At 42.1% G+C, this 144,179-nt stretch overlaps 6 protein-coding genes and 2 pseudogenes across 6 annotated transcripts in view; 5 read left to right on the top strand and 3 right to left on the bottom strand.

The window, feature by feature from the left end:
* Window positions 1-11,581: 11,581 nt before the first annotated feature.
* Window positions 11,582-11,818, bottom strand: LOC113837776 (small integral membrane protein 10-like protein 2A). The gene has a single exon (XM_027433352.2). It carries the CDS (start codon window positions 11,816-11,818, stop codon window positions 11,582-11,584), a length of 237 nt encoding a protein of 78 aa, XP_027289153.1.
* Window positions 11,819-16,184: 4,366 nt separating this feature from the next.
* On the top strand, window positions 16,185-28,308 carry LOC100770524 (cancer/testis antigen 55). Its single transcript, XM_035450144.1, has 5 exons — window positions 16,185-16,275; window positions 18,976-19,157; window positions 24,037-24,175; window positions 27,285-27,397; window positions 28,102-28,308. Exons 1-5 carry the CDS (start codon window positions 16,185-16,187, stop codon window positions 28,306-28,308), a joined length of 732 nt encoding a protein of 243 aa, XP_035306035.1.
* Window positions 28,309-61,599: 33,291 nt separating this feature from the next.
* LOC103162508 (zinc finger protein 36, C3H1 type-like 3) lies at window positions 61,600-64,156 on the bottom strand. The gene is given in 1 exon segment (NM_001328109.1): window positions 61,600-64,156. A coding segment is annotated over 1 exon segment (1,521 nt). The 3' UTR covers window positions 61,600-62,635.
* Window positions 64,157-72,455: 8,299 nt separating this feature from the next.
* LOC113837785 (X-linked lymphocyte-regulated protein PM1-like) lies at window positions 72,456-80,959 on the bottom strand. Its single transcript, XM_035450143.1, has 7 exons — window positions 80,950-80,959; window positions 80,221-80,284; window positions 79,927-79,961; window positions 76,520-76,637; window positions 75,721-75,820; window positions 72,913-73,011; window positions 72,456-72,596 (listed from the first exon to the last, which is right to left on the bottom strand). Exons 1-7 carry the CDS (start codon window positions 80,957-80,959, stop codon window positions 72,456-72,458), a joined length of 567 nt encoding a protein of 188 aa, XP_035306034.1.
* Window positions 80,960-91,048: 10,089 nt separating this feature from the next.
* LOC113837786 (cancer/testis antigen 55-like) lies at window positions 91,049-100,201 on the top strand. The gene is made up of 5 exons (XM_035450142.1): window positions 91,049-91,127; window positions 91,962-92,146; window positions 98,306-98,450; window positions 99,273-99,385; window positions 99,995-100,201. Exons 1-5 carry the CDS (start codon window positions 91,049-91,051, stop codon window positions 100,199-100,201), a joined length of 729 nt encoding a protein of 242 aa, XP_035306033.1.
* LOC118237740 lies at window positions 93,999-94,631 on the top strand (annotated as a pseudogene).
* A 3,937-nt stretch (window positions 100,202-104,138) lies between the features above and the next one.
* Window positions 104,139-104,380, top strand: LOC107977534 (annotated as a pseudogene).
* A 34,299-nt stretch (window positions 104,381-138,679) lies between these two features.
* LOC100769665 (cancer/testis antigen 55) overlaps window positions 138,680-144,179 on the top strand; it is a 6,300-nt gene continuing 800 nt past the window's right edge. Inside the window, exons 1-4 of the mRNA XM_027433425.1 lie at window positions 138,680-138,758; window positions 139,599-139,783; window positions 143,096-143,240; window positions 144,063-144,175. Coding sequence (XP_027289226.1) covers window positions 138,680-138,758; window positions 139,599-139,783; window positions 143,096-143,240; window positions 144,063-144,175 — 522 coding nt within the window. The remainder of the gene's footprint in view (window positions 138,759-139,598; window positions 139,784-143,095; window positions 143,241-144,062; window positions 144,176-144,179) is intronic.

Raw genomic sequence — 144,179 nt, 5'->3', positions numbered from 1 at the left:
TGAACATTTTCAATCTTCTAGACTCTGTCATCACTTCCAATCTCCCAGGCCTACCAATGATAGCAGCTCATGCCCTCTCCTTCCAGCATCCCCCCTTATTTTCTTGCAATCCCTGTTGCTCCTGCCTCCTCCCCAATTGCCTTCTGTTTTTCTCTATTCTGATTCTTCTGTCTTTTATCCTCTCATCACCATTCTTCTGCTTTCCCATTACCTTGTATAAGCCTCAGGAACACTTGGTCCTCAATTCCAGCCTACAACGCTCCTAATACCCTCCCCCTTCCACTGACCTCCCCTTGATCCTTGGGACCTCTTGGAGTCCGCTACCCTCACACCAATTCTCCTATCCTCCTTTCCAGACTTTGCGCCCCTTTACAGTTTCTGTATCTACCAAGGGGCATCTTGCTTTTCTTGGGAGATTCCTTTGCCCAGACCCAAGCCTCCAATTCATCTATCCCTGGAGCGCTCTTCTCCACAGGTAAGTGTTCTTCTGTCTACTTTAGGCTTATTAGGTTCCCATAACACTCTAAACTGTCCAAGACTTAACTCCTCTCTCCCTTTCCCTAGAGCCTTCTCTATCCGCTTTTGAAATACCACCATACAGCAGTTCCTGATTTCAGCACCAAGTGCTCCAACTTTCATAGGTATAAACTAAACCCTTCCTTATTAGTAAGAATTCCTCAGTCTTAAATATCATGAATTTCCCTTTAATGACAACTTTGTTTATGAGCATGACCTTAGCAGCAAGGGCACAAATGGTCCCAAGATAGTGTATAAGACATCACTCATTCCTCTGGGACTAAAGTTGCTCATTGTTGTGAGCCCCATGTAGATCCCTTGAATCAAACTTTGGGCCTGTGGAGGAGCAGACTTCTCCTGAATGCCGAGCCAGATGTCAAGCCCCAGACTCTCCTGGTCTATCCAGACCTGTGGCCCTGTTTTTGAGCAGATGCTACAGGCTCCCATTTTTCTGTGAACCTCTGCCTACTATGCTACGTGTCTTTTCGTCTACTGTTCACCCTGATTCACTCAGCCTCCAGGCTAAATCCGACTTCTTCTTCCCTCCCTCATTGCTTCCTGCTTACTTTTACATAATTCAGTCCTCCTGCCTAGGCCTCTGCTTTCCTGCCATCCTACCATCCATGCAGTCACCTATTCTACTACAGAGAGCTTTCTGGTCGCCTCTCAGGCTTCCTGTCCCTAGCCCATTTGATGATTCCTCTAGACCGGAAGACTGCTTAGCATCCCTCATGTGAATCCTTCTTATAGACCCAGCTTAGCGCCTACTCTCTGTGGTTCATGACCCCTTCTGAAACATGCATCATGCCTTCCTCTCAGATTTCTATCTTACATGTACAACATCAAACTTTCCTGGTCTACTTGCTTCCATCTTCTAGATGCTCCTCTCTGTTGTAGCCCTGTCCTCTGGATACCCTGATATATCCCTAGCACTGGGCCCCTTACTGTCCTATAGCCTTCGCTTCTCCTCCCTGCCCCTTGCATACTACTCTGTCCTGGTCCTCCCAGGCTTCTCATGTTTCTCTGACCTTCTGCCTCAACCCCACACTTTGCTCTTCTCTGTGAGTGTCCTGCCCTCCTTAATAGCACTGTGCTCTTGAGTGCCTTATTTCCAACCAGGCTTCCATACTTCCATCAAAGCTTGCTCTTACTACACATACCCAAGGCCCCAGAAACTTGTCCCCCACTGACCACTGGGGACCCAGTGCTCAGCCTGGCCATTCTGTCATCCTCCTAGCCTGCTACCGTCCCTTTCAATATCCTGTCTTCTCCTGGACTCTTAGGCACTCTCTGAGCCTCCTGTGCAGGCATGACACGATCCCCAGACTTCCCCTCCCTTTTCCGGTCTCCTACACAGCCTGTAACCTAGAATTCTGACTTACTTAGGCCTCTGAACTATGACTCTGGAGGCCCATCCCTCCTCCTCAGTCATTTGCTCTGTCACTCCTGAGCCTCCAACATTGCAAACCTAATGGTGGCCATTACCCAGCCAGTTACCATGGCCTCAGGCAAATGACCTCCTCTCTACATTTCTGCCCTCCACTCGCTAAGCCTCCACTGGATCTTCATGGCCTGGGACTCAGATTCCCAGACGCCCTGGGACTGCTTTTGGAACTCAATGTCCTACATTTCCCAGGAACTCCCTTCCCTTCCCATTCTTCTCACTTGCCCAAGACTGCTACCCATTCTTGAGATTCCTGCTGCAAAATGCGGCATTTCCAACCTTCCAGACTTCTGCTATCACTTCCAAACTCCTGTCCTCCTCATATCTGCCCTCCCAGTCTCTTCATGCACTCTGCCTTAGTTTCTTGCAACCCCAGCCTCCTGCCCTCCTCCCTGTGCTCCCACTAATATACTCCCTAGGCTTCTTCTTATTCCTAGCCTCATTCCCCTCTCTTCTAGCCCCACATCCGCAACATCTTTCGGGCTCCCTAGACCTTCTTACGTGCCTCAGGAGCAGCTCAGTCACTAGGGACTTCCTGGAACCTGCTCCCCTCAACCACAGTATCCTGTCCTCCTGCTCAGACTTTCTGTCTTTCTGGTGCTGCTTATTATTGCAGTTATTTTGTTTGTTTTTCAAGACAAGGTTTCTCTGTGTAGCCATGGCTGTCCTGACTTTGTAGACCAGGCTAGACTAAAACTCAGAGATTCGCCTGCCTCTGTCTCCCACTTTAATCCTAGTGCTGGGATTAAAGAAATGCACCACCAATCCTGACTTCCTCCACTGCTTCTTGATTTACTAATAGACAACTTGACCCCAACATAAGATTTCTTTACCCAACCACCTAGACTCCACTTTATGCTCTGACCTTGAAAGCCTACTCTATAGGCACCTTCCCTCTTCTCTAATCTAAGCCTTTTGCTCTGCCATAATACTCTAACCTGCCCCTTACTCCCTGGCCTCCACTCCAACTCCTGCCTTCCCCAGATCCTCTGAACCCTATTTAGAATCCACCCTTACCAGAACCTCCTTCCAGTACTCAGTTCTCCACTTACCACAAGTGTAGGCTAAACTCTTCCCTAGTAGCAAAAGTTTCAAGAACCATTACGGATTTTCTGTGAATGCCTGTTGTGTGTTCTAAGCAGCAGCTGCATCCCTGGTCCCAGGACAGAAGAGTGCTTGACTTGCCCTGGGAATGGAGTTACCGATATTGTGCACACCACGTGGGAGTTTGGCATCAAACTTCTGGCCTGTGGAAGAGCAGGCAGTTGTGCTTAGACAGATGTCCACCCCTGCTAGTCTTTCTGAAGTTGTGGCACTGTTTCCCAGCCCACTCTTGGACAGCTGTATCCCACCTTTCTATGAGCCTTCTGCCCTGTCTGGTGCATGCCTTCCTTTTCACTGTTCACCCTGATCCCCTCAGCTGCCAGGCAAAGCCCAGCCTCCTATCACACCCTTCACTGTGCAACCCACATCCTCACCCTGCATCCCTGCCACATTGCCTCCTGATCACCTGCACATCTCCCTGTCCTCCTGTCTAGCTTCTGACCCTTCCAGCCATCTTGCAATGTGTATGGTCCACTTCCCCTCCTGCAGAAAGCAAGCTGGACTCATCCCATGCTCTCTGGACACCCCAGGTCTTGACTCTTTCTGCAAATAGGCATCCTTGTCTTCACCCCTCTCCTTCATCCCTCATCTTCATCCTTCCTACACAACCCAGCACATGGCCCACCCTCGTGGGCACATACATCTTGCCTTCCCTCCGACTCCTAACCCCCTTGGACAATACTTGAACTCTCCCGCTATTTGCTCCAATCCTTTTGATCCTCCTCTTTGCTGCACCCCTGCCCTGCTATCCTGCCAAGCATGTGATCTTCCTCTTCAGCACTCTGTTCCTCCCTCAGCCTCCTACTCTCCCCATAGCCTCCTGTTCTCCTGGTCCCTGTCCTTGTCCCTGCCCCTCTAGGCCCTCCCAGCCTTCTCATGTCTCCATGAACCTCCTGCTTACGCCTTACTCCAAAGTCTTTTTGCTCTTGGTGTGTATCGTGCCCTCCTCAGCAGCAGTGTGTCCTGGTGCAGTCTCTAAATTGCCCCCATGTTTCCACACATAGCACTCCCAAACCTCAGACACTTGCCTCTACTCCTGAAGTAAAAACTCGGCCTGGCTAGCCGCTTGTCCTAGCGTACTGCCCATCCTCTCAAACTCCTGATTTCCTGTCCTCCTAGACACATCCTGAGCCTCCTGTCCTCCTGGTCAGTCTTGCCTTCCTCCTCAGACTCCTCCCTCCCGCCAGTCTCCCTACACAGCCCTGATACCTAGATTTCTTCTTTACTTCAGTCTCTGATCCTGAATTCCTGAGAATCCTGCCTTCTTCCCCAGGCATTTATCCTATTTCCCCCAAGTTCCTGACATCCCAACCCAGATGCTGGCCTTTACCCAGTTGTCTACATTGTCCTTAGCCTTCTGACATGCCATCTTTCTGTTCTCCATCTGCTAAGTTTCAATTGGATCCCCCTGGCCTCATATTCAGAGTCCTAGGTGCTCTGGTCCTCTTCTGGTCTCCAGGGCTCTGCCCTCCCCTGGAACACACTTCTTTCCTCTCTCTTTTCACCTACAGAAGGCTCCCACCCCTATCCCCAGACCTAGCATTTCCAATCTTCCAGACTTGGGCCATCACTTCCCACCTCTGGCCTCTACCTTTGACATCGGCTCACCACTGTACCTTTTGCATTCCCTCTTAGTTTCTAGCAATCCCACTGTGTCTCCTGCCCTCCTCCCCAAGGTCTTAATTTCTTCCCTGGTCCTCTGCTTCTCCCACCCTCCTTCCCTTCTCTTTTATGCCTCCATCCTTATTATCCTTATGTTGCCTCAAGCATAATGCTCTTGTCAGGAGCATTTCCCCCTTTCTCAGCCTCCATACCTCATGATATCATCTGTAGTCAGCTCCCGTCCCTGTGTCTCTGGAGACTTCCTGGAACCTGATGCCGTCACACTGAGTCTTCCATAAGCTAGCCTATCGCCTATTTTCCCCAGCAGACTTTGTGTACCTCCCCAGCCTTTAGACTTCCCCATGAACCTCTTTGCCCCAGGCTCTACAGTTCCTGGAGCCTGTCGTCCCCACACACTACTCACAAATAGCAAACAGTTCACACCCTTCCAGCTCTTCTCTAGCCTTAGTATTCTCTGCCCATGTTCCTCACCCATTCCTGCTTGCTGTGTCTCCTGACATTTCCATTTCTATCTTCTCTCTATTCCCTGTCATCTCCAACATCTCGTCCTCAACTCCATCTTCTTTTCATCCTGTCCTTCTACCTGCCCTCTAAGCTACCTGTATTGTCACTACCCTCCAGTGTCCCTGAACTTCCTGCTCTCTTTCCTAAACTTTTGCTGTCCTTTGACCAAGATACCCTTCTGGTGTGCCTGCTTCTTTCCTCTTCTTAATTACATTGTGTTCTCTTGGACTCTTGCCCACTGACCTACCATCAACCTCATTGTTTTTCCCTCCTCTTGAGTCTACTGTGTTTATAGGAAACCTCCTATAACCTTCCAAACTCATCCTCGGGCTCTTTTTGATTTTGTCACTAGACTTCTGCCCTTCTGCCCTGACTCCTGGACTCTTCCTAATATCCATGTCCTTTCCGTTCTTCTGCCCTCCTCTTTACCCTCCATTGTTTGCCCTCGTCTTCTGCCCTGCCCCTTGGCCTTCGTCATCCTGTTTCCTAGTCCCACTCCTACTATCTCGTCCAGGTGTGGCCCTCTACTTCCTACCCTTAGGCTGAGTCTCTGGGCCCTCCCCAATTTTCTAGAACCCCTGAGTCATCACTTTTCTTCTCCAGAGTTCTATGTCTCCACCTCCTGTCCCCTCCCCAGAGTTCTGTTCTCTACCATCCACCATGAAGCTCCTACCCTCCATACCAGCCTTCTGTCCAGCTCCTGACTCCCCCTGGTTCCTCTCTCATCTCGTGTCCTTCAGCTCTCCCACGGCTCTCTGCCCTAACAGCTTCCTACCTTGACTTTGAGCAGGCTGTCTACCTCTCCAGGCTGCCACCCTCCCCTTCTCATCCACCTCTATGCTCTTATACTTCCTCCCAAACCCTTCGTTAGCCTCTGCCTCCTGATCTGAAGCTAATGTTCTTAGATACCCTCACAGGTTCCTGTTCGTCTTCTAATCATTCTTTCTTCTTCTCCCAGCTTCATAGCCTTCCCAAGCAGCCCGCTCTCCTCCTCTTTCCCTGCTAGCTTCATACCTCCTCTGAGCAGCCTGCTCTCCTCCTCTTTCCTTCCCTCCCTCAGGTGTCCTCACCCTGCTTCTATCCTCCTTATGGCCTTGCTGTCTTCCTCCAGGTCTTTCTGTCCTCAGTTCCATCCTTCTGCTCTCATCTACCCACCCCTCTTACTGACATCTCTTTTCCTTATTCCTTCTCCAAGGTCATCTTGCACTCATCCTTAGGCCCTGCCTTTCTCTCTGACCATACCATATGCCTTAGGCTTCGTCCTCATCTCCAGCTTCCTACCCGAACCAAGGATAGGCCCTGCCTGTGTGATTGGCCTTCTTCCCTCCCTGTGCTTCCCCCCAACTCAGCTGCCTCCCACCCTGCCATCCTGTCCTGTCAACCTCCCAATGCGTCTCAGCACCAGGTCCTCCTCCCAGAACTCTTATGTTCCTCTGTACACTTGCTTCCTGCTCAAGCCCCAACCCCATAGCTCCCTAGACTCACCCTGAGTCCCTGCCCTCCCTCTCAGCGTCTTGATTTCTCCCAGCCTTCCATCATCCCTCAAAGTTCGCCTCCAGCCTGCCTTCTTCAAGAATCTTACACTCTCCTGACTCTCCAGCCCTAAACTCCCTCATCCTTTTACTCCCCCCCTGCACACACCTAGTGCCTAGCTCACAATTGTCCTACCATCCCTTGAACATCTTGCCTTTCTCCTCAGCTCCCTACCCTGAAGGAAGCATCTTTACTGTAATACCCTCCATTTGAGCGTCCTTGTTGCTGTCGTCTTCCTACAATTCCACATCTCAGCTGGAACCTCCAGCCCTTGTCCATCTCTGGATGACAATGTTCCTAATCTCCTCCCTTGCCTTCTGTTTTGCCCCTGCCTTCCTCATGGCCAGGCTGTCCTCTCAAGCTTCCTACCACTAACCTTCATCCAAATCCTCCTCTTCTTACCCCTTCCCAGCCTCATAGCCTCCATGTCACCTGCCTTCCTCGTGGCCAGGCTGTCCTCTCGAGCCTCCTACTACTGACCTTACTCTGCAGGGTTCCTGCTCAGCTTCCTGTTACCCTCCCTATCCTTACACGCTCTCCCAGCCTCCCTCTCCCTTTCAGCCTGCTGTGCACCCCAAAACACCTGCCCTACCCCAACCCCATGAACATGCCAGCTTCCTCCCCAGCTTACCTTTCTCGGTGTTCTGTCTTTCCCCCCAGCCACCATCTTTCCCTAACAGTATGATCCTCAGTCTGAGCCTTCTGCCCTCCCAAGTGTGCTTCCCCCTAGCTCTGCCTGCTGCTTTCCCCTAAGCATCCTACACGTCCAAGAGCCACCCGCTCTGTTTAGCAGCTTTATTCCCTCTTCTGGTCCTTCTGTCCTGGCTGGGGTACTATGTTTCCAAGCCTCTGGTCCTCTGAGCCTCTGGCCCTCCTCCTAAACCTTCTCTCCTGCCCAGCTACCCCTCTCATCTCTGACTTCCCCTCTAGCCTCCTGTCTGCCTCTCTAGTCTTCAGGTCCACTCTATGACCCCCTGCCCTCCTCACAAGACAACCTTTCTTCAAACTTGTTGCCTTTTCTAGGGTCTTCTGCATCCCACATCATCCTCCTATCATCCCCAACCTCCATTCTGAGCAGCCTGTTGTCACCCTTCCTAGAATCCTACACCCAGCCGGCTTCCCACCTTCTACTGCACTCCTCAACCTGCCCCATCCTGCAGTCCCCCATAGCCTCCCACTGTCCCTCAAGAGACTCTTGGGCATCTGCTCAGACCTTTGTCTTTCCCCCTGAGACCTCTATGTTCCTCAAGGACTACAGTACCTGGAGCAAAGCTTTCTATCCTGCTCTACAGCACCCTGGAACCCCCCACCCCCACAGAGCATTTGCCCTTCATGTTGTCTTTCCTGGCCTCCTGACCACCTCCTTCCTAGCCCTCATAGGGGAGTCTCTCACAGCCTTGCAGTCTGACCTCACCCACACTCCTCTCCACCGAGCCTCCTGCCCCCTGGCTAAATCCCACCTCACCTCAGCTCTAGGGTTCCTGACTTCTATGCCAGCCCCTCAGAATGGAGCTCTGAAAGAACAGAGCTCAGACCATGAGAGGAAAGCAGGCATCCAGCTCCAGCATGTGGTGGGTGGTTCATCTTCTCAGAATTCCCTAGCAAGCTGCTGACTAAAGCCAGTAAGGACTTTACTGCCTGATCCTGAAGATGGGTCTCTGGGCTGCACAGAGTGGCCTGCAGAACGCGGCTTTGTTTCCCCTTACTCTTGACATCCAGCTGCAAGTAAACACATTGAGTCCAGACCCTGGAAAGAAAGAGAAGCCTTTGCTTCAGCTTCTTTCTTTCAACACTGAACAAGAAAGAACAACTGTCACTTTCGGAGCCTGGCTCCACTGTTCCCCACTTGGTGTAGGGGGAGCAGAGGGTGGTGGTCCCGTCAAGGGGAGGGCCAAGAAGGAGTCTCTGGTACTGCAGTTTCCCTGCTCAGTGGAGCCTGCTGTCCTGTACCCCACCCACTTCCCCACCCAGGGTATCATATGGCACCCAAGAAAAACAGGAGGCATCTAAGCAGTATTTGTGTACTGAACTCAAGGGTTTTCTTTTAACTTTGGGAGACAACAAGAAGTGACAACATCAGAAACTGCATCTCTGACCAGACAGCGCTGGCAGTGCAGACTTCATCACACATGGAAATGTACGTGCATCCAGGTCAAGTCTCTGAATTGCTTGAAGCTCCACTGCCTGCAACACAGACTGCAAGTAAATAAAGTGCATTGTGACCCCATCACACAGCCAGCACACCATGGAGGAGCAAAAGTAGCCAAGGGGGTGGGGAGACCAGAAGCTCACAGACTACTCAGGGCCAGAATGGGACAGGAACACAGAGCAGAGTCCTAGTTCTATCCCCATCTCCTGGCTGACACCATGGGGCCCAGAGTACAGCCCAATGCCAGTGCCTCTGACCTCAAAGCCCATGCCTGGGCATGAGCAGGGAGGAGCTCCCCTGGAGCAGGAGGTCTCTGAAGGCAGGCAGGGCCTCAGACTCCATACTCATTGCTCCTAGTAGGTCAAGGTGCTTCTTCTACAGGAAGGGCAGGACACCTGTGAAGCTCCTCCTCAGTTGTGCCATCCCCAACACAAACATGTTCACACACATGTATAAAATACATACACAGACCAGTCAGTGCAACTTGTAGAAGCAAGAAAGCTATCAGCCCCGGGCTATGGCAAACAGCAGAGAACGTGTGGCAGCCAACTTTCAGCTTGTTGCCTTCAGCCAAGAGAGGCTGAGATCTTCATCTGGGTCCCTGACTCCAAGTAGGCAGTTGGGCCACTCTGTCCCTGGAGCTGGCAGGCATGCGGAAGGCTTCCGTATCAGGAACGGAATGCATGGACCTTGAGATACCAGTGCCAGAGAAGCTTGGGGGTGTGGGATAAGTAGTAAAAGTATCCCTTGGGCCATCCTTGGGCATTTGGAGACTCTAGGCTATGCAGGGCCTCCTGGACAGACTGTCCTCAGCCTATCTGGATAAGATTTTTCCTATGTGATGACAGTGATGGGGCTGCAAGGTTGGGAACAGAGAAACAGGGCCATACCGTGGGTCTCAGCCCATAGCTCCTCAACCTCCCATGAGCCACACTGCCATTATGGCAGTCCACTATCACCCCAGAGAGGTGGGGAGGACTAGACATTTCAGGAAGTTCTTGAACCTTCTCTGCTCATGAACTGAACTATTTGCCTGTCTTCTAGACCACTCCAAGGAAAGACAGATGCCCAGCTTTCTTATCCCATGTTCTCTCTTTCTCCCTAGATGTCCTGGCAACTCTCTACTCCCTCCCAACCCAAATGCCCTGTCAGGGCACGAGGAAGACTGCAGAGGGGATGGGGGAATGCAGGCCCAGGGCAGGCTGAGCTCCCCGCTCTCCTGTGTGTAACAGCGCAAATCCCAGGCCCTTCCTTGAGCGCCATTGAGTTCATGAGTTGGGAGGATACTCTCCCTCACAGTGTTTCTAGGAGATGTCAGTGCCCGAGGTACACTGTCATGTTGTCTATGGCGGGGGGGCAAAAGACCTGAGCCACCCCATCCCTCTAGGCCTCTGCCAGAAAGGCCTTCCCTCTTCTAGGTAGGCTCTTCACTCAGCTGCTCCCCGGGCTGCTACAGGAACAATGGCAGGCATCTCTGCTTAGGGATCCTTCTTGAAATGATCAGGGAGGAGGCGAGACATCCATCACCTAGAAGGCCAAGGTCTGAAAAAAAGAGGGAGACTTCAGTTGGACTCCTGGGCACCCCCCCCCCATTCTGACAGCAGCTGCCTGCTCCTGGAGTCCTTCCCTCTTCCCCAGATCCTGTGCCACACAGCTGCCAGGCTGCTCGTGGCTGGTAGATGGGCTTCTGGGTCTTACCGGTGTCATCGCAGGTGCTGCAGGGAGCCTGGGCAGACAGGGAAGATGGGAGAAGCAGGCTGTGGGGGAAAGAGAGGGCTGTAACCAACTATTTCCTGTTCTTTCATGGCCGCAGATGCAGAGCCTCAGGAATGCCCCTCCCGTCCCTCCCCCACCGGGTTAGGGGAGGCAAAGGGAGAGTAGGACAGGCAGGCAGAGAGAGGACAGTCCCCTGCCCCATCCCCACAGTGCAGGAGGCAGTGTGGAGAAGGGCTGTGAGACTACCCTTGGGCTTCATGAAAGAAGGGGACAGAGCAGGTGTGGTTCACAAAAGAACTGTCCATTTTATCTGGACAAACCCTTACTCCTCTAGGCCCTTCCTGGGGCTCACTGGACCAATCCTCTTCGATTCAGGGTTCAGCAGGCTCTACAAAAGAAATAGGGACTTGAGGCCTGGACGGTGGGTGGGAGGGGCTCCCTGTCTGTGTGTTGCTGGTGAGCTGACCCTGCAAGTCGCCATGGCCGCCCAGTAGCCTATCATGGAGCCACCACCAGGGAACGTGGGAGAGCCTCGCCTACCTTTTCAGTTTCCCAGCTTGGCTAAGCAGCAGGTGTGCCATGGTGTATTCCCTCTCCCCACAAACAAGTCAACCCCACCAGCCCCCTTTCCCACCTGTGCGCGCCTACCTTCCTGCACAGGGCCTGGTAAATCCTGCGGTTGCATCCCCTCTTTCGGGTGTTCCCCCTTTCTGCCAGTGGGAGGCAACAGGTTTGCCAGACTCTGGTGATTCTCTGGATGCCGAGGCGGAAAAGGACTGGGCTGTGAAGGGTTTTTGCGGGATGGGATGCGGTACCTTGTGTCCTCCGAGGAGGAGGCCTAAAATGGAGGGGCCCGGGCCGTCCCGCCCGCGCCCCGCGCCGTGGTCTCGGGGCCCCGCGCGGCCCCCCACGGCCCTTCATGCGGCCGCCTGGCGCGGGTGGCGCGGGTGGCGCTCTCCGCCCGAGGGGCCGCCGCGGTGGCGGGCGATGGCTCACTCGATCCGCACCTGCAGGCGGACGTTGAACATCACCGAGGCCACCATGTAGAAGTAGGGGAAGTTCACCCGCAGGCGCCAGGCCAGGTCGAAGAAGGTGAGCAGCGTGCGCGTGAGGCCCTTGCAGAAGGCGCCATAGGAGCCGCGCGTCGCCGCCCAACGCGACAGTCGCATCGCCAGGCCGGACAGGGCCGCCGCCGCCGCCGCAGCCGACAGGGCCGTCGTCACCGCCATAGGCCTGGCTCACCCGCTCACCTGCTGCAAAGCCCGCTCAGTGCAACTCGCCCCGCCGCCCCCGCCATCCACAGCCCTGCCCTCCGGCTCCCGGGTCCCTGCAGCCTCCGTGCGCCACCCCACCCCTACCCCCACCCCACCACCCCACCACCCCACCACCACCACCCCCACCACCACCCCCACCCCACCCCCAGTCGCCTCAGTCGCTTGGCGACCTCCAGCCAGACCTGCGGCTGCTCAGCTCCGCCCCACTCGCCGCAGGCTCTGGGATGATTGATGAGGAGCCCCTGCAGCAAGCTTGCAGACTAGCCTCAGAGGTCGTGAAATGGCCCCGTCCCCTGCACTAGGAAGCCCAGGCCTTGAGCTGCTGGTTTAGGGTCCCCGACCCTCGTTTGTCGTGGCAGGTTTTTGTTGAGCCTAAGCCCCCTCACTAAACTGGTGTGACCCAGCAGTACTCAGCATGAGTTCAACTCCACCTCCTTCCTAGCTGGTCAGTGCCTCTGCTGGAGGACCAAGGGGTTTAGAAGGTGCTAGTGCCAGAGTTTCCCCAGTGTGAATCCCCTAGGATAATGGGGACTTAGCAGGATTTGTCCACTTTGCCCGGTCCTATGCATACCTCCATCCTTCTTCCATAGTATCCTCAGGATACATGGCCAACCTAACACTCCATCTTTCTTGAATTCAAACAGAGTGCTATCAAAGCCATTTTCAGGTAATTTTTTCTATTATGTTTACTAGTGCTGTGTATTTTGTTGTTGCCAAGTTTCAACATAGTCCCTGGATTTCTAAGAATGCCACTTTTAAACTGTTTATCCTGGTTGCCAAACAAGTTTTCTTGAGTTTACATTTGCCCCTTGTTTATGACCCTCGACACACTAGTGTGCTTAAATGCCCTTATTTTCTTCACCTAGTTTTATGCTTTGTACACTAAACTAAAGCAGATACTGTGAAAGCTCTACATATTTAATGAAGCAAGAAATCCTCATGCTTCCCTGTGGTTACAGGGTTAGCACTGACCTTATTGCCTTGTAAGGCTTTACAAGGAAGTTATACGCGAGTATTTCTCCCAAAATGCCTGTTCACCATCACGTTCGAATAGCACTTTGGCCTCCAGTCACCAGAACATTCACATATGCTTGGATCATTGTCCTACTTACATGGCTGAGATTTTCTTGTTTTGCTTTTTAAGGGGAAACCTGAAACATAAAAAAGAGAGTAGAGGAGGAGTGATCTACGATCCCCTTTCCCATCTCTTCCCAAACACGAATTCTCCATTCATTAATACATTCTTTCATAATTAAGGGAAAATATAAACAGATGTGAAAAAAAAGATTAGTAGAATTTGTGAACAGCAGATACACCCTAAAAATGTCAAAAGAATAATAATGTCATTCTATGTTTTTAAAGGTTTATTTATGTTTATATGTTTATATCTGTGTGCCTGTGTGAGTTTACTGTGCACCATGTGTGTGCCTAGTGCCGGTGGACGCATGTGGATGGAGGCCAGAGGATGTCTGAACCCCTGGAACTGGAAGTACAGGTGGTTGTGAGAGCGCTGATGTGGGTTCTTGGAATCCTCATGAAGATCAGTAAGCACTCTTAACTTTTGAACTATTTCTCCAGTCCCTTACGTGTTTTTTAAAATTATGTTTGAGTATGGAAACCTCAAAAAAAAATTGCCATCTAACACAATGCTCTCCTCCTGCAGCTGAAATACTTTAAAAATGTATTTTTAAAAAGAGGTTCAGCAGACCTAAAAGGAGTGAGATCTCCATAGTGCTGGAAATAATTTAATATGCCAATGTCAGCTGAGTGTGAGAAGTTAATATGTATTGTTAATACTTGCAGGCAGACACTAAAATTGACTATATTAATGCATTATATAGCAGTACAGAGAAATCACAACGAAATTTTTAAAGTTTTCATGTAATCCACAGGAGGGGAAGAATATAGGAAGAGGAGAAAGAAACAGAATTAAAGAACAAAAATATATTAATATGTCTTAGTCAAATCTTATCAATACTCATTTTATTTTTGTTCTTGCAACAGGATTTTACTCACTATTTAGTTCTGGCTGGCCTGTAATTCTCTATTGAAGGCCAGACGGATCTCAAACTCAGAAAAATTTACCTGCCTTTGCCTCCTGAGTACTAGTATAAAAGGTGTATACCATCATTAAATTTAAGTGGTCTAAACAGATTGATTAGAAGACAGAGACTGTCAGAGTAAATTAAAAACTCACTTCAAAATTTATTAAGTAACTTAAAATATTTACTTAGCACAGCATGGTTAACAATCAGCCAAAAAATAGGGAAAATTAAGTGTTCATCAACTCATGAACGGATAAACAAAGTGTGGCCCCCATATACCATAGAATACTATTCAGTCATTAAAAAAACAAACATGGGTATAACTGATGCTCATCAAATAATGACAAGTACATTAAAATTTCTATAAATAATTCTAAAAAGACCCACCTCAACTACAACAAAACATCAAATATTTTCAAAACTGCTACGATTCAAAGAAAACGGACAAAAATCCTGAGTCACATTGTGTTCCTTTGAATTTTTAACACTATTGTCCCCAAGCTTCACTGCCCTATCCTGCCCAACAACTTAGGAGTTGATATTTAGTAAAATTCAGTTTGTCCTAGGGCTGGAGGTGCCAGGGAAAGCACAGCTACCACCTGCAGAGCTTCAGCAGAGAGCACAGAAAACACAATCACTTCAGCTAGGTTACGTTTGTAATAGAGAAGGACTAGTCACTGACTATGAAAAAACACGTTTTACTTCTTAAGGGTATAATGAAAAGACCAGTAATGAAAACCAGTGAGAACTCGAAAACAGCTTTGTTCCATGAAATATTACTGCATAGTCCTTCTTGCAAGATTCAACCAAATCAAAAGAACCAAACCTGATAAACATTTAAAGCAATAGCCTCAACCAGTGTATGAATCAGGTCTCCTACAGTTCCTATTTTTCTCTTTCTCAGTCCATACACATGCAAATTTGTATTTCTCCTTATAGACCTTTTCTTTATACACTGACAATGAAATCACAAGGTAACATGTGATTAAAACACTGCTCCATTTTAAAAATTAGTATACGCCAGGCCATGATGGCATATACTTTTACCCTCAGTGCTCAGGAAGTAGAGACAGGTACAACTAAAAAGTAAAAATAAAAATAATTATTAGTAAAAGTAAAAGTAAAAGTAAAAAAAAATTATTACACATTTTTCCCTCATCTTGAAGAAGTGCTCAGTGATAAAGAACTGCTCTCTTTTTCCTTTGTTTCTTTCTCAGTAATAGAGTGTTCTTTTATTTGTAGCCCAAATGCCAAATTAATGTTTTTGCCACCCTTACCGCCAAGCTTAATGACTTGAGTTAAATCCCAAGGATCCACAAGGTAGAAGGAAAAAATCAACTTCTGCATGTCAAATCATCCTCTGACCTCCATAGGCACGCAATGTACACACACACATATGTGCATACATGTTAAATAAATAAATACTTTTAAATTGAATAAATACCAGATTGAGAGCTCCTGCTGCTTTGGTTACCTTTCTCTCCTTGATGTCGAAAAGGAACACCTGCCCCCAGCAGAATCCATATAAAACTCCCTGTGAAGCTGTCTGTGATACAAGCAGCTACAGTGCCTGGTAGGCAGTGCGCCAAGGTGACCCCCAAGGCCATAGCTCCGGACTTCTGGCAGCAACTGTAAGCATGAGCACCAAGTGCTCAGGGAGAACATCATTTTTTAAAAAATAACTAAGTATTCACTTATTTGTACACATGTGTGTGAGCGTGGGCATGCGTGCATGATCAAGAGGGGGAGTGTGTCCAAGAGCATTCACATACATGTGGAGGTAAGAAAGATGCTTTTGAGGAGTTGCTTTTTTCTTTCCACTGTGTAGGTTCAAGGATCAAACTTAGGTCGTCTGGCTTGGCGACAAGCACCTTTTACCCACTTATTTTTCCCTTCAGTAACAGCGATTAAACCTAGGATCCATGAATGCTAGCCAAAGCTCTCTACCACTGAGTTACATGGCTCAATTCAAATGACTTACTCTTGAATTTACAGTATATTGTCTACAAACATGTTTGTTTTTTTTTTTTTTCAAAGCCTTCCACCTGGCCTTCTTTGAGTAAACTACACTCCTATTGGCTGGTTGACCAGGCACACAGACGCTCCACCCGTGGCAGTCTTGCCCATGTGAGAGCCTTAGACTGGAGAGGATGAACAAAGAACGGAAGTAGATTAGCTTCTGCTACAGCTGCTGTAATTAAGTTTCTCATCCGAGACAGAGTCCCAGACAAAAGAGAGCCTCACTCCTGGTACCACTTGGGCTCCAACAACAAACCATGCACCGGCTAATTTCCAGATTTTGTGCCTTCTTTCGAAGGAAAGCCGACTCTGAGGAAGAGAGAGAGCAGAAGCCGAGGCTCTTGGAAGGTAAAGTGTACTAATTCTTTCCCCCAAAAGACCTTCTCAGAAATGTGTCCCTTATCTGGAGTCTAAGAAATTTAGAAAACCTCTACCTGGCTTAGTGGTACCATCTTATTGCGGTAGGGCGTCCCCAGTTCCTTGCCCTGTGCCCTCCTACGCCACCTACTGGGTAGTCTTGCATAGATTCGCTCTAGAACTTTCCTGGCCAAAGGAATGACAAACGGCAAAGAGAAAATAATGACAAATAAAGGCAAAACAATGGAGACTACAGAGATTGCGCAGAAGTTAGTAGCATTATAGGTTCTTAGATGAACCTGGGTTCAGTTCCCAGCACCCACATTGCTGCTCACAACTGCCTGTAACTCTAGTTCTTGGAATTCCAAAGTATTATTCCCTCTGATGGCACATGGCACGGATACATACACTCAGGTGTGCGCGTGCACACGTGCGTGCAAACACACACAGTTTCTTTTTAAAAATGTTTAAAATAAAAAGGACAAAGCATAGGAAAAGGCAAAGAAGGCAGGGGTGTGTGAGGAGCCATTGCAGTATACCTGAGGAGCCATTGCAGTATACCTGAGGAGCCATTGCAGTATACCTGAGGAGCTATTGCAGTATACCTGAGGAGCCATTGCAGTATACCTGAGGAGCCATTGCAGTATACCTGAGGAGCCATTGCAGTATACCTGAGGAGCTATTGCAGTATACCTGAGGAGCCATTGCAGTATACCTGAGGAGCTATTGCAGTATACCTGAGGAGCCATTGCAGTATACCTGAGGAGCTATTAGCAATTGATAGCTGCTGGGAGAGGGGATGGTTTTCTCTAAAATTGTAACCACTGGTAGGATGACCACACTCAAAGGCTGGCACTAGACCAAAGAGTATTGGGGCAGCACAAATTGGATTTGGTGGGCTAAAAAAGGAAGACAGGAAGAAACTACTAAGTTGGGTGACTAGGGTGGATCTGGGAGGAATTGGAGCACGTGGGGTGGGTCAATAGGATGAAAACATATTGTACGAAATTCTTAAAGAATTAGTAAAATCTTCTTTAAACAAAAAAGGCAGAGGTAGGAAATTAGAGAAGGGGAGGAGGTGGGAGAGGCGAGGTGTCCCATTTTGCATTTGTCTACGTTCTTTTTGGAACTTTGAAACATTTGGAGTTCAGGTCTCCCTTTGTAAGTCAGTTATACCATTGAGTCCCAGCGTCTCCTACTTTAGTTTACCATAGGTTACAGGAAGATTCCTTTTGTATTTACAGTAGGAGTGGATCTTTTACTGTATCCTAAAATCTATCTGTTTTTGTGTGTGTACGAGTGTAGCTGTGCAACAGCACATGCCAGGAGGTCAGAGGACAACTTTTAGAAGTCACTTCTCTCCAGCCATTTTGTGGGCTCAAGGAATCAAATCCAGGTATCAGGCCTTGGTACAAGTGTCTCTACCCAATGAGCCATTTTGCCAGCACATTGATTTTGTTTCTTAACAGAGCACATGTCTTTATTTATGAACCAATTTTGTGCTACTGTGATAAAATGCCCAAGACAAATTAACTTACAGGAAGAAAGGCTTCCCGTGGCTCACACTTTCTGAACATCCGGTGGGGGAGGTGGGCAAAGATGTAGTGGAGCAGAGCTGCTCAACTCAGGACAGACAGGAAGGAGAGAAAAAGATCAATTTCATAACAAAACCCTTTAGCCCCAAATTCATCAAGCCATATGAATTAAAAAATAGAATTAATCAGCTAATGAGGTCAGGGCCTTTCTAATCCAAAGACTTCACTTCTGAACACTGCTCACTGGGGACCAAACCTTTTTTGATTTTGCTTTTCCAGACAGGGTTTCTCTGTGTATCCTTGGCTGTCCTAGAACTCGCTTTGCAGACCAGGCTGGCCTCTGCCTCCCGAGTGCTGGGATTAAAGGCCTGTACCACCACAGCCTGTTAGGGACTAACCTTTTAATACATTAGCTTATAAATGACATTTAAAACCAACCTATAACAGGAACCAAGCAAATGAGTCATATATCTGTGACCAGTAAGAAGATAGGTATCAAAGTTTACTTGCTCACTTTGTATCCCTAAATATATGCCCTGAAGTCTGCCACTAATAACCTGTACAATGGATTATTTTAAACGTATGTATTTCATCATTAGCAAGAGTCCAGTAAATAGTGTGAAATGGCTGGGAAAAATTGTGTCCCTGCTCTGAATTATATCAATTCTAATTAATTGCATCAATCTAATTAACTATAATTTATGTTCAAAGACTCTGGCTTTAAGGCCTGAAAATATCATTAGTATTCACAAGCATCCTAACTAAAGAAGCTCTAGTATTATGTCCATGCTACAGACAAGACAGGTAGGCAAACAGCAAAGAGCGCAAAGCTAATTTGTGGTCACACAGAACTCATACCCTGACACCTAGATTGAACAAACAAAAAGAAAACACACACACACACACACACACACACACACACACACACACACACACACCTACCTCGTGCAACCAGGATTTAAACTTAGCCACTCTCCTTCCAGAATCTTGCATACTTCACCATTGCTCACTAACCTAATTCCTATCTCAAATCAAAATCACTTTACTTCTGGACTTAGATGCTTACTTATCACAGCTTTCTGTGGTAGGGCTTATTTGTAGTATGTGTTTGCATTTGAGAATAATATATATATTTTTTTCTTTACTCACTGTTTAGATGATACCATGTTACAAAGCACGAAGGAAGTTGTGAGAGGGTCCTGCAGTGACTATGGCAGTCATGAGCACATCCCCTTCAGTGCTGATGTTGTGACAGGCAATGAACCTCTGAAAGTTAAACCAAACGTTCCTGCAGTTGTGGAAGTAGATGAAATGACTCATGGATCGAGTGCATTCACAGTAAGAGTTGTATATTCTGGGTACTTTTCTTATTTCTGGGTTCTTTCACACTGGCTTCTATTCATTCGGTCCCTCTTTAACAGACGTGTTGCAGTGGATGAAAACTGGTCTAATTTAGAGGACTGTATGGAACATCTGTTCTATTTTTGCCCTCGCATCTAGTTAGAAAAGTAGAAATTGCATTATCTATTCCTCGCTATTTAACGATAATTAGATAATTATTAAAATTATATTATCCTGTATCTTCCTCCTATAATGCAAATAATGGATATGTGTTATTTGGTAAGTAGTTACTATGTGAAAAGACATGTATTTTAATCTTTTTGTTTTGTTTTGTTTTAAAGATAGCTTTATTGAAGTATAATTTACTTACCAGGGAGTTCTCCAAGTTTCAAACATTTTTGGATTTACAGAATCTAACACCCCAGTTTGGATACTTAGCACTTAAATCTGTATATGTAAATGAAGCTTATTATTGTTAGTGTATAAATTGACACCATCAGCCGCAGGATGTGAGGCTCCCTAAGTGTCACGGTTGACAAAAGTGGAAGTATTGTCAATCCTTGAAAGTTTTAGCCATCTAAGAAGTGAAAAGGCAGCCAGGCTTCCCCATACAGCTGTCTGTTAGTTTGGAGACAGGGCACTCAGAGGTCAGAGGGTGCACTCAATCTTCCCTATAGCTATGTGAGCCTGGGCCTTCATTCCTGGATAAAACCAAGTAAATGAAAAACCATGACGAGGGTGCTATTGACAGCTTACAAGGGATATTACATAGAGGGAGAAACTGGGGTTTTCAAAATTGGAGACATGTAAATGAATTCACATGAATCAAATTTTCATTCATTTATCCCCCCAATGCAATTTAATCAATAAGGCCCCATAAATCAGGAATACCACAATTTCAGTTACTCCAGCGTTGAGCCTGTAGCTAGCTACACCTGGAGGATGGAAAAGCCATTAAATGTTTAAAACCTTACTTAGGTGCCATCAGCTCCCATGAGAGGAAGAAAGCAGGGAAATGACTCACTCCATGAAGTGCTTGCTGCATAAGCATGAAACCCTGCACGAGCACCCACGTAAAAGCTGGCTGCAGCAGCATGACCTTTAGTCCCAGTCCTGAAGAGCAGAGGCAGGACGGTTCCTGGAGCCTGCTGCTAGCCAGCCAGTCTAGCCAGTAATGGCATTCTGCTTTGGTGAGAGAGCCTATCTTAAAAAAATACGGTGGAGAACAATCGAAGAAGATCCCGGTGTGGGCCTCTGACTTCCATAAGTACAGGCATGAACGTCTCCACCCATTGCTACCCTCCAACGCACACACATTTAGCAAGGGTAGGATAAACCAAGAGTTTTGACTTCTAGACAGTCACATTGAAACATGAATTCAGATACCCTTATGTGCCTTTTCCTAGGAACATAGGAACAAAAGTCTACTCACTCCACATAGGATCCCAAAGACAGACCAGAGAAATGATTCTGCCCAATTCTAACTTGCTTATATAGTGAACTTATTGGAGTCTTACAGGGGATTAGTTATAGAGTAACAGGTGACTCAAAGTCAACTCTGTCATCAAAAAATATACCCCAGCTGGGTGGTGGTGGTGCACACCTTTAATCCCAGCACTCGACAGGCAGATCTCTGTGAGTTCGAGGCCAGCCTGGTCTACCCAGCAACTTCCAGGACAGAATCCAAAACAATACAGAGAAACCCTGTCTCGAAAAACCAAAAAAAAAAGAAAAAAAGTATACCCCAGTATTGGTGATGATTTCTTTTTTTTTTATTTGAATTAGAAACAAGATTGTTTTACATGTCAATCCTAGTTCCCTCTCCCTCCCCTCCTCCCCTACAACCCCCCCAACTAAAACCTTACCTATCATATATCCTTTCTGCTCCTCCTGGAGGGTGAGGCCTTCCATAAGGTGTATCCTTTGGGATAGGGCCTAGGCCCACCCCCGTGTGTCTTGGCTCAGGGAGTATTCCTCTATGTGGAATGGGCTCCCAAAGTCCACACCTATGCTAGGGATAAGTACTGAACTACTACAGGAGGTTCCTTAGATTTCCGAGGTTTCCTCAATGAAATCCATGTTCCTGGGGTCTGGATCAGTCCCATGCTGGTATTCCAGCTATCAGTCTGGGGACCAAGAGCTCCCGATGTTCAGGTCAGCTGTTTCTGTGGGTGTCACCAGCACCCCTTTGACCATCACTCGTTCTTCTCTGCAACTGAATTCCAGTTCATTTCTGTGAGTAGTTGTGGGTGTCTGCTTCTACTTCCACCAGCTGCTGGATGAGGGCTATCGGGTGGCATATAAGTCATTCATCAATCTCATTATCAAGAGAGGGTATTTAAGGTAGCCTCTCCTCTGTTGCTTAGATTGTTAGTTGGTGTCATCTTTGTAGATCTCCAAACATTTCCCTAGTGCCTGATTTCTCTGTAAACCTAAAATGGCTCCCTCTAATATGGTATCTCCATTCTTGTTTTCTTCAATTCTTTCTGCTCGCTCATGTCTTCCTTGGTGATGATTTCTGAAAGCTGCATCCCTGAAACTCTGCAGGGTTTCAATTTAGAGAAAACAGCTACATAAGAGCCACTTACAATAAGACTAGACACCAGGTGGCTGGGTGTGGGAGGACTGGAGGGAGGGAAGGATGTGATCAGGATATATTGTATGAGAGAAGACTAAATAATTTTTTAATTAAAAACAAAAACTAAGGAAATTAAAAATAAGTCATTTACAAAAAAACAACATATGTATGAGGAACTGCTGAGTCTCTCTTAATTCAAACACAAAATGTCCCACAGGCCAATTCAGTTCAGGTACAAGTTCACAAAAGTAGCCTCAGTATTTCTCCCTGTTCATTCCATGCCCCAGGGAACTCATTAAGACGCAGGACAAGTCCAGCGGGTACATTCTGGCCAATCTGCAGCATCAGCTGTTGCCCCAGGATGGAGACAGCAGCTTGAGCTCTGGGTGAAGCCTGAGGCTGGGGATTAGAGGGGGAAGGTATGAGTGAGGAGTAGGGCAAATGGTTGGTCTAGACAATGGCGTCTTCTTCCTCATTCAGAGGACCTGATAAGAAGAGCCAGGCGCCCATGTTTGCAAGGGAACAAAGTCTGGTCTGCTGGCTCAGGTTACACAGGCATCCTTGTGGTCCCAGACTGTTGTTGACCACAAGCCCTGCATGGCTCACTGTAACAGCCTCAGCACAGCCTCCTTGGTAGCTTCCCAACAGCATTGCTTTCCTTTCTTCTTACCTTCAGCAGGGTTTCACTCCCCACCAGGGCACCCAGGGGCACTTCAGTCTTTAGGAGCCACAGCAGATGTGAGAGCAGGACCTAAGCTGTATCAGGAAACAGTAAAGCCCAAGGCCACTAGATGCTGGCACCATGGGCCAGTAGCTATGGGAGCTCTCACTGGAAATTTTTGAGCATGAATTTCTGCTCCTGAGTGCTGATCCTACATGCAAAGAGATAATGTATATTAGATTATAAGTTGTATGTCCAACTGTGTGGAATGGAGATACTAAATTACAGCACTTCCTTTTTGTGGGATGTCATGTTGGTTTTTAAAAAGTTAAAGCAAACTTACTTATTTGTTCTTATATATTTATTACACATGTGTAATACAACATTTTCCTTTAAAATAGGTGTGAGTGTTATAATCCAGGAAAGAAAATTAGAGATCACTACACATGTAAAGCCAAGCGGGAGTCCTTTAGTATCTGATAATGAAAAGCAAGCCCTTGCCATAAAGAACTCTTGCCCCAAAGCTCAGGGGTACAGAGTTTATAAAAGTAAAACCCCATAATGGCATCATTGTCAGGGTTAGGCCAGTTTTGGTTATGTATCCAATAGGTATTTTAGTTATACATCCAGGCTACTGTGAAGGTTCTGGGAAGTCCCTAATGTGTGGCCAGGGCTAATGTGACTGTTCAGGGAATTAGGGACAGAAAATTGCCTGAGCAGACACAAAATGGAGTCAGAGTAAGATGATGTTATCTTGGTCACTTCATGAGAACATGGCCAGTGGTTCTTGCATAGGAAACAGATTTCCGAACTATGTGTAATTTTCTTGCTTTTCCATTCTTCTTTACATTTTTGAAAATGAGACCAGATTTAATAAACAGAGCAAAGCAAAACAAAGCACTCCATGGTGACTCTCAGAAAGGCAGGAGAGGTATCACATGGCAGGTTTGGCAACCAAGTCTTACTCGGTTTTTTTCTTTTCTTTCTTTCTTTTTTTTTGTAATGAGAAAAACAAATCATCAGATAAAGATTATTATAATCTCAAGAAATAAAAATTTAGATGCCAACCCCCTTTTTTAAACTCTAGATACAGTCCTAACTTAACTGTGAATTTTATACCCCACAGTCTTGGTTGTTTTCTTCCCTCTCATGGTAAACTTGGCCAGACCATGCTTGGCTTCCAAGATCACATGAGACTGGTAATATTTAAGGTGGCATATGACCATTAGATTTACTTTCTCAAATTTAACTTGACATCTTTTGTCTCTCTAGATGCTCTGGTCTGGAATGTTAGTATTTATCCCCACCTTTTTCTGTATTAATGCTGGCTTATCAATTGAAATCAAAATGAGATACCAATGCAAGATGCTACTGAGAGGAGAAACTAAAGATTGACTAGTGAGAGTGTGTGGCAACTCTGTATTTTCTTCTCAGTTCTCCTAATGTGCTCTAAAACTACAGTAAAAAGGATGTGAAGCTCAAGCATATTTCATCATCACATAACAATTTTGTGTCAGTTGTCTATGATCATTATTTGAACTCTTGAACAGATTTTAGGGTAGAAATCAGACTTTATAAACTTCAGTTTGTTTGAAGTAGCAGTTTTTATTTTATATGTTTATTTACTTGCTTTCCAGATGGATGCTTGCCGTGATGGCCATGGTGGTGAAACGAGAGACTCTCACATGACAATTTTACTTCACTGGCTCACCTCTTTAATTGATGATGCTGATATTAACCATGAATTGTCCTTCTTTGTAGACATTGTCTGTAAAGGTACACTTCATATTTTTTATTTGTTTACTTATTTTTTGGTTTTTCAAGACAGGATTCCTCTGTGTAGCCCGGCTGTCCTAAAAGTTGCTCTGGAGACCAGGCTGGCCTCGAACTCACAGAGATCCGCCTGCCTCTGCCTCCCGAGTACTGGGATTACAGACATGCACCACCACCATCCAATTCACATTTTTAAATTTAAAATTAGGTGTCACCCATTTGAAGTATTATAAACTGGATTTAAGAATCATCTTTGGGAACAAATTTGGAAGATACTAATTTGACGAGAGGATTCTTGTATTACATCTACCACTGTAGCATACTTGGATCTTTGCATGGACTGAACTCAGAGCCCCCCTGAGATACATTCCCAGTCCTATACTTTTATCAGAGGCACTTCAGTCTTTGGTGTGAACCATTGCAGTTTGAAAATAAGGCACAGCAAGGGACATAAAAATACTATAATTTGTAATATTTTTATTTGTTTGGGTACACTAATATTCGTGCAGCTTTGTTATTTATGGGGGTATTGAATTTCTGTTCTAACACTATTACATAAATGAAAAGATAATATTTTATAATACTTCAAATACTTGCAAATAAGGCTTGGAAATAGCACTTTGCCTGTGTGTGTGTGTGTGTGTGTGTGTATTCAGAGTTGAAGTTTATTTGTATTTATCTAATAAAACATTTTATTGTTTTATACATAAAACAATGGCATGTTAATTTAAAGACACTATTGGACCTTAATTTGGTTCAAGGGAGAGTTCTAGATGTTGAGGCCAAAGGACAAAATATGGAAGGTTTCATTAACCCTTTCTATAAAGAGCTCTTAGTATCATTGGGAAAGATAAATGTGTGACTGTGTTAAAATAGTCTGATGCAGAGAAACAGTGGGCAAAGCAGTAAGAACGGCAATGATAGCAAAAATTACAGAAAGCTGACTGGGCTGTGCACTGTTCAAGCTGGACTTTATACCCTGCCATTTAGTGAGGACCGAGACAAAATGAAAAATAGCAGTTTACTGCATAATGAAATGTAAATCTAATGAAATGTAAACTTGATACCTTTATTATTATAGGGCATCCCCCCACTTTGAAACAGGGACTTCTTTTTTATTTTTTTTATTAGTCCAAATTAGGAACAAGCTTGCTTCACATTTCAATCCTTTCTCCCTCTCCCTCCCCTCCCCCCAACCATTCCCCAACCCCCGACCTATGCCCCACCTCATCCACCCTCCACTCCCCAGGCAGGGTAGGGCCCTCGACGGGGGCTCCCCAAAGTCCACCACATCATCCTAGGCCGGGCCTAGGCCCTCCCCCATGTGTCCAGGCCGAGAGAGCATCCCTTCATGTGGGATGGGCTCTCAAAGTCCCTTCTTACACCAGGGAAAAATACTAATCCACTACCAGGGGCCCCATAGGGTGCCGAGGCCTCCTCGTTGACATCCATGTTCAGGGGTCTGGATCAGTAGACAGGGACTTCTTATATTGCCTGGTTTTGTATCAAGCTGCTAGACTAATGCCATCTTCCTGCATCAGCTTTCCAGGTACCAGGCTGGACTTTGAAAGATGAATGGAAGTAAAAATAAATCATATGCACTGTAACTTAACCAGGTGCCATTTCACTTTGATAAAAAGAGTGGCATTGTCGCAGTGTACAAAGCTGCTTTTTACTTTACTTTTCTGGATGTAAGAACCTGAACTTGATCTTGGCTGTTATCTCAGGAACCCTCCCACAATGACTGCTTGGTGGTGTTTAAGATTGTATGACATGTTTACTCAGAAATTCTCAGTTTTTAGTGAAAAGGGTTCCTGTGATTGCTAAGTTCCAAAGACAAATTATTAGCCTGTTACTTTACTCAACGGGAAGCCATCAACAACAGGAAGGATGTTAGAAATAGTTGTCTCAGAGTGGAAAGAACTTGGACATGTTTGCAGTACAAAGGATATGACTAAAGCTGCTGAAGAGAGCAGGAAGAAATGAAGGAGTGAAGTCCCTGAGCTATAAATAGAGGATAGGTCCCAAGGCATAGGTGGAAAGATTTACGTCCGTGAAATAGTTAGTCATAGCAGCAGACTTTTCTAGGGTAAAAAAGACAGTGGCTGAAAAAGAAGTATTGATGATCCCTAGCACTGGAAATAAGTCCTAAAGGCCCCAGCCAGTCATAAATTAAATGGTCAGAATAAATGCTATTAAGTGAATCCCATGAAACCCAGTGAAAATGGCAGATTTTTATTATTATTATCGTGTTGCCAGAGATCAAACCACATGCTAAGTAAGCTAAAGCCTCAATAGTTTCTTCAATGAGACACTAAAAGAAGGAAAAGAAGAAAAATCATGTTGTTTTGTCCTATACTGAGTAATGAATGTTATTTCCTTCCTGTTTATTAGGCAGGTATTTCACTGCCTCACTTTGTCCCAGTACTCTGTTTTTGTCTTTCAAATGTTATGTGTGTGACTGTTTTGCCTGCATGTATGTATGTGCCCCTGCTTGAATGCCTGGTGCCTACAGAGGCCCTGGAGCTGGAGTTCCAGGCAGCTGTAGCCTCCATGTGGTTACTGAACTCTCAATTCTACAAGAACAGCAAGTGAAGCCGGGCGCTGGTGGTGCGTGCTTTTAATCCCATCCATTGGGAGGCAGAGGCAGGACGATCTCTGTGAGTTTGAAGCCAGCCTGGTCTAGAGAGCAAGTTCCAGGACAGCCAAGCTACAAAGAGAAAGCCTTTCTTCAGAAAAAAAGCAAGTGCCTTTAACTGTAGAACTATCTCTTCAGCCCTTACCTTTATAAAAACACAAATCATGTCTATTTTTGTTTATGTGTATGTGTGTGTTTGTGTATGCTACGTGTGTGTGGGCGCCTGCAGAGAGACCAGAAGAATGCACAGATAAGCCAGGATGGCTGTGGGTACTGGGAGGTGAACCCAAGTCCCTTGCAACAGCAGTAAAATCTCCGGACCATCTCTCCAGCCCTGGGGTTTTAAATGTTAAAAATGTACTTTGTATGTAATGGAAACTGTGTCAAGGATAACATCACAGTAAATGGTGAAATGTTATATTCCCCCTAAATAAAAGGCCCCTCTAACTCGATTTTCTCCCACGATTGTTACAGATTTTGAACCTTATAAGGGTGACCTGGTAGAAATTGAATTTGTTGAGCAGCGAGCCTCACAGAGCAGAAAGGCCATCTTGATGAAGCCTCTGAAGCATCACCATGTCAATGAGGTAGTTTATGTGCTGTGCTTGTCCCCTGTGCCTACTTCCCTTTCAGGTAGTGACCATCTTTGTTGCTCAGGATTAGGAAATCTAAAATAAAAGGTTTTGCCAAAATCAGCTTGTTTTCTTATTAAAAATCCCATAATCCTAAAAGGCCATGATGAGAATAATGTCATACACATGATGAAAACTTAAGTTTATATAATTTATCTGGGAATCATCAAAATGTGATAAGAGCAACAAACCAAAAAACAATCATCAGGTTTCTTGGAATTGTTAAGAAAAAATGAGTGGAGTGTCATTTAAACTCCTCATTAGTATGACATGGGTAGCAAAAACTGAAAACAAGTTGTCTTGAACTCCTTTTGCACCATAGGAAAAATGAAGGAATGTTCCTCTAATGCAACCAGTGAAGTAGAGGAAAATGATAGTCCATACAACAACACATTCCTATTTGGCTCCTTTTTTCATGTAGTCACCCTTAACTGGAAGTTACAGTCATTGTGGGTAATACTTAGCATAAAACTTCCTCAGCAGGGACTGCTTTCATTGGTGTGAGGTTGTAGCTGGACAGGAGTGTACTTGTGGCACCTAGATGTTGCTGTTGTAGAAAATAGGTTGGGGTGAAGGGATCTGCTGGTTAGAGCAGGAGAGCAAAGGGACAGAGTCTGTGACCGTGGATTATGATCTTCTACACTCATTTTTCATCACAGGTTTGTGTTACTAGAGCAGATGGAAAAACTGGAGTGTTGGAAGACAGCATCTTTTTCACCTTGGACTCTCTTAGGCTTCCTTGTGGATATGTGCCTCAGCCAGATGATGTTGTCAATGTGGTTGCAGTGCAGAGCATTGAGTCCCAGTATTTCTGGAGGGCAGTCAGAATGACCCCAGTACAAGTATCGCAGGGACTAAGCCTTTGAATTGCTTCTTCAGCGTTACTTCTATGTGGAGCGGAGGGCCTGGTTGAATGCAATAGTTTGAATGAGTAAGGCAAAATATATGTTAAATATGTTTTTACTTAGAAACCCGCTGGGAATTTTGTTGGATGTATGGACTCACTTTGGGAAGGTACCTGATCTATGTAGAGACATCACCAAACTGGCTTTGATTTCTAGCAAATAAACAACACTTCATAGTAGGTTCCATTCTTTGCTTTCCGTGGTCAGGAATGTATTAGTGCTGCTAGTGGCCTTGTTTGTCCCTTGAGCAACATGCAGAGGGAGGCCAGCAAGTGACTGTGTGAAATGTGAAGACACAGGTGTCTTCAGTTCTGAGTCCCCTTATGCTGTGTACAATGGTTACTTTTTCCGTAGCATTTTTCATTTCCTACTGCCTACTCAGTTTGCTAAATTTCATGTCTATCTAGTAGATCCCATCCTTCCATGGTATAATGCTAGATTCATACATATAGGGTTTTCGTTCATTCATTAGCTTCTCAGCCAAGCCTGATAGTTGGGGCAAATTGCACATTACTAACTTTAATAAATGAGTTGTCTGAGCAGCAATACTGTTTACCTGTGGTTAATTGACCATTCCGTCTCTAGGAATGAATTTGTTCTGTATGTTATTAGTTGTTTACTTGCTTGTGTTTTTGTTTTTTTTTTTTGAAACAAAACATTGCTATATGGAGTATGAATCAGCTCCCATTATCCCTTTGTGGGAGAGGTACAGCCTATCTACCGACAAGAATTAGGGCAAATACAAAGCACCATAAAGGAGGGGACGTTGCTTACTCAAGCTAGAGGCCATTTCCAAGATCCCACTAGTCTACCCCATGAGATGATGCCTCAATTTTTCTTTCTTTTTCTTGTTTTTTGGGGGTTTTGTTTTGTTTTGTTTTTGAGACAGGGTTTCTCTGTGGCTTTGGAGGCTGTCCTGGAACAAGCTCTTGTAGACCAAGCTGGTCTTGAAGTCACAGAGATCCGCCTGCCTCTGCCTCCCGAATGCTGGGATTAAAGGCATGCGCCAGCAACACCCGGCTCCTCAATTTTGCTTAATGCCATGTACCCAGCTGACTGTACTATTGTGAGTCATTGCCAATGTGTGGTATTACTGGAAAGTAACGATGAGTTCTAACACTGTCCTAAGAGTCAACATTCTACCACATGCCACTGACCCGAGTAGTTTCTAAGTTTGGTTATGAATTTGCCTTACATTTCTAGTAGGCACTTTGTTGTGGGATAATCTTTCTGTACACTGTAAACATGTGTCTCTGCCTAAGGCACCTTCTGATTGGTTTAATAAAAAGCTGAGCAGCCAATATCTAGGCAGGAGAGGATACGCAGGATTTCCTGGCAGAGAAAATCAGAGGAGGAATTAGATGCTTGGATTTTGCCAGCAAACTTGTAGCAAGTCAGACCTGCCATACTGAGGACAGGTAAAGAGCCACATGATAGAATGTAGATTTTAAAATGTGGGTTAATTAAGTTATAAGAGCTAGGTGGAAGCAAGCCTAAGCTAAAGACCAATAATATTAAGTCTCTGTGTCATTATTTGTGAGCTGTCAGTCCCAACATGAAACTACTACTACAGTACTCCCCAGGGTCCTGTGGGTTTTACACCACTTTATAATTAATACCATAGGAGTGAAGTGGTTTCATCTTAAGTAAATTCTTACTAACTATGTGTTATATATCAGACAGTGATGTGGGCATTGAAATAAGATCAAAATCACACATGTCCAGGTTTTAATGGAACTTGGCTCATGTCTATGCTTTTTTCGTTCCTGACCCCAGGAGCTATCACACAGGAAAGGAAGGCAAGTGGAAGCTCTGAAAGGTCCAGGTCCCCATGATTATCATTATTTTTAAGCGACCCTACACCTTGTAGAAATCACAGCGAAGTGATGTGGCCCCTGGTAGGTCAAGCATGTTCCAATGAATGGCCCTACACCCAGGACTATATGGGCTGTAAAAATTGGAACCAACTGGTTATTTACAACAGAGTATGAAGTTGTAGGAAGTATGGGTATTGGGGTGGATCTGAGAGGAGTTGGGGGTGGTGAATATAATCAAATACACTGTAGGAAATTTTCAAATAATAAAATATTTTAAAGTGTTATATAGAAAATAGGCATATTATGCTCCTCTGGTGGAATGAGTTTTGTTCTTCTATACAAGCTGGAAATTTGTGTGTCCCACTTATTAATGAATGAGTGTTCTATTTGACTTTATGTTATCCCTACCTAGGTACTTTGACCTATACCCTGAACCAGTATAATGTACTACATAATATGTGTTCCTTTATTTAGCTACTCCCTAAATTACTATTTTGGACAGTTTGGAGATTTCAGACTGAATGTTTGGCTACACAGATGACAACTGGCCATTTACATTGTGTCATTATCATTAACCTGACTCCATTCTTGCACTAGAGCAAACTATTCAACAGACAGTCACAGATAAAAGCTTACTTAGTGTCTCCGACATACTCTTATTCCATACAGGGACATCACCATCACTCAGCACAACTGTCTGTGGTTCACTTGGGAAAAAGTTCATTACCTACCTGGTGGTAATGCCCTGAAATGATAACTGAGGCCTTGAGTAGGTTCTTCCTCCATGTTCAGACACTGGAGGAATCCATAATTTTGCAGAACTTATTAAAAAATTTTGTCTGGCTTATGGACAAGTATCATAACAAATTTATTTGTAACAGAAGGGGTGTGGTGGGGACATAGCAACCAACTTTTTAAAAAATTGGCATTTAAGAAAACAGAGAGGAAAAGAGGAAGGTGAGCTTAATGAAGAAAGAGTATTTTCAAGACATGGACTACCATATGCCATAGTAGGTAGATAATTAGGAGAGTAGCAAACATGCACTTTATATATGCAGAGAAGAGGCATAGTGAATAAAGATAATATACCTTACAAGAAAAAACATACTTATGTGAGTTAAATACACAGAAACACTCTGAAGTACTTATTTCACTTCTGTAACTGTTGGTAAAACGTGAGAAATTTGATAAGTATTTAAAATTCCTATTTCATGATGGAAATGTAGCCGTGAAAAATAGGGCAGGAAAATAGGGTCAGGCACACATCACTCTGAGTCATAAGGAGATTGCAGTAACTGAGAAAAAATAGCATCCCTTTGACTGCCCTAAGGATTGTACAAAACCCTTCCAGCAAAGAACATTAATCACCCAAACGGCCACCAAATGGTCCACCCTGTCAGAGACCCTTTACTTTCTCTTTTGTAAAAGCACCTGCACACATAAAGTGGGGCTCTTAAGCCCCTCTCTTGTTCATGTCCATTCCTGTTCTGTGCAGCATATTTTATGCCTTGTATTTTCAGTAAATCTAGACTTTAATTATTACTACCGTGTGTCTTGCTCAAATCTTCATTAGAGTTGTAAAGAACCTGGCCTTTATGTCAAGTGTGACCTGAGAAATTCCCTCCAGTAACGAGGGAGACAAGACTTTGGATAGATCCCAGCACCACATAAAATCTTAATCTAATGATGCACTAATTGTAAGACTAACTTTTTAAAAATATTTCATTTAAATTAGAAAAAAATCTTATTTTACATATCAATACCAGTTCCCTCTCCCTCCCATCCTCCCATGCCCCCCACCAACCCTCCCCATCCCATCACCCATCCACTCCCCAGGGAGAGTGAGGTCTTCCATAGCGGATCATCAAAGTCTGTCATATCATTTGGGGCAGGGTCTAGGCTGAGAGAGCATCCCTCTGTAGAATGGGCTCCCAAAGTCCATTCCTATACTAGGGATACCAGAGGCCCCATGGATTGTCCAGAACTCCTAACTGACACCCAACATTCAGGGGGTCTGGAACAATCCTATGCCGGTTTCCCAGCTATCAGTCTGGAGTCCCTGAGTTCCCCCTTGTTCAGTTCAGCTGGTTCTGTGGGTTTCCCCAGCACGGTCTTGACCCATTTGCTCCTCCCTCTCCACAACTGGATTCCAGGAGTAAGGGTCAGTGTTCAGCTGTGGGTGTCTGCTTCTGCTGCCATCAGCTACTGGATGAAGGCTCTAGGATGGCATATAAGGCAGTCATCAATCTCATTATAGGGGAAGGGCATTTAAGGTAGCCTCTCCACTATTGCTTAGATTCTTAGTTGGGGTCATCCTTGTGGATCTCTGGACATTTCCCTAGTGACAGATTTCTCTTTAAACCTATAATGGCTCCCTCTATTATAGTATCTCTTTTCTTGCTATCCTCTATTCTTCCCCTGACTCAATCTTTCTGATCCCCTATGTCCTCCTCACCCCTCCTCTTCTCCCCTCCTCTTTCTCCTAACTCCCTCTCCCCTCCCTCCAAGCCCCCAATTTGCTCAGATCTTGTTCCTTTCCCCTTTTTGGGGGGACCATGTATGTCTCTCTTAGGGTCCTCCTTGTTTCTTAGCTTCTCTGGAGGTGTGGATTGTAGGCTGGTAATTCTTTGCTCTATATCTAATATCCATATATGAGTTGAGTACATAACATGTTTGTCTTTCTGTGACTAATTTCTTCCTATATAAATTATACTAGTTCAGAAAAGGATGAGTTATATACATGCATGTCCTTTTTAAATTGGAGAACATTCACTTTAAGATGAGGGTTGTTATATAGGAAAAGAATAAACATGAAAAAGAAAGAATTGTTCCTTTCCCTCTAATGGTTTTTTGTTTAAACATATGTCTAAAGTTTCACATTTATTTGAATCACATATTCTTTTATGTTTCTCTGTAAAACAAAATGCACTTTTTTCTGTTTTGGTTCTTCAGGACAGGGTTTCTCTGTGAAGCCCTAGCAGGCTGGCCTCAAACTCAGAGATCTGCCTGGCGCTGCCTCCCAAGAGCTGGGATTAAAATTAAAATGCACATTTTAAAAGATGAGTTATTAAACTATGTTTGATAATGAATCTAAATACACAACTCCCAAATATTTGCTAACAGTAATATTCAAGACTTTGAAGAGTTATTCTAAGAAATTTATCTTTGAAGACAGGTATAACATCCTTAAACAATGAGAAGTAGCTATATTCATGGTACTTTTATTTTTTGAGACAGGGTTTCATTCTGTAGTCCTGGCTAGCCTGAAAATTGCTTAGGTAGATCAAGCTGGCCTGAACCTCAGAGATCTGCATGCCTCTTGACTGAGTGCTGGGAGTAAAGGTATGCACCACCATGCCCTGCCCTGATAATATATACTTCCTAACCATTACTAAGGACATGTTCCATGTAACTGCAGAGCAATCCCAATAGCATTTGATGCTCCGTGGAAATGAAATTCTTGAATAAATTAAAACTAGTATGTAGGTAGGACATGGTGGTACATGCCTTTAATCCCAGCACTTGGGAAGCAGAGGCAGTTGAATTTATGAATTTGAGACCAATCTGGTCTACATAGCAAGTTGCAGGCCAGGCAAGGCTCATAGCAAGACCATGTCTCAAAAAAAAAACTAGTATAAATTGTCAGCTTGATTAATGTCATAACTGTTTAATTCCAAGATACGAATGTAAGCTCTTTAACACGTTTTCTTAGAATGGGCTATGCAATTTAGTTAAGTATGGAAAATTGATTGGAGGGATTTTTCCTTAAATAACAGTGTAAACTAAGCATAGTAGTGCCCACCTGTTGTCTCAGGTACTTTAAAGGCTGAGGTGCAAGGACTACCTGAGCTTATACCTGAGTTTATTTTTTAGTTCAGTGTTAGACGCCATTATGGCAAACATCGTAAGACCCTGTCAGAAAAAGATATGAAATAAAACCAATGTAACTTTCTATAACCGACCTTTGTACTTTGGGGACTGATATACTGAATACTAAAGCCAATGTTCAAACCAATCCTTTTATTGAAACAATTAACAATGTCATAAAGGAAAATTCACTGTATTATAACAAAAGAGTCAAAACCTTGACATACAGTGGTAGCTGATGCTCAATGCAACTGGATTTTATTCAAAATAAAGTAGGACAAGGTGAAAAAGTTAATGACTAAAGACCTTGCCATTTAAACTAGAATTTATCTGAAAGCTGGCATTTGAATTGTATCATTTAGGTTTAAGTTCCTTCTGCAAATATTCTTCCTTCAAAAGAGCATGGACTGAAGAGATTGGCGAACATTAACCATCTCTTGCTGCTGCTGTTTAAGGGAAAGAGAGAGAAAACAGGGTTATTTCTCAGTTCCATGTCATTCACGCATCAAGAAACAAAAGATTTCAGTGCTTTAATTAGTTCATCTTTCCAATTTGAAACACAACTTACAGATTCTTTCATAATTTTTCTACGCAGCTTATTCATTTCTTCCTTAAGTTCATTCTGGGTACTCAGAAACTGCATATCATTCTTCTTCTCCAAATCTTCCAGATTCTAAACACAAAAGGCTAGTTTAGTCCTATGACATTATTTTTCATCTCAAGTTCTAAATTTTAAAATAATATCTCAAAAGAATTTGAAATATTTAAGTAATATACATTATATCAAGTAAAAACATTCTAATACCCAAATTCCTACTGTTCAGACACAAAATAACTCAGACATCAAGCAAATACAAGTATAGAAGATACAATAGTACACTTTGCTCAAGAAATAGCTTTAATGAATATGAAGGTAGATGGGACTGGGAGAGGGGAGAGTTGGGTACAGTATCATAAACTTTGCAAGCATCACTGGGAGGAATGAGAGCCTAAAAACTAGCATATGCAATATAGATAATTTTTCTTAGAAAAAACAAGATGAAAAATATAGAAAGAGAAATACCATAGGGTCTTCTCAGCAAATACCACAATTGTGAACATTTCTAGTAATTTTCTCAAACATCAGGCTACAATCTACTTAAGATAAAAAGTCAATGTGACATGATGTGACAATGAATTTACCAAAGGGAAAAACAATCTATACTATGAGATCATTTTTCAAGTCATTAATAGCAAAATATAAACTTTTTATTTTTGTTTTGTAAGACAGTAAATAACTTTATTGACCAGGCCTCCAACTGTCCATCCATCTATCTTTAGCACTAATACTGTATGAATGTGATCTCCATTTAAAATGATAGTTTAAACCTTTCCTAATAATTTTCCAATGAGTTATCTATCACCAATCAAATGACAAGTACAGTGTTAAGTGCTATGGAGAAAACAAAAGAGGGTAATACATACTCACTCTTTATTTCCAGAAAAATATAAACATTTAAACCAAAATAACACAAAAACTTTATATTGGGAATGAAATGTAGCTTTCTGTACATATAAAGTAGAAAGTGGAAAATGTTTACGGTTTACTTTACAAAGGAACCGATTTCAATAAATGAAAAGGAATTTTAAAAATATTCTATGAATGTGAAAACATGGGCTATGGAGAAATTAAAAATTATACTAAGGTTCTTCACTAACAGTAATGTTTGGTGATATTATATAGAAGATGCCTTTATTGGTATCAAATAAACTTTTCAGGGAATATTAGAGAAAACTGGCAAGATCTGTATTTGGAAACACATAAAATGTATAGAAATTATTTTAAGGTTCTTTAAAATATTTATTTTTAAACTTGTTTATACATTAACTTACTGGCATATACTTAATTCTCAAGGAAGAAAATTTAATCTTTATTAAATTCTGGGCTAACATGGCTATAAATTGATAAAAGTTATTTTAACCATTGGAATAATTCTAAAAATTGACATGCTAGAAACTACTTCCCTACTAAATTTCAAAACAAGGTTTAATTTAATTTGGGTCCTTCCTGAGTCTGGAGAGATGACTCAGTAGGTAACAGCACTGGCTGCTCTCCAGAGGACCTGGATTCGATTCCTAGCACCCAGAAAGGCAGCTCACAACTTTCTGTAACTCCAGTTCCAAGGGATCCTTTGCCCTTCATCTTTAAAAATATTTATTTTTTAAAAAAAGTATTTATTTTGAGCCTTTCCTATTTAATATAAACTAGGATTACGAAGACCATAGAAATAATATGTAGATTTTCTCTCTCCAGTTAAATAAAGAACAGTGACTAAACTTGAAGTATGGCTATTAATAAATGTGAAGAAGTATATATATCTATGGATAATTCACAACTTACCATCTTCTATCTCAATTAACCACCATAAAACCATTAGAATTCTACAGATCTAAAATCACCACATCAATTATAAACAATTAATTCAAATTGGAAATGATCTTATTCTTGTAAGGGAAAATGTGCATCATATTTTTAAGAACATATTGTTAACATGTATAACATACCTTTAAGAACTGTTCATGCACATGCTTAATTGTTCTCAATCTCTGGTTCTGAATAAGTCGACATTGTTGAAAAATCTTTTCTTCATGTTGAAAATCATTCTACAAATACAAAAGGAAAAAAGTTGGTTGTTGCTGTGGGCCTCATACATGCAAGGCAAACACTGTCCTCAGCTATAGCTTAATCTCTAAAACTTTAAATTTAGAAAAAAGTTCTATTTTAAACTCAGAAAAAACATTTTAAAATGACTACCTTTAACCATATTTTTCTTTAATAACCATTACGCCTAGGTTTAAGTTATTCTTTTACCACTAACATGATATGAACCTCCTTCATTAGTTTCTTAAAATTACAGGCCATACAAGGTAAGAAATCGTTTTCAAGACATCATTTATTGTTGGAAATTTCAATCTCTAAACAAGCCTGGGTTGTTCAAGCAAGTAACACAAGAATAGGTTCCCTATTCTTGAGATTTACTTATAATAGATTAATTATAATTGTGATACCAACCATTAGTTTTTCATGTTTTTCTCGAAATTTCTGAAAATCCAAATTCCATTGCTCAAACAGAGTCACAAATGACTGAGCAGAGTCTTCATTAAGCTTTGCCCTGTAAAACATAATAATGGATGATGTCACTTCTTATACTAGTATGAAAACAACATTTAAGACAAAATTTAGTTGAGATACTATCATAATATAAAAAGGAAGTAATAGCAGTTTAAATATTCTGAAGGAAAACTCAGAAGTAAAATTAGATTTATACTGATTCCAGAAGTACTTTTTTCCAACATAAAAGTCCCCTCTCATACAGTGGCTTTTGAAAACTATGGAAGTTTTATCATATATATCTATTTTCAAAATAATGTTATCTCCAAATAATTTACTTTTCATTTTTCTACTGAATATAGAGTCTTAAAATATTAAATGATTTACAATCAAAAACATTTCACTAAGTTCCCCACTCTCCATTTTGGCACAGCCACAATTTAGTACAAAGGAAGAGTTAAGTGCTTAACATATCCAAATTGACCTTTCTCTACATTATCAGCCATGGTTAACTGTTATTAGATTTTATTCATCAAACTTCATTCAACTAATTTCAAGAATGAATATAAAATTCCAAGTAATAAACCTCCTCAATTGTTACTTAAAGGAGAAAAACATAATAGTCACTGGCTTCTAAAGGCAGGAGGTCACAGAGTCACCTGACTAGAGAAAATTCAAGTCAAATATTTTCACTAGAGACTCAAACAGAAGACTGTATTTTCTGAAATGATTTACATCAATATATACTAAGAATTGGTACAAACATGGTTTTTAAAAGAAAAAACCTTACACTGCATCTTCATGTGAGTTCCAAGCTTGTTTCATTTTCTGGTCAATTCCTTCAAAAGACTCCCTGGTATTTGCTTCCATTCTTTGTCTCTTAGCATTAAGAGCACGGTTAATGTCACCTATATTAAAAATTAATGTTCATTAGAATTTAATGTTAAGGAAAATTACTTTGTTCCCACATATTCAAGTAATTATGAATTCAAATAATGTTCACTCATCAATAACAAAACATTTAAAACCAAATTTAGAAAGAGTGTCAGCATGATACAACTTTCATAGTTTGAACACCTAGGATTTTGTATTTTCTGACCAGGTCTGCTAAATCAGCAAATTCTATAAAACATTCCAAATCCAAAACTCTGAAATCTGAAACATTTTTGGTCCCTATCATTTTGAATAACCATATAGTAATTAGTACATTCTTAACTGAAGATGTTTTTAGAGATGACAAAAATGAACTAATAAACAAAAGGGAAGTACAGACTTTATGAGAAAATAATTAAGTAAAGGCTAATTAAATTTATAAACGCTTTATACTGGAAGGGTACATTTTGCCTGAATTCTTGTTAGAAAGCATGAAATAAAATAGCTTATTAAAATGTAATCTAAAAAGTTTAATTATTAAAATTATTTGTAAAAAGAGAAGCTGGGATGTAGTTCTGTTGGTCAACATTTGCCTGGCACATCCTCTATAGTACACTTTAGTGGTTATTTACATTCCATTAAGTCTTTAGTAGGGCATTTTACCACTATGTACAGCAAGCAGTTCATACAAAAGTTTAAATTTAAAATACTCTGTGGTAGCAAAAAATGACAGGACACACTACTAATCCCAGCACTAGAGAAGCAAAGGCAGGTAGGTATCTGTCAATATGTGACCAGCCTGGCCAACATACCAATTTCCAGGCCATCTAGAGCTACATAGTGAGACTGTGTCCCAGTAAGAAAAAAATTCTTTTTATCATTTACTTTTAATAACCATAAAAATTATGTTATATAGCTTATAATTTCAGCAGCTAAATAAAATTGTTTCATATAATAAATATATGAAAGAGATATCTCAGCAGTTATAATACATATAGGAAATGATTATAAAACATTTTAACTTAATACAACTAAATAGAGAACATCTTTCAAAAAAGTTGATTATATGAGTAATCCTTAAAGGAGCCTAATTTTAACTGTTTTTGTAAGTGCATGTGTGTATGTCTATATGGGAGGAGTGCTTTGCTTTCATATAGGTTTAGCCTGGTTCCCACTGAGTCCAAAAGTCAGCACTAGATCCCCTTGGACTAGAGTTACAAATGGTTGTGAGTCATCATGGGGGTGTTGGAAATCAAACTGGATTCCCTTGGAAGATCAGCCAGTGTTCTTAACCACTGAGCCATTTCTCCACCCATTATCAACTCTTTTAAAAGAGTACTATCTCCTTCCTTGGTTGGGTTTGTCTATCCCTGTAATCCCAGTACCTGTGAGGTTACGTTGGATGCTCTACAGGGTTAGTGCCAGCTTGTGTTCCATGTGAGACTTTCTCAAAACCAACAAGTTAACATGCAAAAGTAGATATTCTCCCCAAGAAAGCTCATGTAACTGATCCTTAACACAGGTCTTAAAGCAAGGCTTTGTTTTCAGATTTCAAATCTCTATTGGCTATCCAATTTTCAACATAGATTATAATTTATTAGAATGTAAACAGTGACAAGGAGTTATATTAGAAGCTTCGATTTTAAAATGCCTAACCTAAAGAAAGGGATACAGTATAAATTCTAGGATAAATAAACTGAATTAAAAACTGATATATAGAAGTAGTACATCACTTGGTCTATTCAAAGAAATATAAAAACTTTCCTATTTTCCTCTTCTGAAATCCCATGGAAATCACAAATGTCTAAAAGTGTCATTTTTTACTTCTCTCATCATGGAAAACTATAAGGAAGACTATCTGTGATGCTAAATCACAAATATTTATGAAAAATATAAATGAGAACAAAGCATTGAAGAGCAGGCATATATTGTTTAACACATATTTTATGCAAGTTATTATGTGGTTTTAAACAGTTTTATAAAAATATAAGTATCTCCAAAAACATACCTCCGAGTTTTCCAAGAATAACCTCTACCTTTTCCCTATAAAGAAATCACATTTTAAAAAATATTAAAGCTGGCACTGTAGTTCAGTGATACAGCATTTCCCAAGCATTCACAAAACCACCTGTTGGATATCAAACACAATGACAAACACTGTTTAACTAAGAATTCCTAAGATATAATAGTTTGGAAGAAGTAACAAATGTCAAGTATTTAATATATACTACCTGTTATATAAACAAACAGTTCTTGAAGTACATTATTCAACAGACAAACATCATTTTTAATATATTACCCCACATCTACAAACAGTTCTATAGGACTTTTCTTCCCATGTGAATCACTTGCTGAACTCAGTTCTGTTGACAAGAAAAAAAAAGAAAAACATTTTTGAAATAAAGTATACTATTTTAACAAACTGCAATGAAACAGTATATTTGATGCTCTTTCAGACATTTTGGCAACTTAAGCTTTTGTATGAGATATATAAATACAAAATTTTCTTTGTAGGTTAGATGAAGTTAAATCATGATTCATGACCATTTGTAGGAACACATTTTGAAGTCTTTCTAGGATAAGTCTTTCTAGGATGTACTGTTTTATTGATCAACATGATAGGGCTTCAAAGCCATGACACACTACATGGATTTCTATAACTTAGGTGTGAGGATATGGAGATCAGATGATAGTAAAGTGCACAGAATACACAGAATTAACAAATTTTAAGTGTATTAGGTTCAAAACAAAAGAACTGAGGGACATTATCAATAGTCAACATTTGATACCTTTAAATTTTTTACACTAAGTTTTTTTGGTTTTTTTTCAAGACACGGTTTCTCTGTATTGCTTTGGAGGTTGTCCTGGAACTCACTCTGTAGACCAGGCTGGACTCAAACTCACAGAGATCCACCTGCCTCTGCCTCCCGAGTGCTGGGATTAAAGGCGTGCGCCACTGATGCCCAGCTACATTATAATTATGAGTATACACACACATCAGTGTGGAGGTCAGAGGACAGCTATCTGGAGTAGATTTTTTCCATCTACTGTGTGAGTTCTGGGATCAAACTCAGGTCCTCTGGTTTGTATGGCAAACATTTTTACCCCCTGAGACTGCTTGCCAGCCCCCAACACTTGACATCTTATACCTTGAGTATAGCTCCTCTGCGAAGCACTGAGTTCTTGCTCCTCATCCTCAAAGTTATAAAGTAGGGGTTCTCCCTCCACTGGTGTGCCTTCAGGCTCTTCAGAATCCCGTCTTGCATGGGGAAACATACCTGTGTATTTTCTGTTTTAAAGCACAAGGAAAAAATAAAATTTCTCAACCCGTCTGAATCCAAAGGCATTATTAAATAAACTGAGAAAATTATCACATAAAATTGAGATTTTTCTTATTTGAATAAAGTGTTAACAATTTTCTTACTTTATTGGATCCAAAGTTTAAAAAATGGCAATTGTCACTGTAAAAAGAAGTTAAAGCAAGGGTGGCTTAACCTGGACTACAAATGTTTGCACCTATCCATATCTGATGAACTGAATTTTGGTCTCATTTTTGCAAATTCTTGATAAATTTGAATGAATATGCATGTTTGTATGTCATTTTTTAAGTAAAATCTGCTGGCAAAATAGATCACAAGCATGCCAAAAATCTCCACTAGCCAAATAAATCTTTTTTTTTTTTTTTTTTTGGTTTTTCGAGACACGCTTTCTCTGTGACGTTGGAGGCTGTCCTGGAACTTGCTATGTAGACCAGGCTGGTCTCAAACTCACAGAGATCCCTGCCTCCCAAGTGCTGGGATTAAAGGTGTGTGCCACCAATGCCCAGAACAAAATAAATCATAAAATCTAAAATCGTACAGTACTGGGGATGTAACTCCCAGGTGTAGTTCACACCTGGTATGTAAGAAGCCCTAGGTTCCATCCACAGCACAAACCCACCTCTTGGGGTTGAGGGGGAAGTCTTTGTACTTGAGATACTGAAGATTGCAAGGACAGAAGATTAAAGGTTTAAGGTCAAACCATGCTAAGCCATCCTGGACTACAAAGTAAGATCCTACCTTACAAAAACAAAATACTGAAAATGCTCAGTGTGGTGGTGCATGCCTGTGATCTCAGAATGCAAGAAGTTTAGGTCAGAGAATCACCAGTTTTAATCCATCTTGGTTATACAGTAATAGCACTGTTTCTCCCACTCTTCCTTGTTCTAGGACATGCCCTCCCCACTCACTCCCTACACTCTATCCCTTTCTAGTTCCTTCTGTCCTTCCCGCCAACATCCATATAGTCCTGATCAAACTTATACAATAGTGGAGTAAAATGAAGAAGGGTCTTTGGGTTGTTTCTAACAGATTTGGGGCTGACCCCAGAAGCACAGAAGTAACCCCTAAGCCATTCCTGGCCTTTCAGACCCTACTGAGGACCACATCTCCTCCTCACCATGCCAGCTCCCCAGCTCTACCAGGGCCCCCAGAACCTCCACTTTCCTGGGCCCCTTGCCATTCCTGGTCCCCTAAGTTAACCCCATCAGCTCTGGGTCTTCACTCCCTACTTACCCCTAGCTTCTACCTTGCACTGAACTCCTTGTCTCTAGCTCCTACATGCCTTTTGGTGCCTCAATTCCTCTTCAGTACTTGTAAGGACTCACATTCCATACTAAGTCTAGCCTCTTATTGTTCTTCATATTCTCCTTGCCCCAGGCCCTCCCCAGTAACTCCACCCCTGCTAACCTCTTTTTAGCTCTCGTAACCTACAAGTCCCTCCTAACCCTCTAAGTCTTCCTTACTCCTCCCCTCTCCCCAGGTCCACCTCACCTCATATACTCCCATTTCTTCCTCACACCTAAGTCCTCCCCAGTAACCTCTCCCTGGCTCTTCTTCACCCCCAGTTCTCCTTTGTTTCTCCCTGCTCCCCAGTTCCTCCTCACCTCACCCCAACCCTTTCCCAGTTCCTCCAAAGCTCCTCCTCACCCTTATTCCCCATTCAGGGCCTCCTCCCCGAAAACCACTCCCTAGTACCTTCTAATCCCAAGACCTCACGATACTGATCGATTCCTAGCCCTTCCCTAGCTTCTACTCTCATCACCTCCATACTACTCCCCAATTCCTCCCCCATTTCCTCCTTGCTCCTCACCGCTCCCCAGCTCTCCTAGCCCATAACTGCCCCAGTTCCTCCTCCTCTTTAACCCTGCCTTAGCTCCTCCATACCCCTGCCCCTCCCCAGTTTTGACATGCAGACTCTCGTTTCCACTCCCCAAATCCGCCTCACTCTGTGTTTCTTCCTAGTTCCCCATCTATTCCTCCTTATCCCCAATTTCCTCCTGACTCCTAACCACTTACTCCCCTGGCTCCTTCTCACCCTTATCCCCAAGGGAATGCAACTGGCCTCTAGCCTTTCCCCAGGTCTTCATTCCTCACTCTAGCATCTCTTTACTTCTAGACCCCTGTCTCCTCCTCTCCAAGTTGCCCTCTAAGCTATCCTTCCTTCCACCCTATGCTTCAATGTGTTCAAGGCCCCTTACTCAGCAAGGTTTACCACCTCCATTTTCCTATCAGCCGACTCAAGGAAGAGGTCCATGGGCCCCCTCCATTTTCCTGTGAGAGGCCTCGAGGACGAGGTCCTCGGCCTCTTCCATTTTCCTGTGAGAAGCCTCGAGGACGAGGTCTGCGGCCTCCTCTCCTCAATTTTCCCGTCAGCGGCCCCCTCCATGTTCCCGTCAGCGGCCCCCTCCATTTTCCCATCAGTGGCCCCCTCCATTTTCCTGTCCCCGACCCCCTCCATTTTACCGTCCACGGCCTCCTCCATTTTACCGTCAGCGACCCCCTCCATTTTACCGTCCACGGCCTCCTCCATTTTACCGTCCACGGCCTCCTCCATTTTACCGTCAGCGACCCCCTCCATTTTACCGTCCACGGCCTCCTCCATTTTACCGTCCACGGCCTCCTCCATTTTACCGTCAGCGGGCCTCCTCCATTTTCCCGTCAGCGACCCACCTCCATTTTCCCGTCAGCGGCCCACCTCCATTTTCCCGTCAGCGGCCCCCTCCATTTTCCCGTCAGCGGCCCCCTCCATTTTCCCGTCAGCGACCCCCCATTTTCCCGTCAGCGACCCCCAACATTTTCCCGTCAGCGACCCCCTCCATTTTCCCGTCAGCGACCCCCAACATTTTCCCGTCAGCGACCCCCAACATTTTCCCGTCAGCGACCCCCTCCATTTTCCCGTCAGCGACCCCCAACATTTTCCCGTCAGCGACCCCCAACATTTTCCCGTCAGCGACCCCCTCCATTTTCCCGTCAGCGACCCCCAACATTTTCCCGTCAGCGACCCCCAACATTTTCCCGTCAGCGACCCCCTCCATTTTCCCGTCAGCGACCCCCAACATTTTCCCGTCAGCGACCCCCAACATTTTCCCGTCAGCGACCCCCAACATTTTCCCGTCGGCGACCCCCTCCATTTTCCCTTCGGTGGCCCCCTCCATTTTCCCTTCGGCGACCTCCTCCATTTTCCCTCCATTTTCCCGTCGGCGGCCCCCTCCATTTTCCCATCAGCGGCCTCGAGGACAAGGTTCGGGACCCCTCCATTTTCCCATCCGCGGCCTCCTCCATTTTCCTGTCAGCGACCCCCTCAATTTTCCCGTCAGCGGCCTCGAGGACGAGGTTCGCGGCCCCTCCATTTTCCCATCCGCGGCCTCCTCCATTTTCCCGTCAGCGATCCCCTCCATTTTCCCGTCAGGGACCCCCTCAATTTTCCCGTCAGCGACCTCCTCCATTTTCCCGTCAGCGACCCCCTCCATTTTCCCGTCAGCGACCCCCTCCATTTTCCCGTCAGGGACCCCCTCAATTTTCCCGTCAGCAGCCTCCTCCATTTTCCCGTCAGCGACCCCCTCCATTTTCCCATCAGTGGCCCCGTTCATTTTCCCGTCAGCGGCCCCCTCCATTTTCCCATCAGCGACCCCCTCCATTTTCCCATCTGCGGCCTCCTACATTTTCCCGTCAGCGGCCTCGAGGACGAGGTCCGCGTCCCCCTCCATTTTCCTGTCAGCGACCCCCTCCATTTTCCTGTCAGCGACCCCCTCCATTTTCCCGTCAGCGGCCTCCAGGACGAGGTTCGCGGCCACCTCCATTTTCCCATCCACGGCCTCCTCAATTTTCCCGTCAACGGCCTCGAGGACAAGGTCCGCAACCCCCTCCATTTTCCCGTCAGCGGCCTCGAGGACGAGGTTCGCGGCCTCCTCCATTTTCCCGTCAACGGCCTCGAGGACAAGGTCCGCAACCCCCTCCATTTTCCTGTCAGCGACCCCCTCCATTTTCCTGTCAGCGGCCTCGAGGACGAGGTCCACGGCCCCCTCCATTTTCCCGTCAGCGGCCTCGAGGACGAGGTCCACGGCCCCCTCCATTTTCCCGTCAGCGGCCTCGAGGACAAGGTCCGCGACCCCCTCCGTTTTCCCATCCGCGGCCTCCTCCATTTTCCGGTGAGAGGCCCCAGGGCCCAGATGGCACAAACGGGCAATTTGCCTCACGGGTAAAATGGCACCCAGGACTCCGACCCCCCTCCCGGGGACTCCCTCCTCCCTCCTCACACGCCTTCCTCCTCACACGCCTTCCTCCTCACACGCCTTCCTCCTCACACGCCTTCCTCCTCACACGCCTTCCTCCTCACACTCATCCCTTCCTCCTGCCTGAACTAAAGCCCCGTGGTTGAAGCAGGTTCACAGACCAACGGTTACCACATCCACAACTCGGTCTGCACTCGGTCCGCTCCGGCCGACGGCTCCGCTTCACTGCTGTGAGGACTGGCTGAGGCACCGAATTTATACAGGAGGAGCCTCGGCCAGGGGCCTCACTGATTGGCTGGTGCTCTGCGCATGTGTGTTTGGGTTGCTAGGCTCTTTGGCAAGTGCCAAAGGAATCCCCAGGGGAGCGGGGCATCCCGTGGTGGGGCGGTACCTTGAGGGGCAGGGCTTGCGTATGGGGGTGGCTGCTCGTGCAAGGGGCAGGGCTTTGCGGGCAGTGAACAGACTCCACATGCAAGGGGCGGGAAGGTGGGAAGGGGCAGGGTCAAGCAAACCCACAAGGGGAGGAGCTTGGGTAACATGGGTTGACACCGGGCAAGGTAGAGCCATCAGGAAGGGACAAGTTGGGGTGCGCACATGGGAGCAGTTAAGCAGCCCATTAGAATCTTCCTTTAAAAATTGCATTTATTTGTGGGTGGGACATACATACGGCGCTTGTGTGTAGGTTAGAGGACAACTCCCTGGAGTCAGTTCTTTCCATCCACAATTGGCATCCCTGGGATCCAACTCAGGTGCTCAGGCCTGGCTGCAGAAACTTTGCCCTGAAAACAATTTCTACCGGTCTGATAAGGGCCTGGGGCTTCTCTGAAAACAGATGCGCTTGTGGTCTCCCAATTGTAGAAGTCACTGGTAGAGAAGACGACATAAACTAGGACTAGGGAAGGAGTGAACTTGACGTTTCTCCTTGGTGCAACTGTAAGGATTACTCCCCCTTTCCCCGGGGGAGCTGGCAGCTTAGGGAAGCTCACGTGTGCACTCTGCTTGGATGGCAGGGGCCCTGCAGTCGAACGTTTCTCTCCCAGTTCCCAAATAAACATTTAGAGGCTTAATATTAATACAAATTGTTTGATCTATTAGCTCAGGCTTATTATTACCTAGCTTTAAAATGTACATTAATCCATGGTTGTTACTCTATAGTTTACCGTGAGGCCTGTGGCTGGTTACCTCACATCTTTCTCCAGCAGCTACTGCCATCTCCCAGGCTGCCTTCTTTCTCTCTACATCTCTGTTTGGATTTCCCGCCTAGCTGTATTCTGTCCTGCTATAGGCCAAAAACAGCTTTATTCATCACCCAATAAAAGCAACACATGTTTGCAGCATACAGGAATCCCACATCAGGGCCCCTGGGATGAGAAGCCAGTCCCCTCCCAATTTCCACACAGAGAACAGGACCATGACATTGGGGACCACGGGCAGTAGTCAAGCCACCAAAGGAGCCTAAAGTGAGCACCCTGGAGCAGGAACAGAGAGGAAGGTCAATTTCCTCCAGCAGGGTTGACAGAACAGGCACATATTTGGGGTTTCTTTAGGCAACCTGTCTGGGTCAAAATAATCTGGGCACCTCCTACAGACCAAACTTACCTCTGGACATGTTCAGACCAGACAATACCTTTTTTCCTTTTGGGTGGTGTCATTGGTGGGCCTCCAAAGCACACAATAGCAACCAGTCAGAGAAGGATTTTTCCCAGGGCTCTGGAATATATCAGATTGTGTACCCCTAGAAGTCCTCTACAACCTGTGCAATCTTCCCTGCTCCTGGGAGTCCCCTAAATGTTAGGATCCAGTCTCTGTGGCTCTTACGGGGCCTCCAGCATATCATAGAAAGCCCGCAAGAGATGACTAGAATCTGATCCTACGAAAAATTAACCCAGTGCTCTTCTAAGAACCTGAGGTCAAGTTGCCCCAGCCAACTTCCTTTTTGTTAAATTGTCTTCTTGTGCAAACCTCCCCTTCCAGCGAACTGCTTATTTTAGCTTCTGTTAAACTGACTGCTTGCAGCAACCCCCACCCCCACTCCCACTGTGCAGCTGCTGAGCAAGATACCAGTATGTGCTTGTTGTCTTAACAAAACCCTTATCCTAAACACCCAGTGCTACACTTGGGTCCGGAATACCTGAGTGTAATTCCAGCCAGTTGGAACAAAGACTTTCAATTGGCTAAAGCTGTGTCTGAGTGGGCTCAGACACATTTCTGGTGGGCTCCCCATAACACTGTATGTGTTAAAACGGTGTGTGTGTGTGTGTGTGTGTGTGTGTGTGTGTGTGTGTGTGTGTGTGTGTGTAGAATCAACATAAGTTTAAAAACCAGAACATTTCCTTCCATTATGTGTAACTCATTATGTGGTATCATCGGATTTCTTAATTTTGCTGTTATATGTATGGGGAAATGGTGTTTCTTGGAGTCTTTTATATTTCTCTAACCACGCAGACTTTGGGTTCTAAAAACTTTTTGTGGCCATATCCTTACCCATTTCCACAAAATACCTGCTTGGGTCTTTTGTATTTAAAAATTGGTTGTTATTATACTTCTTAGTGATTAATAGGTCTTATTTCTGCTTTCTTGCAGTGCTTGTGAGAAAACCCGGGTCCTGGGCTGTCTCCCACCTACAAATTGGTGCCTGTCCCAGTTGTCATCAGAGAGGCACCATCCAGCAACTGATAGAGGTAGATGCAGAGACTGACAGCCAAATATTAGGTGGAGTTCAGAAATCCTGCAGAGGAGGCAGAGGAGAAAGGAGTGTAGGAGCCAAAGGGGTCAAGGACACCACAAGAAAGCCCCCACGGTCAACTAAGCTGGGCTCACAGGGACTTGCCGAGGCTGAACCAACAACAGGTAGCCTGCACAGGACTGACCTCTGCATATACGTCACCGTTGTGTAGCTTGGTGTTCCTGTGGGACTCCCAATCGTGGGAGCAGGGGCTGTCTCTGGCTCTTATACTGGCTTTTGGGACCCTATACTGGGTGTCCTTGCCCAGCCTTAATACATGGGCCGGTGCTTAGTCTTACTGCAACTTGATATGCCATGTTTTATTGATATTCATCCTGGATGGAGACAGAAGAAGAAGGGGTGGGGGTGAGATGTGGGACGGGGTGGGGGGAGAGACTGGGAGGGGAGGATATAGGGAAACTGCAGCTTGGATATAAAATAAATAGATGAACTTTAAAAAGGAAGTAGTATAAACTCACTCTGCAATTTAAAAGTCCATAGTGCCCAGAGAATATATAGTTATCAAAAGAATATACTGTTAGAACCCAGCTACTACTCAGGCCACAATACCTAGCATAGGCTTTGTCCTTTTATAGATACAGACAGGCACCCTCAGAAGATATTATCTTTGAGTAACAGACTTACATATGCCAAAATCTCTCACCTGGAGAAGTGAGTTTACATTAAAGGGGGTTATTGTGGCTACATGTCCTCCTGCCTACCTCTTCCTTGCCTCCTGCATGGGAGCTAGAGAGCTTGGCTACAGACCTGTACTGTGAAACCTCCTCCATCCTCTGAAATGTAAAAGAGACTGATAATCTGCCATGTCTGCCCTGATTTCATCCCTTCGCAGTACCTGCCATGTTGTCTGTCTCTAGTGCTAGGGCCCTGAACTCTCCTCAGCATCCCTACCATACTATTGCCTACCTGACTTTCTACGGTATTGATAACTTTTTTCCATATATCTTTGATTATTTTTCTTAAATTAGTACAACCTTGCTTCACATGTCAATCCCAGCTCCCTCTACCTCCATTCCACCCCCACCCACCAACCTCCCCAAGCCCCCACCCCATTCCCCCTCTTCTCCCTAGGGAAAGTGATGATAACTTTTAAAATAAACTCCTTACTTCCGAGTAATCCTCTTCCCAGTGTCCTCTTGAGTCCTATCCCCTGTCCCAAACCTATCTTTATCACAGAGCTACATTGCTGAGTGAGGGCCATAAACCTTGGTATTGCTATTAAATTATAAATAATCCTGATGTGAAAATTTCCAGTGGTTTCTAATTGTCCAGCCGACCCTGAATTCCTGGAGCAGACCACTCTAGTCACAGAAGTTATTTGGAAAACAACTGAAATTAGTTTGCTGGTTTTGTTTCTGTTTCTCATGAGTCACACAATACATCTTGCTATTTTATGTCCTACTTGATGCCAGCTTGGATCCTAGAACTTTTGCTGAACTCAGTAAATTAATTAGACAGTATTAGACTAGCAGTGCTTTTTCCACATTTTTTTATCTCATGACTAATTACTCTTTATTTTCTAATCTTATTCCCTGAGTCATTATTTGAATGCTTTTTTGATATATTTGGAAACAAAATTTATAAATAATCCTGTTTCTACTGTTGGCTTTTGAGATAGGATCTTCTATAGCCCTGACTAGCCTCAAACTCTCTATGTAGTTGAGAACATTGTGATCTCCTGATTGTTCATCAGAAGCCTGTAGAGCAGCCCCTAATATTGGCTCCCACATTTCATAAGAGAAAGCTGAGTCTTTTCAGTGTTACATGCTCCTACCATGTGGAGAGAAAATAGCCTGAAGAAACACATAGGGTGGGGGATCCCCATTCTCTCCTAACAGGCTATAAAACCAGGAGTAGGTTATGTTACCTTACCCTTGGATATCCTCATTGATAAAACACAAGTCTTGGTCCAGACAATCATCTTGTTTTTGTTCTGTTTTGGTTGTTTCGGACTTTTTTGTTTGTCTTTGATACAGGGTTTCTATGTGTAATCCTGGCTGTCCTGAAACTCACTCTGTACACCACACTGGCCTTAAAGGCATAAGCCACCACCACCTGGCTAAGAGTCATTTTGAAAGTCTCCCTGCAGGCCTTGTGGGTTTGGGGACTTCATGCTCAAATCAGGCAGCACTGGCAACATTCCTTCTGTAGCATACACTAGTATAGTTTTTGTCCCCTCCCAAATTCATGTTTCAACTTAGCCACAAATGTAAGGGTAGTAAGACTGGGTCCTCTGTGGAGTGATTTAACTCATGAGGGTAAAATCTTTGTGACTGGGACTAAGTTGTACTTAGAAAAGGCTTGAATGGGGGGAAGCATTACTTTACCATTCTGCCTCTGGCATTAGAGAACCTGATTGTCCACCTCTACAGAAAGCACATTATTGGAGGTGTTGTGTTAGAAGCCCTTAATAGACAACTGTACTGCTAGTGAATCCAGCTTAGGATCTTCAAACCCCAGGCATGCAATGAAAGAAATTTCTATTTGCCAAACACTATCCAGTCTCACCTTTTCTGGTATATTAGCACAAATGGATTATGGCACATTGTGGCCTGCTATAGAATTGCACAGGAACTAATAATTCTGAGGCTTTAAAGAATCTGGGGACAACTTACCATCTATTAATTTCTGTATAATAATACCATTAGATAAATTAAGTCTATGACTACTTTATGATTCTGTTGTTCATTGTGATCACTATGAAATTTCTAGTTAATTGTAGATTCTATAGAGACAAAAAGGTCAAAATAAAAAGGGAAATTTCCCATTTTTCTAGACCTTAACTGCTTGGATCCTACCCCATGATTTGGATCCCTTATACGATTAGAGACTAACTTCTAATTTGGTTCTGGTACCTCAGCCTAAATAGAGAGTCTCAAGAAGGACTTGACATTATAAATTTTATTATGCCCAAATAGTTAGCTAGTTGCTTTCTTGAGCTCTGTTGAAATCTAATCCCACTCAAATGACCCAAGAGGTAAAGGCAGATAAATTTACTCAACTGTTATAAAAGGATCCATCCTTTCTCAGAAGAACAATTCTTTCTCTGAGATTTGCACACTGCATTCCTTCCACAATTGTCTATTCGTTTATAAAAATATAAATTTAACAATGGATTTTGTTTTTATAAAGATTTCTTATTTTTTTATTTGTATGAATGTTTCGCATGCATGTATGTCTGTGTGCCACTTGTGTGCCTGATGGCCACAGAGGCCAGATGAGAGTATTGGATTACCTAGAACTAGAGTTACGAATGGTTGTGAGCTACCATGTATGTGCTGGGAACTAACGCCATGTACCAATGCAAGACCAACAAATGCCCTTAACTGCTGAACCATTTCTCCAACCCGTAATGTATGTTAATATCAACCTTACACGAATAGCACAGAAGACAAACAACATTTAAAATATGTGTTTGCACAATAGGCGGTGGTGGCGCACATCTTTAATCCCAGCACTCTGAAGGCAGAGGCAAGTGGATCACTGTGAGTTCAAGACCAGCCTGATCTACAGAGAGATTTCCAGGACAGACTCTAAAGCAACACTCTAAAGCTCAATAAAGTCCCAAAATGTATTTGCATGTAATACCACCAAAAATATAGTGAATAAAACAGGATCTACTGTATGATAAGCTCTATTTACTTGTTATCAATAAAAAAGTTTGTTATTTTAAAATCCAAATGCTGGAACTCTCCAGAAAATTTTCACAGGTTTGTTGACTCATTTTTTAGATTTGTGTATTTTATGTGTACAGGTGTTTTGTCTGCGTGTACATGTGTGTGTACCACATGGGATCCTGGTGCCTGTGGAGGTCAGAAGAGGGCATTGGATCCCCTGGGACTGCAGTTATAGAGGGTTGTGAGCTACCATATGGATGTTGGAAGACTAGCCAGTACTCTTAACCAGGGAGCCATACCTCTAGCCCACAGTTTTATTTATAATAATTATAAAGTCGAACAGTTGAAACTTTCGCTGTAACATTCTGACTCGCATTTATGCCTTACAGTCAGCATTTATATTAACATTTCTTACAAACATGAAAAGAATGGAACTGCTGCTGATTTCCCTCTCCTATTTTTCACCAAGCAAATCATACAAGTATGTACCTTTTGACCCCATGGAGCGGGGGAATATCTAACATTCAGAACTACTGATAACAAGCCAAGGAAAAAGTATAACAATGAAACTTTTCCCTTCGTAGTGAATTCTTGAGACATTCAGTACATAAGTAGCATGCTAACTCAATGGCTTTCAGCAAAGTTGTTGCATGTGTGGTGTAGAAAGCACACACGTCCATAACTTCCAAAGATGTACCAGATAGGCCTCAAAGTTCAGTTCTGTTTTGAGATTCTGAGCAATTTCTCTCACCAGATGCCAAAAGGGAACTCTGGGAATCAGAAGTTCAGTAGACTGCTAGGAGTGCTGAGTTTTATAGAGTGGCATAGTACCAGGCCTGTGATGATAAAACTGCTCAACTGCTCTAGCAGAAGGAGAGGAGCTGTTGTAGCCAATTCTTTCCTGGGTGTTTTACCAGGAGTAGATTTGCAAGCAGTCAGCTTTCAACAAGTCATAGTAGGGAACATTGCTACTTAACCTTCCTTTGGGTGGAGCTCAGTGAGCAAGAGGCAGTGACTATAAATATGCAGTGTGTATTAAAGCTTTTATATCAGTTCTGGCCATGAGAGAGTATGTTCATGTAACCACAGAACAGCCCATTATATCCAAATATCTGTTCTGTTTAGCCTTAGAATAAATTCTCTACTTTTATGATACCCACATACTTCCTAAATTTTATTATGACACTTTCCATTCAGAACCTATAACAACCCCATAAAATAACATTCTCTAACCAGAAAGAAGCTGCCCTGGTCAAGGCGAGAATTGCCACGGGGAGAAGACATGTGGATACTATCCCCCTCATCATTCTGATTTGGCAGGAAAAGTAAGGTGGGGGATGATATGGAGGTGGCAGCTTGCCGTTTCTTAAAACTGGTGGTACTTAAAGGAATGATGGTACAAAATGGATCTGTGCTAAAGAGCACTTCTGGAGATTCAAAACTTGGAACCCATGGAAAGAATTAGACGGTAAGGAAGGAGAGAACAAGGCAGAAGTGACAGAAGACATTCCTTAGGTTTAACCTTTACCATCAAGGAAGTAAAAATCAGCAATTCAGCACGCAGACATGGCCTTAACAATGGCCCAGTTCAGAGTGTTCTCCACCTCTGAACTGCTTTCTTTAGGTAAAAGTTTAACAAAAAATGAAAGGACCTCTTGAAACTATCTCTTGGGGGTTTGGGACATAACGATGGATGGAATCAGTCTGAGTGATATGGAAATAGAGAAGTTTAGTGATATAACTAAAACTTCTCCAAGACAAAGACTTTATTACCTGAGGCACTATGAAGGAAAGACATCCCTGGTTTATATAAGCTATTACTGACACTTGGTTTTCACTAGCTGAGTTTCCCACTAATAAAAGGGATTGGAAGACAAAGTCAGTGCAAGCATTATTGAGGAAAGTTAACATGATGGAAGTGATTACTTCTGCCCAGTTTGACAGGCTGTAAAGGACTGTTCACTACAGAGGGAAGAAAGATTGCTTCAGCAAGGAACTTAGCTCTGGTATGGATCTTTAATGGCTTTACTCTGGCCCATCATAGATTGTAATTTTTTAGTATAATGTGTTTTAATTTTTGAAAATTTCCTAAATGCATCTGATGTACTTTGATCATATTCAACCCTATTCTTCCCTGTAACTCTCTCCAGATCCATCCCCTATGCTCTCAACCCTCCCAACTTGATGTCTACTTTAAAAAAATCTAGTTAACGCTCCTAACATGAAAAACACATTGAGTCCAATTTGTGTTGCCCATATACACATAGGTGTAGGGAGGGTTATCCACTGGAGCATGATTGACACACTAGAGGCCACATCCTTAAAGAAAATTGTTTCTCCCTCCTCTAACAACTATCAAATGCCAATAGCTCCTCAGCTGGGGGCAGTGGATCATGAGGCTGTCTGCAAGCATAGTGGAATGTTGACTGGCTTGATTTTAGATGTGTCTTGTACAGGCGATCCCAGCTTTTGTGAACTCATGAGTGCAGTTGTTTTGTCATGTCCAGAACATAATGTTTTGTCCTACTCCTCCCTGACCTCTGTCCCTACAATCTTTTTACCATCTCTTCCATGATTGTCCCTGAGCCTTAGGCAGAGGGAGTGGGCTGGATAGTTTTATGTCAACTTGACACAAGCTAAAGTCATATGACAGGAGGGAACTTCAATCAAGAAAATGTCCCCATAAGATCAGGCTGTATGCAGAGTGTAGGGCATATTCTTAATCAGTGATTGACTGATGTAAGAGGACTCAGCCCATGGTGAGTGGTGCCATCCCTGGGCTGGCAGTACTGAGTTTTATAAGAAAGCAGGCTGTGCAAGCCATGGAAAGCAAGCTAGTAAGCAGCACCCTTCCATGGTCTTTGTATTAGCAACTGCCTTCAGTTTCCTGCCCTGTGTGAGTTCCTGCCCTCGCTGTTTTTGTTTTTGTTTTTGTTTTTGTTTTTTTGATGATGAACTGTGATATAGAAGCATAAGCAAAATAAGCCCTTTCCTCTTCAAGTTGCTTTTAGTCATGGTGTTTCATTTCAGGAATAGAAACCCTAACTAAGACAATGAGCATTATATTGATGGTTAGATATGTTTTTTTTTCTTTTTTTTGTGTGTGTAAGAGACTATTGTGGATCTGAATGACATAGACTGGCATTTTGAATGGGGTTCATAACATGCCCAAGCATACAGGAGGGAATAAACAAAAAAGAAAGGTAGAATATGGGACCTACTGTGCAGGTTAATGAAAAGAAAATGTGGCAAGATTTATGTTGAGCAATAGTTCCTAGGATAAAGCTGATGGAAAATCAAATGCTGTCCTTGAGAGTGTTTGGAAGGCTGTGAGGCACCCAATGGCAGCTCATCAAAGGAGTAAAAGAAGAAATGCAAGCCAGGGGTCTACATGTGGTTCTATCCTACAAAAGATTAAAGACATTTCCTGGGATGGGAAATATACCAGCCTCTTCTCTGATAAGGTTGCCAAAGTGACCCAAAAGTGAGGGCAGCCATATGTAGCAGCCAGAAGCCCAATGAATTGGCCCCTTGCTAATGTGAAAAACACTTGGGTTTTTGTGAACACTGGAGCCAAGTGGACTTCAATCTATGGTAACCCCTAAAAGCACTGGGAGAAATAGGCAGAAGTTGAATATAAGAGTGGAATGGTGCATGTGAAAATGACTAGGTCTGGTTTAGGGCTGGGCAGTCACACCCAAATATATACTGTAGTGCACATTTCTCCCCTCCAAGAGAATGCACGGGGAATGAATTATTGCTGGGACACACACAACATACCACCTTTGGAGAATTTCTCTTGAGAATGATAGCTGTAAAAGCAATCATATAGAGCTAAATAAGGTACTTTGGCCTATGCACGCTGCAGTACCTAATATCATCACTCTTTGGATAAAATAACTGATAGAAATCATGGGAACTTTCCATCCTGTGTTGAACCTTTCTAATATAGTTTGTAAATATTCCATTACCTGCTAATTCTTCAAACCAATTTCCATTCATTTTGAATGAACTCTTGGAATACTGCTCTTAGATGGTCCTTACAGCCCCACTATTTGTTATGGAATGGGGACCCTAGAACTTGCCTTGTTATCCCATGCACCCTCTGCAAAAAGGTTTCACTACATTACTGATACAATGTTAAACTTTGAGTGCCTTACAAATTTAAAAACATGTGAAAAGACATACTAGTGCACTGAAAGAAATTAAGACGAGACATCAATTTCTACAGACCCTTCTCTGCAAACTGTGCCCACCCATCAAATTGTGTACATAGCTTGGCACAGCCGTGGCAGTTTTTGATAGGGAGATCAGAAATGCCTTTAGAGATGGCCTTACTAACCTAGTGACATTTTTAGCAAAGATGCAAACGAAGTGTGGAAACAAGCCAGTTGAATAAGCAGGTAAGGAAAACTTGGTCAGAGAAAGGTAAAGTCATAGGCCATGAAACATGTTGTTTCCTTTAACCACAGCATGAGGCTTCTAGAATACTCTGTACTTGAGGGAATTGTTAGCATACTGCACTGTTTTTAGCCATGCATGTGTATCTTCTGCTAACACAGGACTATGCATTCCGTGTCCTGCTTTATTAGTTGTTTCTTCTTTCTGCTTGATTGGCAGGTTCTCTCTTTCTATCCTACCAGTATCCAAAAGCTTCACCACCTGGTATTTTTCTGTATTATTTGTATCACAGCAGTCAGCAAAACCTCCCAGAGAAGTTGTAAGCATAGTCTCCATCTCCAGAGTTCTTAATTGAATGTGTCTAGAGTCAGGCCTCAGAATGCTGTTTCCTTTCTTTAGAATTTATATTATTACTTTTGTTTTGTTTACGGGACAGTATTTCTCCTTGTAGTCATAGCTGTCCTGGGACTCACTCTGTAGACCAGGCTTGAAAATATATAAAACACACATATCTTGATGTGCTAACTATAGTAGATAGAGCCAGCCAGCAACCAGGTCCTGATGAATTTGTAGTGGCTTGGGGGTGAGAAGCTACTATTGTCTCTGGCCTTTCTGGTAAAAGGTATGAAGTCCCACCAGTAAAGAATCTCGCAGGTCTCTGTAGAAATAGCTGTAGTAGATTTCAGAGTAGTAGTCATTCAGTAGGAGAAGGCAAGGGCATGAGAAGCTGTACCCTGGTCTCTAGGGTCTATGCTGTCCCTGGCAGATTACAGAATCCCTGTCTCCAGCCCAGAGTCCCTGGCTCCTATCTCACTACTGAAGTTGTTCCACCACTCAAATTATCTTTGATTCTTATATTAAAAGAGAAAAATGAGGCCTGTGAAATGGCTCAACAGGTAAAAGTGCTGGCAGCCAAGCCTGATTATCTGAGTTTGGTCCATGGAACCTACATAGTGGAAGGGAAGAACTGAGTCCCACAAGTTGTCCACTGGCTTCCATATTGATGGCATGGCATGCTTATCCATACACATACACAAACACATACACATAAATAAAAAGTTTTAGTTCTCAAAAATTAATAAAATAACTTAATTATTTAGCTGAATACGACACTATTGAGACAAAGGGACAGCATTGGGTTGGGGGTGGAAGCCAACAAGTGCTTTTCATTTTCTGGCAAATCCCAAATTGTTTTCTAAGCCGTTTCAGATATTGCTGCTTCTGCTGACCAGGAAGTCGCACATTGAAAAAAGTTTATTGATATGAAAGAATACTTTATTTCTCCTCTTGAATGCTAGTTCTCCATCTATATGATCAATGAATTCATTTTGTCATCATTGTATTCCTAGGACCTAGAAGAATTCTTAAGATTTCCTGTGGACCACCCACTTGCCATTTGTAAGAATTTCATAGGAGCCGTGTTGGTTTGAGTAATAATGGCCCCCATAGGCTCATATATTTGAATGCTTAATCTTCATGGATTGGCTTCATTAGAGAAGGACTAAAAGATGTGGCCTCATTGGAGTAGGTGTAGGCTTGTAAGTGGAAGTATCTCACTGAGGATAGGTTTTGGGGTTTCGGAAACCCATGCTAAGTCCAGTCCTGTCTCCCCACTGTTTGAGAATCAGGATATAGAACTCTCAGATACTTCTCCAGAACCATGCCTGCCGTGTGTACTGCCATGCTCCCAGCATAATGGACTGAACCTCTAAAACTGTAAGCCAACCCTGATTAAATGCTTTGTTTCATAAGAGTTGTTGTGGTCATGATGTCTCTTCACAGTAACAGAACAGTAACTAAGACAGAAGTTGGTACAAAAGAGCAGGGTATGGCTGATAGGCCTGATCATGAAGTTTGTTGGAGGAATATGGAACACTTTGGGACTCTGAACTACAAGAGGTTGAACACTGAAAATTTGGCTTAATGGACCCTCCTAGTAGAAGCATTAGAAGCCAGTGTTGTGGGTGATTTGAACTATGGCTGCCCAGCTCAAAAGCTTTCCAAATGGAAGTAAGTGGCCTAGAAATCAGTCTTATGATATTTTCAAAAAGAATGTGACTGTTTTCTGTCCTTGTCCTAAAAATCTGCCCAGGGCTAAACTGAAAAGTTTTGGATTAATGGCAATGGCAGAGAAGATTTCAAGAAATCCTAACATTGACTGTGTCATATGGTTATTAATGGTCACTTTTATTCAGATCTACAATGAAAAGGAGAAAGGAAAAATACAAAATGTACAGTTTAAAGGCCAAGGTGCACCAGGAAGCAGATTACAGAAGACAGAAGGCCCAGTGCTCAAGGATATGTTTAAATAGGCGTCTGATGCTAAATGGAATAAAGGGAGTGGTGACCTCAGGGCAAGACCCCCACACAGCTAATCTTCCAACTTGTGAAATGTAATTAAAGAAAAAGCTTAAGCAGTGAAGGAAACCACCACCAACAGAATGTAATTGAAGAAGGGACCCAAGTCCCATCCCCACCAAGCAGAACAACTTGGCAGCTTGTAGTTCTGGCTTTAGAATCAATGATACAAGAAATGAGTTATAGACTCTCCCTCCCCTGGGCTAAGGAACGCTACTGAGGTCAGGCATGTGTAAGGGTGTCCCTGCATGGAAGCCCAGAGAGGTCTTTCTGTAAAGCTGTGAAGTTGAAGCCTGAATTGCCTTGGTGACCCCAAGATGTTGGAGATGTCAGAGCGGTGGGATACCTGCCAAGGAGAGTCGCCAACAGGGAGTGGAACCAGCCTGAGAGAGAGAAGTGTGTTGAAGTCAACAAAGCTTAAAGAGATTTGAGATCTGAAAAATCATTTTGACATAAGACATGGAAATGTAGAGCTTGGGGCTTGCTCAGCTGGTTTTCAGTCTTCTTTTTTTTTTTTTTTAGAAACTTTTTAAAAATTTAAATTAGAGACACAAGCTTGTTTTACATGTCAATCCCATTTCCCTGTTTATCCCTAGTACATGAATGGACTTTGGGAGCCCACTCCACATAGAGGGATACTCTCTCAGCCTAGACACACGGGGAAGGGTCTAGGCCCTGCTCCAAATGATATGACAGTTTTCAGTCTTTCTTTGGTCCAGTATTTCCTCAGTAAGCTTCCTTCTCTATGTTTTTGTATGGTAATGTATATCCTGTGCATTATATGTTTGAAGTATGTGATCTACTTTTAAAAAAAAAATTTTACATGGGGTTATAGTTGAGAGATTGCATGAGTCTCAGAAGAGACTTTGAACGTTGGACTTTTATAAAACTATATGGATTTTTGTCGTTGAACTGAGCACATTTTTGCATTATGGTATGATTACAAGCCTATGGGGGCCAGGGAGTGGAAAGTAGTGGCTTGAATAGTAACCAGTGACTAAGATGGGCCAAGGAAGAGAAACAGGAGGTTGAAACCTGAGGGTCAGCAAAAAGGCTTCATAATTCATTTGTATGACTCAGCAATGCCAATGCCTGTGATGCCAATATTATCTGAGCCTTCTACACCAAATTTCACCTTCTTTTTGGTGGAGGAAGATGCTAATGAAATATAAACTACTCCTTTAGGAGGCAGTTTCCTTGTTATCCACTCAAGGAGAGTATACATAAAGATCTTTACCAGCCACTATGCTTATACAGAATAAAATAAAACTTTGCATATGTATCCTCTCATCACCACATAGCTTTTAGTGCTTTCCAAAGGGATGTTGATGAATGTAGACCATGGCTATGCATTTGCTGCAGACAATAAGGAAGGTATACAGCAGTGGTTCTCACCCTTCCTAATGCCATGAACCTTTAATACAGTTCCTCATGTTGTAGTGACCTCCAGCCAGAAAATTATTTTCATTGCAAGTCCGTAAATGTAATTTTGCTACTGTTATGAATCATAATGTAATTATCTGATATACAAGACATTTGATATGTGACCCCTATGAAGGGGTCATTCATCAGCCAAAGGGTCACCACCCACAGGCTGAGAATCACTGGTATATAGTATAGTGGGAGTTTAAAGAGACCTCTTAATTGGCAAGGATGGGGGGGAGTTGGGGGTAGCACATGCTAGTAGAAGCAGGCAGGCTAAATGTGGTGGCACATGTCTTTATTCACAACATTTTGGGGGCAGAGGCAGGCAGAGCTCTGTAAGTTCAAGGCCAGTCTGGTCTACATAGTGAATCCCTGGCCAGCAACAGCTACACAGGGTAAGATCCTGTTTTCTTTCTTTCTTTCCCTCTCTCTCTCTCTCTCTCTCTCTCTCTCTCTCTCTCTCTCTCTCTCACACACACACACACACACACACACACACACACACACACACACACGTAGGGCTTTAGGCATTTGAGGCCTGGTTTGCATAGTGAGTTCCAAGTCATCCTGTATACACACACACACACACACACACACACACACACACACACACAGCTTTAGGCATTTGAGGCCTGGTTTGCATAGTGAGTTCCAAGTCACTGAAGGCAACACAGTGCAATGCCATCCTCCCCCCAACCAAAAGTTTTATAAAAATGCTTCCTGAGCAGCAATGGTCATAACATTAGCACTTTAAAATTATTTTATATGTATGGTTGTTTTGTCTGCCTGCATGTCTGTATATCCCACGTGTGTCTGGTGCCAGTGGAGGGCAGAAGAGGGCATTTGCTCTCCTGGAACTAGAGTTACAGACCTTTGGGGGCCACTGTATGCATGTTGTGAATGGAATTAGGGTCCTGGGGAAAAGCAGCCAGTGTTCCTAACCACTGAGCAATCTCTCCAACCCATAGACATTTGCATTCTTACTTGGAGAAGTCACCCACAGCTGAAACAGATGACAAAGCTGTCTCATTCAGTAGTCGCAAGAACCTTATGGAGCAGAAATAGTTGTTGTCTTCATTTAGGCACTTGCTGGCAAGCCTGATGACCAGAGTTCAATCCCTAAGACTCAAGTGGTGGAAGGAGAGAACTCATTCCCAGATGTAGTCTTTGTGGTCTTCTGACCTCCACACATCCTCAGTCCACAAATAAATACTTTTCCTTAAAAAAATCATGTGTTACTTTGAAATTTATATAAACATGGAAGGAAATGATACAACATCTTAAATTAATGGGTGGGGCGTTTGTGGGGGGTCCTACTTCTTTGAGTTGTACTATTACCTAGTGAAGGAGTCTAACCCTGGTTAAACTCACTGAATCACAAAACCAAGCAAAAAGTCAAGAATATGGGAAAGGGACCTGTGTGTAGGGTTACTGACAAGGTTGGGAGGAATATAAGGGCTAGGGTGGGGGGTAAGAATAACCAGAGCCATCACACACATATATGAAATTTTGATAGAATGTATTTTATAAACTATTTTTGTTCATTTATAGTAAAATTATCAAGTGAGGTTACAAAAGATATATATGACCATGAAAAGTATATATTCTTTACATTTTACCAGTTAATAATGGTAATGATAATATAACATAAGAAAAAAATGCATGTATTGCTTTTCATCAGCTAGATAATCAGAGCATGAACAGAACTCTAGGCATATATATACTCTTACTAGATTATAAACAAATGGTTTTCTTCACATTGCCTTGTGGCACAGAAGTACAAATCAACTCAAAACACATAAAACCTAAGCAGTTATTCTCAAACAATTTAAACTAATCTCTTCCTAAGGCTTCCAGAGAGCAGACAGAATGCGCCTAAGCCATTCATCCATTAAGTAGTGGCAATGAAGCCATTATCAAACTTTGGAAGGCAAGTTTTTCTCACCCCCAAGACACTTATTATTTTCAAAAATAAAACATCCACAGACTACAGAGAAGCTGAGCGTTACTAGCAAGGCATATTCATGGCAAAATTTTGGATTCTCAAAGAATGGCAAGGTGATGGTTGTCAGTTCGTTTGCTGACACCGGTCTGAAACAAGTATTAGCCATTCACTTCAAGGTAAGAATTCCCACATCTGGGATGTAATTAGTTTTCAAGAGAGAAAACAAGTTAGTACTAGGCTGATTTGTTTTCTATAATGTCTCAAATGGAGACCTAAAAACGATGAGGGTTTTTTTGTTTATCTGTATTACAACCACACATTGTTTAACACAAATAGTTCCTTGCCTTTTGTTTTCAACAAGAATTAAACTCCCTAATAACAATGAAAATAATAAACACCAAAACAAGAAAACTCAAACAGAGGAATGGGGTCTCTCCCAACAGAGTTCAAGTGCAAGCTTTCTATGAACCCCTCAAATCTGCCTGTGGCTTTTGTCATCCCTCTGACCCCAGTGCTCTCAGTATGGGAGAGACAACCAAGGGATTTTCCCCAACACCACCACATAATCTCTCCCTCATCAGCGACACCTTTTTGCCTCATTTATCAGAGTCCGAGAAGCGACTGAAGATAGGCAGACGGCGGCTGGGTTGGATGCTGGGAGATTCGATGCCACTGAGGCTGCTGGAGCTCGAGGAGCAACTCAAAAGGTTGTCAAAGCCGTTGCTCAACAGGGAATCCAGGTTTCTGGTGAGCATATCGAACTCTGGCGACTCGGACCGAGCATCTGGCAACTGGAAGCTGAAGTGCTGCTCAGGACCTTCGGCACCGGAGGCGGCAGAGGTGGTGGTGTGGGCAGCTGCAGTCCCAGCAGGGGCAGCTGCGGCTGCTGCGCCGGTGCCAGGAGTGACAAAGGGGGCAGCCACGGCCCCCGGCGCAACGGCAGCGGCGCCTGTGGGGGCGACAGCAGCTGGAGGGCGGGCCATGGGCATCGGGAATTGCCCGGGAGCTGCCAGGCTCTGCTGCTGCTGCTGCTGCTGCTGCTGCTGGTGATAGTAGGCAGCGGCATTCGATGAGGCCAAGTTTTGGTTCTGTAACGCCATAGGCGCCGTGTAGCCACCCGTCCCCCGACCGAGGGCGAAGGTATTGTTGGCACAGGTGTTGCACGGGACGCCGCCATTGCGGTAGAACACAGCAGCTGCCGAAGCAGCCGCAGAAGCCGCAGCCACGGCGGCACAGCATGTTGAGGGGACATTGGCCGCCGGGTGTGACGACGGCAGAACCATACCTGAGTTCATCGTCGGTTGGTTGACCAGCCCAGGCGCCTCAGCAGGATGGCTGTGGCCCGATGGTAAGCCGGAGGAGCTGGCAGAGCTGACGACGGTCTGCAGCCTCGGCTGTGGCTCCCTGTTGAAGCCCGAGTGGCCCGCATCGCTACCAGCGGTGGAGCTCTGCTCCCTGGGGGTGTTGTTCCCAGAGGGCACAGGTTGACGAGCTTGCTGGTTGTGGATGAAGTGGCAGCGAGTGCCATAGGGGCAGAAGCCAACGCTGTGGAAGGTGCGACAAGGCTCAGTCTTGTACTTGGGGTGCCTCAACAGGGTCCGCAGCTCGCGGGAACCATGCGCGAACTGGCATTTCTGGCCGTACCTGCACATGCCGCTTTCCTCAAAGGGCCGACACAGCTCGGTCTTGTAGCGCTCCGAAGTGACTGTGGAGCTAGAAGAGCTACTTGCCTTCTGCTGCTGAGGTGGCCGCTGAGGCAGGCTATGCTGGCTGTTCTCCGGGTGGAAGTGCCGTACTGCGTACGCACCCGAAGGCTCCCTGGGAGCGCGTTGAGACATCGAGCCCGGGACCGCCAACTGGCCGTTACCCCTGCTGTTAGCGCCTCTCAGGAAGCTGGCGGAGCAGCCTTCGGTGTGGTTGAAGGCTCTCGGGGCCAGGTGGTCGGGCACTTGCCGGTTGCCGGATGAAGGCCGTGGGATGAAGCCAGGCGCGAAGCTGGACCTGGAAGGAGCTGCCGCATTGGTGCCGACTGTGGCATTCGGGTTGGAGTTAGGCCGAGACATCTGGTTCCTGCGCATGATGTCTCTGTTGTGGAAGGTCCACAGAACTGTTGACATCTTTCTGGGACCTTTAAAGTCTAGAACTCCCAGGAAGGAGGACGGCAGAATTCTTCGTGGCACAACCAGTGAACACGAGGAGAAAAGAGCGAGCAGGAGGGGCAGGGAGGAGCCAAAAGTGACCCCAGGGAGGGCCGATAAAAGAAGGAAGCAGGGAGGTCCAGGCTAACATGTGCAGGTACGCCACCAAGTGGAGAGTTAGGCGGAGCAGCAGACATTTTTTGGGCCTTGCGGCGGACTGGGTTGAGTGATGCACGCCCCCTGGGGCGCTCAAACTGCAGGAACTGAGAGGCCAGCAAAAGCCGCGCCCAGAGGCGCTGCAGTCCTCTTTCCTGGACCTCGTGACAGGGGAAGGACTCTGTTCTAATTTCTCAGGCCAAAGATGTTGCGTTCTCCTTCTAATATTTGAGCAACACAATGAAAGATAACTACTAGACTCCAAATAATCCCACAACTCCCATCTTTTAGTAAAGAGCCCTCACCCCCCTCGCCCCCCCCCCCGGTTCGGCCAGTACAGACGTGCTGCCAAACCGAAGCCTGAAGCCCACACCGTGGCAAGAGAAGCGATTTCCTCCAGTTGTTCTGACTTTCATGTGTGTGTCACAGAATGTACACGTAATCCACCACCACCCAAACACACAAACGTAATTTTTAAAAAATGTAGACATTTTTGTTGTATGCCTTCAAGGTGGAATTATGGTCATCGAGACGTTTCAGTGGGTAAAGGGGCTTGCCACTAAACCTGACAACCTAATTTTCAGTCCAGAACCCACACAGTGGAAATTAAGAACTGATTTCTGAAACTTGGCCTCTGACCTCCACACTAACATCAACATACAAACACACAGAGTATAAATAAACAAACAAATAAATAAAGCCACAATGGATTATATTTTTCAGTGTGGTAGAATTAGGCAGATGGCTAAGAAGATGCACCCAAACCTGATGACCTGAGCTGAAGCCCCAAAACCCATGAGGCAGAAGAGTACCGACTCTCATAAGTTCTCTCTTTGACTGCCAGGCCTTTGCAATGGCAAGTAGCATGTGCTCCCCCCACCAAAAAAAATTTAAAGTCATTTTTCTGTTGTTTGCATTTGAGGGTTATCAAAATGGCTCTTCCGTCTCTGTGAGTTCAAGACCAGCTTGGTCCAAAGAGCTAGTGCCAGGGCAGACAGGACTACACAATGAACCCCTGTCTTGAAAAACAACAACAACAACAAAAAAGATGGCTCACTGTGTATTCGTGCTTGCTGCCAAGCCCAAAGACCTTAGTTTGGTTCCCAGTATCCAAAGGGTGGAGGGAGAGGATCAACTGCTGCGCGTTGTTCTCTGACTGACCTCCATACACACACGTACACTGTAGCGTGAGAATACACACACACACACACACACACACACACACACACACAAATAAACACATGTAATTTGAATTTTAAGCCATTTTCTCTAGTATGCATTCAAGATGGTGAAATTAGAGCTGGCAAGAAAGGTCAGCAAGTAAAACACTGTTGTAGTTTTTATTTGTTTTGTTTTTTGGACAGCATTTCTCTGTGTAACTGCCCTAGCTGTCCTGAAACTCGCTCTGCAGACCAGGCTGGCCACAAACTCATAGAGATCTGCCTGCCTCTGTGAAAAGGCTCTTGTCCCCTGCCCAACAAGTGGAGTTCAAGCCCTGAACTCACGTAGGAGAAAAGGAGAGCCATTTCATCATTGTTCTCTGACGCACACAGTAAACAAACAAATAATTTGTAATAATAAAGGCAGATTTGGGGCTACATGCACTCAACATAGTAGGACTAAGGTTGATTAAATGATTCGGTGGGTATCTGCCACCAAACCGATAACCTGAGCTTGAACCCCGGGATTCATATTGTAGGCCAGAACTAACTGTGGTGTTTGATTTTTCAAACAGAGCATATGTATTTATGCTGAGGGGAAAAAATGGGGCAAACTGAGTACTGAAATAGCATGGCTATTTTATGTTTTATGACAAAAAAATTTTCCTGAGGAGACAAAAGACACGTGTCTATTCACCCCAGATAAAGAGCCCAAACAGACTAAACTGCAAATACCAACCAAAGTCCAATTTGGTGACGCAATGGTTTTATTGGGGCTACTTACAGGAATATAGGTAAGGGGTCACTTACAGGAGCAGACAGCTGCATCACCAAAGTCCAACCCAGCCCGTGTGACAGCTCAAAAGCTGGGAACCTGGAGCACACTGCACAGCCTGCAGGCAGCTCAACAGGTTACAGAGTGCCATTACCAGGTGCCTCTGTTGGTGGAAACCTGTTCCAGGCAAGGCAGCTCCATCTCGGCTAGTTTCTCCTTCTTCCAGGCAGCTGGTCTGGGCTCCTCTCAGAGTCTTCTTTGCAGCTCGACTTCCTTTTATCTCAAAGGGACTTTATTCTTTACTCTGGCAGGGAGGGGCTTAGTGAATGTGGTCAGTTTGGGGGACTTCTTAAAACTGCTTTGACTTGTTTACCTCCCTGCTTAAGGAGCTTCCTGAAGCTCTTTGGAGTTGTTTACCTTCCTGCTTAGGGAGCTTCCTGCCGAGTGGAATGTTTCAATCCTCTGAGAAAAGTCTTATATAACAATATATTAAGGGCTTTTGCAGTTTTATTCGTTATAATTTCAACAACAGCCTGTACCCTGGTTTAGCATATGCATGGCAGTAGGGTACCCTCAGGAACCATCCTCTGCTTGTAGCTGGACCATAATAATAGATTTTTCACTCAGCCATACATTATCTTTTTAGTTGACAATTTGTAAGGCATGCCATTTACTTTGAGTCTCCGAGTCTCTGAATACTTAAAGACTTCCAAATGGTCCCCTGTGGTAAGTGGGGGCAGGAAGAAAGGTGTATCGATGGACCCCAAACATGATCCTGGTCAGTTTGGGGCAAGTATAATCTGGTCGGTTATATCTAGTGTAGGTCACCTACAGCCTGACATTGGATATCTGCATTGCCATTGCTCCAGGCTTATCAGAGATGAGAAAAACTGGACAAGGGGTGAACGACTGGCTCAAGGGTGTATGGTGATCCACACCATTGGATTTTCTTTCTTTCTTTTTTTAATGGAGGTAAAGACAGCTGAGTTTCTTTTATTTGTTTGTTTGTTTAATATGTATACAACATTCTGTTTCCATGTATATCTGCACATCAGCAGAGGGCACCAGATCTCATAATGGATGGTTGTGAGCCATCATGTGGTTGCTGGGAATTGAATTCAGGACCTTTGGAAGAGCAGTCGGTGCTCTTAACCTCTGAGCCATCTCTCCAGCCCCACCATTGGATTTTCTAGGTAGCTGCATTGTGGAATCTTTGGCCTAGGCATGCCAGGTTTCAAAAAGAAGTGATATGCCATATTTCCACCAGGGAAGACAGTTTTTTCCCCAATAATTAGTTTTGTTTGGAGCTGGGAGGTGGTGGCACATGCCTTTAGTCCCAGCACTCAAGAGGCAGAGGCAGGCAGATCTCTCTGAGTTTCAGGACAGCCTGGTCTGCAGAGTTACACAGAGAAACCCTGTCTTGAAAAACCAAAAAAGTTGGGCAGTAGTGGTGTAGGCCTTTAATCCCAGCACTCAGGAGGCAGAGGCAGGCGGATCTCTGTGAGTTTGAGGCCAGCCTGGTCTTCAAAGAGAGTTCCAGGACAGTTTCCAAACCTACAGAGAAACCCTGTCTTGAAAAATAAAGAAAAATGCTTTGTTTTGTTTTGTTTGTTGAGATAGGGTCTCATTATGTAGCTCTGGATGGCCTGGAGCTCCCTGTGTAGACTGGGCTGACCTCAAACACAGAGGCCTTTGCCTTTGGTGTAATAGGCTTAAAGGCATGTGCCACCAAACCCACCTCCAATAATTGAAGTTTTAAGGAGCCAAACCCCAGTAGCAGGACTGGAGTATCCTGTCTCATTATAAGGATTGCAGGGATTCAATTCTTTAGTCTCTCAAGGCCACTGATCTTCCATATCAGTTTCCTCAGATACGTGGCCAGACAGAGACCTTTAGAGACTGGCTATAGTCTCTGTCAGGACCAAAACCAGTTTCTTATTATGGTAGGGATAGGAAGTGGGCTACCTTTTATTTCCTCTTAAAAAATGTGGAAGGATCTGGATTTGTCTTTATGGATGACAGAAACTCTTGAAATATAACACAGTTCTTATGTCCATGCTCTGCTCCAATCTATCAGCCATTTTCCATCAGGGGTTTCATAGGTTAGGGACACTGAAATTAACAAGGTTACCAGGTCCCTAGTTGACAGTTGGATGCAGCAGCCTCCTTTTGAAGGAGTACCATTTTGTACTTTCCCTGCCAGGTGGCTCATGAGATGTACCCAATAAGGACAGTGAAAGTGGGCATTAAGGGTGCATCTGGCCTGAACTGAGGGCTGGTGACACATGTAATTATCATTTAACCTGTATTCCAACTCCTAGCATAGTCCTCCCAATGGCTCAGCAAAGTTGATATGCCATAAACTATGGTTGCATACATACATAAAAGTATCGGCACTGGTTTTCGTAGGTTAGAGAGTTGTATCTTTTGGATCATTTTTGTCCAAATTGATCATTTTGTCCATCATTTGGCCTGCAGGATGGCTCTGAAGCACCAATCATTCCTTTCTTGGAGAGTACTGTGCATCAAAATATGTATAGTGTCTCCCACATTGGCAGATGCAATAGGTGATTTGTTATGCTCACAAGTTCACGGAACATTTCCCTGGTATGAGAAATGGGTGTGATAAATAAAGCAGTGGCCATTTAAGTCTTTGGCCCAAGTGAATTAGGTAAATACAGTGGGCCACAGCATGAGGGGGCTGGAACCTAAAGCAGGGCCAGATCAGTAGTAGCTAGTAGGAGCTATGCATCCCATCCACAGATAGTAAAAGAGTGCAAATAGAAACTTTCACAACAGGTCCAGTTAGCTGCCTGTTTACTTCAGATAGAGCATCGGTGACAAAACAGTTCTGTTTACCCTTGTGAACCAATGCTTTTCTTGGGGTTTCTTTTTGTTTTCATTTTTTTATAAAGGGGGGGTTAGGGTATAGGTTTTTTTAATATTTTATTTATTATGTATACAACGTTCTGCTTCCATGTATATCTGCACACCAGAAGAGGGCACCAGATCTCATAACGGATGGTTGTGAGCCACCATGTGGTTGCTGGGAATTGAACTCAGGACCTTTGGAAGAGCAGTCGGCGCTCTTAACTTCTGAGCCATCTCTCCAGCCCCTGCTTTCATTTTTTTAATCTTGTATACCAACCATAGTATCTCTCTCCTCTCCTTTTGTTCCCTCCCCCTCCCTCCTACTCCCCATCTACTCCTCCTCCATCTCCATCTCCATTCAGATGGGGTAAGGCCTCCCATAGGAATTAACAAAGCGTGGTATATCAAGCTGAGGCAGGACCAAGCTCCTCCCCTCTGCTTCAAGGCTGAACAAGGCATCCCACCATAGGGAATAGGCTCCAAATAGCCAGCTCAAGCATCAGGGACAGGTCCTGGTTCCCCTGCTAGGGGCCCCACAAAAGACCAAGCTACACAACTGTCACACACATGCAGAGGGCCTAGGTTGGTCCGATGCCAGCTCCCTAGCTGTCTGTCTAGATTCTGTGAGCTCTCACAAGCTCAGGTAAGTTCCCTCTGTGGTTTTCCAGTCATGAGCTTGACACCACCGCCCCACCCCCATCCCAGCCCTCCTGCTCATGTAATCCTCCACCATTTCTTCAACTGGACTCCTGGATCTCAGTCCAGTGCTTGGCTGTGGATCTCTGCATCTGCTTCCACCAGGTACTGGATGAAGGCTCTATAATGACAATTAGGATAGTCACCAATCTGATTACAGGGGAAGGCCAGTTCAGGGACCCTCTCCACTATGGCTAGGAGTCTTAGCTGGAGTCATCCTTGTGGGTTCCTGGGGGTTTTCCTGACACCAGGTTTCTCCCTAACCCTATAATGGCCCTCTCTGTTAAGATGTCTCTTTCATTACTCTCCCACTCCATCCTGCCCCAACTCAACCATCCCTGATCCCTCATGTTCCCATCCCCCCATATCTTCCCATCCTACAGGGTGATTCAAAAATGCAGCTGCCTCACAGAGAAGCGCACCCCAGCATGAGTGCTGACTCACAAAAGCTGTGTCCCCAGGAGCTTTCTTCTCAGACTGCAGGCAGGCTCCACTGAAAAGATAATCTTCAGCCTGCAATTGTTTACTTCTTTTCTAACCTTTGGGAGGGCCCCTGCAAACCTTACAGCTTTCTGAGCCTCCCAAAACTTGTAAGTTTCATTTGGTTCTGAGCTGTTGGATCTTTCATTCTCCCTACAGGAGGGAATGTTTCAGTTCTGAGAAGACAGCTACATAACATTAAAAGAAGCCATTTGCTTCTTACCTTAGTCATTGTTTTCCAAAATAACACAAACAGTTAGAGATGTTTATTAACCCATTCATTATTGTTATATATTTGCTATATTACTTATTTCACTATTTACATATTTATGATTTTTTTCTTCAATCAGGAAATTTTCAAGTCTGTGTCCACATTCTCTCTTTAAAAATGATTTCTTGGGCCAGGCGTTGTTGGCACACGCCTTTAATCCTAGCATTCGGGAGGCAGAGGCAGGCAGATCTCTGTGAGTTTGAGGCCAGCATGGTCTCCAGAGCGAGGATAGGCTCCAAAGCTACACAGAGAAGCCCTGTCTCAAAAAAACCAAAAAAAAAAAAAAAGAAGGTTTCTTGGCAGTTGAGTTGACATTTTCTTAATCCAATATTGGCCATCCTAGAACTTTCACCTGAATGTGTAATTAACTTAAATTTCTATCAGCTAGAGCTCTGTCTGAAGAAATCTGCTGAGTACATTAAATGAATAATACTATAGCCACTGAAACAAGGTTGTGTATGTATGTGTGTCAAAGGGCAAAGATAGACATTCATTATTGTGAGAAGAAAAGCAAGTTTGTAGCTTGTAGTTCATGCCATAAATTAAGGTATTATTTTTATAAAAATTGGCAAGCCTTTTAATGTTCATTAAAAACATTTGGATAGGGATGAGGGAGCTGGCTCACTGGGTAAAGTTCTCGCTGCACAAGCATGAGGACCTGAGTTCAGATCTCAATTGCTCACAGTAAATGGTAAGTGTTCCAGCACTTATCTGTAACCTGAGTCCTAGAGGAATGGAGACAGACAGATGCCAGGGCTTGCTGAAGTGCCAGAGTAGCTGAAACGGCCAGGTTCAGCGAGAAACCCTATCTAAAAAAAAAATAAGATGGACAGCAGTAAAAGAAAACACTTGATGTCTTATTGTGAATGATTAATTCACTCAAGGTAATTTTAGAAAAATACTAAGTTTGACTGATTTCAAAGAAATGTTTAATGCTCATTATTTGGTAAAACAAAATTTCATTCCTTTTAATGTAGAATTATGAATGTTTTAAATGAGAAATAAAAATTAACACATGCGAAGTATTCTTAATCATTAAGTAAGTGTAGGGACCATTTACCTGAAGGCAAAGGCCAATATTTATAAATTTTGTCAGTTGCATTAATCATGTTAGCAGTTTAGTTTGTTCCAAGACACAAATTACATTCTTTTAATGGATTATGTAAGTAAACAAGAAACATTTTCATTTCTCAGAGCAGGCTGTGTTAAGTTAGTTAATACATAATGTTTATAAGATAGATTTTTGTGGAATTTTTTTTTCATTAAGAACAATGTCAGCCAGGTATGTTAGCACATACCTCTCTCACAGCAGCTACATAGAACACTGAGATCACCTTGAGCCTAGACATTGTAGACCCTCCTGGACGACACACAATATAATAAATGCCCATCTCAAAATCAAATCAAATCAAACCAATGTAAACTTGTACACTTGTATCACATACCTTTGGGAACTAATAAAACACTGATGTCAATACATAAGTTTAAATTATCTTTATTGATAAAAATTAAGAGTATTAGAAAAGAAAAATCACTACAATAGTATGTGGAAGTTTGGTACAAAGGAGTATTTGCACTTACATAGTCATTTAGATTTTATCTGGAAGTTAATTAATATGAAGAGGCTCTTGCACTTAAACAAGTTAACAATTAACGATTTAAATTTAAACTATTTCTATTCTAAAGACATATCTCCTAATTAACTTTGTAATTATATCTCATTACCCAGGTTCAAATCCTTCCTAAAAGTATCATCAGAATAAGAAGAATTTAAGAGTCAAACATCTACAATCACTCCCTGCTGCTATCTCATGGAAGAAGACAAAAAAACAACTTCCTCTTTTTAGTTTACTGTTACCCATGCTTCCATTACTCTGAAGGTTTACAAGGTAAAGAGTACTGTAGAGTTTGCCTGGTGAGGCTTCTTTGAAACGCCGAAATTTCTTTTTTCAGTTCACCTTCTACATTAGTAAGCAGAACATAGCTGTTCGTCTCCAAGTTCACCAAACTCTAAAACAGAAAGGCACTTCTTACTAAACAAATTCTAAGGATACAAAGATGAAAGACTGCAGAAATGATATACAGTCTTGTTATGTTTAACAAGAATAACTAAGGTATTAATAAACTAGGAAGTACAACTGAGGTCGAATTTCCAATTTACCATTTCATGTCTTGAATAATTACTACAAAACCATTAGGATTCTACAGATATATCAACCACTTCAGTCAGAAATAATTCAAAATGGTAAGTATTAAAACTTTGTGATTCATAAAACATACAAACATACATAGTTTTATAAGAAAATATGTACCATGTGCAACATACCTCCATGAACTTATCGTGTAAATCTCTAATTGCTTGCAGTGCCTGTTTCTGATCACTTTTAGAGAGTTTAAAAGCTTTTTGTTGCTTTTGGAAATGATTCTACAAATAAAAACAGAAGGCATTAACATAACAATTTGGTAAAATTTTTGTTGTGCAACATGAATGCTAGGCTAACAACCCCTTATGTATCTCCAATCCTAAAATTTTTAAGTGAGCAAAAATAATTCCATAGAAAACTTAAAAGAAATAATTTTTCAACTATTTTAACAAGTATCATGACTAAATTTACTTAATTTATATTTTCACAGTAACATGCAATACAGTTATCCTACCAGTCAGGGTAGGAAACATTTTTTTATGATAAGGTATTTGGTATGTTGAATAGTTTTGCCTCAGCCTCCCAAGTACCTGGGTTACAGGCATGCATCGTGCAGAGATTTTCTTGACAAAATCCTAAGCCTAGAAAGCTTAACTCTAGCTAGAGTTAAAACCCTTTCACCATATGATAACCTTATTTTACTAAACAGAAGCAGCAATCTCAAGAGATGCTTCATAAATCACAGGATCTACCACTCAACAGTTGTATATGATACATGCTCTACTTTCTCTCCTTTTCTTTTCTTTTCTTTCTTTTTTTTTTGTTTTTTTGAGACAGGGTTTCTCTGTGTAGCTTTGGAGCCTATCCTGGCACTCGCTCTGGAGACCAGGCTGGCCTCGAACTCACAGAGATCCGCCTGCCTCTGCCTCCTGAGTGCTGGGATTAAAGGTGTGCGCCACCAACGCCCGGCTTCTCTCCTTTTCTTAAGGATGCCTTATATTTGTTCTTTACTAAGTCCAGTTTCTTCACCTGTCTCATCTATTCTCAAGAATTCAGTGATTAAACTGTTATTTTGAATTGTGACTCTAGCTGGGTCTGGCAGTGTATGCCTGTAATAGTAACTTTTATAGAGACTGAGGTAGAATGGTCACAAGTTCATGAAGAGTGCTGATCACTTAAGGATACCCTGTTTCAAAATAAAATGTAAAAAGATTTCTGGGCATGAAGCTTAGTGCTAGATTGGTTTTCTACTATGCCTGAGTCTCTAGCTTCTAATCTCAAGTAACACAGGGAAATTAGAAATTTGTTTCTATATTCTTCATGTGGCACACAACCATGGCATTTTGCACTTTTAAAAATTAAAACAAACCTTTTACGTCTTTTCTCCTAGGGCTAAGACATTCCTATTTTGTCTTATCACCGTGATCAGTTTTGCACTCCACTTTTCCACCAAATCATCCTGATTAAGGACGATGACCTCCACACTGGCAGATCTACCTTTAAAATACTTGTATGTGTCTGTGCCTGTGCATATATGTGGAGGCCAAGAATTAACTCTCCCCTTCTTTTCTGTTTCTTTGTTTTTCGACACAGGGTTTCTATGTGTAACAGCCCTAGCTCTGTAGACCAAGCTGGCCTCTGCCTCCCAAGTGCTGGGAGTAAATGCATGGGCAACTAACCGCCTGGCCACTCTCTACTTTTCTGAGACAGGATCTCTTATGAAACCCAAAGCTCATTGATTAGGCTAGACTGGCTGGCTAGGAAGCTCTGGGAGTCTTATCTCTGACCCAAATCTTAGTTTTGGAATTAGAAAATGCTCACCACCACACAGTTTTTTTTATGTGGGTGCAGGTAACATAAGCTAGGTTCTTGTGTCTGCACAGGAGGACATTTACCAACTAAACCATCTCCCTAGTCCCACAACTTTACCTTATTTGAGCCATTAGGAGTATATGACACAATTAGTGGTCTTTTCTTCTTTAAAAGGATTCCTTCACTTGTTTTACTTTATGTTCTTTTTTAAAAAAGAACATTTTATTTTATGTTTTGGTTCCCTAGAGTCATCGTGTGGGTGCTGGGAATTGAACCCAGGCCCTCTGGAAAAGCAGTCAGTGCTTTTAACCACTGAGCTATCTCTCCAGCCCTGGTAGTTTACTTTCTACCAACTGTTCTCCTCCTTTACTAGTTTCCTCTCACCCCCCACCAAACTGTAAGTATTGAAGTACTTCAGGGGCCTATCCTTAGAACCCTTATGATTTCATCCAGTTTTCATGGTTTAAAAACTGTCTTCAAGTTGAGTATGTGTTTTGTATCTTTAGTCTCCTGAACTGACTCATATACCAGTGGCTTCCTCAACACCTTCCAGGAAGGAATGGATCTCCTGTGCATTTCAAATTGAACACTTCCCAAACTCCACTAATCAATCAACCCAAAAATAATTTAATATGATCTTCCTTAGAAACTACGTGCTGACTACAGTGGCTGGTTCATTAATAGAGAAACGATCCAAAATAGTTTGGTCATGTTCCTCCACAGGAATATTCTGCTAGGCTGTTGAGAAAGACTGTCTCCATTCACTGTTGTTACCAAATTTCTAGTAAGTTTAGGACTGTAAGAACTAATTTAGTGTCTTGAGTGAGTCCTCTAAGATTTACAATGCAGTCCAGATGACAGTATGTAAGTTACCCATCTCTATCTTCTTTCAACTATAACTGAGGCTGACCTATTGTGATTCCTTTTATAGAAAAATGGTAATCACATTTTCATTTTTTAACAAATGTCTTTTTGAAATTTTAAGATCTCAACTAATACAAAAAGTCCAATGGCTTTCATTAATATAGTTTGCTATCATATTCCTCTGGTTTATAACTCAGTAGGATTAGAACAGAGACAAGGATGGATAATGAAACCTAGTTCCATGAGTCTAATACTTCTCCATTCCTATTTGATACTTATACTAGGTTAATTATAAAGTTAATTATGATACCAACAGTTATTTTTTCCCGTTCTTTATCTGATTTCTCTATCTCCATATCCCACTGCTGAAATGTAGTCATATACTGCTTAGAAAATTCGCTGTTAATCTTCTTCCTGTAAAACAAAATAATGAAAGCAGTCACATTCATACCAGTATGAAAAGAACACTCAAAACAAATTGAATTGGCCATTTCATACCATAAAAAGAAAGAAAAACAGCAGTGTGAAAATTATCTAATTGCAAACCATTATTTTTTTCCTAACAGATTAAAAGAAGTCTTCTCTCATGTTTTACCTCTTCAAAAATCAAGGAAGTTTAAACATATATATCCATTTTCCAGGAAATTGATTGTATTTCTAAGTAATTTTTTCATGACTTCCTACCAAATATAGGGTCTAATTTATTTTTCCTATTTTGGCAAGTTAAGATTCAGTCCAACACTTGTCAGTTAAAATATATGAATTATTTGCATATATAATTGATCCCTTTCTACATAGTCAAACATATTTAACCATAAATTAATTTTTCAAAACTTTTACAAGACTTCTGTATTTCCCAAATAAATTTAAATCAACTTTTAATATCTACATTAAGTCATTTAAAAGGAGAAAATGAAATTTGCATTGATGTCTAAGAATTATATCTACTTACCATGAAGCAATGAAGTTATAGGGTTACCTGCTTAAACAAATTTAAGCCAAATATTTTTACCAAAAGTTCAAAAATGATTGTCTATTTATAATAAATTTTCACCAGTACACATTTTTAAAAAAATTGATACAAATGTGATTGTATAAAACTATCAACCCTACCTTTCCCGTGCTTTCATTTTCCAAACTTGTTTAAGTTTCTGGTTACTGCCTTTGATGCAATCTTTGACATAAGTTCCCATGTGTTTTCTCTTCATATGAAGAGCCTTATTAATGTCACCTATATTAAAATAAAGTTTCATGTTGAAGAATCATCAGTTGTTCCCACGCATGCAAGTAAATATAAAGTTCATTTGGTAATAACAAGGAAATGCAAATTAAATTGAAGTATATCACCAACATGTATGCTAAATGTTTCATAATTTAGGACACTTAGGGTTTTTAATTTTCAGATGAAGGATGCTCAACCAGTAAAGTCCATGCAAATGTTCCAAAATACAGAAAACTCCACTTCCATGTTTTTTGGGTAAGATATGTCCAACCGTATTCCAATTTTGATTTCCCTAAATGAAGATAATTTTAAAATTCAAAAACAGTTTTCAAAAGAACAAATAAAAAAAACAAAGCATCAAGGATGGACTTTTAATTTCTTCATGAGAGAACACTTTAATAAAGGGTAATTTTTTCTAAACTTATAAAATACTATCAAACTGAAAGAATACACTTTGTGGAATTGTTAGAACTCATTATTTTAACTATTCTACTAAAAACAAGGGGGCAGCCAGGAATGGTGGTGCACGCCTTTAATTCCAGCATTCAGGAGGCAGAGGCAGGTGGATCCCTGAGTTTGAGACCAGCCTGGTCTACATTGTGAGTTCTAGGACAGCCAGAGCTACAAAGTGAGACCCTGTCTAAAAAACAACAAAAACAAAACCTAGTAAACAAACAAACCAAAACCAAAAATACATAAACCCACAAAACAAACAAAACACTACCCCAAGGGGGGAAAAACAAGAGGGCAGCTACAGAGACAGATCAGTGTGTTTAAGAGTAGCTACTCTTTCACAGGACCTGGGTTTGATCCCAGCACGCACATGATATTTACAACCATCTCCAACTCTAGTTTCAGCGGATCTGATGCCCTGTTCCAAACTTTCAGGGTTAGGGTACTTATGTATGTGGCACACAGACATAGCTGCATGCAAAGCACCCATACTTGTAAAAATAGATTAAAATTACTATATTAAAAACAAGAATCCCAAATGTATACTTAAATCTCGTTAAAAAAGTATTTCTAAAAAGCATAGTAAATTATACTTTAGAATCTATCTATCTATTTATTTATTTAATTTATTTTGGTTTTTCAAGGCAGGGCTTCTCTGTGTAGCTTTGGAGCCTCTCCTGGCATGCATTGTAGATCAGGCTGGCCTTGAACTCATGGACATCTGCCTGCCTTTGCCTCCCAAGTGCTGGGATTAAAGGCATGAGCCACCACTGCCTGGCTCAAAATCTATATTTTACAAATACAAAATGGAAAAAAGGTAGTTTGCATAAGTATCAGTGGTATTAATTAAAGACTTTAAAATGTAAATTTTTTCATAGACATTTTTGTAGGACATTTTCATCAGTAAGTATAGCAGGTCATAAAAATATTGATGCTTCAGAAAATGTTAAGTACTTATCTAACATACATAATTACCTTTCAGGAAGTAGGATGAAGTTGTATTATGGTGCACACATCTAATATTTTCAACATACATAATACTATATAAAATAGATTATAAATGAGTACTTTACCACCCCCAATAGTACAAATCTTTCAATTATCAAAAAGATTTGATGACATGGGTAATCTCTATGAAAGAGCCAAATAATAATTTTTAAAAAAGCTCCACAGATCCAGGGGCTGGAGTGATATCTCAGCAGTTAAAAATCACTTGCTGCTATTGCAGAAGACCTAGGTTTGGTTCCCAACACTCACATGGTGGCTTACTGGTGACTGCAGTTGCAAAGCTGTAACAAAGTCATTTGACCTCTATGCAGGCACACATGTGGTACACATGCATACATGTAAGCAAAACACTAATACACATAAAATAAATCATGTAAAAATAAATAAGAGCATTTTTCCTAAGCCGTGTAAGATGTTTTGCCCCTGTAATCCCAATCTAGGAAGATTAAGCAGATTTCCAGTGTAAAGGCCAACCTAGGTTACATAGGAAATTTCAGGCAAGCCTGAACTACATAGTGAGACCATATTCACATAAAAAGTATTGTCTTCTAGAAAAGTTCATGTAACTGTCACTTAACATATAATTTAACATTCTCCCACTGGCTAGTACAATTGTCTTTCATTTTCAATTACATAATATATTTTATAAAAAATACTGAATGAGGGGACTGAAGATATGATTCAGCAGCTAAGAGAACTAGCTGCTCTTCAAGAGGACACTGGATTTCCAGCACCTATGAGTTGTCTTACAGTCTATAGCCATAGTTCCAGGGGATAGCCTCTTCCACCTCCTTGAGTACCAGACACACATATGGTGCACAGACACACATGCAGGCAAATCACCCTCACATATAAAATACAATTTAAAAAATAATAATGAAGGGTTACATTACAGGATTCAGTTTTACACTGTCCCTTATACCGAAACAAACACAGAAGAGTCCTAGAAAATAAACTAAGTTAACAGAAAACTAACAGAGTCAATGAAAAACTTTTGTGTGTATAGAAATGTATGTACATATCACTTAATGAATACATGAAACTATAAAAAGGTTTGCATCTATTTTCCCTTCTAAAATCACTTCAAAGCATCTGGCTTAGTAGTTATGAAGGCTTGCTGTGTAAGGATAAGGACCTGAGTTTGAATCCAGAACCCATGCAAAAAGCCAACCATAGATGCTTGCTCCTGTAAATTGCAGCACTGTGGTACACAGAGAGGGGATTGTTAAGACTTGTTGGCTGTCAGTCTAGTTCCAGGTTTGGTGAGAGATCCTATCTCAAAGGCATAAGGTGGAAAGTAATAGAACAGGGCACTAAAATCAACCTCTAAAACCAAAAAAAAAAAAAAAACCGCCGGGGGTGGGGGGTGGGGGTGGGGTGGGGAGGGAGGGGTTGGTGGCTCACACCTTTAATCCCAGCACTCGGGAGGCAGAGGCAGGTGGATCTCTGTGAGTTTGAGGCCAGCCTGGTCTACAAGAGCTAGTTCCAGGACAGCCTCCAAAGCCACGGAGAAACCCTGTCTCGAAAAACCAAAAAAAAAAAAAAAAAAATCATCCTCTAGCCTCTACATGCATACATGGTACATATGCACCATACAAATACACATACAAGAATAAAATAAAATGCCACTACTGTCATACATGTCATATGCACCTTTTCACTTTTTGTACCATAGGAAAAAAATAAATCCATGACACTAAAGTAAAAATACTTACAACATTCTATATGACAACAAAACATTAGAAACAGTCATATAGTATGTTGATTAATATTTTCTATTATATAAATTATATAAACACTATATGGCTTTACATAAATTATATATCCAAAAACGCACCTCCAAATTTTTCCAGAATATTCTGCACTTGAGCTCTGTGAAGAAATGAAAGTTTTAAAAATGTAGGTTGTTGGGGAATACAGTTCAGTGCTTCAGCTTTTGTCATACATGCATGAAGATCCACAACACTACCCCCTTCCAAAAACCATTCAAATTGGAATTCATATTGTGTAATTCTTGTTTTCAAATACACATCATATGCCAAGTATTTATATAGAGTACTTGTTAGACAATCAATTAAACTTTTCTGGAAGTACTTAATTGAACAGAAAGTAATAATTTTGAACATATTACCCTGTATCTCCAACTATTTCTTCAGATTTTGCCTCCTCATGATTATCAGTTTCTTGACTCTGTGCTGTGTTGGTGATAAAAACAATATGTTAAACCAAGGCATATTGGCAACATTAAGTTTTAAATCAGATCTATAATTTCTCTGAAAGTTCGATGAAATCAAGTGATTTATGGTTATCTTAAGAAAACAAGTTGTTAAGCCTTTCTGGGCAAGGTCATACTAAGTTATGGATTATTTATCTACATGTGATTACAGACAAGAGATTGAGTTTTTAGATCTATGATACAAGCTTAAGAAGAGCAACTAAGAAACGAGCAACTGATAAACAAAGCTTAACAAAGTTTTACTCAGTTTAAAATGTAGCAAGTTCAGTCACTGGTTGGTCATTCCCACAATTTCATACTATGAGAGGGAGTTCATCCCTGATGATAAAGACCCAGAGACAGGAGAGCCCAGAGACCTAGAATATAACCAAATGTGACAAGCAAAAATAAAATGTCAAGTCAATGAAATGACTCCTAATGATATTCTGCTATACTCATAGATTGGTACCTAGCCCAACTGTCAATCAGAGAGGCTTCACCCAGCAACCAATGGAAACAGATGAAGAGACCCACAGCCAAAGATTAAATGGAGTTTGGGAATCATGCTGCAGAGAGGGAAGAAGGATGGTATAAGCCAAAGGGGTCAAAGACATCACAAGAAAGCAGCTCTCAGAATCAACTAACCTGAGTTCATAGGGACGTACAGAGACTGAAGCAAAACCAGCGAGCCTGCATGGGACTGACCTAGGCTCTCTGCATATGTGTTACAGTTGTGTAACTTGGTCTTTTTGTGGGACTCCTAACAGTGGAAGCAGGGCTGTCTCTGACTCTTTTGCCTGCTTATGGGACCTTTCCTCCTACTGGGTTGCCTCATCCAGACTTAATATGAGGGCATGTGTCTGGTCTTGTTATAATCTGATATGCCATGTTTGGTTGATAGCCCTGGGAGGGCTGCCCTTTTCTGAAGAGAAGCAAAGGAATAGTGGATCTGGAGGAGAGGGGATATGACGGGGAGAGACTGGGAGGAGAGGAGGGAGGGGAAACTGCAGTCATGATATAAAAACAAATAAATGAATACAAAAATGTAGCAAGTTCAAAACAGATGAACTGCCGCATCAACGCCCAATATTAGATATCTGGTACCTTCAAAAATGTCCCTTTGTGAAGGAAACTCATCTTGCTCTTCATCTAAGTCATCAATTACTGAGTGAGGAGTCTCCATTGGTGGCTTCTCAGAATCCTCAAAATGCTTCCTTTCCACAAAGAAACTTATTTTTCTAATTTAAAACACAAAAGAAAAGTCTCTCAAACCATCTGAATCCAAAAGAATCACTGAAACTGATAAAACTGGAAATAAAAATAACATTGAATAAGAATGATTTTTATAAAATTAGCATTTAATAATTGCACAAAAAGGTTTAAATATAAATCCACATTTCTATTACCTTTAGCTTTAAGACTAAATGACTTATTATTTAAATATGTAACAGAATAGCTGGTTTCAGAAATGGCCATTAATAATCTTAACCATATGTACAGTTGCTCGTAAAAAAGTGACTTTAGTTGAATAAAATGTTTTTTGGCTTCTTTATTTTATAAGTCTAAAAGTCAACAGTTGGCCATTTGTCAGTTATAAACTAACAAAACATAATGATGGCTTCAACTCTGACTCCCAAATGGTTTTACACCTAATCATAGGAAGATCTGCAGTTTGGTGTCATCTTTGCTAGGTTTTTTGGTAAATTTGAGCATTTCTGTGTCTGTATCTCAATCTCATAGTAGTTATTATCACAAGCATTTTTTTCATAGTAGTGTCAATCTGAAGCAAGTCTAAAATATAAAGTTCTCTAGGGCTAGGGATATATTTATGTCCTACAGAAAGAGACTCTAGGTTCGATCCTCAAAAATGCAAAAATAATAAAAGAAAACGGGCATGATTTCTGAGGTCCCAGTCCAGGCCAGGGACTTCAATTTTTTGTTTGTTTGTTTGTTTTTCGAGACAGGGTTTCTCTGTGGCTTTGGAGCCTGTCCTGGAACTAGCGCTTGTAGACCAGGCTGGCCTCGAACTCACAGAGATCTGCCTGCCTCTGCCTCCCGAGTGCTGGGATTAAAGGCGTGCGCCACCAACTCTCGGCCCAGGGACTTCTATTTCAAAGCCAGTCCGAGTTGCACAACAGATTTCAGGCAAACCCGAGGTTAAAGTAGGACCCACATCCCCAAACCAAAACGTCACATATATAAAAACGGCCTGCCCAGGTGTAGTGGCACACACCTTTAGTTATAGCACTCGCGAGGCAGAGGCAGGTAGATTTCTGAGTTTGAGGCCCGTCTGGTCATGAGTGAGTTCCAGGTCAGCCTCGGTTCCACAGTGAAACTTGCTTCGAAAAACAAATCTCACAAAACAGAAAATATCGTAAACAAACAAATAAATAAAAACAGCCTGGACTGAACTATTGTCTGTAATCCCAGCACTTCTGAGGCTAAGGGAGGAGCCTCGGGATTTTGAGGCAATTTGGTAGCTATATGTACAAACGTCAGTAATTTGACCTCAGAATACCAAGTAGAGGAAAAAGACCAGAGGTCGTCAGTTTCTAATGGATTCCCAATGGGCAACAGCACTGCAGAAGGTTCTAGTCCTTCCCACCCCTCACAGACCTCCACTCCACCCACACCTAACATCCTCATGCCCAAGGGGGCGGTCTCTCAGGGTCTCCAATCCCCTAGGGCTTCCTGCCTTCTGGTAGGCTGTAGTCTGTTCAAGCTCCTGCACTCAGGAATGTTCGCCTCCATTTTTCTCCTCAGAGGCCTGAGGGTCAAGTTAACTGGGAAGAAGGGCTGCCGGATTCCAGAGAGGGACACCGCCCCTCCTTGCGCCTGAAGTACCTTACCCCCGCCCCCTCACTCACACACACAAACACACACACACACCCCAATTGGTTAAACCACACGGTTAACAATCTCTCAACAGGTGACTAACTACCTCCACAGTGAGTCTTCCTCACCAGGCGTCGTCCGCAAGAATATGGCTTCGTGGCAACCTCAAAGCATGCTGGGTAACAACGAGAAAACTCGAGCGCCACCAAGCCCCTTGCTGATTGGCTGTGTGTGCGCATGCGCACTAAGGGTGAGAGGCTCCGTCAGTCCTGAGGTTAGAGTCTTCCTTTTAACGGGGCAGAGGAGGTACTGTTCTGGCAGCAGTGAGCTACTAGTAAACTCTACAACAGATGCTTTCCAGTTCCTAAATTTACAATACTTTACAAACTTGAAAATTAAAATAAAACTTGTAAAATACGAATCCCAATGAAGACCCGGTACTTTGGTTCAATTCAAGAGGCTCTTGCTTGCATCTTTAATTTTTTACAATCATTATTATTATTATTATTATTATTATTATTATTATTATTATTATTTGTTTTTACGAGACAGGGTTTCTCTGTGTAACTTTGGAACCTATCCTGGCACTCGCTCTGGAGACCAGGCTGGTCTCGAACTCACAGAGATCTGCCTGCCTCTGCCTCCCGAGTGCTGGGATTAAAGGCATGTGCCACCAGCGCAGCGCCCGAGCAATCTTTATTTTTTTTTAACAGTGTGTTTTCTGCATGTATATATGTGTATCATATGCATACGTGGTACTCTTAGAAAACACAATAGGATGCCAGGTCCCTGGATTTCAGAATGGTTGTGAGTCATCATGTTGATACTAGGAACTGAACCTGGGTTTTCTGCAAGAGCAACAAGTGCTTTTTACTTGTGAGCCATCTCTCCGGCTCTGTCCTGGGCGACATGCTTCCTTTCACTCTACAGTGTACATTAGAAAACATGATACTTCTGCAATATTGCCTCTTTCCAGAAAAAGAAAAAACCATATATATGTGTATATATATATAATGTTTTTTGTTTTGTGTGGTTTTTGTGGGGGAGGGTATTCATGACACGGTTTCTCTGTGTAACAGCCCTAGCTGTCCCAGAACTAGCTCTGTAGACCAGGCTGTACCCAAACTCAGAGATTTAAGAAAAATGACAGACTAAGGATGCTTAAACACCCTGTCAGGGAATAAGGGGTGTTTTCCCATTAAGTGAAAAATAAATTTGAATTGTGTGTGTCTACACATATTCATGTGTGTACGTTCCAGTGTGTGCATATGGAGGCCAGAAGTATACGTCATGTGACTTCTTGATCATTTTCCAACTTAAGCCTTGAGACAGGGTCTCTCAGTGAACCTGTGGCTCACCAATTCAAATAGCCTGCCTAGCCAGCAAGCTCCAGCCCGCCTCCTTCTCCTCAGCAATGGGCTGTCAGCCTGGATTAAAAAAAAAAACTTTTAAAAATATTATTAACATCTTTTTTCATTTATTTTAAATACCGGCTGACCCCAGCTTCCCATCTACCTCCCCTTCCACTCCCCCACCTCCATTCAGTAAGGGTCAGGCCTCCCATGGGCTTGGACAAAGCCACAGCCTGGATGTTTACAGTGGATCCAGGCTTCCCACTTAAGTCCACATGCTGTCAAGGCAAGTACTACTTTACCAAAAAGACTCATCTCCCTAAGCCCCTCTCTGGGGTGTTGTTTTGTTGTTGTTGCCAAACTATAACCACGCCTCATATTAGGCACCTAAAATGCTTAGGGATGATTTTGCTTCTGTTTCCTCAAAACAGCTAATCGGTTTTCCTTGCTCACTTTACAATTAGGACTTAATTGTATGAACTTGACAGATCAATTCTTGATTTGTAGTGCTTCTTGCTGGCTTTTTATTACTTTTTCACCACTAAAGATCAAACTTGGGGTTTTTACACTGCACTCTGCCACTGAACTATATCGCCAGCCAATTTGTAGTTCTGTATGCTGGGTGAGTATTCACCTCCATGTGTTTTAAAGAAAACTACCATTACTGTGAATCATGAAATTATTCCCCTACACTATAAGGCCTAAAGGGATTTGGTGCCCTCTTCTGGCCTCTTTGGAAGATACCAGGCACACACCCATAAAGCATAATTAAAAATTTTTTAAACTGTAAGGGTTTGATGTTTATTTTTGTCTGTATTCATCTTGACTTAACTTTTATGTGTGTTACCAGACAAAGATCCAATCCTTTTTGCCTTCATATAGAAACCTATGTTCCTATTGTATTTTCTCCTTTTAACAACTGTGACACAGGCCAATGTTCCATATGTTCATTTTATGTTAAGAAACATTTGGTATACAATAATTGTATATGTTTATTATATGTAAGATTATAATTAGACACAGCATACAATATGGAGGCATCAAATCAAGGTTGTCTTTCTTATATTTTTGAGTTTAGGTCAAATCCTTTTTCCAGTGACCAATTTCCTTGGGAGAGCTGACACCAGCACTTAAGAGAGATGGCCCCACCCCTCACCAGAGGTGTGGGAGAGCTGGCCACAATGGCACAGGCCTAGGAGAGCTGGCTCTGCCTCTCTCCTGAGGGGGTGGTTCCAGTGGTCAGACCAACCAGCTCAGCTACCACCAGACCCACATCCTGTCCTCGTGCTGGGCCACCCTAACAACTGCCCCATCCATGACTTGCCTGAGTGTGCAAAGGGACCAGTCCTGTGGAATGATAACCACAGATTTTCCATGATTTGGGGCATCAACAGGATCAGAGAGGAGTTTCACTGAGGGTCCAGTGATGATGGTTTACCAGAAACCAGAGGCCTTGAACCAGAACAATGACTCATTTCAATGAGCAATTTGCAGATGAGGATGATTGGACAGCCTGTCTACAGCAACCTCCATAAGCCCCAAACTCCACAGGTGCTTGGGCTCCAAACACCATTGGAGGCTTTTTTTACCCTGATATCTGACTCCTGATCTTTATTAATAAGATTAATTAGATTAGTGCTTCATCTGGTGACCAATGTTTGGGACACAAATTCACAAAATAGCTACTTGGTGGCTTTGCAGACACCAGCACCCAACACAGCTGTGCATGGAAGCTGCACTCATGAGATGGGTCGAATATTCAGGGCCAGAAGGACAGAGAGGAAAATTAAAGTCATATGTGGCTAACATAGCAATGAATTTATGGGATACCAAAAACCCTACATGTTAAAATGGTTAACAGACAAACATGTCTGGGTGGAACAATGGTTATTGATATCAGAAAAATTACAGGCTTTTGAACAGCTGATACAGGAACAGCTAAATGCTTAACATAAAGAAGAATCAACAAGTCCTTGGGATTTTCCTATATTTGTCGTTAAGAAGAAATCTGGAAAATAGAGAATGATAATAGATTTGAGAGTCATAAATAAAGTAATTCAGTCAATGGGCTCTCTATAGCCTGGAATTCCCCTACCTTCTCTATTACCTAAGTGATGGTCTGTTATAGCGATTGATTTAAAAGACTGTTTATTCACCATACATTTATGAGAACAGAATAGAGAAAAAAATTGCCTTCATGGTGCTTACTTATAATAATTCTCAGCCCGTTAAAAGATACCAGTGGAAAATTATCCCACAAGGTATATTCAATAGCCCCACCCTGTGCCAATATTTTATGCAACAGCCATTGGAAATAATTTATAAACAGTTTCCTCGATCTATAATTTACCATCATGTAGATGATAATCTCATTAGCTGATTCAAATGTGACACCTTAGAGAAATGTTTGAAGAAGTAAAGAAAATTTTGCCTTGTTAGGAATTAGAAATCGCTCCTGAAAAAAATACAAAGAGGAGATTTTTATTAATTACCTAGGATATAAAATAGGTTTACAAAATATGCAACCCCCAAAACTCTCCAAATCAGGAGAGATCAATTGCAGACTCTTAATGACTTTCAAAAATTGCTGGGAGACATTAACTGGCTGTGCCCACAATTGAATTAACAAGTCAAGAACTAAGGAATTTATTTCAAACAAGGACTTAAATAGTGCAAGAAAATTATCACCTTGCTTAAGGTCACTTAGAATATACAGCAGGTGATGACTATTCAACAGGTTAAGTCACCAAATAAATATTTCTCTAATGGGGAGCCCCACTAAGCAAAGACCATGAGGTTAGTGGCCATGGATGCCGGTTTCTAATTTTCTCACGTGCCACCGCAATTCCTCCTTAAAAAGAACACCTATGGGGTTCTTTCCACAGCCCACTGGTGTTGTGTTTTACACTTTTTCTTTTCATTTTTTGAGACAGGTTTTCTCTGTATTGTTTTCGAGCCTGTCCTGGAACTCGCTCTGTAGACCAGGCTGGCCTCGAACTCACAGAGATCCATCTGCCTCTGCCTCTGCCTCTGCCTCTGCCTCCTGAGGGCTGGCATTAAAGGCATGTGCCACCAATGCCCAGCTGTGTTTTACACTTTTGTGGCACAATTATGTCCATGAATTGACAGGGGGATGGCTTCTTCTCATTGTGTATAATTTTGGTGATTAAATATCCAGGCCTTTATTTCTCAGTTTCAAGACAATTATATATAATTAGTTGATTTAAAGCCTCAGAGCAAATTCAAAGCCCTAGCAAATGAAATACACAAGGACAAATTCCCAGATGTCTAATTGTGGAGTGAAGGTAAGACATGAAACAACTTTAGTGCCAGTTCTTTGCTTGCAAAAGCCCAGCTAACAACATAAAGACATAATTTCTTGTACAAATTCTCTCAGGGATTGACTCTCTGCACGTACTCCTAACCTCACCTTTATGATACAAGGCTCAAGGTTCAGCCAACTAACTGTTTATTGTTTAGGTCCTGAATTTGAACGTCACTCTCTGTCAGGGAACACTGACCTCTGGGAGCTACATGCTTGCTTCACAGACTGCACTTCAGGGAACTAAACTGATAGCCAAGAGTCACCATGGTTACTCACCATGCCCGGTCAGTGTGACGTATCTAGCCTGAGAGAAACTACGTGACTTATCATGTGTTACCAGAATGGTTCTGGTTTTTCATTGTTTACTCAAGAAATGCTATATGACCCTGAAAATTTAACTTATATATTGTCTAGAGTTTTCTGTTGGAGGGAGTTTTTTTTCAAGATGAACTAAAAGAGAAGTTACCACCAGAAAGTTTGTTTTTCTTTCTTATTCCCCTCAGATAGAAAAAGTTTAGTTCTTGCTGCATTTGTGGATCCCCCCTTCTCTAAACTTAAGCATGCTTGTTAAAGAAAAATCCAAAATCCCTGTCTCATGTCGGAAAGAGACACCTGGTATGGAACAGAAGAAAAACAAAAATTAAGAGACTATTCTATCACCACTAATCTCATAATTCTTTGGTTTTATTTTGACTCTTTAAACTCTTCTTAAGGTATAAATATTATGTCAAAATTTGTAAAATTAATATATATATACATATAAATTTTGTCATGATATTAATGGTAATATAGGGTAGTAACGAATCCTAAAATAAGGCTTCATCTAGCTTCCTGAATATGATTTTGGGTTTGAGTCTCTATCAGGTAACTAGGAATTCAGTTTACTCTGGATGTACATAACAATTTATGGTCCTTTAGCTTCTTGAAGATTTTCTGTACATGACAATTAAAATGTTTAAATTTTCTGCAGTGAACTATGACCACACCTAACAGTGACCTTTTAAGGCTCAAAAAGGAAGATAGGGAGGGCCCCACAATAATGATTCCACCTGGATTGTGGTAAAGTCACTAAGCTGGCAAACAGCACCTGAAGATCGACTTTGGACTACAAACTGCTAAGGATAATTTCAAGGTGGCTAGCTGAGATGGTCCAGCCTCACAGACTACTCTAGTCAGGAATTGAGATAAGCCCTGCACTTTTCCATTACACAGAGACTGGACAACAAATGATACAGCTAGCTCTCCCAGGACTTGTCCATTATCCCATTTTTTCAGGGTCCCCTAAAGATACTGGTACCCCCAGAAAACAGGAAATAACTTTAAGAACACGACACCCACATTCCAAAGTAGTGGGGTAGGAGGTTTTTAGTTGTTCAGTGGGTTATGGATATTTGTCATTGTTTAGGGGAGATGTTGGTTACAAGTTGTTATTGTAATGGTCTGGAAAAAAAACTGACAAAATCCAAAAGTTAGCCACTGGGCAGGAAACTGCCCTTGTTTTGACTGCTGACAGTATGCTATTCAAATTGGACCAGCAGGACACAAAAGAAAATGACCGCTGAACTTTGCCAAGACAAGGCATAAGAGTCCCTCAAAATTACTGCTTCACAGGAAAGTCTACCCAATATTCTATACCTGCAGGCTGAAGATGGATGCCTCAACATTACAGACAAACCTTAGATGACTGTCGAGATAGCCAGCTCTTTCTGTTATTTCTTAGTTTTGGAAGTTCTTTGCTCTGAACTTCCTGTTTACTCAGGTAATATTATATCCTTCTCAGGTCTCTGATGGAGATGAAGACTAGACCGTTATAGTTATAATTTTCCTTGTTACCAAATTCAAAAAAGAAATGCACAAAAGAGGTATAAAATATATTAGGTTGAAATACATAAAAAGATAGGGTTAGAAATACAAGTTAGGATAGAAATTGAATTAGGTACAATACTTTGGACTTACCAAGATTGGATAGATAATGGAGTCTTTTCTCTGAATTTGTCAAATGCAAATGAATTGGACAGTTAATGTAAATTTTTTGGTTTTTTGAGACAGGATTTCTCTGTATTGTTTTGGACGCTGTCCTGGAACTTGCTCTGTAGACCAGGTTGGCCTCAAACTCACAGAGTTCCGCCTGCCTCCACTTCCTGAGTGCTGGGGTTAAAGGCATGCACCACCACCACCCGGCCATGTAATTCCTACCTGTATATATTTGTATATATTCATTGTACTTATTGTATATAGTTTTGCAATGTTAGTTAAAACCTTCGCATTATATTTAGACATAAAGGGGGAAATGTGTGATATTTTGATTGTGCTCTGACAAAGCTTTCTGGGACACAGAGGGCAGAGCTAGCCACTAGCTGACCAAAATTAGCCATAGAGGTTTGGAGGACTGTAGACAGATAGGAGACAGAAGGTAGTAAGGTGAGGCTAGAAGATCTCGGCCCTTTTGGAGGAAGGAATGGGAAAGGTAGGTAGGAGGTGCCTGGTGGCTGCTCCCCTATTTCTCTGATCTTTCAGGTTCTTACCCTGATATCTGACTCCTGATTTTTTTTACTGATAAAGATAAATCAAAAAGGCTTCACTATCCTCAAAATTTTATATTACAGAAGACACACACACACACACACTCACACACACACACACACACACACACACACACACACACACACACACACACACACACACACACACACACATTCTGACCCTGAACAATGCCACAATGTAGATACTGCTTATGCTTATCACCAAACATGATTGGGGGACATTGCAGGGACAAGGGTTTCTGTCAGACCTCCTAAGACAAACCCCTGGCCCTATCAGGAACATGTAGGAAACACACCCCTTACACACAAACTGAGTACCCCAAGGACACACCAGAAGCAGATTTTCCAGAGACCTTCCTGTTGCTGCTCTCACAATGGGTGGGTGTGGCCAAATGCCTCTGCCCAGTGCCTCTCATTGGCTGGAGCAGTGACGTAAACACCCCATTGACTCTCATTGGCTGGCAGTGGAAAGAGGCGGACTCTTCTCGGAGAGGGCGCCTGAAGGGAGGCTCCCTGCAGCGAGCCAGGTGCCCTGGTCCTGGCTCTCCTGAGGGCGCCTTTAGCTGTCCACCACCATCTTGCAGAGGCTTGGGAAGACAAACAGGGCCAGATCCTGAGAGCCAGGAAAGCCTGCCTGCAGATTCATCTGTAAGCCTCGGCATTGCCCAGGCTGGTAGTAAACCACCAAGATGAATCTTCTACGCCGGGTTTCAGCTATCTTTCGGAGGGGCACAGAGTCTCAAGAAACACTGCAGAAACAACCTCAAGGTATGCCTCTTGGAGTCTCCTTATCCTTCACTCAGAAGACTCCTCAGAAAGGGTATCCTCCACGTGAGGAGTGGTGAGGCAACAAATAGGGGGAGGGGCCTGCCGCCATCCTGAGTGGCTGTTGAGCATGAGGGTAAGCCTGAGTTCCCGACAGTTAGGCCAGCACTGTCTAACTGTGCCTCAAGCGCCCTTGGTGGACCAACGCAGGAGGGTGTCTGGACCAACTCAAAGAACACAAGTCTATGTGGGCTGTACTGTCTCCGCCTTCCCCTTACAAGACGCCTTTGTATTCCCCAGAGAAGGGGACCATCTCACTTTGAGAGTGAATTTGGCCTTGTTTCCCACGCACACATGTATCTGAAGCCAGGAGGCAGAGTCGGTCATAAGGAGGGTACCACAGAGGAAGGTGCCCGGTGGTCCCAGCAGGCTACTGGAGCCACATCCCGAAACATTACTTACCCTTTATGCTTATGGAGAGTAAGAGACAATTTGGAAACGTATCCTTGTATCTGCACATATCGTTTAATGCTCTGTCAGAATGCAGAACCATGGCTGTGCGTTTGCTACTGACGATGAGGCAGGCATACACTAGTAATAATGGGAATTCAAAGAGGCTTCCTGAGCAGATAAGATGAGCACATCCCTTGCATTCTACTGGCACAGGTCACCTGCAGATGCCATGGAGGCACAGTGACAACCTTAGGCTGCAGAAATAGTTATTTTGGTCAGAGAAGTGATGGTATGTGCTCACATCTACACAGGTGGACAGACTACGACTTCTGTTTAGTGGCTCTTTGCATTTGACAGTGTGACCTTTGTTTCTGTGTGCCATAGATAACTCCAAGTTGAAGTCTATCCATGGAATTGTGACCCATCTTTGTTCCGACTATGGCTGGATTAATGAATCTATCTTTTTCAATACTGACGTGGTATGTGGTAAGATCTCAGTGAACGTTGGGACAAATGTTATTGCTCTTGTGGAAGAAAACGAAACAACTCATGTACTGAAAGCAATCAAGGTATGACAGAGTTTACCCAGGGTTTCTGTTGCTGTGATAAAATATCATGATAAGAACAAATTAAGGAAGTGTGTTTATTTGGGCTTATGGTTCTAGAAGATGAGTCATCATGGCTCGGAGGTATGATGGTAGCAAGCAGCAGGTATGGTGACAGAAGCAGGGAGCTGAGAGCTCACCTCTTCACATGCAGTCTTAAAGCACAGAGACACAACTAGAAATGTTGACAGTCTTTCAATTTTCGGACTTCTTCTAATAAACACCTCCTAAACTTCCCCAAACAGTCTCTCCATCTGGTAACCAAGTGTTCAAACATCTAGCTTTTTGGGGACATTCTCCTTCAAACTACTATATTTGATGGGAGTGGTGGTACATGGCATTAGTCATTGGACTCAGGAAGCAGAGGCAGGAAATTTTCTGAGTTCAAGGCCAACCTAGTCTATATAGTGATTTCCAGGCCAGCCAGAGTTGCATGGTGAAAACCCATTTTTAAAAAACTTTCAGACAATAGAAAGGAGAAGTGGATGGAAGGGAGTAATAGAGAGGGGAAGAGAGAGGGAATGAAAGCTGCATTCAAGATGTAATCTATGAGAGGAAAAAAGAAAAATGTCATACTATTATGCATTTTAGTAACACAACGATCAAATTACATTGTAAATATAAATAAAAATAAAAGATGTACAGTTTCTTGCTGAAAGTAGCTAAAAGTTTCCTTGCTTTCTTTTTTAAGAGTATAAACTCAATAACCTTAAAACTTTTATATATAAATAAAATTTTAATCAAAAAAAGATTCAGACAATGTTGATGTATAGTCAAGTTAACATCACACTTCTCTGAGCTTAGTAGATTTGATGTTACAACATTTGAATGCAATGATGCTTATTCTGTTTCTATATATTGTCAGATCTCTTCATATTTGAACGTGTAAATGATTCTGTGTAATCCTGCATCTTATATCATATAGTGACAAGCCATTTTCTATTCAGTATCCAAACAAGCAGAATTAGTATGACAAAGACTGTATTGTTCATGCTCACTTCTATGCCAGTTAAAGTATATGTATTCATTTACTTCAATTTTTTAGATTTAGTTTTATTATTTTATGTGTATGAGTGTTTTGCCTGCATGTGCATCTGTGTACCACATGTGTTCCTGATGTTTGAGGATGTGGTAAGCCTCCATATGGGTTCACTTCTGTTCAGCTATTGACACATTGAGGCTATTGTCAAATTCTTCTCAGTTATGCTTTTCCAACTGAGACTCTCAACAGCAGGCCACAGAAGATCCCTTATACTGGCATACTATTATTATTATAAAATCATGGTAAAACTGAAAACAGAGTAGCAAGGTCCCCATCTTGTTTTGAATTTTTGAACTCTTAATCTTAAAGTTATAATTTGTACTGCTTATTCTTCTCACACAGTAGATCCACCATAAGTCTTTCCACATTGGTAAAAATATATTTATTAGGAAAATAGGCTGTGTTCTCTCAGTAATTTTTCTAAAACTCTCAGTGTTTTGTTTTCCCAATGTTTTAAAAATATCAATTATGTCATTGGTGCACTCTGTTAGGAACACAGGCCAACACTCTTGTGTTTTTCACAATGTCAGAATTTATTGAATAACAATAAATTCATAAGACACAGTGGTTTCAATGGCAGCACTTTGCAAGAAAATCCTGCTTATTTTGGTAATCTGGACAAGATTGCACAGGCTTTTTTCTTAATTTTAATCTTAATTACTATTCCCAGTTCTCATATAATACACCACAGTCGATGGGACGGGGTGGGGCTGGCGAACTTGTGTGCCTCGTTGTCCCGGGACCCCGAGGGACACTGGGCGGGTGGCTGGCACCATGAAGATCTGGACTTTGGAGCACGTCTTTGACCATCCATGGGAAATGGTTACCACGGCTGCAATGCAGAAATACCCCAACCCCATGAATCCCAGTGTAGTGGGCATTGACATGCTGGACAGACATGTGGATCCCTCTGGAAAGCTGCACAGCCACAGACACCTCAGCAGAGTGGGGCCTGCCTTCCATTGTGAAGTCTCTCATTGGTGCAGCGAGAACAAAAACGTATGTGCAGGAGCACTCTGTGGTCCACCCGGTAAAGAAGACAATGGAGCTCAAGTCTACCAACATCTCATTTACAAATATGGTCTCAGTAGACGAGAGGCTCACATGCAAGCCGCACCCCCAGGACCCAGAGAAAACTGTCCTGACCGGGAAGCCATCATCACCGTGAAAGGAGTCAGCCTCAGCAGCTTCCTTGAAGGACTCATGGCAAGCACCACATCTTCCAACGCTAACAAAGGCCGAGATGCAATGGAATGGGTGATCCATAAACTAAACGCCGAGGTTGAAGACTTGGCAGCATCAGCAAGAGGAAGCAGACGGACGCCGATGGCAGCCTGGCAGCCTTGGGGGAAAAATGACAGTGGAGATGGGTGTGCAGCTACAGGGCCCCGGGACTCTGCAAGCTGACATCATATTTATTTATTATTTAAAAGATACGGCTATTTTAGGTAGAATTTATTATTATTATTATTATCATTATCATTTTTTTAATTAGCTGGGGTAAGGCTGTGACTTTTGATCAAAACAAAAGATGGAGAGTTTCTAAATCAAAGTGATGGTCTGAGGTAGAAGGGCTTGAGGGAGCTGTCTGGAGAGTCTTGTGTTTGTGTGAACAATTCACGGGTCTGTTTGTTGTTGTTTAAGGACTTAGAAGAAACTGATGTTGACCTCAAGTCTCCTTAGGTAGAATGTTAGACCCTGTCAGGGACTGGAACAGTATCTGGGTGTAGACCAACCAGAAGAAAGGCGGGCCGCCCTCAAGTCCATACAGTTGCCCAATGCTGTGACCTGGAACCACCTACCCGAGGAACTCACTTTAAAAAGAGAAACTGTATAATGTCAAATGCCATTAATTTGTATAAAATAACTTGCCCTCTTGGAAACCAGTGTTTGGATTTTGTACTTAAATGATATTTTTGAAGTGCAAATTAGCGCTAAGTTGATACATGACTCCAGCAAAAAAAAAAAAATAGTATTTTATTGTATTAACGGGTACTGTATTAATTTGCCAAAGTTTTGTGACTTAGTAAAGGCATTCCTTTCCTTGAATTTGTACTTTGTGATTTCACATGCTGTACTGTGGGCTGGTTATGTTAACTGAAAAAATAAAGTCATTACCTGAATGTCGTATCACTCTTAAACAGAAAAAAATACACCACAGTCAATATGTAAATACACAAAAAATGCAGGTTACATAATGAATACAAATGGTTAAAGAGGCTACAGCACAGTTTCATGAGTTTTTAAGAGGCATGAAAAAATGTAAATAGAGTAGGGTCCCAAAAGCCAGCAAAGGAGTCAGAGACAGCCCCTGTTCCCATTGTTAAGAGCCCCACAAGAAGATCAAGCTACACAACTGTCACATATATGCTGAGTGCCTAGGTCAGTCCCTTGCAGGCTCCATGGTTGTCGGTTCAATCTCTGTGAGCTCCTATGAGTCAAGGTTAGATGATTCTGTGAGTTTTCTTTCGGTATCCTTGACCCCTCTGGCTCCTACTATCCTTCCTCCCCCTCTGCAGGATTCCCTGAGCTCCGCCTAATGTTTGGCTGTGGGTCTCTGCATCTGTTTCCATCAGTTGCTGGATGAAGCCTCTCTGATGACAATTGGACTAGGCACCAAACTGGTCACAGGAGATGGCCAGTTCAGATTACTTAACTGCTAATGCTAGGAGTCATTCTTGTAAATTCCTGGGAGATTCCCTTGTGCCAGGTTTTTACCTGACCCTGAAATGCCCCTACATCCCACTCTGGCTTCCCAATAGTCTCTTTCAGTGTAAATGTACCACATTTTCTTTATCCATTCCTTGGTTGAGGGACATCTAGTTTCCTTCCAGTTTCTGTCTATTACAAATAAAGATGCTATGAATATGATTGAGCAAGTGTACTTGTGGTAGGACGGAAAATCCTTTGGGTGTATGCTCAAAAGTGATATAGATTGGTCTTGAGGTAGATGGAATCCCAGTTTTCTAAGAAACCGCCACACTGACTTCCAAAGTGGCTGTAAAATTTGCACTCCCACCACCAGTGGAGGAGTGTTCCCCTTGCTTCACATCCTCTTCAGCATAAACTGTTGCCTGTTTTTTTGGTCTTAGCCATTCTGACAGGTGCAAGATAGAATTTCAGGGTCGTTTTGATTTGCATTTCCCTGATGGCTAAGGATGTTGAACATCTTAAGTGTTTCCCGGCCATTTGAAATTCTTCTGTTGTGAATTCTCTATTTAGACCTGTACCCCATTTTTTTAATTGGGTGATTATGTGGTTTGTTGATATCTAGTTTCTTGAGTTCTTTACATATTTTGGAAAACAGCCAGCCCTCTGTCAGATGTGGGGTTGGTAAAGATCTTTTCCCATTCTGTAGGCTGCAGTTTTGTCCTATTGGTGGTGTCCTTTGCCTTACAGAAACTTTTAAATTTCATAAGATCCCATTTATTAATTGTTTTTCTAGGTGCCTGCATGATCGGTGTTCTGTTCAGGGAACTGTCTCCTGTGCTGATACATTCGAGATTTTTTTTTCCTACTTTCTCTTCTGATGCCTTGCCCAGCCTTAATACATGGGGAGGTGCTTAGTCTTACTGCAACTTGATATGCCTTGTTTTGTTGACCTGTCCTTTCATAAACAAATGGAGGAGGAGTGGATTGGGGGGTGGGAACAGAGGGAGTGGGGGAGGCACTGGGAGGAGAGAAGGGAGGGGAAACTGCAGCCAGGATGTAAAATAAATGAAAAGGTAGATAAATTTATTTTTAGAAAATATAAACAATAATGTAAAAACAGTCTTTACTGATAAGATTAGAGACTGAACCAGGCTGTAGTGAAGGAGCTGCTTCTGGAGAGTCAGGTATTGTGGACCAGTGAGTTTTCATCAAAAACACAGTGTCCAGAGGCAGAAGCAAAAAAGCAGGACTTTCTCCAAGTTCAAGAATGGGTGAACTGATTGAATGAGGGTCACAGGGTAATCAGGTGGGCTGGAAAGGAAGATATGTAGGCATTATCAACAGCAAGTACTGAGCTCAGCTGAAGATGAAGGGACTTCCTCTGTTTTCCATGTTAGGCCTTGGCTAACGCGTCAAGTGTCAGATAATAGGTCATTGTTATCAAAGTGATAGGTGTCCACTTTTGATGTAGTTCAAATGGAGGGAGCTGTACCTTTGCCTTGGTCTGGTGTATGTGATAATTGTTAGGCCTGCTTTTCCTTTCAATCTCTTCTGATGGGGGTTATTTCTCCCATGTCATCTTCTACATCTGCACATGGGTCAAGTCAGGGAATAACATGCTCTCTTCTTTCTTGTTCCCCAAAGTTGTGCTGCTCATTCTTCTCCCTGTCGACTATATTCTGTTCCACTCCCATGTCCCAGGTAACTCATTTCTCTTCCTTCACACACACCAAAAAGGACATTTCCTCAAATTACTCCACTGTCACTCAGTCTAAAAAATTTCTGTGTAAATGTGCAAAAATGTGGGGTGGAGAGATGGCTCAGAGGGTAAGAGCACTGACTGCTCTTCCAGAGGTCCTGACTTCAATTCGCAGCAACCACATGGTGGCTCACAACCATCCCTTATGAGATCTGGTGCCCTCTTCTGGTGTGCAGATACACCTGGAAGCAGAATGTTGTATACATAATAAATAAAATCTTTAAAAAACATGTGCAAAAAATGTTTTCTAATTAGAGTTACAGCCATGAGTAAAACTTATTTAGAAGTAAGTTTTAAAAATAGTTAACACTAGTGGATTTTTGAATTCCTGGAAAGCAAGAGCACTATATTTCTAAGATCAGAAGGTAAGTAGTGAGAGCATTCAAGGCATTTGTCAATCCATAGAGCAAGCACAGCCACAATTGATGCCATCACCTCAGGTCTGTGATGCATCTTTAATGGAAATGTATTGTCTAGGTTTGAGAACAGTTGTTTAAAAGACTTCTGCTACAGGAGGGCTATTTTGGCACAAATAATGAAGCAGCACCGTTACAACTATGCTAGGTCAACTCATTAAAATGCTGTTTTTTGATGGGGAATTGTGGTAAGTATAAAAATTTCTGCCTGTAAATTTTATTTTACTTTAAGCCACTGTCTCCTTCTCTTATAGGTGAAAGCCATGAATAATTCTGTTGGCGGTACTGAGGCATCAGACCTTGATAGAGAACTTTGTATTTCTTGTGTCACCTCAGTAACACAGGACAACGTCTATATCAGTCAGGAAACTTTTTTCCCTGTCCAGCTGTTTTCGGGAGGTAAGATTTATAGTCTTTAAAAGCATAGATGAAGAGTATGGGAAGTGTCCTTGAAACTGAAAGTAAGGTACAATAAAGGGGAAAATGGGAAATACTTTAAATATTGCCTAGCGATCCTGTCCCCCGTGAATGCTGTCATCGTGTACCCATGAGGGTTTCACTATTGATTTCTTTGCCTGTTTTGTTTTCATATAGGGTTCCTCAAACTTACTTGAAACTCACTATGTATCTGAGGACTATTCATGACCTTAGGAAATCTATCCCTTACCCTTCTGAGTGCTGGGAGCATAAACTTTGTGCATGCATCAGGGTACATGGAAAGTAGAGTCAGTGACAGAGTCACACAAGTACAAGAGTTTATCTTGAAAATGCCTCCATCACTTCAAAGCAAAGGTGCAGATAGGTCTCTCTCCTTCTGTCCTCTTTCCAGAATATTCAACAGATAGATTCTCATATTTTGTCCCTAGCCTAGCTACTGAGGTTCAAGCATGTGATCCTATTGTGTACCTGCCTGCCACCACCAAAGGAGATACCAAAATGTCCACTTGATGAGAAAATAAGGTGCTCCTAGCCACAACTTTCCCTCTGAGACACGCAGTTATTAGTTATCCATGTCTGATGAATAAATCATTGTAGAAGAACCAGTGTTTAAAGGGCTTTAGTCTCCCTTCCTGTAAGAAGATATTTGAGATATCTGTCCAGTGCAAGTATTTACAGTCAGGATATGTTGGTCAGCACATTGCAGAGATGAAGGGTCTTAGGTAACGTGACATGACCTGAGTGCAATAATATTTACACTGCTAATTTTCTTGGCTGTTTTAGAATTTAAGCCTTTCAAAGGAGACTTGTTGCTGGTTGAGTATTCCATGAAGCCGGGAACCTCAAACATGAGCATTCACTCTGTGAGCCCCCTGAACTCACAGAGTATCAGAGAGGTAATATGCTTCCATGTTGCCTTTGTCATGGGTACTGATCGCTTTTTTAGCCCAGGACTTTGTTTGGTATGTCTGGCAGTATATCCCCTGCCAAAGTGGACACATTCACTGATTGAAAAGGAAATTAGCAGAAAATAATGTAGAATACACACATACTTAATTCCTAGGTTGTGTGTTTTACTTGACATTAGGATGTTCTGTGGACAACAGTTACAAAGTGTCTTAGCTCTGAGGCAATTGTGGGGAAACTAAGTGCCCTGGGTTTGAGGTGTTCAATCTGCTGATGAGGAGGGGGGTGGGGTGGGGTGGGGGGTGGAGTAAGACCTTGATTAGTACAGCCTGAGAATGAGATGTGAAGCCAGGGAGGTAGCGGGTGAGGCATGCAGGGTTCATCCTCTTATCAGTAGCCCAGGGCTCATCTTGTTTCTCTGCTTTAATAGGAGAGGGGTAGAACGGTGACTCAGATGTATCGACTCACTTTCCCTGTGTGTCCAGGATGAGAATCAGTGATGGGGTGGGGGACCTGCTGTTTACAGCCAAGGGGTTGTTGAGGGCCGTCTGTGGTGGGTTCTGCTTCTCCATACTCACTGCCTTCATTTCCCTTCATAGGTCTGTGTGACCAGCGTTGATGGAAGAACTGGTATGTTGGAATCCAACATCTATTTCACTTTGGATTCTCTCCAGAAGCCTACTGGTTATACACCCGGGCTCTATGACGTTGTGAATGTGGTTGCTGTGGACAGCATTCAGACACACTGCATTTGGAGAGCAGTATCAATGATCCCGGTGGAAATGTGTGTTGACCAAGCCTCGTAATTCATTTTCAATATTATTTCTAAGGCTCTGGTTTAATAAAATAATGTGCGCATGTAAAGCAAAGATATATGAACTATGTATGACTCTTCTTTTGAACATCCTGGTAATTTCATTAGCAACATGAACTCACTTTAGGAAGGTACCATGTTAATTAAAAAACATGTCCTATTGGAATGTGATTTTTGCAGAGGAACAACCCTGCCTTTAAGGTAAATGCATCTTTTTCCATAAGCAGGAGCAGATTCTGTGTTGCCAGTGGCCTTGTGGGCCATTAAGCAGCATGGAGAAGCAAAGCATTTGACTCAAGATTCTGGGGATGAGCCGGCAAATGTGATGGGGTATGACTTAGCTTTACAGCTTGTCCTCTAGTCTGAGTGTCCTTATGCCTTTCCAAAGTTTATTTCTCTACAGTGTCTTTCATTTCCTACCAGCTATTCCATCTGTTAAACCTAGTGTTTTTCTGTGGATCCTCCTCCTATGGTAGTGTGCAAAATAAGCCCATGCACAGAAATGAAAGACTAGACTTAGGTCTTCTTCAAACAGAAAGATGAGAGTAGACTTATTAGTCTGAGAATTAGTGCCCCACAAAATGCTTTCTAGACTGGGGAGGGCTTTCTGAAAAGTTGATTGACCCTCCTTCAACAGTTTTCAGCCTTCACAAGGAATCCTGGACCTGTCCAATATCTACAGAGTGAAGGATGCCTGCACTAGAGATCCAGGCCATCCCAACCAGTTTCCTTTCATCAATACCTGGTATAGTCTGGCCCTCTATCCACAAGACAGGGTTCAATTCTATGCCTCTTGGGTATTCACTACAGTCTTTATCTCTAATAGAGTTCCAACCACCAAAAGGCCACCTTTCTTCCAGGCAGGGGATCAAGATTTGAAACTTTCACCATCTACCCCTCCTCTTGAGTGCGGCCATCCCCATAGTCAGAATCTAGAACCCAAAGCTCCAGTGTCTGCTTTATATCCTGACTTGCCATCTCATTGCTCAATCTATAGCTGGTATTGGCCCTTTGTCCACAGACCACTAGAAGGCATCTCCCACCTCAGTATGCTTAAGGTCCTGGTTTCTTCAAGGCTTCCCAGTGCCCAGCCATTGAGTGCTCTATTCCTGTTGTGCTGAACTCTGTAGCCAGTTAACCCCCATGAGGACAGGATTCTCAGTCCAGACCCAGTTCCATATGTTTATCAGCCATTCACTACTGCTGATCTCCTGAACTAGTGGCATCACACCCCACCATACTTAGAGCAGGACACAAGTTATAATCAACCTTGTGACTGCCATTATGCACAGCCACCAGCTTACTTGGGACTACTTCCATCAACTCCTGACTGACCTTTTTATCTCCAGATAAAGAGTATATGGTCTATTAGGCAGCGCCTGCCTGGCTGATCACTCAAGCATCCCAAACACTAGTAATCTGAAGTGATTTGCTGACACCTTCCTTCCTGATGAGTGTCCCAAATGCAACCCTAACACACCAGTGGTCCTCCAAGCCCTTCTAAAAATGATGAAAGTCATGCTGGAAGAGTTCAGAATCAAGAATGTGGAGTCACAATCAAACAGGAGAAGTCACCCGGTGCTCTGATGAATCCCCAAATCAACTCTATGACCAGCTCTTGACACTTAAAGACAGTACACCCCTTTTGACCCAGAGGCCATTGTACTCTGGACAATGGTCAATACAGCTTTTTCCCAACAGCTGGCACCAGATGGTCCCTGGAAGCTCCAAAATCTAGACAGGTTCACAGGAATGAATACTGAGCCACTTATAGACATCCCCATACTTTGATGGTTGCTAACTGGGAAGAGGCTGCAAAAAACAAAAAAAAAAAAAAAGAAAGAAAGAAAAAAAGAAAAGGAAAGGAAAGGAAAATTACTTAGAATAAAACACAAAAATGATGGTGCTCACATTAGAAACTAGAGAAAATTCAGACACCCAGAAGCCCAAATGAAAGGAAGATAACCAAGGGCCATTAGGCAGGGACCAATGTGCCTATTGCAAAGAAGAAGGGCACTAGAAGAATGAATGATGGCCTTCACTGGCACTAATGCCATGGGTGCAGCTGTGCTCAGGATTCAACATGCCCACATAGTCAGATGTCCAACCAAATTAAGGAGGACCCCAGTCTAGCCTATCACAGTATAGTTGCCCAGCAGAGGCAGTAAGACTCCCTGGAAGCCATGGTCTTACAAAATCATAGAGGGCTAGAGCTAACTGCAGCTTTGAAAGGGTGGCATCCGCATCTTCTTGGAAGAAAAATGTTGTTTCTGTGCAAATCAATCGGGGATAGTAAAACTATTATTAAGCAATTGCTAGATAACATAGATTGCTAGATAATTGTTAGAATAAATCAAGCCTAAAGACAAAACCAAAAAATCTTATTGAGGTGAGACCTGTGCCTCCTGGAACCCCTGGCTGGCCTCCCCAGTATAACCTTTGATTATTATTCTCCTGGCTCTAGTGTTTGAGCCACACCTTGGAAATCTTCTAACTTGTATCGCCAGAAACAGTATAGAAGCAGTTAGACTCCAGTTCTTCCACCAGTAATTAGAGGATTCCTTTAGAAGGGTCATAAGGGATTTTTGACAAAGAAGAGGAGGGAATATGGTGGAAGCCCCCCAAAGTGCCACTTATTACTCAAAGAAGATTCTCCAATGCTGAGAAAGTTCCCCTGAGCTGACCCTGCTCCATTTGCAGTATCTTCAAGGGTGATATACATTGAAGAGGTGATGTAATGATTTTTTTTTTTTTTTGGTTTTTCAAGACAGGGTTTCTCTGTGGCTTTGGAAGCTGTCCTGGAACTAGCTCTTGTGGACCAGGCTGATCTCGAACTCACAGAGATCTGTCTGCCTCTGCCTCCCGAGTGCTGGGATTAAAGGCATGTGCCACCACCGCCCGGCTGATGTAATGAAATTTGAATCCTGATAAGCCACTATCATTTACAGCCACATACATGCTTTTGTACTTATACTTCCTCCTGTTTGCTGGATTCTCATCTCCCAAATATATAAAGGGTGGCTGAACCTGAGGCAAGAGGCGTACTCCATTACATGTTGCTGTAATAAACCTTCCTCTCCCCAACTGAAAATAGCTTGATGATTCAATTTCCCAGAAATTTCTGCAACCGTTGGTTAACCATATGAAGGTTAAAAGCAATTGGCTCTTTTTCTGATAGCAGACATGAAAATTAAGTCAAGATGAACAAAAACAAAAATAAAAAAACTTAATCTTTATTGTAACACGACAAATAAAAGACCCAGAGTCAGATAATGGGGTTTAAGTTTCAGGCTGAAGATCAGAAAAGCAAAGCAGCCAGCCACTAGCTAGCTCTTACCTCTATCTCAGCTCAGACCAAATGGGTGATTCTCAAACTGCTCTAGACTTCACTGCTCCTCAGATTCACTCAGACTGCTATGCTCTCCTCCATAAGGTTAGAGACTCAATTCTTCCTATCCTCAATGTGGTTGGAGAATGAATGCCAGATCTGAGACCCTGCTCCTGTTTTAAATATCTCTCATGAGTCTTGGGATTAAAGGCACGTGATCCCAAGTACTGAGATCATCTTTGTGAGAGCTGTTTCTCTGTAGGACTGAATATATTTCTTTTTCTTTTTTTTTCTTTTGGTTTTGTCGAGACAAGGTTCCTCTGTATTGCTTTGGAGGTTGTCCTGGAACTCGCTCTGTAGACCAGGCTGGCCTCAAACTCACAGAGATATGCCTGCCTCTACCTCCCGAGTGCTGGGATTAAAGGCATGTGCCACCAATGCCTGGCTTCTATAGTTTGTGGCTGACTTTGCTTTCTGAATCCTCAGGCAAGCTTTATTAAATCATAAGTGATATATCACTACACCTAACAGTTATTGTAGGTGAATATCTTATTTCATTTATTTATTTCATTGAAATAGATTCTTCTTGCCCAAGACCAAAATGGCTGGGAAACTCTTTGCCTTCCTCAAGAATGCCTGGATGAAGGAACCAGTGCTGGTGGCGTCCTATATCAGGGCCTTTCTATAATTATGCCCATTGTCAGCCCTGACACAAAGTATGCCATCTTGATCAACAAGGCCATAACATGCAACTACTCAGTGCCTGATGGGAACATGCCCGATATGCCCAGCCACACCCAGGACTCTTGGGGCTCGAGACTGGAATGGTTGAAGAATCTGTGAATACACCTGCTGATGGAAGAGACCCCCTTCCTTGTTGCTCCCCAATACAAATGTGCAAACCAGCTCCCCTCAAAATGAAAAGAAACAGACTCTTCTCTCACACAATACATCCCAACCACAGTCTCCACTCCTCCCCTCTCCTCTATCTCCCCTCTCCCCCAGATCCACTCCCACTCTATCTCCCATAAAGAAAGAACAGATCTCCAAGAGACAACAACAAAACATAATACCATAAGAAAAGGTAAATGCCCTCGCACTGAAGCTGGACAAGGCAACCAAGAAGGAGGAAGGAACTCATATGAAAATATTTTAAATTTTTAAAAATTTATTGCCAGCTGGTGGCACATGCCTTTAATCCCAGCACTTGGGAGGCAGAGGCAGGTGGATCAATGAGTTTGAGGCCAGCCTGGTCTATAGAGTTCCAGGATGGCTGGGACCTCACACAGAAACCCCGTCTCCAAAAACCAAAAAAAAGAAAATTATGGTTTCTGTGTATGGGTGTTTTGCCTGCTTGTATCTGTATGTACCAAATGTGTGCCTGGTATCTTCCAAAGAGGCCAGAAGAGGGCACCAAATCCCTTTAGGCCTTATAGTGTAGGGGAATAATTTCATGATTCACAGTAATGGTAGTTTTCTTTAAAACACATGGAGGTGAATACTCACCCAGCATACAGAACTACAAATTGGCTGGCGATATAGTTCAGTGGCAGAGTGCAGTGTAAAAACCCCAAGTTTGATCTTTAGTGGTGAAAAAGTAATAAAAAGCCAGCAAGAAGCACTACAAATCAAGAATTGATCTGTCAAGTTCATACAATTAAGTCCTAATTGTAAAGTGAGCAAGGAAAACCGATTAGCTGTTTTGAGGAAACAGAAGCAAAATCATCCCTAAGCATTTTAGGTGCCTAATATGAGGCGTGGTTATAGTTTGGCAACAACAACAAAACAACACCCCAGAGAGGGGCTTAGGGAGATGAGTCTTTTTGGTAAAGTAGTACTTGCCTTGAAAGCATGTGGACTTAAGTGGGAAGCCTGGATCCACTGTAAACATCCAGGCTGTGGCTTTGTCCAAGCCCCTGGGAGGCCTGACCCTTACTGAATGGAGGTGGGGGAGTGGAAGGGGAGGTAGATGGGAAGCTGGGGTCAGCCGGTATTTAAAATAAATGAAAAAAGATGTTAATAATATTTTAAAAAGTTTTTTTTTTTTAATGCAGGCTAGCAGCCCATTGCTGAGGAGAAGGAGGTGGGCTGGAGCTTGCTTGCTAGGCAGGCTAATTGAATTGGTGAGCCACAGGTTCACTGAGAGACCCTGTCTCAAGGCTTAAGTTGGAAAATGATGAGGATATGCATGCCATCCACCTACACAAACACAGAAAGAGAGAGATGCACACATGTGTACTCATATATACATAGCAACTTGTGGGCACACATACTCATAATTCAAAATTATTTTTTACTTAGTGAGAAAAATCACTTTTTCTCATTATGATTTTTCAAAATCATCAGGATATAATTTTTTCTTGGTGAATGTATAACGTTAAAGCAGTCCCTATAGAAATTATGTCAGTTTTTTTTTTTTTTTGTGAACACAGGTAAGGCTACAAAGGGGTCATTAAAATTATTTCCTTTGGTTTTTGAGATTATACTATACCTACATAATTCCCCTTTCCTTTTCTTCCCACTGAATCATTCCATAGATGTCTCGTAGCTCCTTTTGAAAATTATAGCCTTAAAAAAAACAGTACACAAGTTGGAAAACACAGAAAGTTAAGAAACAGCTCTTCGGAGAAATTCCCTAGCACACATAAAGTGCATACAAGACTGGTCTGGAAAACTGGCTCAGCTGTTAAGAGCACTTACTGCTCTTTCAAAGGACCTGGGTGTGAAGCTCCCATATGATGGGTCCAAATTATGCATAAGTCCAGTTTCAGAGGATCAGTGCTGTCTTCTGCCCTCTGTGAGCATCGGTATGCATGCATGTGGTACATAGACATATAGTCAGGCAAAACACTCATAAACATATCTGAGAGAGAGGGGGAAGGGAAAGAGGGAGAAAGGGAGAGAGAGAGAGAGAGAGAGAGAGAGAGAGAGAGAGAGAGAGAGAGAGAGCTCTTGTAGTCAATCCCAGCAGGTAGAGACAGGAGGACCAGAAGTTATAGAGGATACGATGCCCCTGTTCTGATGTTTGTGTGTGTATATGTACATGCAGAAAAAAAAAACAAACACATTAAATATATAGATAACTAAATCAAAAACAGAAATTCATTCAAGAGCCTCTATAGCTGAAACAACGTAGCAGCGTGTTGGTCGTGCTTCCAATTGTACACGTTTCCTTTAATTTTCAAGTCTGCAAGGGAGTATAAACTTAGAAACTGGAAACCATTTGTCCTGAAGTCAGTAGCGCATTCCACTGCCTGAAAAGCAGCTCAAGACTAACCCGGCAGCCCTTCAACCAGTTAGCCAGCAGTCCATGTGCGCATGTGCGGGGCATATTCAGCCAATGAGCGAAGGCCCTGTGTGAGACCGGCTTTTCTCCAGCTCAAATCCCAAGTGTGGCCGTCGGAAGTGGCCTGTGCAGGCGAAGCCACTTTCACGGCCCTGGTCGCTGAGTGCTTGAGTGCTGGAGGGTGCCGGTGTGAAAGTGTTTTCCTGCCGGATGAGCAGTAAAGCGATATTCGGCTCTGGTGAGGGTTTGGGGGTTCATTTGTGGAGATGGCGCTTAGTGGGAAAACTCTCCTGTAATCTCTGACAGGAAAATGGAGGGGGCAGAAACCTCACTAATGGCCGGGCGAAGATTGAACAGGCAGAGGCCTTCAGGGATTGGGAATCTTTGGAGGACACAATCTTGGAGCCTGGGGATAGAAGCAGACAGCGGGGCTGGGGGATGTGGTGAGGAAGGGAGGCTCTGCTGGAGTCGGGAATCAGGAGCCCTGGGCGAGGGGCTGCTGGAGCCTGCCTAGGTGCTTCTCCTGGGTGGGGCCCAGAATCCGTTAGAAACAGACTGAGGAACCCTCTTTATTTTCCTGTATGTGGTGTGCGAGTTTTGAAATGGACTCTATGGACGTTGCAGAGAATGCACTACGAAGGGGGGGGCAGGGGACATGGGAGAGAAGAGAGGGGAGAGAAGAGAGGGGAGAAGAGAGATTGCAAGGGATTAATAAATAGTCCAGGATGGGTTCTAACCACTTATCCTCCAGGCTCAGTCGCGCACATACTGGGATTACAGCCCTGCACCATCACATTCAGCTTTTTCTGTCTGTTTTTGTAGGGTGGGATCTCCCTTTGTAGCTCAGGCCACAGCTAGCTTGGGCTGGCATTGAACTTGCAATCTTCTGATGTTTGAAATCCTCAGCTCATTCAAATGCCCAGCTTCTCAAATACCAGGCCTTTCTGTGTGAGTGGTGGGAGGTGTGTGTTGCTGTTAATGGAGCATAGGGTCTTTTCTCAGGACTACATATTTGTCATGTTTGTTATCTTTCTGGATAGCACCATGATTTTACTGTAAAACTGAGATACAAACTTGCTCGATTTTTTAAAAAAGAGTCTGTGAGACATACGACCAAAATTGGGATGTCCCAGAGGTTTAAGTGCAAACACGTTTTGCTCATTTTGGGGGCTTGGGATGACTCATAGTGACCAATTTCGCATTTTTTAAACTGATAAATGATAAATTGTTAACTTTGGTTCAAAAGTATTTCCTGTTTTTTTGTTTTGTTTTGTTTTTAGAAAACAAATTTGGGAGAGGGACATGTTAAATGGAATACACGAAGCAGATGGAGAGGGAAAAATGGGTATATCACATTTCATTGAATATGCATATGAAATTCTCAGTAATAAGGAAAATTAGTCAAAAAGAAAAAACTTAATCTTTCCTTGAACTAAGATAATTCTTATTTGATTTTTTGACATTTGTAATTTAGCCATTTATTTAAGTGATACCTTTGGATTCAGATGAGTTGTAAGATTGTTTGCCTTTGTGTTTTAACTAAGAAAACATCTGACTGTCAAGAGAAGAAGGAGTTTTGGGAGAGTTATGGCAGTACCAAAGGACGAGTACTTAGTGCTTTTTGACTTTGATGACGAAGAAGATGATCTGAGTGTTTCTGAGAAGGTTCTGTCTGAAGGTACAGCATATTCCATGTTGGACCTTGATGGGTCCTGTAGTTCATGTGCTTCTTACCTAGTCTCAGATTTTCTGATATTTCATTTATAATTTTATCTGTATATTTCTGTACCAGAGTTTTAGAAATGCATGTAGCTTTTCTTGGCTCTGTAGTCCCAGTATATTGAGAAATAATAACTTAAAATGGCTTTACCCTAGGAAGACATTTGTTCTTATAAAATGTTCACAAATTGGGAATTGATTTCATAAAATCTGCAAAGAAATTATTTAATTTCTACAGCTGCTTAAGAAATTTTGGCAAAACTTCCAGAGAAATGCAAATCAAGATAAGCACTTTGTTAACTATTACTAATATAACATAATTAATTTCAAAAATGTTTTTCATTTTTATTGTTAACAGAAAAGAGCCCAGTATTTGAGAAAGATGAGAAGAAATGGCATCCTGCAGAAGTAGATGAAGATATAGGGTAATATTTTCACATTTTTTTGCCAGTTCAATAGAGTACTTCAAAAGTAGTACCTGTAATTCCTGCTCTAAAGATGTAGATGCAGGACTATCAGAAATTTAAGGCCGTTTTCAGCTATATAGCTAGTTCAAGTCTAGCCTGGGCCCCTTGAAACCTTGTAATCACAAACCCATAGCAACCATGACCACCTGCTTAAGACCTTCACACACACACACACACACACACACACACACACACACACACACACAGATAGGAAGGAGACTACTTAGGGAAGAAGGAGTTCAGCAAGAGTGGGAAATGGACATGTATGAATTGTTAGCAATAAGATAATAATAAAAGTTTAATTGTCTAAAAATATTTTGATATGTTGCATATGACATTTGTTCCATACCATACATATATTATAAATAATTAAAAGGAGTTCTTATGTAAAGTTTTGTGTGTGCTAGGCAAATGCTCTCCTACTGAACTATATATTTCCAGCTTTAATTTTTTATTGTAATTTCTTCACAGAGATGAAATACACACTATGTTGAATAAATTTGGAGGTATGTTTTTGGAGATAAGTATGTTAACAGAAAATTATTTAAACCTGTACATTAATTTGTATAAAAGGAAATGTTAATCATGTTCTATTAAGTGTCATTTAATGTCTTCTTAGCAGAGAGTTTCACGTGAATTTTGTGTTTTAAAAACATAAAATTTTCTACTTAAAGTTTTCCATGATTAAAATAAAGTAAAATTTATGCTTTTAGACCTGTGAACCTCAAATAGAATTTTAGAATAAAAAAAACAGATGAGAAAAGTTTTGCAATTCTTTCTATTCACGGACTGAGTGATAGTGCATACAAGTGTTTCTGTGTATCAGCTTTTCACTTACAAAATTTAATTTTGGGCCTGGCAGTGGTGGTGCACGCCTTTAATCCCAGCACTCACTTGGGAGGCAGAGTCAGGTGAGCTCTATGAGTTCAAGTCCAGCCTGGTTTACAGAGTAAGTTCCAGGACAGGCTTCAAATTTACACTGAGAAACCCTGTATTGAAAAGCAAAAAAAAAAAAAAAAGAAAGAAAGAAAAATTGTAAGACTCTTGATGAATTCCCCTTTCTGTGAAGGAGAGCATAAAGCTGCAAACTCTAATACAATTCTTAATTATTATTTGTTAAGATTTCTTTTCTTTTTCATTATGTGTCTCTGTGTAGAGGTGGAGTGGGGTGTATGTGCACATGTAAGTGCCTGCAGAATTCAGGAGCTGGGGTAGGATATCCTGGAGCTGGAGTTACAGGCAGTTATGAGCTGTATACCATGGCTACTGGAAAATGGACTCAAATCCTCTAGAAGAGCAGCAAGCACTCGTAACCACTGAGCTGTCTTTCCAACCCCTTTATAATCACTTTTATATTAAAAAATTGTAAGGATACTGGAGAAATGGCTTAGCAATTAAGACTGATAGCTTCCCTTGTAGATGACCTGAGTTCAGTTCCCAGCATCCATGTGGTGGATCATAACCATTTATAACTCCAGTTCTGGAGGATATGACTCCCTCTTCTGATCTCTGTGGGCATATACAAGTTATATATGCATACACGCATGCAAAATATTCAGCCACATAAAATGAAAAAAATTGGAAGTAAAAGTTGTGAAAGGGAATGACTGAAGTGTCAATACCGTGTTTATCAGTTGTATGGACTCTTTTTTTTATATAGTGTTCTGTTGATTTCTTTGTTAACTTTATTTATTGCTTCCTTGTTTTTAAGACAAGATCTTACTATGCAGTTCGAGCTGATCTGGAACTTGATATGAAGCCCAGTCTAGTCTAAAACTGTAGATCACCTATGTCAGCTTCCTGGGTGCTAGAATTACAGGCATGAGCTGCAACAGCGGGTTTGGGAAACAGTATTCTTTTTTAAAAAGTGAATAATAACTGATTCTTTCATAGGAATTACTGATATCATGAAGTTTTCCCAGAGGTTTTTTGTTTTTTTTTTTTTGTTTTTTTTTTTTTTTTTTTTTTTTTTTTGGTTTTTCAAGACAGGGTTTCTCTGTGTAGCTTTGGCGCCTATCCTGGCACTTGCTCTGGAGACCAGGCTGGCCTCGAACTCACAGAGATCCGTCTGCCTCTGCCTCCCCAGTACTGGGATTAAAGGCGTGTGCCACCAATGTCCTGTGAGTTTTTTCCTATTTGGTAGTGGCAAATAGGTTGTTTTCTAATCTGTTGCATAAATTTATGGATATAGATCCTGAAAACATAAAATTTTATGTAATAGTATAGATTCATTATAGTTTCTAAATGGTTACTATTTATGATAGAAAATATGTTTGCAAACATTATTTGAGATATTGAATTTTTATGCCCTGCTCTACTTAGTAAAAATCCCCCATATAAAAAGCTCCATGAAATTATTTTAAATTATTTGTAAATTTTCTCCATATTACATGAGTAATTTTTCACTTTTATCTAGGTGTATGTTATTCAGGTATGCACCTGTGTGAGCAAGTGTGTGGGTGCATGTGGCAGCCAGAGGTTGAAATTGGAATGTCTTCCTCAATCATTTTGTGAGTGTGTGTGTGTGTGTGTGTGTGTGTGTGTTGCCCTGCATGTATGTATGTACCATACAGTTGTTTCTTGCCCTCAAAAGCAATAAGAAGTCATTGAATTCTCTACGAACAGAGGTATTGATGGCTGTGAGGTACCATGTGGGTGCTTGGACTTGAACCCCGGTCCTCTGGAATAACAACCAGTGTTCTTAACCACTGAGTAATCTCTCCAGCCCCTCCAATTTTTTGAGACAGGATCTCTTTGTATCTGGATCTCATCATTTCAACAAGAATGAATGGCCTAGGAGTCCCAGGGAACTTATTGTCTCTGCCCTCATTTCTGTGGTCAGGGATATATAACATCACACCTGGCTTTTATGTTGGTGGTGGGGATTCAAACTCAGGGCCTCATGATTGGCATAGCAGGCATTTGAACCACTGAGCTATCTCCCTAAAACAAAGCTATTTTTCCATCTTTGGTCTTTTGCCTCTTTTTATAAAAATATTTTTAGAATTATTATTGACCATATTTTATACAAATATCTTAATATTTATTTTAAAGATGACTTGGATTATAATTTTAAGAGTACTTTTATATATTTTAAAGCTTGAGTTATAAGACTGTACTTTCAGGATCATTTCTATAGTTAAGTTTGACTTTTTAACCACAGTTTAGAAGCTCACTAATAAAATTTCCATTGGACAGTATTTTTTATTTTAGAAATATTTCCTTTCTATTAAGGTATTTGTTTGTGAAGTACTTAAAGTGTATCCTTGACCTTTTTTTCTCCTGGGTTCATTATTATTGGGCCTCAAGTTTTTTTGTTTTTTTTTTTCAGACAGGTTTCACTGTGGCTTTGGAGCCTATCCTAGCACTCACCCTGTAAACCAGGTTGCCCTCAAACTCACAGAGATCCGCCTGCCTCTGCCTCTGCCTCTGCCTCTGGAGTGCTGGGATTAAAGGCATGCACCACCAACGCCCTGCTTTTATTGGGCCTCAATTTAAAAATTATCTTCAATTAGGAAAATAAGAACTAAAGTTAAACATTTTTTATCCAAAATATATAGGGCCATAATTTTTCAGATTTCACAGTTTTTTGTTCTCTAGTTTATTTGCATTGACTTTTCTGGTTGTACATCCCTGCTCTGAAAATGCAAAATTCTAAGTACTCTAAAATATGAAACTTTTTGTGTTCCATGTTGGTGATACAATTCAATTTAATTTTAAGTGTCATTGGTATTATTTAATAATCTTTAGCCATATTCATATATGCTTGAATATGTATGAACAATTAAAGTTACTTTAACATTAACCTTTATTTCCAATATAGAAGAGATTAATAATTCTCTTCAAGAAAAAAGAAGAAGAATGGAAATATTCTGTGAAGCTATTTCTGAAGAAAGTAGTTATACCATGAAACAAACTTGGAAAATCAAAGAAGAGCAAATGTAAGTTTGCTGGTATTTTTAGAGCCAAGTTTATATCATTTTTCAGTATATATTGGTACAAATTACTTATGAAAATAGTATCCCCTGTCTATTGAAATCTCTAGTAAAATTGTTTCACTTGAATTTTCTCTAAGCAAGTAGTACTATAATCCCATACCTTCATAGAGTTGAGATATATTTCTTGGAAGTCAGTAATGATTACAGGTTCCTCCTTCCAAATAAAAATTGGGAAAGTTATTATTTTAAAAGTAATTCATGTTACTCTGGAAATGTATTGAGTAAATGGTAGATACCACATAAACTATTAAATGCCTTTTAGCTAATTGTGTGAACAATGTAGAAAATAGTTCATTTTACATAAAAAATAATTTGTGTATTTTAACTGACCTAAGTATTCTGCCACACTGAATCTTGGCTGTGCCAAAAGGGCTTAGTGAAATATTGCTACTTAGAAATAATTAGTTTAAATTTTTTGAGACAGGGTTTCTCTGTGTAGCTCTGTCTGTCTTAGAGCTTGCTCTATAGACCAGGCTAACCTTGAACTCACCAAGATCTGCCTGCCTCTGCCTCCTGAGTGCTGGGATTAAAGGTGTGCACCACCACCACCACCACCACCACCACCACCACCACCACCAAGCTGAAATAATTTACTTTTTTATTGGAACCTGTAGAAAACATGAAAAATTACTTGGAGATGAAATTAATCTTCCTGAGAACTGTGTAGTGTGTGTATTTATTTATCAGTGATATATATGATATATATGTATATATGTGTATTTATGTTAATATACACGTTAAAATTTCTTTAGATTTCAAGAGGTAACCCATATGAAAACACTTTTAGTAAGGAAAAGAAGTACTTCTAGAATCTATATAAATCTAATTTTATTTCTCGAGTTCCCATCAGAATATTTAAGATGTTATGATTTCCTTCTTTTTCATGCTATACAATATGTGAATTCCATTTTGTTTTGATTGTTTTCATATTGTTATAAGATGTGAGCCTTTATTCTTATGTTTTATAGGCTGCAAGTTAACAATAAGTATTACCAGCAGTTTATAGATTTGTTTAATCAGTGGGATTTGGAGAAGCAGAAATACGAAAAACAGCAAGAAAACCTAATGGTTGGTACCACAGTTAGCTTTATAATTAATCTCTTATAACAAGATTTGAAGTAGGAATCTGGATTCTTGCCTTATATTTCACCTGTGGAACTAAACCAAGGTGCACTCCCAATTGTTGCCCATTCTCTTGTCCTGCAGAACCATAAACCACAGACTAATAGGCAAATACCATACTCACAAAATCCACTGGGCTTCTTTTATTAGTTGGGATTCCTATAATTTTAAACAAAAGAAACTTTTTAAAGAATAAAGGTGCTTTACTTCTTGCTGTGAAATAAATTGTGGGGAAGTTAGTTTTAGATATAGTTGAATAGGAAACTGCAAGTATTTTAGGTAGCATCTTTTAGATGTTGCTGCAAGTTCTTATTGGGTTTATTATGTTAATTCTTTTAATCCTATGTTATTACAACTTTAGAAAATACAGTACATTGAGAAACTCTCTCACTACTGCTGGTGGAGAATTCCTATAGAACAACATCACCGAGTATTTGTGGTCATTTGCCCATTTCTGAACAAAACACTGTACTAAGAATATGGTTTGTTTAGCTTTTCTTTCCTTTATTCCCTCCTTCCCTCCCTCCATTCCTCCTCTCTCCCTCCCTTCCTCCCTCTCTCACTCTCTCCCTTCCTTCCCTCCTTCCTTTCTTTACTTTTTTCTCTTTTCCCCCCTTTCCCCCATACCCCTGCCTCCCACCCATCTCTCTTTCTTGTGACTTGAAACTGAAGCCAGGGCCATTTACAAACTAGTAAAGCACACCATTGCCAAACCATAGCACCAGTCCAGAAAATGGTTTACTTTTAATGTCCACAGTTGTAATACAACTCACGTCCCACTCACATATTTTAGAGCTGTATTAGTTACTCTTTATATTTCCTTCTTTCATTGCTTATAATCATCAAAAATTTAAACATAAAATCTGGGGGAACTGGTCATATCAAGTTATTTTGGAGTTGGTAGATCAGCTCAGTTTTGTCTATGTTCAATTTGAGGTACACAATTTTTTTTATTAGTTCTATTTAGGGAACAAGCTTATTTCAAGTCCCTTCTCCCTCTCCCTCCCCTCACCCCCCACCCCCCACAATTTTTTTTAGCAAGATGTTTAATAGGCCACTAGTATATGAGTCTGGGATTCAGGAGAGAACTCTGAACTAAATACACAAAGTTGAAAATTCTCAACTTAAATGCAGTTTTTAAACCCTGACCCTGGATGAAATCACCAAGGGAGTAATTGAAAATGAAAATGGGAAGTATGAGGATAGGCCACTAGAGGCCTAGTTGGTAGAAAGTAAACTACCCCAAGTAAAGGAAATATTTGTAAAGAAAAGGCCGTTAACTGTGCCATACACCGCTTAGAGACTAAGTAAGCTTGATTTAACAACAGGAAGTCATTGGTGTATTGGATGGAATGATTTGGTTGGAAAAGTTAGTACAAAACTGATGAGAAGCAGGTATGATGGAGAACAACTTTAGTTCTAACACTTGCAAGGCCAAAGCAGGTAGATCTCTAAGTTTGAGGCCAGCCTTGGCTACATAATGTGGTCCAGACAAGACAGTAAGACTGTCTGAAAAATAAAACAAAAACTAAATAAAATAAAATAAATTAGAATAGGAACAGAACAGAACAGGAAAGAAAGGACTGCGTAGTTATGAGAACAAATGAAATAGAGGTCTGTAGAGTTGGGTTGTTTTTGGTTCTTGTTTTTTTTGTTTGTTTGTTTTTGGTTTGGCTTTTGAGCTAAGTGAAATAACATGTCTGTGTGTTTATAGTAATAATCTTTTTTTCAATACAGGGTTTCTCAGTATAGATTTGGAGCCTGTCCTAGAATTTACTCTATAGATCAGAACTGGCCTTGAACTCACTGAGATCCACCTGCCTCTGCCTCCTGAGTGAGTGCTGGAATTAAAGGTGTGCGCCACCACTGCCAAGCTATCTTTTTGTTTGTTTATTTGTTTTTTTGAGACACGGTTTCTCTGTAACAGCCCTGGCTATCGTGGAACTAGTTCTATAAACCAGGCTGGCCTTGAACTCACAGAGATCCACCTGCCTCTGCCTCCTGAGTGCTAGGCATTTGCCACCACTGCCCAGTGATAGGAATAATCTTAGGACAAATTACTTATTTACTTTTTGTGGCCCTGGGGGCCTATTCGAACCTAGGGTTTCATCCATGGTAGCAAATACCTCTTAGCAGTAAGCTATACTCCCAGACATTTCTTACTGTTCCTTTTGAGACAGGGTTTCATTAAATTTCCCAGGCTGGCCTATAGTTCAAGCATGCCTTGACCTTGTGATTCTCATGCTTCATCCTCCCAAGTAGCAGGCTGAAGTCAATTGGCCTGGCTAGAGAGTCAAATTAAAAATAGAAGGTAGAGGAGGGAAAAGGCAAATTCTTAAGAATGAATGGGCATGTGGAACATAACTTTGTAAAGAGCAAGTATGCTGTATCCTGAGAAATGAAAGAATACACAGGTATAGGTTGGTAAAGACAGACTCACTACTTTCTTTATATTGTTTTTGTATGCTTAGTGAAATAAGATCATTGGGTGGTGAAAACATTACCACCAGGTAGACTAGCTAGAGTTGAATTTTCCAAACTGGCAGTTTACAAAAGCAAAAGTGAAAGAGTCAAAATGAATTATATTGGAGACATGAGGTTTCAAAGAATAAGTTATTACTTGGAGATGAAGATTTTTCTACTTGTTCTCATGTGGTTGTGCATGCTGGTAAGATCAGATATTTGGGTGGCTGAGGAAGAAGCGCAAGTCCCAGCTAGCATGTGCAACACAGGGTGACCCTGTCTCAAAATGTTAAATAATTCAGTGACTGCTAGGACCATTATATTGCATATTAATTATTTTTAAAATTACTTGAACTTAGACATAATTTTTGTCAAAGTAAAATATTAAATGTATTCATTTTAAAATTGTTCCTTTTGACTTCAGTTTGGAATTACTTTTTTTTGCTTTAAGGATGGGAATGTGGCTTAGAGATATGGTGTTTAATTATATGAAGCCCGAACAACAACAAAAATATTTTAGCAAAATATTATTATTATATAAACTTTCTTTTATATTTGTAGAAGATTTTCCAGCAACAGCAAATGATGCTAAGAGAGTGTAAAATTAAAGTGAACCAGAGAGAGAAACTAATTATGCAGATGGCTATACAACACATACAGGTATATTGTACCCAGAAACATAACATCTCAGAAAATGTATAATGTATGTTTTTTGCAAATTGATTAGAGAAACGTTTTAATATAAAATTTTAACTGCTTTTTAGTTTGAATTGTTATGAACAAAAGTTAAATATAACTGTAAATTTCTAATGTTTTGTGATTATTATTATTTTTTTTTTCAAGACAGGGTTTCTCTGTGGATTTGGAGACTGTCCTAGAACTCACTCTGTAGACCAGGCTGGTCTTGAACTCACAGGGATCCGCCTGCCTCTGCCTCCCGAGTGTTGGGATTAAAGGTGTGCGACACCACTGCCCGGCTGTGATGATTATTCAAGATAGGAAATGTCAAACTAGTAATTTTACCTAGCAATGTACTTATCATGCATCATATTCATAGCTGATTAGCATTTGAGTTATCATTTTCTGTTTATCTGAGCTCAAGTCAGTGTATCATTTCTACATTATTTTCTGTATTTGCACCCTTAGTGTTTGTTGAGTAGGAAATGGTAAATTGAAGTTATGGAATTTCTTTTTGTTTTCAAATGTATTGTAGAAGTATTTTCTGACATAGTCAATTCCAGAACTGTTACTCTGACCAAAAATGACTACATATGCTACTTTATAATCATTAGAAATAACCAAGAAAGTACTACACAGTTGAGATTTTTAGATTGAGAGTTGTCTATTTATACATAAGCATATTACTAAATGTGGGTCTATATATATTAAATAGTTTAAAAAGGATTTTAAAAATTATGTTTTAAAAATTTAAATACCTTTCAGGAAAACAAAAGTTATTTTAAGCATTTTCAGGCAGAGAACTTGTCATCTTGCTTTAATGTTCCCTAGGAACAGTTTTTTGATTGGTACCAATGTTTGATAAAGCACTAATAAAGCTTTCACCTAAATAGTATCATCACTAAAAGTTCCCCTTTGCCATTAGGAACATTAGTGTAATATTTAACTCTTCCATGTCTTTTAGGTTCTCAAACTGAACTTTCTAGAGTCAGTATTTTTCTCTGTGCAGTGGGTCATTATTTAATCAAGTCTTTCTTATCATTATTAACCTTAGTTCATTCTTTGTACTATTAAATCTTTATCATTATTAACCTTAGTTCATTCTTTGTACTATTAAATCTTATCATCTTTGTTTATGTTTTTCCTCACTGGAGAAAAAAAGAAATAATCTTCTATTATTATTATTGAAGTTTCTTCACAGCACTTAATGTAGTACTGTTGGGGACATGAGGAAGTGCAACAATTGTTTTTTGAGTGGATATTTAAAGGGTTAAAATTTATTTCTCCTGGATGGACGTGATGGCATAGGACAATAATGCTAGTATTAAGGAGGCCCGGGTAGGAGGATATCAAGTTTGAATCTTGACTGAGCTATATAGTGAGACCCTGACTTAAAAAGCAAAACATATTGCATATATGTGAAGTCTTTTAAATGTAAAAACCCTGAATTGCTAAAACATGATGTTTCTGACACAGGTCTCACTATATAGCCTCATCAGGCCTGGAGTTTGCAGTATAGAGCAGGCAAGCATTGAACTCACAGATATCCACCTGCCTTGGCCTTCCAAGTGCTTAGATTAAGGGCACACATTATTATATACAGATTAAAATTGTAATTTTTAATTTACACAAATTTAAAAAGATCTCCATAGTATAAAAGATTTTCTTCCCTTTAGTGAGTGAATTCATGTCACATTTACCACTAGTTCCAGTAAAATGTAACATGAATTTGGAAACATATTAGAAAATTTCAAAATTGTCTTACTGACAGGACCTTGTACTCTTTGTTCATATATTTTTTTTCTTTGCTTTGAGACAGCTTCTCACTGTGTTGCTAAGGCTTATTTCTAGATCTCTATTCTCCTTCTTGAGCCTCCAGAATACCTAGGAATCATGTGAAACTATGCACAACATTTTGGTTGTTTGTTTGTTTTTACTCCATCTTGAACTTAACAGTTCATTAAACCATTGTTTGGGGGAAAGTATGCTAATTTTGTCTTTTTAACAACAATTGGTTCATGTCTGATCTATTTTACTTCGTTATATAATATTATTATTGATGTATTATTTGCAATGTTTTTGAAAATTGGAATAAATAATGACCATTATTTGAGTATTAATAGATTCTCACTTATGAAAATGAATTTTACAATTTATAATCTAAGATGAAACATTATGGATTATACCTGAACTTGCTTTCTATGTTTTGGATTTTAAAGAACATGGAGGATAAGAATAATAATCAACATACTGCTTCATTCACTGAACTTAAAAAAGATATAGCTGACTATCAGAAGAAATACATGATGGAAACTGTAAGTTATATTTTAAGATGGAAATTATATAATTTAGCGGAAATACTGCACTATTTTATTTACTAAAATATGCACAACTAAAAATTCATTATATTTATTTTCTCCTTCTTTGAGAAAGCAGAAACAAGAGATTGCAAATATTCGAAAGTCCCTTCAGTCCATACTATTTTGATGATTCTTTGATGAAAACTTGAACCTGTGTGGAGCAATATAATTCTAATGTTTAATAAAAAGCATGTTTTTTGGTAGAAATTCAGGTTTAAATGAAATGAAAACAAGCAAATGACTAGCACCTATTCTGATGTATTAAGGTTTTGATTCTTTTGTTGTTAGTGAAATATTTTTCTCCAATAATGTGAATTAACTTTTGTGAAAAAGTAAAGATAGTTGTTTTTTTTCTTTTGGCATCAGCATATTGCTTTGCTTTATTTTTGAGATATGATTTCACCATGTGATTCATTTCTGGGCTCAAGTGATCCTCACATCTCAGCCTCCAAAGTACCTGTGGTTTTTAATTTTTAATTTGCTGAGCTATGTATAGTACGTATATATACGTACTATATGTATAGTACTTACCCAAAATTGAACATGTTTATTGCTTCTTCAAGAAAAGACAGCAGCAAAAGACTGCAATTTCTCAAAAGCTTTTTAAATCTATGTTACTGTACTGTCCAAATAAAATATAAAAAGGCATGTTACTGCAGCTATTCCTCTGTAGCAAGGTTTCAACTCTTATTGTAATAGTGAATTTTTTCTCTAACACTCTCAAATAATTTTATCATCAATAAAGTTTATTTAAATTTAAGTCTTGGCTTTAGCACATTTTTATTTTGTACATAAAGGTACAAAAATACTGTTATGGAATGTTAAACTGGGTAATGTATTATGTTATAGGTTTTCTGTCTTGTTTTTAAGATATATTCTAAGCATGTTTCCCAAACCAGTCTTGAACTCCAGAGCTCAAGTGATCTTCATATCTCAGCCTTCTAGATGACTTGTGCTATAGGTGGGTGCAACAACACTGGTCTTCTTTTTTCTTGAAGGAAAATATTCAGGAACCCCATTTTACATATATATGTACTTCTTTGTGCTTAGTAAAATACAAAGCCAATTTGAGGGAAATAAAATATTCTATGATGTATAAAATTTAATAACAAAAAGAAGGAAAATCCCTTACATTGTGTCTAAGAATAACTTAAAATGCCATGTGTGCCTGCATACTGCCATGCTCCCTGCCACAATGGTAATGGACTGAGCTTCTGAAACTGTAAGCCAGCCCCAATTGCTTTTCTTTATAAGAGTTGCATGGCTATCCCTGGGATAGGAGGGATCTGGTTGGGAGTATGTGGAAGAAGAGATTGCAGAGAGAGACAGATGGAACTAATGGACATTTGGGGGGCATTGTGGAAACCTAGTGCAGTGGAAACTTCCTGAAATCTATGAAGGTAACCCTAGTGAGGACCCCTAGTAATGGAGGATACAGAGTCTGAACTGGACATCTTTTGTACCATGGAGGACCTGGGGTTGCATTCAGTCAAGACTTTTGACCAAGGGGATTCTGTGGAGACCCCTAAACAAGCCAAGCTCATGCTAGGACTGAAGGTTGCCCTCCAAAAGCTGACAGTGTGGAGGCGGGGGCACTGCTGAGGACAGCATCCACACAGCTCATTGAATGGGGAGGTTGAGCTGGTGCCTGCATGGAGCCTTCACCCCTATGGTCTAGTCTCTGATGTGAGAAGGTTCTCTCCAGGCCACAAAAAACTTCGACCTACAATCTGCCTACAAGATGTGCAGGGGTAGGGTGGTGGTGGTGGTGGTGGTGGTGGTGGTGGTGGTGGTACAGAACTTTTGGGAATGGCCAACTAGTGTCTGGTTTAACTTGAGGTCCACATCACAAGAAGGAGCCCATACTCAACAATGCCTGAGAACCAAACCTAACATGCAAAATAAATAAATAAATAGATGAACAAATGAATGAATAAAAATCAATGAAATGATTCCTGATGATATTATGCTATATTCATAGATTGGTGCCTTGTCCAGTTGTCATTATAGAGACTTCCTCCAGCAGCAGATGGTAGCTGGTGTAGAGACACAGAGCCAGATATATGGAGTCTAAATTGGAGATCTCCCTTCAGTCTCTCCTTTGGGAGAGAAACCCCGTGGAGGAGGGTGAGGAAAGAATAGGAGTCAGAGGGGATGGAGGACACCAGGAGAACAGGGCCCACTGAATAACTATGCTGGGGTCACATGGGCTCACAGAGACTGAAGAGACAAGCACAAGCCCTTCATGGGTCTGCATGGGGTCTTTTATGTACATGCTATGGCTGCTAGCTTGGTGTTTTGTGAACTCCTAACAGTAGGAGCAGGTGTGTCTCAGACTCTGTTGCCTGCTCTTGGGACACTTGAGCCTCGATGAGGGCTTTTGCCTTGTCTTACTATGTCTTGTTTTACCATATTTGGTTGTTGTATCTTGGAGGTCTGCACCTTTCTGGATGGAAATGGATGGGAGTTAGATATGGGGCCAAAAGTAGATTGTGGGGAGCTAGGACAAGTGGAGGGAAATGAAACTTGTCGGAATATATTGTAAGAGAGATGGATATACTTTCCATTTTAAAGAGCATAAATCTTTAGACTATGCACATCTGGAGCCAGTAAATATTATCACTGATTTGATTGTCCTTCACCGTGTTCTGAGATGCTAGAAGTTAATTTTATCATGGAGTCCATTCTTTCCCCTTGACAATTTATCCAGAAATGGTAGGAGCAACTGACCAACATCATCATTTTCCTATTTTTCCACTAATTATCAAAAATTTTATTCAGAGTCACCACATCTGTTTCTTCTCACAATTGGCGATTCAGAATAATCAAATGCATTTGTCTCCATAAGTCTGTAAAATAGTTCACACCATGTGAATTCAGTGCTTACTGAGCTTCCAGGAGAGGCGGCAGTAACTGAAGAGACTTCAGCAACTATAGGTGTTGGCAAACTAAAAAGCCTATTCCAGATACTTACAAAATTCACCCTTATATTTCTGTGGTTCTAGAACTTCTTCTGGTATTAAAATCTGGTATTAAAATTCTGTAGAGTCATGGTTCTCTACAGGATCAGAACGTATGGAAATATATATATGTATATATATATATATAATTTAATATAATAATATAATTTATGATTTGTTAAAGCTTGCTTGAGGATTCAGGAAGCAAAGTCAGCCTCGAGCTATAGAGATCAGGCAGTGGTGATACACACCTTTAATCCCAGCAGCCAGAAACTAGAAGATGGTGGTACACACCTTTAGTCCTAGAACTGAAGATTAAGAAATAGATAGATCTCTGTGAGCCCAAGGCCACCCATGTCTACACAAGATTGATGCAGTCCTAAAGAGAAACAGCTCACACAAAGATTATCTCAACATCTGGAATCACATACCTTTAATCCCAGCACTAGAGGGATATAAGAGATAGGAGCAGGGTCTTCAGTAGTCAGTATCAGGTATTCATTCTCCAGCCACATTGAGGATAGGAAGACACTGAAGTTTCAGAATTCTCCAGCCATGGTGAGGAAAGGCAACAGTATACGGTTTGTTGGAGCCAGGATCACCCTGCAGTTTGAGGTAGAGTGGGAACTAGTGACCAGCTGTTTTACTTATTTGATCTTCAGCTTCAAACTTGAGCCTCAATATTAGTCTCTGGGACATGTGTGTGTGTGTGTGTGTGTGTGTGTGTGTGTGTGTGTGAGTGTGTGTGTGTGTGTGTGTGTGTGTGTGTCTGTGTGTGTGTGTGTGTGTGTGTCTCTCTGTGTGTGATTTATTAGAATGGCTTATAGGCTGTGGTTCAGCTAGTCCAACAATAGCTTTCCACCAATGAAAGATCCAAGAATCCAGTGGTTGTTCAGTCCATGATTCAGGATGCAGGATGTCTCAGCTGGTCTTCAGTATATGCTGGAATCTCAAAGAAGTGGGCTCTAACGCCAGTGAAGGAATGAACTTGCTGGCAAGTGCAAGCTGGCAAAGAAAGAGTGCAAGCTTCCTTTTTTCATATTCTTTATATAGGCTGCCATCAGGAGGTGTGGTCTAGATTAAAGGCAGATATTCCTACCTCCAAAGATCTGGATTAAAGGTGTAGCTTCCCACCTCAAAGATCCAGATTATTAGTGGGTCTTTTCTGATGGTTTAATTAATAAAAGTTCCCCCACGGGTGTGTGCAACATTTGGGTTTTAGTTGATTGTAGATGTAATCAAGTTGTTCAGGAAAGCAATGGTACTCCCAACCACAATTGAGGTGAATAGTGAATCAGAATGAAGGGACCAGGGATCTATCCTCTTAGACTTCCAACAGCCCTTGGTTACTACAACACTAGGTGGTCACTCAGTTAAGTTTTAGGTAGACACTGGGGCAGAGCTGTTTTCATTGGTAACTGGACTTCATGGGTTTTAAAAATCCTGGTTATCTGGCAGCAGGGGACTGAGAAAAGTGTAAGGATTTCAAACATTAGGATGAATTTCAGTGCATTTATTTACCCCCAGAGATCCTGAACTGTCTAATAATTTAAAGTTCATGGTTTATGTACAGGAAGGAAAGGGTGTCCATATTCCAAGCTGACTGGGGTAAGGATGTTAGTGTCTAACAGCCTCTTGATATAGGGAGCAATTCCAAGTATAGCCTTTTGGTTCATGGGATAGTGCTGGACCCTTATAGGTGTGGCTGTAGTCAAGAGACTCACCACAACTGATGAGTGGTGCACTTCCAAACATGGATGATTTGTCTCCACCATATCTTAAGAAACTGTTGTTGCAAGTGCTGGATTATGATTTGCTTCTGCTTTGCAGTCTGAAGTGTTAGGAAATATTCTTCAGAGAGAACGTAGTTTAGCTGAGTTGGTAGGCAAGTGCAAAGGAAATTTTAGTTTCTTGAGGAGTAAAGGTGATGGTGGTGCCTAATTTTTGAAGCAGATATGCCTAGAAGACAGAGATCTGGGACCACCCTGAAGGAATGCATCATCTGTTTGTGGCCCAGATAAGCTGTTATTATAGGTGTGAGGTGATAGTCCCTAATCATGCCTGTGGCTCCCTGTCTAGGTTTATACAGGATGCTTTCTTTTCTATTCTCCTAGCACCAGTGAGTCAGCCCATATTTGCTTTTGAATGGACTGACCCAATGTCCACTGAGACTAGCCAGCTTAACTAAACAGGACTACCCAAAAGGTTCAAAACTTCCACTACACCTTTTGAGGATGCAATACAAAAATCCTTTACAAGATTCATGGTGTCATACCTGTTGTAATTTAAGAAAGTGGCTGGAGGAGAAAGAAGCCATGCGACTGAGTTCATGGGGAGGGTTCTTTAGTTAGGGGAAAGGGAATGGAAAAATAGGGAGGGGAGCGGGGAGACTGGCCTCTGGAGACAGGAACAGCAGAAAAGAGAGGCAGAGAGAGAAACAGAGAGGCGGGAGGTTGGCAGGGCCCTTTGAAAAGGGAATGTGTAACGATAAATCTTTCCACCAAGCTGCCTGAGCCCCGCTGCCACATGGGCACCCGAAATAACACAGAGTCTTATATTAGGTATAAATGCTGCTGGTCAGTGACTAGAATTTCTCACTGGCTAGCTCAGTCTTAATTACCAACCATGATTATTAATCTATATATATTTTATAGACTTATCTCATTGAGGACGCTGGCGGTGTTCGTCCATTCTTCTCGGGATCACATGGCGGCTACTGTCCTTACTACATTTCCCAGAATCCTCCTAGTCCCACCTACCTTTCTGCTTCATTGGGTGAGCAGTGCTTCATTCAGCAACCAATAAGATAAACATACACAGAAGGACATCCCCTATCAGGAATATAGTGAATGTGTACAGGTAGTGCTCTAAGTGGCTGCACCTGAGGGCATACCCTTCCAGAACCCCAAGGACAGACCAGTACACTTGCCTGAATATGAACAACACCCTGATTCAGCTCTGCTCCAATATGTAGGTGATCTACTGGCAGCAGCCAATACCACTACATGTTTAAAAGAACAAAGGACTTGCTCCAGCTGCTCCAGACATTGGGATATCATGTCTCCCTCAAAAAAAAGCTCAGATTTGACAAACAGAGGTCTCCTATCTTGGATACAAACTTTCTCTATGTAGGAGAACTCTCAGTGGCTTCTCAGAAGGAAGCTATCCTCAGGATCTCCACTCCCCAAACCACAAAGCACACATGCAAATTCCTGGTGGTGTCTGTATATTGCAGGCTCTGAATTCCCGGTTTTGCTGAAACAGCCCAGACCCTTTATTCTCCTACTGTGGGAGATGATCCTTTGAAGTGGACTGAAATAGAGGAACAAACTTTTTGGGAACTAAAGCAGGGTCTAGCCTGAGCCTAGCTTTGGCCCAACCAGCTGTCACTAAACCATTCCACCTTCTCATTCATGAGACTCGGCATTGCAAAGGGCATTTTGACTCAGATCCTAAGACCCTGGAGGCCTTCACGTGCCCTTCCTGTTTGTGTGCTATAAGAAAAACAACTATACCAGCAAGGGAAGCTGACAAACTCACCCTAGCACAGGACCTGACTCTAATGGCTCCACAACCTGTGGAAACCCTCTTAAGAGGGACAAATGGCAGTAGGTGTTAAGTGCCAGTATCAGGGTCTGTTGCTTGATCAGCACCATCTTACATTTGCTGCTGTATAGAATCCCAATCCTGTGACATTGATGCCTGATGATGACCCTGAGGTCCCATTTCATGACTATGAGGACTTTCTAGAAATTTCCAGATCTCCAGGATACTCCCCTGCCTGAGCAGAGGCTGATCTCTTTATGGATGGAAGCAGCCTAGTCATCAATGTAGTCAGGAGTACTGGAGCAGAAGTAACTACTCAATGGGCCACTATATGGACACAAGCCTTGCCGCAGGCCACATCAGACCAAAAGGCAGAGCTGATTGCTCTGCCTCAGACCCTACACTGGGGAAAGTGAATATTTATACAGACAGCAGGTATGTATTTGCTACCTTTCATGTCCACACTATGATTTATAAATGAGAGGGGTGTTACAAAAGGTTCTTTGTTCCAACTGACCCTGCCACCCTTCTCAGCCCCAAATAAACACACGGATGCTATATTAGTTATAAAATGTTGGCTGATGATTAGGGCTTCTTATTGGATAGCTCTGTCTTAATTATTAACACATTTCTATTAAGCTAAGTATTTCCACATGGTCATATCTTACCAGAGAATGGTCTGGACCTCTAACTCCTTTGGCGGCTCATATGATGACTGATCTGGTGGACCCTCTCTGCCTACCTTTCCCAGAATTCTCCTCATCCTAGTCCCTCCTGTCTTCCTGCCTCATTGGCCACAGTGTTTTATTCATCAACCAATAAGAGAAACATATATACAGAAGGACAACCCCCATCATCTTCTCTTTTCTGTCTAAATAAAAAGAATGGTTTTAATTTTAACATAGTAAAATTATATACAACAAAACAGTTATCAAGTAAGAACTATAGTTACAATATTTAGTCCATTAATATTTGACAAAATTTAAAGAAAATATTCTATCATCTATCTTATCTTTGTGAGTCTATAAAGTTTTATATGTAACTTATCTTTTATCATAACTAAGGAAAACCATACTATCTGTCATCAACTCCATCAAAGACCTCAGAAGGATAATATATAAACTCCAGAACTGACAGAGACATCTTGCTGCCTGGACAGTCATCCAAAGTTCCTCTGTAACGTTGGAGCAGCCATCCTCAGCTCATAGGCCACAGGTGTCTGACAGACTTCTCAGTGAAGCAGGAAATTTTAAACTGTCTGCCTGTATTGGCCGTTTGTCAGTCATTTTTCTCCGTGTCCTGCAGAATGTCTGGCAGAATCTTCCATGAAGCAGGAACCCATGCTGTTTTGGCAAGTTCAGCAACCACTTTTCTGTGGGTCCTTTTTGTCCAGTTTATACAGCATACAGTCAAACAGTCCAGGCAAGAGCAGTTTCTTGTCCAAATGTCTATTTCTGCCATGTTGAAGGCAAACTTCATAAAGAGTTTCTTTGATGCCCATTTTACTCTCTGTGTAATTGGTGTTGCCAGGCACAGTTGTGTCTCACTGTCAAGAAAAACCCTAAATCCTTTTAAATGCCATATTGAAAGGTTTGAAGACTATCCATCTCAAATATATCTCTATATATCTACAAAACCTAAGTAACCTAACTATAAGTTTTGACTATTATAGGTAACCATCTATAACCTGTATTTAATTATATATTACATTTCTAAATGAGCTATAAAAACACAATATCTAAACAAGAGAAGAAATATACATATCACAAAATTGACCTTAACTTTGTATCAATAAATGAAAATCCATTCCAATACAAAGCATTCATTTCTATATCATTTCCCCTCCTTTTTAGAAAGAGATTGATTGTGAACCTTAAAAATTTATATCCAACACAATTTAAATGAAAACAAACATTTATAAACAATATTTGGGAATTTGGGAGTCATTCTTTCCAAACTGCTTCCTGCTGTTTGGGGGCGCTGTCAAAACCATGGGGATCATGAGAAAACCCAGAAACCTGTCCAAATCCTGGCTGAGTTGTCTGTAAGGCTGCATCATCCCAGCTATTTTGGATGTTGGATTATCTCGGCCACTACCTTAGGGCCATACCTAAGGCCACTACCTTCATCAAACCATAGTAGTCTGGAAGGAATTCACAACTTTTCATTCTTTTTGGAAACACAAATAAAATCTTTTTACAAAGTTTCATGTCCTCATGCTTAAAATTTGAAGTGAAAGCATTTTCAAAATATATAAGTTGAATTAATTCAGCACTTATAATCAAATGTCTGTTAGCAGCTGTTGCTCTTTCCTCAGCAACCAAAAATTCAAAGGCAACACAATAGCATACAGTATCTAGACTCTCTGTGTATTTTCCATCTTTATGTGGCTGTTTATTACTGTATTACTTATTATTTTTAAGGACTTTCTCTATCCTTTTTCTTTTCTCTCCCAAGCCTACATATATTTTTAAATATGCTATAAACCCTTTAGAGGTTTTTCTTTATCTGAATCTGTCTTTATTATATATCTCTATCTTTTCTGACCACACGAGTCTTAATCTGCTAAATATCATTGCTAGGATTAAAGAGGATGTTTTAGCTGCTGGCTTTCCAACATGACAGGTATAAGTTTACTACAAGCACTTGGAGCTGTGCTCACTGCCTCAACTCTTAAACCTTTATGAGTAAAAGGTAAATCTGCCATGCAGCAGGCTGGTCACTGCTGCCAGCTTTTCATACACACCATTTTTGTTTGGTATTGGGGCCTCTTAAAAGAGCCGTGCAGGTTTTTGCCACTTATGCTGAGTCAGGAAACCATGCTTAAAGGAGCCACAAGCCTCTGCTTGTCTGTAACAAACAGAGCCCACCAGAGAAAACGCTGCTACCAAGAAGCTGTGCTTGCCTCTGTTCTTTTGTTTCTAAAATCCCCTTTTTAGCCTTTGTCAGTTTCTACATAGAAATTTTTGAAAACCACATTGGGTGCCATTTTATTATGAGAGATTCTTTGTCCCTGTTGGTCCCACCACCCTTCTCAGCCCCAAATAAATATACGGATGCTATATTGGTTATAAAATGTTGGCTGATGACTAGGACTTATTATTGGATAGCTCTGTCTTAATTATTAACACATTTCTATTAATCTAAGTATTTCCATGTGGTCTTATCTTACCAGAGAAGGGTCTGGACCTCTAACTCCTTAGGCAGCTCACATGCGACTGTTCTGATCGGCCCTCTCTGGCTACCTTTTCCAGAATTCTTCTCGTCCTAGTCCCGCCTATCTTCCTGCCTCATTGGCCACAGTGTTTTATTCATCAACCAATAAGAGAAACATATATACAGAAGGACATCCCCCACCAGAGGGGTCTATTAACTACTGAAGGAAAAACTTAAAAACAAAGAGGAAATTATAGCTATCCTTGAAGCAGTATGGTTCCCTAAAGAGGTGGCTTGTTGTCTATGACAAGGGGCATCAAATGGCAACACACCTGAAGCCCAAGGAAATTGTAAGGCAGGCTGGGTAGCCTGACAAGCAGCAGAGATGCTTATGGAGCCCCTCTCTATCTTGGCCACTACTTTTCCTAATTTACAGATCCCTCCCCAGATCCTCAGCTCCCCAGCTCCAAGCGATGGCCACCCAGGCTGCCTCTCAATGTTTCTCCTGTACACAGGTCAAACCAAGGCAAGGGGTAAAAGGAGTTCCTGCCATTTGTCTGAAGTGACTAACTCCTGGTGAAAATGGAAATTGACTTTATAAAGATGAAGACTCCTCAAATGGGGTATAAGTTCTGTTAGTGGTTATGAACACCTTCTCATGATGAGTAGAAGCCTTTGGTACCTGTCGGGAGACTGCTCTGACAGTGGTCAAGACTCTTTTTACATTTCTAGGTTTAGGCTGCTCCTATCATACCTCTAGGTTTAGGCTGCTCCTATCGACTGGATCAGCTAATGGAACTGCCCTCCCCTTGTCCATAGTTCAAAAGGGCAGTAAGGTCTTAAATGTAACATGAAAGCTCCATTGCATTTACTGACCTCAGAGCTCTGGACAGGTTGAACACATGAACTAGATTTTTAAGTCCATTGTCTATAAATTAATTTTGGCAACTGGTGAAAACTGGCCCAATCTTTTAACCCTGACCCTTCTTAGGGCAACATGTACCCTTTAAATGGCAAGATTCACCCCACTCCCATGGGATCCTGTTTGGAAGGACACCCCTTTGTTCCCTCATTAAGAGACTCCATCATTGAGGAAGTTTCTAATCACTTTCTTTGAAGACAAAATTGTCCTTACAGAATATCTTAATTTCTGCCAGGCCACTTACAGACTTACTACCACACCCTGAGCTGTCATATGGTTTGTTCTGGTAAGACTGAATGCCTAAATGCCTGTACAGGAGAGTTGCTTGCTTTATCAGTGTTGGGCTAGCCCAGATTTTTGGTCCAAGATGGAGTCACCCGAGACACCAAGGTAATCTGTGTGGGACTCAACCCCCATTGGGGAAATGGAAACTGAGCACGATACACTTCTCAGAAGTCTGCTGACTCTTTGTGTCTGCAGAACTGCTTGACCATAGCTTCCTGCTGTCCTGATGCCTGGAGCACCTCCCCAGCAAGACATTGTGCTTACTGTAGTCCTATTTACCTGTGTTCCTTTTATTTTTTCTGATTGTTGTCTCACAACACTCCGTCCAACTAAAAATACCCTATAAAATCCCAAACTCCCATCTGAAGCAGCCCCCAAGACAGCCAGCAGTTCTTGTTAAAGGTTTTCTGTACCTCGACAATAGGTTTCTCAACCAATGCAGTAAGCCAGATCAAGCTGAAATGAAAAACTAAAAGAACAGGTTTATTTTGAGCAAAGCAACTCCCAATGATTCCTCCAGCCCCTAGGGACAGAGGCAGGAAAAGAGGCAGGAGAAGTCATATGCTCAAACTAAAGCAGAGAGCTTAAATACCTTACAGATGAGGGGTGATGACATGTGTCCCGCGCGATTGTCTCTCCGGCAAGAACAACACAGGACATTCGGATCCTTCTGTAGTAAAGCTTTAATGCCTCTTGAGAGGAAGAGCATAAGCTTACAAAATGGAGACCCCGAGCCAAGAATCCCATCCCCTAATAAAGGCTGGCAACCGCCGCCTTGGATGTGTTACCCCATGATTGGCTGTAGCTCATCGGACCATATGACGCCACGAGGCAGAGATCAAGGAATGGAAAGTTACCCAGCGCCTGCGCGCATTAACTTGTTTACATTCAGTGCCTGCCGGATGCAGGCGCCATCTTGCAATGGAGAATGCAGGGACGGCTCCCTACAGACATGTCCTCCATAAGGTGGGTTTGTGCCTGAGTATGGTAACTCAGGGGAGGAGCCGCTGCAGATGCCAAGAATGCAGAACCGGGCTTTTTGGTGGCTTTTCATTATGGAGATTCTCTGAGAGGGTGGGGTTTGGAGAGAGAAATGTGGCTTTCCTGATCAAGCAGCAGTGAGCTGGAGGTTCCAGCCAAACACTTGTCTCATAATAAAACTTTCTTTTGGCCACAGTAAGACTTTGGTGGTCTGGCACTCTCATTTAACCACACAAGGAATCCTCTTAGAAATCAGATAACAGAGCCTCTCCTCTTAGCCACTTTTGTCTTCCTGTAGTCTATAGAAAGACAGGGGTAGACACGGTTCTGACTTAAGGTGAGCCTCTCCAGATTCTATCTTCTATGTGTTTCACCTCTGGAACACAGACCAAAAGGGTTTTACTCCAAATAGGAAGTACAGGTTAATTTACATGTTGTACCCACCTTATGTGATTTCTGGCATCCATACTACAGCACTGAAAAAAAACCACTCTGCTGTAAATTATAAAGTGCCCATTATAAAATAAGAATGCTATTTCTAAAATGTCTTATTGCTAGACCTCAACATTCAACATTCTCTCTGTGTGTGTTTCTCTGGGTGTCTCTGTCTCTGACTCTGTCTCTGTCTCTCTCTCTCTCTCTCTCTCTCTCTCTCCCTCTCTCTCTCTCTCCCTCTCCCTCTCTTCTCACTGATTCTAACAATGACAGTGGCTAGAACATTTTAAAATTATTTTTGTGGGTATCGATGCTATCTTATTTTTGTTTTTGTTTCTGTTTTTTGAAGACAGGGTCTTACTGTAAAGCTGGGGCTGGCTTGGAACTCACTGACTAGACCAGGATAGCTTCAAATTCATAAAAAGAATTTTTTATGAGGATGAACTCATCCTGAAAGACCCCAGAAGAGGTACTTTCGTAGAAGGAGACCCGCACCCAGGAATCAGCGAGACCACGAACTTGGATGCAAAAAGCAAGAGGCTTTATTAGAGACTCGGGTACCCGGGGCGGCTTAGCTTCTGTTAGGCCAAGCGCACCGAGCCAAGGGAGAGAGGTCCTTATATAGCAAAAGCGCAGTGCAGAAGCGAAAAGCATAGTTACAGGGATTCTATTGGACAATTTAATGAGGTACAGAGTTATTCCAAATCAGCATTCTCCCAAGGTCTGGTAATCAGGCGAAACGTCCTTGGTTCTATCTCGTCTTCCTCCGCGTCCAGATGGCTGACCTTGGGACGGAGCATTCCCCATAGGGCGGGGGCGCGGGGGCGCGGGGGGGGCCCCGGGCCGGCCTGCCTCTGGCCGCCTCGCGGGCTCCTCGCTCGGCCCCAGCCCCGGGGCGCGGTGCCAGGCGGGCAGCCGGGGGCACGGGCCCCCCGGGGTGAAGGCTTGGGAGGGAGCCGGTGGCCGGGCGTGCGGCGGCGGGGAAGTGGAGGCCGGCGGGGGTGGGGATCGGGGAAGCGCAGGAGCCGAGGCATCTGCCGCGCGCGCGCCCCACCAGCCGCCGACCAGAGGAGGAGGCAAACTTGAGAAAGAGAGAGCTAAGGGGCGGGGTATTTCATTCCCCCATTTCTCTTGTAACTGAATGGAATCTTTCATTCAGAGGTCTCTAGATATTCTGGATCTATTTGCTTTACCTGGTGGTATTGTTGAGTTAAGACTAAGGTCTGTATGGCAGATAGTCGTTCTCTGATGAATTGAGTCATCTTGTTCAGAATGCAGGGACCAAGCATAAGGATTAAAAATAGAATAATCAGAGGTCCCATGAGAGTGGATATAAGAGTAGTGAACCAGGGGGACTTAGCGAACCATCCTTCGAACCATCCCTGTTGAGACTCAAATAGCTGTTGCCTCTGGTTAAGTCTTTCTCTAAGTTTGGCCATGCTGTCTCTAACTATTTCTGTGTGGTCTGCATAAAAGCAGCATTCTTCCTTGAGGGCAGCACATAGCCCCCCTTCCTGTAAAAATAATAAATCTAGCCCTCGTCTGTTCTGCAGGACTACCTCAGAGAGTGATGTTAAGGATTTCTCGAGTGCACTGACTGACTCTTCTAGGACCTGGATATCTGTGTGCATGGCTTGTTGTAGAAGCTTAAAATGATTAATTCCTTGTAAGGCAACTGTACCGGTCCCTATGCCGGCTGCTATGCCCCCCATTGTTACTCCTCCTAATAATAGGGCCACGGTTAAGGTCATTGGCTCCCTCTTATATCAGGTTGATTTTCCTAGTACGCTGTAAACATACTCAGGTTGGTGGTAGTTTTTACTTTGAGTCTAATTTTAAAGATGCCCCCCCCCCCAATCTGGTCCCGACAGGTACCAGCGAAGGCCCCAAGCATATCCCTTCTGCCATTCTGTTGTTTTCTTATCCTCATCCGTAAAGGAAATAAGGAGAGGCATAGAGGTGGTACCGGTGGAGCCCTTTTGCCATCCTCTGGTTACCTGAATCTTGTCCCATGAGGATGAAGGCTTCCAGTAAGCATCCCCTGTCGTTTCGCATCCCCATGCAAGGGAGTTCCTTTTGACTTAGCATTTTAACCAAGGAAAATGGACGGCGAAATTTCTTTTCCAAACTGCTTCCTGCTGACTTTGGGACGAAGTTAGGGACCCCAGAAGGTTGAAATGCTAGTCAAAAGCAAAAAGGAATTTAGGCAATGGGGAATCCATCAGGGGCTTCTGGTTAGCAGACACTGTTGCAGAGACAGGGGGTGTCCACATCAGCTGGACTGGTTCACATCCACAGCAAGTCCAGGGCTCGCAGTCTACTTAGAACAGCCTGTAGTCAGCAACTGATACTCAGATGTCTGTCAGAAGCAGAAACCTGTTTAAGACATATTTAAACTAGGAACAGAGGTTAAAACTTATTTACTGAAGCCCACAGTGCAGAAAAAGCAGATATCTGGATATCTGTTCAAACAGCAGGAACATATTTATAACTTTGAGTCCTAGCAAAAACTATAGATTTGGGCTATAAGCATGTACATTTTTCTTCTGTCCAGAGAGCCAGGTATGGATTGGACAGAGGTGCCTTTGGCCTAATGAAAAGCCCTTTAAGTTTGTACTTAGATGACAACCAAAATAAACTTTAAAATTTTGAGCTCATGCCTGAACAGTATATAGTCATTATCTTATCAGCTAACATATTTACTAGTCCATAGTGGATCTGACTGCCTGATGCTGTCAAGCTGACAACCAGTAATATTTCAGAGATCTGAGAAGGGTATGTTTTGTCCGAATCTACTAAAAAGTGACAGAAGCCAGTCTATATACAGTTAGCCATACCCAAGTTTCTCCATTACCGTTGGAGGCAGCTGTCTCAAAGAACAGCAATCTTCGCCAGGCCTATATTGTGAGAGTTTTTTTTTTTCTTTCTATGGAAGAGGGACATGGAAAAGACTGACCTTGTTTTGTCTAGGCAAAGGGGTACAATCAATTTTCCAGTGTCCAGCATCTTTGTCCACAGTCTCGGCCAGGTTCTGGCAGGCAGCAGGTTTCACATCTGAGCATCTCGCTCACTGGTCCAGGTGCGGGAACTGAGGTGCCTCGTAATCTTCCTTGGAGACTTTGGGTCACTGTCAGGATCTGGCAGTCTGTCTGACATTATAAACTTTAAAGATAACAATTTAAATGCCATATTCTGAAGATCTCTGAAGCATTAGAGGTCTGTTTGTCTGTTTTAATTACTTGCCTTAAGCACACATTAAGTATACAGGTGGCTAGGTAAGGTCTTATTTCTGTAAATAATTTTTAGTCTGACTGTAACTGGTTTTAACTTAGTAAGATGTTTGAAACAGCACAGCTGAACTTAAAACTGCATAGAGCTACCTTATATTCCTTAAACAGTAGCTTAACTTCTTTCTGAGGCAGGGTTTTTCTGTGACTTTGGAGCCTGTCCTGGAATTCGATCTGCCGGACCAGGCAGGCCTTGAACTCATAAAGATCCATCTGCCTCTTACTCCCGAGTGGTGGGATTAAAGGCGTGTGTCACCAATGTTCTAAACTTAAGGCGTGTGCTACCTACATCCTGAGCTTAAAAGTGTGTGTTATCAACATCCTAAACTTATTTCTAAAACATAAACTGTAATATCTTATAATAGATCAGCATCTTTCATAAAACAAAAACTTTACATTGTCAGGCTTTGCTCAAAAATAATTCTAAATTGAAGCTCTTTAAGTACAAACATTAATAAAAACAAACATTAAAAAAACTGGTTTTAAAAAGAAATTTAAATTCCCTTAAGGTCTTTCTGTAATATATAGAAGCATTAACATTTTAAATCTTAATTGAAAAACTTGTTTCTAAGATGGTACCTCTAATTTCCATGCGGTCACCTTTAGTCAAGATGGCGGTTTAAGTATTCTTTTTTTAACTTTAGCAAAATGGCGACCAGTCAAGTCATGTGACCATTTTGCCATGTGCTGGCTACCGGGAAACAGAACATTTTAAAACAAGTATATATAATTTACTTGAGAAATAAACAGGACTTTTTAAAACAGAATTAGCTTAATATGGTTAAAATTTTAGCTTATATTATTATTTTTTAAAAATTTATTATTTGTAGACATGAGAAACCATAGCCCAGTTTATATTTTTCTTTGACTTATAACAACCTTTTTTTCTGACTTTTAACAACTTTCCTCTGACCTTTTACGACTTGCTTTAACCCTCTATAACTTTCTGTAACAATCTTCTCTGCTATGACTTGCTTTAACTTTCTATAACCTTTTAGTTCATTTCTCTGACTCTCTTAGACATTTTTAGACAAGTTTTCTTTTTTCCTTTCCCTCTTTATTACTTAAGTCTCTTATATTTTTTTCTCATTTCTTAGTCAACATAAAAATTTTATTAAAGTCTTTTTACAGTTCTTAATAACTTTAAGGCCGTTTAGATGTCCGGATCAGGCCAGATAAGTTTATACGCTCAAGCTCCATGTGCTCAAGGCAGAGAGACCTGGGGTAGGGGTGCTGCTGGTAACCCCAGACCCTTGGCCAATCCAGGGGTGGGAAAAAGACTCCTGCGGCCCCCCTGCATTCCATGTGTGTGGAGCACAGAAAGATGGGTAGCAGATGGTGGCCTTGTAGCCATGTTCCCTATGACCTCTTAGTCGGTGAGCCATTGGTGAAGGGTCAGGTGGGGGAGCGATGGTGGGGGCTCCTCAGTCAATTCTCCCGGGGGGAGTACCTCAGGTGTCTTCTCTTTTACCTGAAATATATTTTGGGGGTTAAAGGTACCATCCCGCGGCCAGCCCACGTCAAAGGCTGGCCATTCTGAGGAACAAAGAGTAATCCATTTGCGTTTATGCACATCAACTACAAAACAAAGACCAAACAACACAGAACAGGCTTTCGCAGCGCGGTTTCGACAGAGAGTCGAAAGTAAGATTTGAGAGGGGGTCGAAGAAGGGGGCCTCCCTTCTTCGTCCCCAGTAAAGACTGCAAATCCCTCAAGCCGAGGGCCTTCTCCAAAGAGACTGGGAAGATGTCCAGTCATAGATCTCAGCTCAAAAACAAAAGTACAAAGGTGAGCTCTCAGCTCAAAAACAAAAGTACAAAGGTGAGCCCACTAAGGCCTCAATCGCTACCAGGACGTCTCCTGGAGCCGAGGTCGGGAGTCCGAACCTGTCAGTTCCTCCTCGGAGCCGCCAAATACAAATGTATGCAGCTGTTTACTACAGATGCAAGCGCAGTTCATAAAACGGATTCAGACAGACAGACAGACAAGACAAGACAAGACAGCGGATCCGCACAACACTTACCTCCCAAACGTGGGTCGGTGGTCCCTGGGCGGGTCTCGATCCCGGACCGAGCCCCCAAATGAAAGACCCCAGAAGAGGTACTTTCGTAGAAGGAGACCCGCACCCAGGAATCAGCGAGACCACGAACTTGGATGCAAAAAGCAAGAGGCTTTATTAGAGACTCGGGTACCCGGGGCGGCTTAGCTTCTGTTAGGCCAAGCGCACCGAGCCAAGGGAGAGAGGTCCTTATATAGCAAAAGCGCAGTGCAGAAGCGAAAAGCATAGTTACAGGGATTCTATTGGACAATTTAATGAGGTACAGAGTTATTCCAAATCAGCATTCTCCCAAGGTCTGGTAATCAGGCGAAACGTCCTTGGTTCTATCTCGTCTTCCTCCGCGTCCAGATGGCTGACCTTGGGACGGAGCGTTCCCCATAGGGCGGGGGCGCGGGGGAGGGGGCCCCGGGCCGGCCTGCCTCTGGCCGCCTCGCGGGCTCCTCGCTCGGCCCCAGCCCCGGGGCGCGGTGCCAGGCGGGCGGCCCGGGGCGCGGGCCCTGCCGGGGTGAAGGCTTGGGAGGGAGCCGGTGGCCGGGCGTGGGGCGGCAGGGGAAGTGGAGGCCGGCGGGGTGGGGATCGGGGAAGCGCATCCGCTGCGCGCGCCCCACCAGCCGCCAACCGGAGGAGAAGGCAAACTTGAGAAAGAGAGAGCTAAGGGGCGGGGTCTTTCAATCCGTCTTCATAGTGCTAGCATTAGTGGCATTGATGGTATAGGCTACAAGTCCAGCTATATATGGATGTTTTGCTTGTCTATGTGGGCACCACTTGCATCCCTGGTCTGGGAGAGGACAGAAGAGAGCACTGGAACTCATGTAACTAGAATTTTAGGTTGTGAGTGGCCATGTGGGTGCTGTTAACCGAACCCAGGCCCTCATGAAGAGCAGTGTTCTTAACTACCCTAACCTTCTGGCTCATGCTTATGCTTATCACCAAACATGATTGGGGGACATTGCAGGGACAAGGGTTTCTGTCAGACCTCCTAAGACAAACCCCTGGCCCTATCAGGAACATGTAGGAAACACACCCCTTACACACAAACTGAGTACCCCAAGGACACACCAGAAGCAGATTTTCCAGAGACCTTCCTGTTGCTGCTCTCACAATGGGTGGGTGTGGCCAAATGCCTCTGCCCAGTGCCTCTCATTGGCTGGAGCAGTGACGTAAACACCCCATTGACTCTCATTGGCTGGCAGTGGAAAGAGGCGGACTCTTCTCGGAGAGGGCGCTTGAAGGGAAGCTCCCTGCAGTGAGCCAGGTGCCCTGGTCCTGGCTCTCCTGAGGGCGCCTTTAGCTGTCCACCACCATCTTGCAAAGGCTTGGGAAGACAAACAGGGCCAGATCCTGAGAGCCAGGAAAGCCTGCCTGCAGATTCATCTGTAAGCCTCGGCATTGCCCGGGCTGGTAGTAAACCACCAAGATGAATCTTCTACGCCGGGTTTCAGCTATCTTTCGGAGGGGCACGGAGTCTGAAGAAACACTGCAGGAACAACCTCAAGGTATGCCTGTTGGAGTCTCCTTATCCTTCACTCAGGAGACTCCTCAGAAAGGGTATCCTCCACGTGAGGAGTGGTGAGGCAACAAATAGGGGGAGGGGCCTGCCGCCATCCTGAGTGGCTGTTGAGCATGAGGGTAAGCCTGAGTTCCCGACAGTTAGGCCAGCACTGTCTAACTGTGCCTCAAGCGCCCTTGGTGGACCAACGCAGGAGGGTGTCTGGACCAACTCAAAGAACACAAGTCTATGTGGGCTGTACTGTCTCCGGCTTCCCCTTACAAGATGCCTTTGTATTCCCCAGAGAAGGGGACCATCTCACTTTGAGAGTGAATTTGGCCTTGTTTCCCACGTACACATGTATCTGAAGCCAGGAGGCAGAGTCGGTCATAAGGAGGGTACCACAGAGGAAGGTGCCTGGTGGTCCCAGCAGGCTACTGGAGCCACATCCCGAAACATTACTTACCCTTTATGCTTATGGAGAGTAAGAGACAATTTGGAAACGTATCCTTGTATCTGCACATATCGTTTAATGCTCTGTCAGAATGCAGAAACATGGCTGTGCGTTTGCTACTGACGACGAGGCAGGCATACACTAGTAATAATGGGAATTCAAAGAGGCTTCCTGAGCAGATAAGATGAGCACATCCCTTGCACTCTACTGGCACAGGTCACCTGCAGATGCCATGGAGGCACAGTGACAACCTTAGGCTGCAGAAATAGTTATTTTGGTCAGAGCAGTGATGGTATGTGCTCACATCTACACAGGTGTTAGAAGTCAGACTACGACTTCTGTTTAGTGGCTCTTTGCATTTGACAGTGTGACCTTTGTTTCCGTGTACCATAGATAACTCCAAGTTGAAGTCTATCCAGGGAATTGTGACCCATCTTTGTTCTGACTATGGCTGGATTAATGAATCCATCTTTTTCAATACTGAAGTGGTCAGTGACAACGTGCCTGTGAACATCGGAGGCAGTGTCATTGCTCTCGTTGAAGAAGATGAAACATCTCATGTACTGAGAGCAATCAAGGTATCTCCCTTGGATTAAGCAGACACTTATGTAGACTTAGGGCGAGTTTAATGCGTTTGTTGTAATATTCAGGAGGCAGAGGTAGATGGAATATTTGTGAGTTGGATAGACTGCTTTACATAATATGTTCAGGTCATCCAAGGATACAATATAAGGCATTGTTTTAAACAAAGAACCACCCTGATAAATGATTTTCTGTTTTACATATTTATTCATTGAAGTTTTAGGTGACAAAGTCTTAACTTTGTGCATCACATGTCCTCAAATTGACTATGAACCCTCAAACTTGGAGCCATCCTCCTTGTCTGTGACTTCTCCTAAGTGATGGAATTACAGGCCCTATACACTGACTAGGTTCCCTGGTATTTCTTCCAGAACTCTTTACACGCATTGGCATGTAAATATTTAGTCATCCTGTATTTGATATAAGGGTGCTAAGAGAAGGATACATACCTTGTTTTATAACTGGCTTCCACGTGCTCCTATACAATGAATTAGACTATCCACTCTACTACATTTGTTTGTGAGGACCAACAGTATCTTAGAATTTTTCTTTATATGTCTAATAATCTACCTGTATTCTTTGATATGATTGATGGTTGTATTTCTATTTCAAAAAAAAAATCAGAACTGGGCTGGGCGTTGGTAGCACACGCCTTTAATCCCAGCACTCGGGAGGCAGAGGCAGGTGGATCTCTGAGTTTGAGTCTAGTCTGGTCTACAGAGTGAGTTCCAGGACAGGCTCCAAAGCTACACAGAGAAACCCTGTCTTGAAAAACCAAAAAAAAAAAAAAAAATGAGAACTGGGAGAATGCAAGTTTTCCCGGAAAACTCAGGAATTCTTCAAGGTACAGTATGTCTGTGGCTGGTGGAGAGTCAGAATGCAGATTGCTCAGTCTGTGATGCTCTTCCCCTTGCTTACTGATAGCGGTGACGGTGAGTAGTCAGACAGGAGCCAACTTCTTCACTCCTTGCTGCAAAGGATCCGAGAGAAAGGATCATCCCATCTGCTCTAATAGTAGGTCATACACTGAGTGAAAGGTGGCAACAGCAATTATTTAGGTTTGGAAAAGTTATGCCACAGCCTTTGACGTCAGTGACTCCAGTTTCCATGAGTGCTCTTAGGACAGTAACTATCATAACGAGTGCATTCAAAGTGTCACATGATGAGGAACACAGCTCACTAATTATTATGCATGTACCATTGTGATTCCAGATGGCCCTTTCTGCCACACTTTGGTGTGTATTCATGTGATATTTTAATAGCATGAACGAGATTCAGTTTTGATTTTCAAACTGGTAGCCACTCACTCTTTCTGGATAATGGAATTATCCAGTATGGTTTTGTAGGAGATGGTTTTCTGCTGTGTGCTCATGTGATTATTCTATATTTGGATAGAGAAGTGCATTATTTAATTCATGAAAATTTCAAAGGGAAATTCCCTGCAGTAAGGTCATAATTCTCCAAAGGCAGGTTATTAGTATTCTTCCACATTCACGTGAACGGATCCCTAGCACACTTGGGGTGCAGTCTCTTCTGATGGGGTTCTTTCTCCCACTTCATCTCCTGCTTCTGAAGCCAGGTCCAGTCAGGGAATAGCATGCTCTCTTCTTCCTTGTTCTCCAAACTTGTGCTGCTCATTCTTCTCTCTGACGACTATATTCTGTTCCACTCCCGTGTCCCAGGTAACCCGTTTCTCTTCCTTCACACACACCAAAAAGCACATTTCCTCAAATTACCCCACCAATATCACTCAGTCTAAGCATTTTCTGGGTAAATGTGCAAAAATGTTTCCTAATTTGAGTTTCAACCATGACTATAACTTGTTTAGAAGTAGGTTTTAAAAATACTTTCTTTACTTTGATTTGGTTATATGTGTTTGTATATGCATAGAGATTCCAATAGCAAAAAAAAAAAAAAAAACTGAATGAATGAGTAAAACAAATTTTAAAATTTATTGTAGTTTCTGAATTAATTGTCAATGACTGTCATTACAATCCTACAATTAAGAATACAGTGTGATCTGGACATTGGTGGCCCACGCCTTTAATCCCAGCACTCAGGAGGCAGAGGCAGGAAGAACTCTGTGAGTTAAACGCCAGCCTGGGCTATAGAGTGAGTTCCAGGGAAGGTTCCAAAGCTACACAGAGAAACCCCACACACAGAAAAGGGAAAAGATAAACCATGAGAATTAAATAAAATTTAAGAAATTCATTCTAACTTTTAAGTTCTTTAGAAATTTGTTAATAATAACTTTTATGATTTGTGAAATAAGTATACATGTTCATATATGTGTGTGTCACAAAATTCTATTGTAATACACATTTTATGTGACAAATGAAAATTGAAAAACACAAAGATTTCATTAATAATTCTAAAAGACAAAATACTTTACATGGTTGAGCACTGTATTTCTAAGATCAGAAGGTAAGTTTATGAGAGCATTAAGCATCAGTGTAAAATTCACATTTGCAAGTCACTTGCCAATCCATAGAGCAAGCACAGCCACAATTGATGCCATCACGTCTGGTCCATGATATATCTTTTTTTCCATGATGCATCTTTAATGGAAATGTATTGTGTAAGTTTGAGAACAGTTGTAAAAAAGATTTCTGCGACAGGAGGGCTATTTTGGCACAAATAATGAGGTCCATTGTCTCAGACAAGGAACCCTATGTCCTGAAAGCACCCTTACAACTGTGTTAGGTCAACTCCTTAAATGCTGTTGTTTGATGGGGAATTGTGGTGATATCTTGCTTGTGCAAATAAAGCCTGTCTGAAGGTCGGAAAATGGAAGTTGCCACTAGCTAACCATAGAGGTATGGAGGTCTGTACTGGCAGATAGGAAGCGAGGTAGTTGGGCAGAAACAGGATATAAGCAGGGAAAAAGAGGAACTGACCCTCTTGTCTGCTGAGACTGGAAGGAGGTAAGGTGTGGCAGTGTCTTGCTCCTTCTTTCTGATCTCTCAACATTTTCCTCTACAAAAAGAGGCTGGAAAGAAATACAGAGAGACGCCTTGTAGCCACCAAAGGAGTAACATGCCAGTGCATTACAGGTAAGCCACAGTCTCAGGGCAATAGATAGTTTAATAGAAATAGGTCAATAATTAAGACAGAGCTAGCCAAAAGGAAGTCTGAGCCATTTGCCAAACAGTTTATAATTAATAGAAGCCTCTGTGTATTTGTTTGGAATTAAATGGCAGTGGGCCACGTGGGACAAAAATTCCGTCAACAGGAAATCCTTGGTAAGTGTACAAACTTCTGCCTGTAAGTTTTATTTTACCTTTAGCCACTGTCTCCTTCTCTTATAGGTGAAAGCCATGAATAATTCTGTTGGCGGTACTGACCTTTCAGAAGTCAATAAAAGACTTTGTATTAGGTGTGTCACCTCAGTAACACAGGACAACGTCTATATCAGTCAGGAAAATTTTTTCCCTGTCCAGCTGTTTTCGGGAGGTAAGATTTATAGACTTTAAAAGCATAGATGAAGAGTGTGGGAAGTGTCCTTGAAACTGAAAGTAAGGTACAATAAAGGGGAAAATGGGAAATACTTTAAATATTGCCTAGCGATCCTGTCCCCCGTGAATGCTGTCATCGTGTACCCATGAGGGTTTCACTATTTATTTCTTTGCCTGTTTTGTTTTCATATAGGATTCCTCAAACTTACTTGAAACTCACTATGTATCTGAGGACTGTTCATGACCTTAGGAAATCTATCCCTTACCCTTCTGAGTGCTGGGAGCATAAACTTTGTGCATGCATCAGGGTACATGGAAAGTAGAGTCAGTGACAGAGTCACACAAGTATAAGAGTTTATCTTGAAAATGCCTCCATCACTTCAAAGCAAAGGTGCAGATAGGTCTCTCTCCTTCTGTCCTCTTTCCAGAATATTCAACAGATAGATTCTCATATTTTGTCCCTAGCCTAGCTACCGAGGTTCAAGCATGTGATCCTATTGTGTACCTGCCTGCCACCACCAAAGGAGATACCAAAATGTCCACTTGATGAGAAAATAAGGTGCTCCTAGCCAAAACTTTCCCTCTGAGACACGCAGTTGTTAGTTATCCATGTCTCATGAATAAATCATTGTAGAAGAACCAGTGTTTAAAGGGCTTTAGTCTCCCTTCCTGTAAGAAGATATTTGAGATATCTGTCCAGTGCAAGTATTTACAGTCAGGATATGTTGGTCAGCACATTGCAGAGATGAAGGGTCTTAGGTAACGTGACATGACCTGAGTGCAATAATATTTACACTGCTAATTTTCTTGGCTGTTTTAGAATTTAAGCCTTTCAAAGGAGACTTGTTGCTGGTTGAGTATTCCATGAAGCCGGGAACCTCAAACATGAGCATTCACTCTGTGAGCCCCCTGAACTCACAGAGTATCAGAGAGGTAA

Source organism: Cricetulus griseus, chromosome X (genome assembly GCF_003668045.3).
Source record: "Cricetulus griseus strain 17A/GY chromosome X, alternate assembly CriGri-PICRH-1.0, whole genome shotgun sequence".
Taxonomy (NCBI): domain Eukaryota; kingdom Metazoa; phylum Chordata; class Mammalia; order Rodentia; family Cricetidae; genus Cricetulus; species Cricetulus griseus.
The sequence above is the reverse complement of the archived record's forward strand: the minus strand, read 5'-3'. Positions and strand labels throughout refer to the sequence as shown.

Excerpts from the sequence above, each read along its gene's own strand:
- LOC113837776 (XM_027433352.2), bottom strand. The coding sequence starts at position 11,818 with ATGGCGGTGACGACGGCCCTGTCGGCTGCGGCGGCGGCGGCGGCCCTG.
- LOC100770524 (XM_035450144.1), top strand. The coding sequence starts at position 16,185 with ATGCACCGGCTAATTTCCAGATTTTGTGCCTTCTTTCGAAGGAAAGCC. Across the intron at positions 16,276-18,975 it reads GAAGCCGAGGCTCTTGGAAG|ATGATACCATGTTACAAAGC; the intron begins GTAAAGTGTACT and ends CTCACTGTTTAG. Across the intron at positions 19,158-24,036 it reads ATGGATCGAGTGCATTCACA|ATGGATGCTTGCCGTGATGG; the intron begins GTAAGAGTTGTA and ends CTTGCTTTCCAG.
- LOC113837785 (XM_035450143.1), bottom strand. Across the intron at positions 75,821-76,519 it reads AAAATGAAAGCACGGGAAAG|GAAGAAGATTAACAGCGAAT; the intron begins GTAGGGTTGATA and ends TTTGTTTTACAG. Across the intron at positions 73,012-75,720 it reads AAGAACGGGAAAAAATAACT|AATCATTTCCAAAAGCAACA; the intron begins GTTGGTATCATA and ends TTTTATTTGTAG.
- LOC113837786 (XM_035450142.1), top strand. The coding sequence starts at position 91,049 with ATGAATCTTCTACGCCGGGTTTCAGCTATCTTTCGGAGGGGCACAGAG. Across the intron at positions 91,128-91,961 it reads ACTGCAGAAACAACCTCAAG|ATAACTCCAAGTTGAAGTCT; the intron begins GTATGCCTCTTG and ends TGTGTGCCATAG. Across the intron at positions 92,147-98,305 it reads ATGTACTGAAAGCAATCAAG|GTGAAAGCCATGAATAATTC; the intron begins GTATGACAGAGT and ends CTTCTCTTATAG.